General features: G+C 43.5%; 2 protein-coding genes across 5 annotated transcripts; one reads left to right on the top strand and one right to left on the bottom strand.

The window, feature by feature from the left end:
* Positions 1-13,862: 13,862 nt before the first annotated feature.
* On the top strand, positions 13,863-115,790 carry LOC147902509 (peroxisomal fatty acid beta-oxidation multifunctional protein AIM1-like). Its single transcript, XM_087373452.1, has 19 exons — positions 13,863-14,014; positions 14,528-14,621; positions 46,839-46,910; positions 56,031-56,093; positions 56,431-56,490; positions 56,599-56,666; positions 83,816-83,897; positions 84,357-84,412; positions 84,515-84,817; positions 91,442-91,528; positions 91,607-91,781; positions 92,131-92,252; positions 97,480-97,643; positions 113,340-113,594; positions 113,716-113,837; positions 114,220-114,341; positions 114,500-114,651; positions 114,819-114,957; positions 115,165-115,790. The coding sequence occupies exons 2-19, from the start codon at positions 14,528-14,530 to the stop codon at positions 115,195-115,197; spliced, it is 2,169 nt and encodes a 722-aa protein (XP_087229578.1). The 5' UTR covers positions 13,863-14,014; the 3' UTR covers positions 115,198-115,790.
* An 18,594-nt stretch (positions 115,791-134,384) lies between these two features.
* LOC147902510 (uncharacterized) lies at positions 134,385-138,236 on the bottom strand. Of its 4 annotated transcripts, XM_087373553.1 has the most exons (3): positions 137,542-138,236; positions 137,250-137,504; positions 134,385-137,187 (listed from the first exon to the last, which is right to left on the bottom strand). In XM_087373553.1, the coding sequence occupies exon 3, from the start codon at positions 137,156-137,158 to the stop codon at positions 134,534-134,536; it is 2,625 nt and encodes an 874-aa protein (XP_087229679.1). In that variant the 5' UTR covers positions 137,159-137,187; positions 137,250-137,504; positions 137,542-138,236; the 3' UTR covers positions 134,385-134,533. The 4 variants fall into 4 exon arrangements, with proteins under 4 accessions (XP_087229679.1, XP_087229676.1, XP_087229678.1 ...); XM_087373550.1 differs by having other exon boundaries at positions 134,385-137,276; XM_087373552.1 differs by having other exon boundaries at positions 134,385-137,504.
* Positions 138,237-144,179: the final 5,943 nt, after the last annotated feature.

Consider the following 144,179-nt stretch of genomic DNA (forward strand, 5'->3'; position numbering starts at 1 on the left):
AGGAGGAGCCCATCTGATGCAAATTTGTATATCTTCAGAGGAGGAGGCAGGTGTATGATCGTGGTCCTTTATGTGGATGACCTTGTCATAACAGGGAACCATGAAGAGAAGATCTCGCAGACGAAGCATTTGCTAGGAAGAGAGTTTGAAATGATAGACCTCGGACTGATGCATTTTTGTTTGGGGATTGAAGTTTGGCAGGAGCCGAAATAGATCTTCATTTCACAGCTGAAATATGCTGGAGAGATACTGAAGGCATTTGGCATGGCTGAGTGCAAAATAGTTGGTACCCCTATGGAGGTTGATGCGAAGCTCTCAAACGAGGATTTATCACCACTGGTGGATGAAGCGAAGTACAGAAGGCTTGTGGGTAGCTTAATTTACCTGTGCAACACATGGCCAGACATCAGTTTTGCGACTGGTGTACTAAGCAGGTTTTCCAATAAGCCCCGGGAGAACCATTGGAGGGTAGGGATGCGGGTGCTGAAATACATCAAAGGCACACTTGATTATGGCATCACCTATACCAAGGGCAACATCTTGACCGGATTCTGTGACTTGGATTGGGGGCAGGAGACATGGACAGCAGGAGATTAGTGACAGTGTACTGTTTCTCACTTGGATCTAGAGTTGTGTCATGGGTCAGCAAGAAGCAACCCACAGTTGCTCTTTCTTCTACCGAGGCCGAGTACAAATCTGCATGCTTTGCTTCTTGCAAAGCAGTGTGGTTCAGGAGGATTTTGGGGGACATGGGTGCAGTGCAGAACAAGCCTACGCAGTTATCATGTGACAATCAGAGTTGCATGGCGATTGCAAAGAACCCGGTGTTGCACGCTTGCACAAAACACATTGAGATTCAATATCACTTTGTATGCGAGCTGTCATGGATGGAGAGGTCGATTTAGTGTGTACTGTCCGACTACAGAGAATGCTACAGACATCTTCACGAAGGCTCTTGTAAGAGACTTGCTGGAGAGGCATCTTCATTGACTTGGCATCGGGCCGAAAAAGTAAGTTCACTTGCGGGTGGACATTGAGGGGGGGTGTTAGATATCATTGCTCCACTCTCGTGTAACTACCAGCTAACTCTACTTGTAAGCCCCCCATATGAGGAGAAGGCATTTCAGTAGCTCGGTTATCCAGTAGATCCTGGTTTGACACCAGATGGGGGCCATGTGTGGCCTAATGGCTTGATGGCTTCAGATAGAGTTGGCACACCGACAACTAGGCTACATGCATTTGCGGGAAGGCATCCCTTGACTAACCGCACTGAGGGTAGATAGAGAGTTTCTTGGGGTAGCCCACTCTCGGGTTGCGGGGCTCGTTTGGAGCCTCAAATGATCCCGGATGGCTGTGAGCCGAACAGAGACCGTAGGTTAGTTGCTCTGTTTTGCGTACCAGTTCTATCGTATGGTCGGTGGCCTATTTCGGGACCGACCCCCAGTTGACCGTTTTGGGCAGACTAGGTCAGCCACCCAATTGAGCCTAACCGACTACGACTAGTGGCTATATAAGAGCAAGCCTGTGAAGCCCATTTTATCACTGGGTATAGCAACCCTGATTCCTTAGCATCCAGCCTCCATCTTCTATTGTTTCTAGCATGCCATTGAAGCTTCTTTCACAGGAGCGCATGGTTGGGAGGCAGTGCCATCTATTGTATCAGTTCTATAGTAATCAAATTTTTGATTCTCCATACTATCTTGTTTTCTCTCTTGTGTATGAGATCCTATTATCTGTTGAGCACAGACGTTGTATTATTTTCTTACAGCAAGCCCACCATGTGGAACTTACTCCCCACCTATGTGTAATAAAAAGGTTGACAATGTTGTACTGTGGTAAAGTAGATAAGTGGTACTTGTGTTGGCATAGTAGCCCATTTCCATTCGCCATAAGAGCGTGTTTTCATGTGTTCTGCATAAGAAATATAGTATTTAGCATCGAAGATAAGGGCCAATCTTTGATCTTAACAAGTCACTGATCCAACACTTGATAACTTTTCAAGAATCAGCTGATTAATGAAAGATTGAGTTGGGTAAGCATACTAGTCCATTCACCGTATATAATCGGTAATCTCCCAAGAATCAGTTGATTAATGAAATATTAGAATTGGACAAGAATACAAAACAACTCATCGAGCCCAAATATAGTAACCTTATCAACAATTGGATGATTAATGAGAGGTTCAGTTGGATTACAAATAGCAAATCAATAAAAGTAGAGAGATTAATAACTAGGCTAAATCATGATTGTATGGTACTAGCCCAACCAAAGGCTAGTAGGAAAAATGAATGTGTGTGTTTGCATTTAAAATTTCCTTCAAGAATTAACCATACAATCAGATTTAGACTAGAGATTACTCAATCTAATAATAACTCGCTACTTGAAAATATAATAGAATTGATTGCATCATTCCATTACAATGATTTACCAAGTGGTATTCATAACAGTTTGCTAGAGTAGTTAAGCCTTTTTGCCAATTAATCGAGGAGTGGGGAACTATACCTGCCAACCAACTAGACAAAAAATCATAGTTAGAAAATTATGATATTTGTGTGGGTGCCAGGTATCCAGGCATCCCCCACACACTTGTTATCGATGTCTGCGTGTTCTTCCATGGTTTTATAGAATAACTTAGCTCTTCTAGTCGATGGATTTTCTTCTAGATGGTATGTTTATGTGAGGCATTGCTTGCATTTATGGTAGCCTATGTGCTCCTATTAGCCTGTGTGCTTTCCTAGCTTATTTCTACATTTGTTGGTTCCCACAACACCTGATTCAATCTTATCAACACTATCGGCTTGATGCTTGCTTTACGGAGCTTTGCCCGATCATTAGTCTCTTTACGTATAAATAGAGACTTATATATTTACATATATATAGAGACTTATATATACGTATATATAGAGACTTATATATACGTTTAATAGAACCTTGTATATATTTACATATAATTAGAGACTTATATATACTTTTATATTTTGATATGTTTGCTTATGTGTCAATAGCCTTTATATATATATATATATATATATATATATATGCATAATCTTAATTTAGATTAGATGACAGGGTTTATTCTAATGATAATTAGAAAAGTTTGGATCTCAAAGATTTGTTTACTCCATAAAAAATATTTATATATATATGTGTGTGTGTGTGTGTGCATGTGTGTGTGTGTGTGTGTGTGTGTGTGTGTGTGCAATAGATATACACTTGGCTAGAATTAGATTTACGCTTCCTAGGGATCCATTCCTCATTAAATTCTAATTATTCTTGTTTAATTTTTCTATAAAACAAAATTTCTTCAGTCCTAGTAATTTATTCTTTATGGTTGTTCCTTCTTTAACCTATCAATCTTGCTTAGAATAATTCCATTGAAATAATGTATAATAGATTATATATATTGATGCCTATTTGTACACTTGGAATTCTTCTAGTGTGACAAGGATTTTAGATCCCCCCACTTCAATGCTCAATGGGGAGCACATACTTAAGATGGATGTGATTTGGGAAAATATGGAAAAAATTAGAGACAAATGAAGGGGAAAATAAGGAAATTTTGAGAGGGGAAAAATTAGGAAAATTAAGGGGGAAATATAGAAAAAGATTAGGGAAAATTTAAGGGAAGATAAGGTGAGTTTAGGAAAAAATAAGATGAAATTTTAGGGAAGTTAAGATAAAATACAGTAAAAGAGGAAGAAATTAAGGGAAGTTAAGAAGTGAAATAAGAAATGTAAGGAAAAAATAAAAAAATTTAAGAAATTAAGTGGATGCAAGAGAAAAAGGGAATAGTAAGTGTGTGCTGTGTGTGTATGAGAGAGAGAGAGAGAGAGAGAGAGAGAGAGAGAGAGAGATGCACAAAACGGAGTCCACACCATGAGTTTGCTAACTATAAAGCACATTCAAAGTGGAAAAAATGTGTATATATGTGTGTGCGTGGGATAATAGTTGGTCCCTTTTGTACACATGTTCTAGATGGTAGTATACTCAATGAAGTGATCCCATTTATCATATGCTCTAACAAACTCTCTTAAATTGCACTAGACAATTTAAGGGTGTTTTACAAAAATATTTTTGATTTTGTGGAGTAAAAATTGCATCATGAAATTATGGCAACAAAGATGAAGAAGAAGAAAATAGAACTAAGTGCATATCAAGCTATAGATAAAGTACATATTCTAGTGAGTACCAAGTTGATGCGAACAAATAATTAAGTTTTGACAAAATATGAAGAGGGGAGAGGAGAAGAGTGGAGATGAAGAGAGAGGGCACAACTAGAGAGCACACCGCAAATGACTAACTATACACTAGATTTAGTTGAAAATGTAGAATATATACAAACCCATTTAGGATTAGGGTTAGGGCATCTAACCCTTTCCTTTATAGCACTAACACTCTGTAAGTGTTAGTGCTATGCACATATGATCACATGATGTTGAGCGTGATCTATCAACACCTTCCCTCAAGATCAACATCATGAAGTAGGCCTTCCCTCAAGATGATGATTCTAGGGAATCGAAGAAGGACTGAGCATTACATTCCATCACATCCCTTTGATGGGAATGTCCTTCCTCTGTGTCAAACCAAGAGCTAGTCGATGTTTCTCGAAAATCTCTTTACCAAGTGGTTTGGTAAAGATGTCTACAACATTCTCTTTGCTATCACAATGCTACAGTGTGATGTCACCAAGTAACACTCTTTCTCTGATGAAGTGCTCTCTGACATCAATGTGCTTTATCCTGGAGTGATATACTAGATTCTTGGCCAATGCTTGAGCCACTTGATTATCACTATATATTGTTGTTGGCTTTGACTCATTAAAGTAATATGTTTCTGACAATGGTCTTCTGAGCCATATAGCCTCACATGCACCTGTAGTGAGTGCCCTATATTCTGCTTCACTCAAAGACAAAGAAATAGTTGGTTATTTGTTTGAAAACAATGATATAGCACCTTGACTAAGGAAAAATGCATATCCCTGTGTGGATCTCTTGGTCTCATGATCTCCAGCATAGTCACTGTCATAGTATCCATGCAACCTTGGATGACTTCCTCTGTATTCTATCCTAAACTGTCTTGTACCTCTGATGTATCTCAAGACTCTTTTGGCTGCATTCCAGTGAGACTGTTTTGGATTTGCCATAAATTGTGCAAGTGAGCTTACTGCATAACAAATATCTGGCCGTGTAATAGTCAATATATAAAGAGATCCGATGAGCTGCCTGTAGTATCTGTGATTGACCGTAGGATTTTCTGAATCTTTAGTAATTTTGTCAACATATTTGAGCTGACTCATAAAGGTGTTGTCTGAATGTTTCCAGAACTCAATTCCAAGATAATAGTGCATAAGTCCAAGATCTTTCATGTCGAACTCTGCAAAGAAGTCTTGTTTCAACTTTTTGATGAAGCTATCCTTGCTTCCAGTCACAATCAGATCATCTATGTACAAAAGCGCAATAGTAATGTCTTCCCCTTAAACTTTATAGTAGAGAGTATGATCTACATTGGACTTCATGCATCCCAGATTAGCAAAATACTTGTTGATTCTTCTGTACCAACTTCTGGGTGCTTGCTTTAAGCCAGAGAGACTTTTCTTAAGATGGCAAACCTTATTTTTCCTTTCCTGGTTCAACATAACCTATTGGTTGTTACATGTAGACTTCCTCATCTAGACAACCATTGAGAAATGCATTCTTGACATCGAGTTGGTACACATTCCATCTGCTAAGTGTCGCTAGTGATATCAAGAACCGTATGGAATCCATCTTTGCTACTGGAGCATAAGTCTCATCATAATCTTGACCATATTGCTATGCAAATCCTTTTGCAACTAGTCTGGCTTTGTATCTTTGAATACTTCCATCTAGATTGTACTTCACTTTGTATACCCATTTGTTTGCTATGGCCTTCTTTCTTGGTGGAAGGTCGCATAATTTCCAAGTATTATTCTTATACAAAGGATCCATTTCTTCATTCATAGCAGTTTGCCATTATGGCTTGTCTACTACATCTACACTGGCTCTTCTGTAGCCATGATGGTAGTCATAAGAGCATAGTTGGTGGTTTCAACCTGAATTGCTTTGCCTTTCTGAGCATATGTCAATCTGGCTGGTGGTCTGTTTTCCCTAGTAGACCGTCTGAGCTGCTGTGGCTCTACTTGGGGTGTTTCTAACAAGTCTTGCTCTTCTTCATCAACCATTTTTGTAGATGACTGTGTAATCGGTGAGTCTATCTCATGTGTGTTTGAGGTTTCCATTCTGGTTCCTCATCAAAGATTACATCTCTGGAGATAATGACCTTGCGATTGATGGGATCATACAACTTGTATGCCTTGCTTTCCTCACTGTAGCCAACCATGATGCATTTGCATGACTTCACATCCAATTTTTTGCGATGATCATCATGTATGTGGGCATATGCTATGCAACCAAATATGCGAAGATGCCCAATGTGTGGCTTGTGTCCAGTGAATGCTTCATAAGGTGCCATACCCTGAATTGGTTCGGTGGGAATCCGATTAAGCAAGTAGTTTGCAGTGGCTATTGCTTTTACCCCATATTGATTCGGAAGATGCTTCTCACTAAGCATTGCTCTAGCACTGTCTGCTAAAGTACCATTCTTCCTTTCAACTCTTACATTCTACTGAGGAGTATCTGCACAAGTGAATTGTCTTTGAATGGTGTGACTTCTGCAAAAGTTCATGAATGCTAAAGACATGTATTCACCTCCTCTATCTGATCTCATGTCTTTGATTTTTCTACTTGTTTGGTTTTTTACCATATCTTTAAATTCTTGAAATCTGGAAAACACTTAAAATTTCTCTTTCAAAAAGTAGACCCAACAATATCTGCTGTAGTCGTCGATGAAAGTCAAGTAGTAAAGTGAACCATTGATGCTGTGGGTCTGGGCATAACCCCATACATCTGTATGTATCAAATCAAGAATACTTTCTGCTAAAGAGGTGATTCTGTCAAAATTGGTTTGGTTTTGTTTGTCGAAACAACATGCTTACAAACTTTTCCAAGAAATTGTAGCTTTGGAATCCCGATTGCCATATTCTAATTCTTGAGATCTAGAAGCTCTTGAAATTGACATGACCATATCTCTTGTGCCATTTTGCAGATAGTGGCATTTGTTGCGGTTGAGCTGACATGGCATGCAAGTTTGGTACTGTAGCTAGCATTCTGTACAAGCATCCTTCCTTGACACCTTTTCCTTCTAGCTAAAATATTCTGGATTTGTCTCTGATAGTGCATTCATCTCCGTTGAAGATGACTCGATACTTGTGTTCCGTCATTTAACCTACTGACAAGAGGTCCTTGCTGAGCTTCAGAATGTAGAGTACATCTTTCACCAATCCTTTTGTACTAGTGAAATTGTTCATAGGGATAATGCCTGTCCCTTGTACTAGATTCGGTGTATTATCTATTGTGTAGATGTCATTCTTTTGACCTTCTAATGGTTTCACCTCTTTGAACCATTCCTTATGATTTGTCATATGAGATGATGCACCGCTGTCAATGTACCAAGGATCCTAGTCTGCTTGGTCAACTGATAGAGTTGAAATCCTCTTTTGGATTGCAATCAATGTCTAGGTACATTGTATCAGTCTTCTGCATTTCCTCATTTGCAAGAAACATATTCCCATATTCATTTGTGAAATGACTGTGATTATAATGTCCACCAACAATGATTTCATCTTCTGCGCAAATTCCCTCGATTACTACTGGATTGATTGCGTTGGTCATAGTGCTTCTTGTGGCAATCTCTTTCATAGTGTCCAAACTTATGACAGTAGTTGCACTGGATGTTTGTCACGTTGGTGGATGCATTCCCTCGTCCTTAGAATCTTCCTCGATTGGAATGATTTCCTCTTTGTTGATTCTGATGTTACTGAGGATGATGCTGATGCTGATTATGACATTCTTGATGACTTTGTTGCTGATGATGACCACTTCTCTAGAATGATCTGCCTCTACCTCTGCTTCTGTTTGAAGCTATGAATGCCTGATCATTAGAATGACCTTTGCGTGCATGAATGGCTTGAGTCTTGAGTTCTTCACTAAGTAATACTTACTGAAGTTCTTCTAGTGTTGGAATTTGTCGTTGGATGGCAATACTCTGGACTAGAATTTTGTATCCCTCTCCTAGTCCATTCAGGATGACTTGAACCATTTTTGCAGGATTCATAGTCTCTCCTACTACTGCTGCGAGTTGATTGTTGTAGTCTTTGATCCTGAGTACGTAAGCATGACCGGTTTCACTACTGTTGCGGAAGCTCTGCTCGATTTGGTTTCTCAATGTGAGAATCTTGAAAGTGTTCTTGGACTCATAGAGAGCTATGAAATATCCCATGCTTTTTTTGATGTCTTGATGGTGTTGAGCCGTCCTAGCATGACATCTTGCACATTCTGCTTGTTCAGATGATATGCATACTTATCTTTCTTATCCCATTCTATCTGTGCTCGAGCAATGGTAGGATCTGCTACAGGTGCAAAAACTGTTTATGTAGCTAGAGATCCCGTTGCTGGTGCTATGACAATAGGTGGAGTAAAGCTACTACTGGCTGGATCGTCCAATGGTCTAGGTGCAGATCCATCGACATACTCCCATATGTCTTGAAGTACAAGAATGGTCTCCATTCAGTATTTCCATGTGCCATAATTGGAGTTGTCTAGCTTAGCAGATTCCTACAGATTGAGGTTTCTAGTCATAGACATGGCGCAAGAAATGTATTCAAAGTGTCATGAAAATCATTGTCTGAATCAACTGCAAAAACACTAACTGTGGCAAGTGAAATCTGAACTGTCAGTGAAGGAAGAACTGCAATATATATAATCCAAGTGAATTACAAGTCTTGTGGCAAATGATGTCGAAAATAGCCAAGAGGATTTACAAGGCTGGAAAAGTGCACAATGCCGTGAAATAGCCAAATAGGCTTTACAATGATGGCATGTGTGTGTGAAATCAAATCATGTGCTATCTGCCCACTGATCAATCAAAAAATGCCTTTGAACACTCTGAAGTCTACTCACTGAACTGATGAACATCGGGTTTCAGGTAACGTGATGATGTGAAACCGTATGTGAGTGTAGGGACTCACTCCGAGTAGGAACTAGTTGGGATTTTTGGGCATGGCTTAGATTGGCAATTTGGAGAAATTCAAAGCGTCTCCTCTATGGCGATCTAATCTACTCTAATCTAGATCTATTCCAACCATCGATTGATGAAAGAACAAGAAATAATTTCTTTTCTTTGGTTCTTTTTATGTGCTGGGTCAAATGCGTCGATGCAGAGGTTGATGTGCATGTAGGAAGTGGATTTGTCAGTGGCGAGGCTCAAAAGTGAGTGGTACTTACACCAAAATGTGTGCATGATGTGACGAGCGCGTAGAGCACAAAAAATCAATCATTTCACCTTTTTGTAACACTCTCAAATTCCTCTTGGATCAAGAGATACTGTTTGATCTAGGTGGAGAGGCAAAAAAGAGTGAAAATGCACAGTGATGATGTGGCAAGTGGAGTCACATGCAAAAATGAAGAATTGTGCCTGTGAAGGGATAGTGCTTGTGGAGCACTGTGTGAGGTGGCACCTGTGTTCACATGTAGTGGACTGTGTGCTTGCCAGGGGGTAATTGTGCCTGGCAGTGAGTCAATGCCACGTGGTAATGATGATGTGGCAACTGAGGTGGATTAGTGGTCTTATTGAGGTGGCAAGTAGGATGACATGGCAATCAGTTGCGACATGTCAGAAGGTTGACAAAACCTTAGTGTGGTGACCTAACCAGGGGTTAACTTGACCTGAGGGTTGGGTTAACCAACCCTATCATCTTGTTGACCAAGGTAACTGTACCTGGGTTAACTTGACCCAAGGTGGGTGATGTGGGCAGCTGTGCTTACGTGGTGTGATAAGGCTGATGTGGCCGCCTACCACATGTCATCTTCTTGACCACAGTGGTTAGGTTGTGGATAGGGTAAGGAGACACGTGGTGATTGCTGCATCACTGAAATCTGATGAGATTCTGTTCGGGATCTTCAAATTCTGTCGCCCTTGTGTTTGGTTGGCTGAAGCCGCTTGTGGAGTCCCTAGGCTCACAGGAGCATGCAAAGAAGGAGTCGGAGCTGTGGTGTCCTCGTTGTGAGTTTGGAGCTGCAGCAGAGGGTCGATGGCCATAGTCGAGCGATGGAACTGGAGCCGACCATAGCGTCGGGCACACATTGGAGGTCCATTGGGCAAGGTGTTGCTGGTCATCGTTGGAGAAGAGACTGTGTGAGGCTTTAAGGCTTTAGCTGCACTCGTGAGATGTTGGAAATGGACTACATTGGAAGCTTGGCATGCTCCCTTCATCTGTCGTGAGCGTTGTGCAGTAGGTGACCATGGCGTTTGTTGTAGGCTAGGCTGAGTGTGGAGGAGCAGCACACTGTCACTATTTGTTCGTGCCGTGGAGCAGCCCATGGGTGTTGTTGTGGTTGTAGTCCATGCTAGGAAGCCGCTTGTGAGCTAGGAGCCAAGTCGCGTTTCGCAGTTGATGGCTAGGGTGACACTGCAAGGCTGTTTGGCCGTGGTGCACTTGGCTTTGCATGTGGTGTAGCTTGGAGTCGGAGGAGCTTTGGGCAGTTTAGCCGTTGGAGCAGGTTGTCGCGGGCGAGGCTTGGAGCGGAGGAGCTTTGGCGAACGTTGGAGACAGCCGATTGGACGTGTGTCTAGTGTGGAGCCATCGAGTTCCTTATTGCCAGTCAAGTTCCTTGCTGTGTTTGGCTAGTCGGCAGAAGGTCATTTGTAGAGCGTCAGTAGCTCAATGGCTAGAGCTCGTAGTCGTAGCCATTGGCTATGGAGTGTGGGCTGGAGTCGCTTGCTTACTTTGAGCTGACTATGCAGCTCGCTCGCTTGCTTTGATTGCCTTACTCATTGTTCGTAGTCCCGTGTAGATCCTACTCGCCTAGGTCGTTTAGAGCTCCAAATGAGCTATAGTCAAGGGAGTTTGAAGTGTATGCATTGGAGGGCTAAGTCGAGGTAGAAGTTTAGGTCAGCCTCTCAAGCACTCTCTCCAAGTGAATAGAGAACAAAAACTTCTCTATCTCCTTTTCTGAGATCCAAAGAGTTCCTATTCTCTCTCTCCTTAAGACTAGAGGGAAATCTCTCTCTCTCTCAATCGGAAAAGAGATGAAACCTCTCGACGAAACACCTCTTTCTCACAAAGAATCTCTATTGATGGAAATCTCTCAAAGATCTCTCTCTCGAAGAATAAATACTCAACGAATGGAAATGAATGACGGAAATTCTTCACTCAATGAACGTAATTTTCTCTCATCAATGGAATGAAAGAATGAAAACACTCGATCGCTCAATCTCTCAATTATTCAATCTCTCTCACAAGGATGGCACCTCAGCAGAAGGCTTTACCATGCTCTGATACCATGACAAAATATGAAGAGGGAAGAGGAGAAGAGTGGAGATGAGGAGAGAGGGCACAGCTAGAGAGCACACCACAAATGACTAACTGTACACTAGATTTAGTTGAAAATGTAGAATATATACAAACCCATTTAGGGTTAGGGTTAGGGCATCTAACCCTTTCCTTTATAGCAGTCTATAAGTGTTAGTGCTATGCACATATGATCACATGATGTTGAGCATGATATCTCAACACTTCTCAAGGAAAAAGGGTTTGGTGAAGAAATCTACACACATTCTTGTGTTAGAACATGAACAAGATCTATCTCACCACTAAGGACCTTTACTTTGATTAGATGGTGACGCACCTCAATGTGCTTTGTACTAGCATTTAAATTTAGATTCTTTGCTAGTTTAATCCTATTCAACACATTGTCTAGAAAGACATTATTGTTCAATACTTAAAAGGACTTCAATCTATGATTTGAACCATACTGCTTCACATGTAGCATTTACTGATCATCTGTATTTTGCTTTTGTGGATGATAAATCAACTACTGTTGCTTGCCAAGGAAAACCTATTGAGCTACCATTCAATGTAAATCAGGATCAAACAATTGACAAGTACAAGCAAGGATAGTAGTCAAGATTTATTCATAAGAACGTCGAATAGACTATGAACAAACCTTTTTAACCAATGGAAAAGATGACCACAATTACAATAGTTATTTCAATGGCTTCTCACTTTGAGCTAATTCATCAAGTGGATGTGAAAATGCTTTGTTGAATGGTTGTTTGAATGAAGAAAGATGCAATAATCCCTAGAAGAATATATTATCAAGGCCAAATAACATAAAGTTTGCAATTTACTCAAATTCTTATTTGGAGAGCAGCAAGCATGGAATGGGTTCTCGTTTACATTGAAATATGTAGCAATCGCTAGAAGGATATCTTGTTAAAGGCCAATAATATAAAGTTTGCAATTTACTCAAAATGCTTATTTGCATTGGAATGAGAACGACAAGCATGGAATCACTACAAGGATATATTGTGAACGGCCAAGAACATAAAGTTTTCAATTTACTCATATGCTTATTTGCATTGAAACGAGAATCACAAGCATGGAATGCTTGGAATTTACTCAAATGCTCATTTGCATTGAAATGAGAACTGCAAATGTGGATTGCTAGAATAAACAATCATTTCTTCACACGGGTTTTTTAGGCATTAGATTTTGACCTACACAAGACCCATTTACAATCAATAAGCTTTGTTTCTTCTTATTATTTGAATTAGTGACCAAGTCTAAATTTTCATAAGACCATGATATTCTTCATCCATGGCATGATATCAATCTCAAACTCTAATTGCTTCTTTGAGTTCTTCAATTTCCACAACCTTGGCCCATAAATGTGAAATTACTCTTCTATACTACAAAATGAGGACTTTATGCTACACTTTGGTTTGCTAGGCTTATCTTGTTTTTAATCATTTGCATAATGCAAAAATTGTCAGTGTTGTTGGTTCATTTGATGTTTATATGGATCACAACTCTATTATACTATCAATTAGCACTATCTCTTTGTTTCTTTCTACACTCAGGTTCCCAATGATCTAGAATTTCACAATACTTGCAATTGCCTATTATTTTTTATAATTGGATGGTAACCTCCTTAGCAAGAGTTAGCTCTACCTCTACGATTTCATACCCCTATTTGATTAATATGACTTTTATGATGATGATGCTGTGAAGAATCTATGCTAAGGCTATGGCTTCATATTCCTATTTGCATTACATTCAATAATGGCTCTTCCTCTTTGTCAACCTTTTCCTCTAGCATAAATGCTTGTTCATGAATTTTAGAGTCTGAATGAGATCCTCTTCACGTTTGTACTTGTGTAGGCATACCTGACGTAATTTCAAAATGTGAGTAGTGCATTTTGTGTGACTATGGTTGTCACAAACTGTTCACAATCTTTGCCTAGACCATTCAATGCATTTTGAACTAACCTTTTCGGCTTAATCTCTTGATTAATGGATGTTAGTTGATATGCAATATCTTTTGATTTGAGCTGATTCGCAAGCATAATGGATCTTCACATGTTTTGATTTAAGCTTTGTAAGATATATGCGATATCTTTAGATTTGAGCTAACTCTCAAGCATAATGTGTTTTGGGCATTAAACTACTACATCATATCAAGAAATTGAATGGTCAAGTTGGATTACTTAGCCATGAAATGTCTGGCAGATGATAAAATTGGAGAATTCGACTAACTCATCCCGATGTCTCACTTAGTTTTAGAAAGAAACACGACCATGATAGACAATGAACTGAGCAAGTTGTCGCTCTCTTCGAAGGCTTTTAAAGGCTCAAGGGCAATCCATGTGTCAATAGCCATGCTAACAACATCATCACAATATATGGCACACTCGTGACATTAGGTTGAGAAGGGCACATCAAAAATAGAATTTGTCACATTACAAGAGATTGTTTTTTATTTGCAAAGAACACATTACAAGAGAATTAACACAGCACACTGTGTCACACCGGGACTTCGCCAACGAAGACGACGATAAAGCGTGTGTTACTACGCAATTTTCGCATTTGCGCGTTAAGGTCTTTTTGAAAACTCCTCGCTATATAAGACTATTGGCATGATGCTTGGAATTTTAGCCTTCAAATCGCTTCTAACAATTAGCTGAATTGAAGAAGTTTTCAAGCTACTTTTGATGCTTATTACTGAATAGTAATAAACCACTAAATAAGTGAATAAGAGAACAGCAAAATATGCTCTTTTGATGCATGAGTACGTGGACATGTGCATGTGTATATCGTTTTATACAATGCTGGGTGCCTAATGTTCAACTACGAAGGTAAGGATACAATAAAGGAATTTGGTTGAGCGCACTTTGGACATACTGTATTACTGATCCCTCTGTCGCCAACGACCAAGCAATGAAATTTTGATTTTCACCCAGCCTATGAAGGCTTACAAGATGCATATGTACACATTTTAAAGTCACTTTAACAATGTAGAAGGTTTAGGGAGGTGGGCTGATAGAAAAGATCGTAACTGGCTACTTGTTAGTACAGGAACCTAAAGTGTGTGTGTTTCTTTGGAAATCTCAGATGGTTCCAAGAAAAGTTTTCATGGAGATTGGAGAAGATGGTGTTGCTCTTATGACAATTAACAATCCCCCAGTGAATTCTTTAGCGACTCCTGGTAAATGCCAAATGCACTCGCTACTTTACATTTCCATTAAAGTATTTTCAATGTCATTGTAGTACTTTACAAAGTTGGACAATCTTTATGTGTATGCCAGCTTTTTCCAATTTTGCTCTCTTTTGCTTGTTACTATGAAAGTGATATAGCGTTAGCACTTATTATTTCATTCTGGTAGTTGCCTCGAACAGCCTCATCCCAATAGATAAATGATTGGTGCTATTGTAGCAAAATTCAGCAAGTCCAAGCAGTTTATCCCAATACTTTTGAGTGTCATGGCAAAAGTGTCTTAGGTGTTCCTCCACCCATTTGTTCACCCTCTTGACTGGCCATCAGTCTCGGGATGGTGTTTTGTACTAGGCATGAGTATGGTGCCCACTGCTGTAAATAGTGCATGCCAAAAATGACACATCAATTTTGCATCTCTGTCACATACAATTTTATGAGGGAACCCATGATCTTAAACACATGATCAATGAACTGCCAGGCAACCTGAGATGCTGAATACCTTGGGATGAATGGGCTTGTTTGGTAAGCCTAATGACCACAACATAAATGCTGTCCCATCCCCTATCTGTAGAAGACAATCCAGTAATAATATCCATAGCTATGTGTATCCATTTGCCTTTGTGGATAGGTAATGGCTGCAACAAATCCTCGGGCATCTTGTTATCCACTTTGTTCTACTGGCATGGAAAGCATTCAGTCACATATTTTACCACACGACCCTCCCAATAGAAATTCTGCTTATCTTTCACAGGTAGGGGAAGAATGCATCTCCCTCAATCAAACATCCTATATTGTGAGTCTGGAACCAAATAACTTTTTGTCCTGGAACCACAATAAGCTCTTATCAATTAAAGTACACGATGATCTCGACATGAGGGGGCTTGCAAGTCTGAAAACATTCTGCCCTCAAATTCTGCACGTACTCCTCTTGAATGCCATGTATCTAGTGGAGATGCATACAAGGTATATGCCCACATTCCAGATAAGACATCTGCAACCATGTTTTCTTTGCGAAGCCACGGGTGCTGCAGCAAGCAGATGATGCATGGATATGGCATATATCTGGCCCTGGAAGAGGGCAGATCTGATGCAAGTCTAAGGCTACAGAAGGCCCAACAAAGGACCTAGTTTTGGGCACTAATGACGCCGGTGGTTCTTGTGAGTTATTTATTCGCACATGTCATCTATAAGTAAGTCTGAATGCTGCTTTAGTTTAGAACTTCACCTGGAAAGTCTCCTTCCTAAGGAGGCATCTCTGTGCTTCTATAATTGTAGATGACATGATCCCGTTCCTTTAAAGTGTAATACATGATCCCTGCTACGATTGAGATGCCTTTCTTTAAAGTGTAATATCATATAGTAGGCCCAAAGGAGGGTTTTTTAAAAAGGATTGTCTGACGCTGGAACGTAACATTTTGAGGAGGGGCAAAGGCTAGGTGGGAAAAGGTGCAGTGTCGTCGGATACATCCACACCAACTTATGCCCTAGAGTTGTATACATGTATGTAGACAGTAGTAGATATAGTAAACTTTAACAGCTCTAATCTTTCAACTTAAGCTTTCAGTATTCGCAAATGTCAAGATTAATGTGGAATTGATACATATTCCATAAAGGTCAAGTAAAACAAAATAAAAACTCAAAAAACCCAAACTTTGGAAAAATTAAGCATATTGACCAGGGACACTGGGCCTGTAACCAGGAAACATTTAGAACACAGTCTGACGTTTTAGAGCTATTGAGGAGCACCATTGTCATCATGGAATGGTTTCCCGCAATTCTAGGATGGAGGAATGATGTTCCCTTCTTACATTATTCTGGATAGTTCCTGTGTTTAGCCTGAGCGTTCTGACATGTAGGTAAATGTCATCCAAGATGCTGCGAATGCATGCATGTGCATAGAGAGAGAGAGAGAGAGAGAGAGATAGAGAGAGAGAGAGAGAGGTTTTCTTACTTCCTAACATCAATGCCAAGGAGCCAAATTGTCTCATCTGAAGCGATTCCTAGGAATCTAATACACACGGAGAGAGAGGCAGAGACAAAGATGCGTGTGTGCACATGCAGAGACAGATACAGATAGAGACATAGATGCGTGTGCACAAACGTGCACATGCCACATTCTTCTTAACATAGCCCGGCACCCGAAATTTCTGAATCACTGGGTCAAAAACCTGTTGTAACATGGGATGAAAAGAATCCAATGAAAAGGGCACATCTGCATCCCGAACAGAAGAAGACTCTGGCACAAGCATCAGAGGCAAAGGAGCTAGATCAACATCTATATCCTCGGACGAAAGAGCTGCATCTGATAAAGCAGGACTCAGCATAACAGCTTAACTCCGAGGATCAACCTGAGAAAAAGCATGTGCAGCATCTTGTATGATCCCCTCTGCAAGGGGCACATCCATATCTTGAGGAGAAGGAGGTTGATGATGCTCAACAGGAGTCGGATCCTGAACTTCTTCAGCAAGAGAAAGATTGGCCTGAGATTTTTCTACCTTACTCCAGTAATGCTTCGGAGTAGTAAAAGAAGGCTTATCCAGTAAAGCCTTAGCAGAAACCAGAGGAGAAGGAAGAGTAACCTTCACAGTTGAAGGAGCAGGAGGAGCGGTCATGGAAGCAGAAGGGCAAGCACGAGCAAAATGACCAACCTGTCGGCACCGATAACATGCTATAGGAAAAGAGGCAAAATGCTGCTTGATGCGCATCGGATGGGCAAATCCCAAATCAAGATCTAGAGTAGAGGGCACAAGCTGCATCATATCTCATAGAATACAAAGGCGAACATCCCGGGTATCCTGCAAAAACTCTTGTCTCGGAACATGTAGAGGCCTCCCCAAAAGCGCTGCAAGAGTAGGAAGATGCTGAAGAAGAGGCAAAGGCAACGCTTTGAGGGTAATCCAAACCGGACAATGAGTCAGAAGAGAGGCAGGCGGATCAAAAAGCGGATCCCAGGGCATCACATAAGCAAAGAAACCAGCCCCATGAATACCAGCACGACTGACAAGTCACTCCACTACATCAGTCGAAGAGCAGTGGGCATAATAAAAACCTTTGCCCAGAAAGACAAAGGAGGAAAGACAAACCTAACCCACTGCAACTTCAGCCCAACGACGAAGTTGAGCTGCAGATAAACCCTGCCCATAAAGTAGAGATAGACCCCAAACTGCTGAGCCTATCGAAGACCGGAAACTAGTAGGGCGGAGTCCAAAGAACAAACAAGCGGTGAACCCGATGAAAGAACATAAGTGATTGAAGCAAAACACATTTGGCGAAGAAGGTCCAGCTGGAGGGAAGACGAAGGACCATCCGCGATATCCAGCTTTGTCGATTTAACCAAAGTGGAGGGAGGCAAACCACCACGCTTCCACCAAAAGAAGACACGTGTAGGAGGAGCAGAGGCAGAAGGGGAGGCTGATGTTTGTTTAATCTCTTCTGATGCAAGCTTTTAAAAAATTGTTTGGAAGAGCAGCCTCACTGTAAAGGCTCTTTGTCTTGCTATAGTCTCCCATTTAGCCAGTTTCCTGTGATCATTGATTTGAAGACAATGTTTAGCTTGGCATAGTGTTGTTTGCTCATGCAATGACAATGGACGAAGATGACTGAGTTCAATGAGGTCTTGACAAGTTAATTTGGCTTGAGCAACAGTTTCCCTCAGAGTCTTCATGTAAGACTTGCCATAACCTCTAATTACAGCTTGCATTTTAGAAACAAAAGAATCCCATGCATTGTCAACATCAAAGTGGCTCTGAGAAGACAGAGAGTGAGATGCTTCAGTAATCATGGCCTTGAAAGCAACATGTTGCAAATAGCTATTGTTCACAATCAGATGTCGCCTTTGAGGCAATCTATCATCTGACATATCATAAAAAGATAACCTCAACCATAAAGGTGCATGATTTGAATGCACAAAGGCAGAGTCAATCCACATTTTGCATGTAAAATCATCATTTTGTTGTGGAGCTACACTATACCAATGATCCAAACGTGCATGATAAGAGGAAAGGGCATTATGTTGGAAAGTGTATCCTGGTGACAAAGGCTGCAATTCCTTCCAAAGATCTACCAAATCAAGGTGCATCAGTAATTGAGACCATGCATGTCTTTCATATGAGTATGTCCTGATGTATTGTCACCCTGTTGCGAAGAATTATTGAAATCCCCACAGATAAATGCATGATATCTCCATCGATATTGCTGCATGGCATCCCAAATTGCAGATCTATTCCGAGAAGATTGAGGTGCATAGACAGAAGCAAATTCAAACACCTCGCCTTGAATGATGCATTGAAGAATAATCCATCTGCCTTGATTGTCATTTAAAGCAATAGCTGGCTGAAGCTCATGCTTGATCAGAAAGACTACTCCTGAGAAAGAGTGCTCCCTAGCATAGAAGATATCATAGCCACAGTAATGACCTGTCTTTCCTGCATAGACATGTTGATTGTGTTCTTGGAGTGCCACTATATCAGGCTGGAATCTATTGATATACAGCCACATAGATTTCCATTTCCTACTGTCACACATCCCCTAAACATTAAGTGTAAAGCATTTGATACGAGCAGTCATATTTATAGATATTTATAGGAGAATAACAGCTATGTACAGCAGCAACTTTCAGGATATCAACCCTGCATTTCTACCTCAGGGTCAGGGCCTCTTCCCTTAGAAGAAACATCTGCCTGAGGAGTAGACAGCAAAGCAGCAACCTCTTCTTCAGGGAAGAGGGTTCTGCTAGTTGTTACTGCAGCCCAAGTGATCCCAATTCCTGAATTGACCTCAGGAGAGTTTCCACTAGAAGATGCACCATTCCAAGTGCGAGGGGGCAGAGGTTGTCGAACAGAAATAACTTTTCTTACACTTTGCCATCCATCAATTGGAGGTTTTGGTCCTTTTGCTGAGGGTTGAATAGTAGGAAGCGAAGGGGAAGCAGCAGTCCCATTTGAAACCACTAGAGCTTTGCCTTTATCATGATTCACAAAAAGCTGTCTATTACCTTTATTTTTATTCCCACTAGAGGCAGGAGCATCCTTAGTGGGCATCTGAATAGGTAAAGTGGCAGGAGGCATTTTATGCTGACTCATTGGACACTCCGAAGCCATGTGCCCAAATTTTTTACAGTCAAAGCAAGCCCCTGTAAATAAGCCCCATTTCAATTTATAAAAAGCACTTCCCATGTCAACATTGTTCACTGTGACTGAATAAGACTCTGGTGTGGGATTATCAGTATCCTAGAGAATGCAAAATCGATTTGAATTGCCAATAGGCCGTGGTGGGCAAACCACTTTGCCTAAAGTCGTTGCAATTTTAGGCAAAAGTGAAGCCATGCATTGCTGGAAATCTACAACTTCAAGGATGGCGGGCTGTATGGCAGGTATTCAATGCTCCAAAATGTCATTTTTGGCACTGTGATGTAGCGCAGCAGGTAGGTGATACCAACGGGCTGGTTTGGGGAGGCTAGGGAGCTGATGGGAAGGCTGAAGCAAGGGCTGCAGCTCTCTCTCTCTCTCTCTCTCACTCTCACACACACCTTTTCTGATTTTGCCAAGCAGAGTTCACCATATGCAGCAATGTATGCTTCTACACACACACACACACACACACACACACACATTTTTTAGTAATATCCAGTGCAGTATATTTATATGCTCATAAATTTACATGATGGGAGGTCTCCGAAATGGAGAGTATCCCAAAGATCAGAAACATAAAAAGAAAAGCTCTATGCAAGAAGCATCCATATCACCCTGATGGCAGGCATCATATAAGGATTGCCGCAATGAGGCTCGGAAAGATTCATATGACTTGTGAATCTGCCGACCCAAGTATGCCAAATTATGCTCACTCCAGATTGTCCAAAGAGCCCAATATCTCACCCAAGAGAGAAATAGTGAGTATTGAGACAAAGACCTCATAAATCTGCCAAAGAGCCAGAAATGTTTCCCAAATCTGTGACTCGGGAAACAGAGCCGAAGATGATCTGAAATTCTCCCGAGGAGGTTCCTAGAACACGGGCAGTGCCAAAGCAAATGAAGAACAGTCTCTGAAGGAGCCTGACATCTTAAACATGTGGATGGTGCAATGCGACGTTTGGCAAGTGTGACTCCCACTGACAATGTGCCTGTCATACATCTCCAAAGAAAAAGTCTTTGTTTCAATGGCATTTTACACTTCCATAATATCCCGAGATTCTTCCGCCACCATGAGAGGGGCTGCCTTATATGCCACAGAGAATTAGCATATTGCTGAATCCATGGAGCAGGCTGAAGAAGCCTGTAGGCTTTGATGGAGGTCAAGGCAGGAAGAGGAACAGGATGAGTGCATGTAGCAGAGGGTTGCAATTGCCAATCCATAAGCCTGTCTGTGTCAGCCACAGGAGGAACAGGTAGAAAAGGATGTAACAAATCAGCAATTTTCTTCCATATAGACCTATGGTGCATTCCCAATGCATAGGAAGTAGTGGCCTGAGGAAAAGATAAGACATAGCCCTGATCATCTACCACATCATGTATGTATCTAATTCCCAATTTCATGAGATTGTATGCCCGAACAGGTTCCTGTAAAGCGAGTGGAATGTCAAAGATGGCACTCCAATGAATACTTTCTTTCCTCATTGAGTTTGTCCCCGAGCGATTATCAGGAGCCCATTTGACCTTAGAAAGTACTTGTTTCCAGTCAAGTATCAGAGTAGTAGAGAAAGGACAGCCAGGTATCTTCCCTACAAATCTCCCAATGACAACCTCCCAATGATCAGTAGTCCAATGACCATAAGTACAAGTCCTCATGTTGACACACATGGATGCTATCATACAAGTCCATGGCTGCTGTTGGCGGAAAAAAGTATGGAGCATAGTCGCCTTCCTTGCAAGTACATGATATCTTATATTGAGGACATTAAGTCCACCATGCATCCTAGGAGAGCACACCATTTCCATCTCCATCAGTCTCAATGCTTTCACAGCAGTTTTTGTCCTCCATAACATCTCCATAGCTTGAGACATAAAGGCTGAAATATCCCTGGAGGACCAATGCAGCAAAGGCAAATAGAACTGGACATAGGACATTACAATGGATTGTACTATTCTGAGCCTGACATGAAGAGGCCAAGTAGAAATTTTCCAGTATTCCAGTTTATGTTGAAGTCTTTGGAAGATCCATTTTAGCTGTTGCTTCCTGGTGATATGCCATCCTATAGGATATCCCAAATGCCTGACTACATCTTTGGAATGCACCACCTGACCTAGCCAAAGAATAGAATGCCAGTCACATTGTTTCAGGGGAAGTAATTTAGATTTGTCAAAATTGACATGCAATCCCGCTGCCAAACCATACAATGAAAGAGTGGTCATAAGCATTTGAACTTCCCGGGGAGAATTCTGTGGCATAAAGAAGGAATCATCAGCATATGCTTGTGCCAAAAAAGATGCAGCCCCCGGGATTTTAAGACCAGTCATCTGTCCTGTGTTTGTAAGATGATCAAGATACATTAAAAGGGGATGGGTCGCAATGGCATAGAAGAGAGCACTAAGAGGGCAGCCCTGTCTAACTGATCTACCTAATGTCCATGACCGAGATAGATGACCCCCAAGAATGCACTGAGAAGTAGAGCGAGGCCAGTAAACTGCATTTGCTATCTTGGGACCAAAGCCCAACTTTGTCATGATTTGAGAGATAAAATCCCATTGAACAGTGTCAAATGCCTTAGCAATATCTACCTACAATATGAGCACATCTTGATGTGAATACTTAGCATATTCAATTGCAGTCAAGGCATTGGATATATTGTCATGGATTTGTCTTCGTGGCACAAACCCATACTGATGAGGATGAAGTCCCGCATCCAGTATCCTGTGAAGCCTATGCACAATCATTTTGGCAATGAGTTTGTAAACTACAGGCATCAAAGTAATAGGCCTCCAATCTGACATATGGTCACACAGATGTTTTTTGGGCACAAGTTTGACTATGCCATGCTTCCAAGAGTGCGGCAACTGATTTTCTTGCCAGGCAACATTGATCATTTGCAAGAGGACTTCTTTCAAATCATCCCAAAAAGAAATATAAAATTCCACCGTAAGGCCATCCCAGCTAGGGGACTTGTATTTTGTTGAGGTGGAACAATGCATTATCAAGTTCTGTGTCAGTAAAAGGTCTCTCCAAGATAAGAGCATCATCCATTTCCACTATTTTAGAAACATATTGGAGGAATTCAGTCCTAGCATCAGTCATTTGATTTGATGGGGAACCAGGAGCGGAGAACAATTTCTGGAAGTAATTTTGGCATTCAGTCATATGCCAGTTGCCATACTCCCTAATGACATTCTGCATACGAGAGACAAAACTGTCCCAGGCATAATTCATGTCCTCCTGGGCATGCAAAGGCAAGGGATGAATTGCAAGTCTGATCATTTGCTGGAAATAGTGATGTCGGAAATAAGCCTGATTAACATGCAATAATCTACTAGAAAGGGGTGGCAAATCATCTAGAGGCATGCCAAGCTGCAAATTCATCCACAATGGGGCATGATCTGACAAGCCCAGCCCTCATCTCTTTATAGATTTTTCATTAAAATCTGCAAATTGTTGTGGGTAAAACAAATACCATCTGTCAAGCCTTGCCTAGTATGTAGTAAGTGCATTATGATGAAAAGTATATCTAGGCACTAACCCTTGGAGAAGCAGCCATAAATCTTCAGCCTGCATAGAAAGAAGCATGCTATCCCATTTCTGCCTTTCCAATGATAGCATATGAGATCTTGAAGTGGTGTTATCTCTTGGTAGAGGGGAATTATTAAAATCTCCACAGATGAATGCATTGGATCTCCATGGATATCTGCATAAAGAATCCCATAATGAAGCCCTCATGGCAGAGGTTTGGGAAGCATAAACTGATGCAAAATCAAGAATATCACCATTGACATTGCATTGTATGACCATCCATCTGCCACTGCTGTCATTGAAGGCTAACTGAGGTTCCAGCTCATGTCTAACCAGTATGCATACACCTGAGTAGGTAGTGGTACCAGCATAATATATATCATAACCGCCAAAATAATCATGATGACCAACCGTGGAGTGTTGATTATGTTCTTGCAAACAAACAATCTCTGGCTGCATTTTATGTACATAATTCCATAAAAGCCTCCACTTGGAGACATTGCAGAGGCTCTGTACATTGTATGTAAAGCACTTAAGTGTTTGGGGCATGAGAGAGGTATATACAGCAAAGTATCAGAATAAAACAAGACATCAGAGAGGCAAAGCCTCTGCCTGCATGGGCTGCATTCCTTCATGATCCATGAAAGACACAGCATTTTCCCCCTCTTCTGAATCACATATCGGGATGCCCTTCTTCAATACCCCCACTCAATTTTGAAGGATAGGAGCTGAAGTAGAAGCCTGTCTGGGTGAGGGAGAAGAAGCATCCCATTGACGAGATTGAAGGGGGCGTTGCTTCAATACAACCACCTTCTTAGGTTGTTGAAAACCATCCCGATCAATCCCTGCAGATTCCTTCATCTTCTCTTTTCCTTTTCCAGCAAGTGACTGCACCTGATTGATTGGTTTGGCATTTTTTGCTCCATTTCTATTTGCTGTCTTAGTTTGCAAATTCTCATTCATTTCCCGTGTTTGGGGCGGCAAGGTCATTGGGAGGGGGTTGATGTAGAACCATTGGGCATTTAGAGGCTAGATGCCCAAACTTGTGGCAAGCAAAACAAGCTCTTGCAAACACACCCCACTTCAATTCAAAATACTTTTTTCCCAATTGCACTCCCTCAACTTCCACTGCAACAGAAGGAGGGGTAGGTGTATCAGTGTCCCAGAGAATGCAGAACCTGTTACGGTTTCCCATGGGCCGTGGAGGACAAATGACTTGTCCCAAAGAAGCAGCCAGGCCAGGCAACTCTTCACGCATATAGTTCGGGAAGTTAACAACCTCAACCCATACAGGACAATGATGTCGTATAAGACTTTGATAATCCTTGTTTGGGGACCAGGGCATAGCATGTACCATTTGCTTCCCGTAAAACAGGGGAGAGAACTCAAGAAGCCTCTGCTTGCACGAAGCATCTGATAAATGCACCTCATAAAAGCCTCTGGAAGCAAAATACACTCCCTCTACAAAGCATCCTCCAAGGATGGACTTAATCCACTGCGCGACATCACTGGCCGCTGGGATTCTTCTTGGAAAGAAAATTATGACCGCAGTTTGTGACAACTTCCTGAGAGGATTCACGAGGGACGGCAATTTCAATTTGTACGTGACCTCTGAAACCGGTTTGCCCCATTCCTGTCGTGACTGCTGAAAGTCATCCTTAAGGGTGTCAAACACATACTGAGCTTCCACAGTAAGTTCATCATCTTGTGATGCAGGCTCTGATAGGCGACGCTTAGCATCTGCGGGTCTTTCTTTTCGAGCATATGTACAAACATCCAAATCTGAAGCCATGATTGAACTATGGCAAGACAAGAAGGAAAAAAGGAGCGTACAGACACGGGACTGTACGGAGAAGTACAGAAAACAGCAGACGTGTACGGAGCTGGATACGGGACTGTACAGAGATGCAAACACGGGACTGTACGGAGGTGCAGACGGGACTGTACGGAACTGCGTGCAGATCTGTACGGAGATGCAGACGCAACTGTATGAACAGTGTATGGAAGCTGTACGGGGACCGTACAGGTGTACAGAAACCTTGACGAGGCTGAAAGGCAGAGGTCGCACCACAACACACACACAAAACGGGGAGCTGCAGGAGGCTGAAAACGAGGTGGAAAAGAGACCAGATAGAGCTCTAGAGAGGTGGCTGGTAGCAGCGAGCAAGCTCAGGAGGATGAACGGACCATAGGCAGCAGTAGGGGCAAGTCGAGATCACCAACAGAGCCGGCTGAGGGCTGGAATCGTCGCCATGGCTCGAGCTCTCCTCACATACACACACACACACACACATATTTGCACACACACACACACACACTTTTTTTTTTTTGTGGTGAAACTAGTAACTATATTATTAACATGAAATCAATGTACATGACATTAGAGTCCAAAAGAGAGCCTAATGGAAGAACTCAAAAACAGTCAGAAAACACTTCAAGGCTAGTAGCATCCAAGTCCCTCGCAGCATAACTATCATATAAAGATTGCTTGAGGGACATTCTGAAGAAAGCATATGCCTGAGGAAACTGTTGTCCCATCCTAGAATGCAATCTCTGTGTCCAAATAGTCCATAGTACCCAAAAACGAGCCCAGTGAAAGAAAAGGAGGAATGGAGACATCTGAGATGAGAAGCATCCAAACATCCAGAAGAGTTCCCCGAATTTGATAGAGGGAAACCGAAGCCGCAGCAAATGAGAGACATGAGTGATCAATATCCGAGAGTGCGGGCAAGACCATAACAAATGGGGAACTGTCTCACGGTGATGAGAGCAACGGGGGCAGGAAGGGGAAGCAATGCGACGTGCTGCCAATTTCACCCCAATGGAAAAAGCTCCCACTATACATCTCCAAAAGAAAAGCCTCTGTTTCAATGGCAATTTGGCTTTCCAAATTTTCTTGAGTTGTGATTGCCACCAAGACAAAGGCCTATCCAAATTCCAAAGAGTGTTGGCATGCTTATCAATCCATGGCGGTGGAAGAAGAAATCTGTAGACCATCGAGGAGGCCAGATTATGCATTGAAAGTGAACAGGTAGCGGGAGATAAGGAAGTCAGATTCCAGTCCAGTAATCTGTCCTGTACAAACAGTGGAGGAACAGGAACAAATGGCTGTAACATAGTTGTAAGTATTCTCCAAATGGGCCTATGATGCAGACCCAAGGGGAATGTCCTGCAAGCTTGTGGAAATGAAAGCACATAACCATGTTGATCCACAACATCTCCGACAAATCTTATGCCCAATTTCATAAGATTATATGCTTTAATAGGTGCCTGTAAAGCAAGAGGCGATTCAAACACCTTGCTCCAATGGATGCTTTCCAAGCGAAGAGAATTACCATGATGGGAAGAAGCACCTGACCATTTAGCATAAGAGAGAATTCTCTTCCAATCATGAATAAAAGCAGTAGAAACAGAACAACCAGGAATTTTCCTCTGAAATGTGGTCATGACTGCTTCCTAGTGATCTGTAATCCAATGCCCATATGCATGGGACGTCATGTTTCCACACATAGCTGCTAACAAAATAGCCAATGGCTGTTTTTGCTGGAAAAAATCAGCAATCATAGTGCTCTTTCTTGCCAACATATGAAACTGAAGATTGAGAATATTCAGTCCCCCATGAGTCTTAGGAGAACAAACAGACTGCATGGGAAGTAGTCGCAAAGCCTTTTTGTGAGATTTGCTTTTCCAAAATATCTCCATAGCCTGGGACATATAGGAAGCCAAATGCTTAAAAGACCAGGGAAGAAGAGGCAATAAAATTGCACATATGCCATAATGATAGACTGTACTATCCGAAGTCGAACATGTAGAGGCCAAGTGGACAAATGCCAGTATTCCAGCTTCTTGTTAATCTTTTGAAGCACCCATTTGAGCTGTTGTTGAGGGGTATTATTCCAGCCAATGGGATACCCTAAATGCCTCACAATAGTATGGGAAGAGATAATGTGGCCTGGCCAGAGAAGTGCATGCCAATCAGCTTCTTTCAATGCTAGAAGATTCGATTTCTGAAAGTTAATATGCAGTCCAGCAGCTATGCCAAAATCATTCAGAGTACACACACACACACACACACACACACACACACACACACACACACACGTGCACATGCACAGGGGCATATTGAGGTTTTATTGATACTTAGGAGGTGTAGGCTTTAAAAAAGGAAACTGTGTAATCAAAAGAAGGCACAAAAGTTAGAGTTCCACTTCGCAAAATGGTCAATTCTAAATTAGGCAGGACAAGAGCTTGCAAGTGACAAAGTTGTAGTTCAAACCACAAACTATTGAGATTGAGGAAAAATGTGGATTTTCTTATAGTTGGAAAGGAGGTACAATTAGAAAGTCGGGTAGATCCTGTACAGGTGGATATTGCTGCAGCCCATGTAAATGGAGTTCAAGGAGGATCTTGATGTGGCAAAACATCATCAGCAAAAGCAACGTGAAGGCATTTTGTCACACTTTTCAAGATTCTCCTAGATAAAATTTAAGTGGAAACACAAGCTAGGAAACCTCCAATTGAGTGGAGGTGGTCAAGAGTGGAGGTGCCATAATGGGACATTAGTGAGCATATATATGGGATTGTTGATCTGACCAGTGACCACCATATGTATCTATGGTGTTAGCGAGAGGCTCAAGGATGCATAGCATGTCTGTATATTAAAGTCTGCAATGTATGCGGGGTTCTTGTGCATGGTAGGACGATGGCTTGACATTGAGGCTTTCAAAATTGGCAAAAAAATGGACAGCTATTTCTACAGTTTGTGGTCTCATCTTATGTGACACATACTCATACAAGCCACAAAGGGCTGAGGAAAAGGGCGCACTAAGACCCTTTGCTGAAAGCTATACTAGACTAAAAATCAGAAATACAAAACATGTAAACTCCAAGTCTAGAACTAGTGGCCAATTGCGAGACTCAGTCTCAGATAAGGACTCAGAAGACATATCTAGGTGCCATGGTGGCTCTCCTGTAGAGAGAGAGAGAGAGAGAGAGAGAGAGAGAGAGAGAGAGAGAGTAGGCTGCAAGTAGGAGGAAGGAGGAGGGAGAGTAGATAGGAGGAGACTACCAGGGGCCTGAGGGGTGCCAGAAGGAAATCGTTTTTGTTGCTTTTCACCTCTTCCAAGGATGTCGCTACTGATTTTGACTACCAGACTGCTTGAGAACTACACCAGATAGATTTGCCTTTTTGCTTGTTGCTGTTTCAAGGTTCCTAGAGCCTTTAGATCAGTCGATTGCTTCCCAAAAGCTTTCCTGTTGGCTCAGAATCTTCATATCCTATTGCCTTGTTGCAGCTAGCCTTTCTGTGTGTCAGGAACAGCCAGGTTGGTTGTTTTGCTGGTCTTTGTCTTGCCAGGACTCCCTTGAAGGGTATCAAAGCTGCTGGGACAAACTTGGCTGATTTCTTTCCTACCAGGACTCCCTTGAAGGGTATCAGAGCTGCCAGGTTAGAACTATCAGCCAAAATCAGAAGAAACGCTGTCATGGGATATTGCAATGAACTTGGATGCCTTTCTGTGATTGTATAGCAGGACGGAAGTGCCCGTGAATGGATTATTCAATTTCGGGCTGATGCCCAACAATGCTTTTCTTGTATTAGTATACCTTTTGAATAAATGATAAAGAAATACTGATTGGAGAGAGCAAAAAATGATGATGTTATACAGGATGCACACTTTGAGTGGTGGGTAAGGTTTGATAGAAGCCTAGCGTGGAAGGCTCCTGGAAGAAGTCCGAATCAGATTTGGGACTCTAGGAAAGCATGAACAGCAGGCATGCAGCAAAATGGAACTGATCTGAAGGCTCCTGGCACAAAAATGAAATTCGATTTTGAGCTTTTGGCAGCCCACCAACAGTCCACAGATTGTCCTAGTAGTCAAAAATCAGCAAGGCGATGTGACAGAATAGCCTTGGAGCACTTTCCCAGCCTGTGACTTGCCTCTCCCTGTACAAGCCTCAAAGCAAATTTCAACTTTTTGCCTTGTCCCACAAGCCAGCTTACCAAACGTGGCTCCTGGGGCTATTTTTAGCTAAAGGGATTTCGACCGCTCTCTAACCTTCAGTCCCTTGCCGTGGCCGATGGAATTGATTGCACTGAAGTGTCCTTTGAACCGTTTCAACCAGTTAGAGGCTAGGGTAGTCACCATAAATTCCTAAAGCTTAGAAATTCACGTCCTCGCGATAGACCCCCCTCTTGAAACATTGCAAACATCCCCGTTTGCACCGAACTTTTTGCCTTGTTCCATTAGAACCTGTAGCAAAAGTCTTTAAGCAAGCAGAAGCTCAAAGCCTCAGTTAGTTCAAAAACACAACCATGCATCCTTCCACAAACAACAAACATACATGCTCAGATAGACAAGATGCTCCCCATGGCCATCTTGTAGGACCCACATAGATGAGTTATCCTCTCATGTACATCCTGTGGAATCCAGAGCATGAGGTACATCAAGAGCATATGCAAGCACTCAATTTATACAAACATACAGTCTACCTAGTGGTATTTCCAAAGGCTGTAAAAGTCCGGGTGGCTTCACCCGCTCTGCCTTACTTACCTGACACGAAAAACAAAGTGTCACATATTCATGAATATGTTTCTTCATTTTCGGCCAAAAGAAATCTCGCTTCATGAGATCATACGTTTTCTCGACTCCTGGATGTCCCGCACATGGGCTATCATGGCATTGTTGAATGACTCTTTGCCTGAGATCATTTTGATTAGGTACTACTATCTTGCCATTTCTTTTCAGCATACCATCTCTTATGGTATATCTTGCATAAGTTTGGCCTTTTCAGGATGCCAGGTCATCCTTTTCCCCGGGTTTGAATACATGACCTGAGGCCAGGTTGTGGACGAACTCGTCCACCTTTTGAGTTTCTCTAATCTCGGTCATTAGAGCACTCTCTAATGTTAGAATTATAGATATAATTCAGCAGTGACCAATGTAATTTAATAAGCTAGTTAGGGGCACTTTTCCCTCTCTAAGAGGTTTTTCCCCCTAACCGTATTGAGTCCACTAACTATGGTTAGTGACTACTAAGGTTTTGTCACTAGGACAAAACCTTATCTCTCACTCTTTCAGTTGTACACTCATATACTCTTCTATTGCAACTAAGCTTTCAAGCTTTCAGCTCTCAGCTCACTCTCTTGCTCTCTCTCTCCCCAAATCTTACATTTGGTATCAGAGCCTCGTTGAGCTCTTGCCTCCAACCCAAGCTCCTGGTGCCCGTATAGTTCGTGCTCCTGCTGCTACATCCCGTCCGTACGCTTGTAGCATTCCGTACAGCTCGAAGCAATCCAAAGCTCAAGCCCACGTACTTGCTTGTCCGTACAGTCCGTACGATTGCACGGAATTTGTACATGCACGTATCATCGCTGCTAGTTTGTACCTTCCGCTGGCAGTTCGTCCGTACTGCCGTACGCCCATTTCCCGAAGCACGTTGGGTAGCTGTTGTTCCGTACAACTCTTGTGTTGCAGGTGTCCGTACAGGTCTATTGCACGTCCGTCTCCTGTTCGCTACCTGCCTGTACAGTGGGTGTCTGTAGATCGTGCGGTCGACCAGCTGTTGGTACACGTCGTACGGCACTCCTGCGTCATATTCCGTACATCGTCGTACCTGCTTCCGTACAGGTCCTGCTTCTGTACAGGTCGTCATACGTATCTGCACCGTACATCTGTACTTCGCCGTACATTCCGAATCTGCTCGTCCGTACATCCGTACTTGCTCGTCGGCACGTGTGTCTCCGTACGACCGTACAGTCCACGACTGTACAGTCCAGTCACAAAAATCCGTACCTGCAGATCTGTACCTGCAGATCCGTACAGGGTTTCCTTCATCTACCGGTGATCCTTGGTAGGCATTCTTGCAATTCTTCTGCAACATTTGCAGATCTGGTGGTATTTGTGTAGACATTTGCAGTCATTTGGGTACTTTCGGGTTCATAGTTGCTTGTGAAGCAGACATTGCAGGCAGATTCAGAGGGTTAGCCAAAAATTTGGGGCTTTCTGCTGAGATTGCAAAATTTGGGGCTTTCTGTGCTTTTGCTCCTTTCTGGTTGCAATTTCAAGCTTGAAATTTGGGGCTTTCGGTTTTGCAGTACAATTTCTTGCAAAAATTTGGGGATTTTGTGATTACACTGCAATTTCGCAGTGAAATTTGGGGCTTTTGCAGACAGAGCGCAATTCTTGCAACATTTGGGGCTTTTGATCAATTTGCCCCTTTCTGGTTGCAATTTCAGGCCTATTTTGGGGCTTTTGTGTTGGGAGAGCAATTTTGGAGATTTCAGTTCATACTGCCTTTCTTGAAGTGTTTTGCAGCACTTTTGGCAGATTCTGGAGAGTTTTTGATGCTTGGAGAGATTTCTGACAGTGCAAGTGCAGAAATCTGAGTTGCATTTACAGCCAGTGCTTGGCTGTGTTTTTTGGGAGTTGTGCATTTCATTCCCAGTAAGGGAATTCAGTTTTGTATCTGCTAAAATCTCTTTCTCAGAAATGGCCCAGCAAAATCAGAATGATTTCCAGTTCGGTGGTCTTTCACAGGAAGACAAGTTGGATGGTACCAACTACTCCCTCTAGAGTTTTATGGTACGCAACATTCTGATTTCTCGCAATTTATGGAATTATGTGAATGGGGGTGAGATCCGACCAGCAGGTATAGCACCTAATACCCCTCCCCAGCAAGGAGGTGGAAGAGGTCGTGCACAGGGTGCAGTTGCAGGACAAGTTGTTGGTGCAGCTATAGCCACTACTCCAGAGTAGAAGAGATGGGATTCTCGGGATGCCTTAGCTTTGTCATGCATCTCTCTTTTAGTGAAAAGATTTATCATTCCGCATATCCGGTCGTGTAAGACCTCGAAGGCAGCGTGGGATATCTTAGAAAGCATGTATGCAGCCCGGAATGATGCAAGGGTATCTTTCTTGAAAAGAGAGTTAAGTAATACACATATGGAAGAGGGTGACTCCATGTCAGTCCACCTCACAAAGCTACAGGATCTCAGAGAGCAATTATTGAACATTATTCCTGATTCAGAGATGATTACCACCACTCTGAATTCTCTTCCTGAGTCTTATCTCAGCTTTCATACCTCGCTGAACTTATCATTGAGGGGGGGTGCAAATCCTCTCACTTTTCATGAGTTGATAGGGCTTCTGCTTCAGGAAGAGCAGACCAGGAAAAACTTGGCTTCACGTGCAGGTGAACAAGCTATGCTCTCAAAGTTCAAGTCAAAAACAAAGGGACAAGCAAAGACATCAGTAAATCAGCCTTCCAGTGGGTCAGGACAGCCTTCACAAAAGGCTAAAAATGATGCAAGTAAGCCCAAGAAGAAGGGTTTTTGTCATTACTGCAAAAAGCCAGGTCATCACATTGCAGAATGCAGGAAAAGGCTTGCAAAAGAGAAGAAAAACAGCTCCGGTATGGCTGTTTCAGATTCAGCTCCTCATGCATCTGACAGTGGGGATGCTTCAGCCAACTTTGTTGGACAGGATTATGCCTTTTTATCTTGCATTTCAGATTCTAGGCTGGCTGCTCCGCATAGTACAGCCACTTGTAGTGATGATACATATGCCTTTCTGACTTGCAGTTATGATCCTTCCACGGATGCATCAGCTTTCAGTGTCAATGAAACACTGAATACTTGGTATTTTGACAGCGGTGCCTCCAAACATATCACTTCTAGGAAGTGTCTCTTTACTTCCTTGCATCCACCTCCCGTTGGTAAGAAAGTAACTTGTGCCAACAACTCGTCATATTCAGTACGTGGTACAGGAGAAGTTGAGCTTACTGCCATTGATGGCTCAGTTTTCAGACTTTCAGATGTCTTGTATGTGCCTGGTATCACCAAGAATCTCCTTTCAGTGTCCACTCTTAACAGGGCTGGATTTTAGGTCATCTTTGAGGATGACAAATGTGCTGTCCGAGACAGAGAAAATGATTATGCCTTGAGATTATCTGGTACTCTGCTGGGTGGGCCTTTTCAGCTTGATCTTTTTGAGAAAAGAGCAGCCCATGCTCTTGCAGTTTCTACTCCTACTGCTGCCATGCAGAATGCAGAATTATGGCATGCCCGATATGGCCACATGCATTACAATAGCTTGATGACGCTTCAGAAGCACTCTATGGTTGATGCATTGCCACCTTTTGAGATACCTCCTCCACATGCCTGTGAAGGGTGCATTTTAGGCAAGATGCATAGATTCCCCTTCAAAAAGGATGGTTCAGTTAAAGCTGTCCGGAAATTACAGCTTATACACAGTGATGTCTGTGGTCCCGTGAGGACTCCATCATTGGGTGGTCATCTCTACTTTGTTACTTTTATTGATGATTACTCCAATTTCACTTGGGTTTTTGGGCTGAAGCGCAAATCAGAAGTGTTCATGGTGTTTAAACACTTTTCAGCCATGGTTGAAAATGAAACCGGACTCAAGATACAGACATTGCGCACAGATAGAGGTGGGGAATACTTGTCTGCAGATTTTGATGCATTTCTGAAAGGCAAGGGTATTGTGCATCAGCTCACAGTGAGGCTGACCCCTCAGCAAAATGGCAAAGTTGAGAGGAAAAATAGAACTCTTATGGAGATGGACAGATGTATGCTGAAAAGCAAACACATGCCTCACAAATTCTGGCTTGAAGGTCTAATGTGTGCCAACTACATCTTAAATCGGGCTCCCACTAAGGCTTTGAAAACAAAAACTCCCTATGAGGTCTGGAATGGGAGAAAGCCTTCAGTGGATCATTTCCGAGTCTTTGGATGCCTTGCATATGCTCATGTGCCAGTTGAATTTCGGCACAAGTTGTCAGATAAGGCAATTAAGTGCATATTTGTTGGGTACAGCGTAGAAAGCAAGGGGTACCGTCTCTACAATCTTGCTACACGCAAGATCATTGTCAGTAGAGATGTGATATTTGCAGAAAATTCAGCTCACACTCAGGCTGAATTTCACATGCCTTCTTCTTCAGAGGATGTTTTTGAGGGGATGCTACCCATTGCCTTGGGTTCCCCTGCTAATATTTCTGATGCAAATCAGAATTTACAGCCACCTCCCGATGCTCCAGTTCAGCCACAGGATGTCTTGCCACCTCCACAGGTAGTGGAACAGGTAGTTCAGCAAGAAATTGCAGACATACATGCAGCAAAAACAGTCCCAAACTGGCTGTTACAGACTCTCAGGGAGAGTAAGATTGATGCTCCATTACCTGGCAGGACTCGCAGTGCAGTAAGGCACATGGAAGGTGCTAATTCAGTGGAATCAGCTTATGCAGGTACTCTTCTCGATGAGGAAGAGCCTGCAACATTCGAAGAAGCAAAGGACAATGTGCATTGGATGAATGCCATGCACGATGAATTGCAGTCCATTAAGAAAAATCAGACTTGGGATGTCATAGACTTGCCACCAAGTAAACATGCCATTGGTACACGATGGGTTTTCAAGGTGAAACGGAAGCCAGATGGCTCCATTGACAGATACAAGGCAAGGCTGGTTGCTAAAGGCTATGCTCAGAAAAAGGGCATAGATTATGAGGAGACTTTTGCTCCTACATCCCGGATGACCACCATCCGATGTGTTATTGCAATGGCTGCACATTTTGAGTGGAATGTTCATTAGTTGGACATTAAAACAACCTTCCTAAACGGAGACTTGTTGGAAGAGGTTTATGTCAAACAACCTCTAGGCTTTGAAATTACAGCAAATGCACTTCAAGTATGCAAGCTAAACAAAGCTTTGTATGGGCTGAAACAGGCCCCTCGTGCATGGTATGCCAAGATTCATGCCTTTTTGACCAGCAAGGGGCTGCACAATAGTCCTATTGAGAGCACCCTCTACATCAAGATGGATGGGGGGGAAATTTTAGTCATCCTTCTTTATGTCGATGACTTACTGCTCACAGGGTCCAATGAAGATAATATTGCAGATTTCAAAGCTGATTTGCAGACCAACTTTGACATGTCAGATTTGGGGGTGCTTCACTTTTATTTGGGGATCCATTTCTCTCAAGAGAGACATGGCATTGTTATGTCTCAGTCCAAGTATGTGCAGAAACTTTTGGACAGATTTAACATGCATGATTGTAAGCCCATAGCCACTCCTATGGAGCCGGGGCTAAAACGCACAATGCATGATGCAGGAGAATTAGTTGATGCCACATTTTATAGTCAGGCTGTTGGATGCCTCATATATCTTTGCAACACTAGACTTGATATTCAGTTTGCAGTATCTCTGGTGAGCAGGTACATGCACAGCCCAAAAACTATACATTGGTAGGCAGTTAAGCGCATCTTCCATTATTTGCAGGGCACGAAGTCTTTTGGCTTGTTATTTCCCAGGGGGGGTGACTTGCAAATGCATGCCTACAGTGATTCAGATTGGCCTGGTGATTATGACACTAGGCAGTCCACTAGTGGCAATTGTTTCTTTTTGGGTAAAGCTTGCATTTCTTGGCTGAACAAGAAACAATCTACAGTGGCTACCTCATCATGTGAAGCTGAGTACAGAGCAGCTTTTGTCTGGCTGCGATGTCTATTTGCTGATCTTCATCTGTCATTGGAGGGTCCTTCTCTATTTCTCACTAATAGTCAGAGTGCCATTGCAGTGGCAAAGAATCCAGTGTTTCATGCTCGCACGAAGCACATTGAGGTTCACTATCACTATGTCAGAGAGAAGTTGCATGCAGGAGAGATCAGTATGATCTTTGTGTCCACACATGACAATGTTGCAGATATTTTCACCAAAGCATTACCACGTGAAAAGTTTAAGGCATTTCGCAGTGCCCTGAACTTATATCTGTTTGGTGATTAATCAGCCTTGTACATGACATTGGCAGTGCAGGGGGGTGTTAGAATTATAGATATAATTCAGCAGTGACCAATGTAATTTAATAAGCTAGTTAGGGGCACTTTTCCCTCTTTAAGAGGTTTTTCCCCCTAACCGCAGTTAGTCCACTAACTATGGTTAGTGACTACTAAGGTTTTGTCACTAGGACAAAACCTTATCTCTCACTCTTTCAGTTGTACACTCATATACTCTTCTATTGCAACTAAGCTTTCAAGCTTTCAGCTCTCAGCTCACTCTCTTGCTCTCTCTCTCCCCAAATCTTACATCTAATACCGTGAAACTCATATTATGCATAATGCATGACAACGCATCAGCAACTTTATTATCCTTCCCTCTTCGGTACCAAATCGTCAAGTTAAACTCCTGCATGAGTTCTGCCCACCTAGCTTGGCAGCCTCTGAAGTCAGGTTGTTTACAAAAATGTTTCAGAGTATCATGATCAACATCAACATAAAACTATGACCCAAACAAATAATGTCTCCATGTTTTCAAAGCATGGACAACAGCATACAACTCTAATTCATGAGTTGGCCAATTTCGTTGAGAGGGAGAAAGCTTCTTGCTTTCAAAGGCTACTGGCCTCTCCTCTTGAAGGAGAACTGCTCCTACCGCAATGCCACCTGCATCGGTTTCAAGGAAAAACGGTTTCTAGGGATCAACTATTTTTAACACCGGTCTTGAGACCACAGCTTGTTTTATGGTATTAAAACTCTCCTGTTGATTCTGTCCCCATATCAAAGGTACTTTATCTGAGGTCAGATCAATCAATGGCGATACTATTTTGGAATATCCTTTGATATGCCTTCGATAAAAGTGGACAAATCCCAAGAATGATCGCAAAGCGGTCAAACTCTGAGGGATAGGCCAAGTCAGTATCGCAGCCACTTTCTTTGGATCCATTTCTACCCCCTCAGGAGTAATAATGAATCTTAAATATTCAAGTCTTACCACACACAATACAGTTTTCATTTTATTTACATAAAGACTAGCTTTTCTCAAAGTATTGAACACTATTCTTAAGTGTTCGTGATGCTCAGCAATACTTTTGCTGAACACAAGAATATCGTCAATAAAATGTACTACAAACTTCACGATATACGGACGTAGTAAATCGTTAAGTCCAAACGGCATTACCAAAAACTCATAATGTCCAAACCTGCTTCTAAAAGCGGTTTTATGCACATCCTCGGCTCTAATACGGATGTGATGGTAGCCACATTTAAGATCTATCTTACTAAAAATTACGGCCCCATGTAATGCATCTAGCAAATCATCGAACCGAGCCATCGGATACCTGTGCTTACTAGTGATATTATTCAATGCTCTGTAATCTATACAAAGGCGAAAAGTATCATCTTTCTTTTTTCTTAATATCACTGGCGAAGCAAAAGGCGAGAAACTGGGTTGAATCTGCCCCAGCTTGAGGTATTCTTCGAGTTGTCTTCGTACCTCCGCTTCTTCGGTAAAACTTAACCTATAGGGAGGTCTATTTACAGGTTCTGCCCCCGGGATTAGTTCAATCTTATGCTGAACATTCCGCTTTGGAGGTAACCCATAAGGTTACTCATCCCTAAAACAATCAGAGAACTCCTATGCTATTTGATCAGCGAGCTTGGCCCTCTCTCCATTTTGGATAACATCAGTGCTAGCCAAAGAACCATCAATCGGCTCTACCGATGCTATACAAAGAAACAAAAACTCTTCTTGAGCTTTTTGAACTTCCATTATGAAAACCAACGGTCCTTGAGGTATATCTTTTTCACCTCGTTAGACATACAACACATGATTCATCTTGAATTGATAAATGTGCTTTTTCTAATCTATGGCTGGATTCTTTCTAGAATGCCAAGCCTTACCTAGGGCTATGTTAGCATGAGCAAGCTTTGTCATTTCAAAATCAAGCTTCTTAGTATAGTCCTGAATTCGAAGTTCCAACTGGGTAACCCTTTGGTCCCATACTTCAGTTGAACTTCCGTCTGCCGTTCTAACTGTATACGCATAGTCAGATGGGCTAGTCTTTAATTTCAGCCTCTTTACAAGCTTGGAGTTAATTACATTGTGCGTTGACGCTGAGTCAAATAGCACAATGACGTCATGATTAGCTACTTGTCCCTTCATCTTAATTAACTCCGTATCGTTAAAGGCTGTATAGCCCGTTGCTGCGGGCTTTGACAGGACATTATCAGGTGCACTAGTTACTAGCTTAGCAACAGACACACATAATAAAACAGGCACTGACCTTTGAGAAGATCCCGCTAGCTGAATCTGCATCTCTGTTCTGCTCTGGGACTTCCCTCCATTTCCACATCGCATTCTGTGATCACCATCTCAGCCATCCGACGATCCTTGTTTCGTGGACAATCTTTCCACTGATGAGGCTGAAGGCATCCAAAACACAAGCCTTCTCTCCTCGCTTTTTCTCTTTGCTCTGGGTTCAAAGAAGACTTCGACTAAGCCCGGGCTGCCATTGGTGTTACTTTTCTTTTCATTCCAATGGTGGTACTTGGTTTAGGAGTCTCAACTGGCTTTGCCTGCTTGGCTTGATCACTAGGCTGTGAGGCACTCCCTTTGCTAATCCACTTCTTCTTAAACCCAGTTTTCTTCAGGCACTCATACCGAGTCCCAACCTACACAAACCCACTTGGTCTATTCCCTTTGGCATCCTCATAGTTCAGGGCTTTGGGAATTGCTTCATCTAGCGTGTTCGCATACTTAGCTTGAACTTCCATCTTGATCCGATCATTCAATCCAAGGATAAAATCTTTTACTTGGATTGACTGAGGTAGAGGCTCATAAACTTTCATTACACTTTCGCTGAACTTATTAGTGTATTCCGCCAGTGATAAATTTCTTTGACGAAGGTTTCGATACTGATCCCAAGCTCGGGATGCTTCGTCAGGAGGTAAGAAGTGTTTTCTAAATTCTTTTTTAAACCCCTCCCAAGTAGTGGATGCCACTCCATCTTTTTGCTGTTTTATCCACCACCGATCCATTGTCTCATTAAACATATGGGTGGCCTCGCGGATTTTCTTCACATCATTCCTGATTTCACAAATGGCGAAGGCCTCATCCCATTTGTGTAACCAGGTCTCTATGATATCGGAACTACAGTCAAACATCCGACCATAATACTTTTCTGGCCTATAATTGCCAATATTAGGCACCTTAGCCCTCCTAGGCTTGACCGTATGAACACTGGATTCAAGCTCCATTGGAGCTTTACCTTTCTCTTCACGAGATGGTCTAGTAAACATACTATGGACCATTTTCCTAAGCTCGGATTGCCCTACATTTGCTTGTAACTGTTGCGCTAAAATCTGTTGCAAGGCATCCTCCAATAATGCAATTCTACCAAATAGTGTATGGCCTGCTGGGCGCGACATCTGCGGGGTCGGCCGGACTTCCGACTCTACGGGATCCACCCTAGAAGCTTCTTCTTCTACTTTCATTTAGGTCGATGGGTGTGTGTATTTTTTATTTTTTATTTTACACACCTGAATTGTATCTACAATCGAAAGTCCAACTCCCAAAATTACAGCTAACCAGACATAGATCAAACTGCAAACCAAAACTGCTTTTCCCTATGCTAGGGAAACTCCTGCAATCTCAGAAACCTCAAATCCTAAGGAAAATTAATGAGTCCCTGCAAGCCACCCCAATACGTATTTATGACCAGCCTTGTGACCACGAACATGCGGGACTGCCTACCCTTTCCTCAAGCTCACGTACCAACAAACAAAGCACTTCGATCAAGAGAGGGTGATGATGTGTTTTTTTTTTCCCCCTCAAGGTCCAAAGGCCTTGGATGACGTGGCCTCTGTCAATACAAACGTTCAGACGGTCGCCTCTCTCTCGAGATCTCCTTCACCTAATCTCTGTGAGTATCTGTTCTGGACGCTACATGCAAAGTAACCATGTCGTAGCAGTAAACACAACACCCAGCTCTACAAATACGTAGACTAGGACTTCGACAAGCAGTCTCCTGCCTATCATAATATGCAAGCAGGAAATCCCCCGTCCGCTTAATAGGACGTGCGCTCCATCTAATACCAAAATATAACAACAGCTAGTCCCCCGCGATGCCAAAGAGCTCTGAAGGTAACCACCCGCAAACCAGCACGTGCGCCACTTTGATATCCTGCGAATTGATTGTTCGAGCTTGGAGGGTAACAACGTTCAAATCATCCAGGGAAGCATCGGCTTTCAGGTTGGTATGATCCTCTCTCTCTGGTTCTTTGACTCTCGAAGGTCCGAAATCGCTTCAGGTTATCGTTCGATGAAAATTCGACACAAAGTTATTAGTAGCATCGTCGCAGCTGAAGAATGTATCGCATCACAGCTACCGAATGTTTGCTCGCATTCAGCTAGCAGCTGTGTTTCTTGAATTCAGCTCATGGTCACGTGGCTTCCTGGCCCAAAACCTCTCGTAATCCGTTCATCTATAATCCCCCTTTTCCCAATAACCCGCTCTGATACCAAAATATTACGCATATAAACTATTAATGCCTAACTTTCTCTGTAAATCACGGGCATAGGCACACACCCTTTCCTCCCAGCCAACCTCGGTGGTCGCTAGTTCTCATGAAAAAAAATCTCACATGTGAATAGCTCCTGCTTGCAAAACCCACCAAGCCCCAATTCCCTAGATGGATCTAGTATGCCACATGTCCTCAATTTAGGGTGCCTCCTGAATGCACCATTTACCCCTCTCTTGGGATAACATTAAAATAATTTGCCCCTTGGCACATTTACCGCATTTAGACCCCTTAGCCTTAGATCCACCTAGTCTGTGCCATGTCACCCTCACAAAGGACCTTGACCTTGATTCCTTTTTTATCATTTACGTGAAGCCCAAACAAATATAATACAAACATTGATCCTTTAAAGGAAAATGTCGACTGACCCCCATCCGAGGTCATGTTGCCTCAACTTGAGCGTAACATGAGGAGCTTGTTAGAAATCAACCAACAGAGGGTACGCACAACGGAAGACTGATAGTAATGCCCAGGAGCTCACACAGTGTGATGTGGGGTGTGGAATCACAAACTTCTTAACTTATGTGCATAGATGTGCAAGCTAGTAAATAGACAATGCTCATAGACAAATATAGAAGGAACTCTTTATATTTCCGTCCGTCCACAAAGTAGGACAGGATACAATACCAAAAGGTCCTTCTACTACAAGCCTGACACTTCTAGATCTTTGAGCCCGCGTGCTCCACCTCGAGCATATGTAGACTCTCTGTCTAGATTCCTTCCACCTTGTTGTCCGGAAGCCAGCCTAGGTGGGAAGCACCTTGAGCTCAGTCTGCAGCTCTATGTTAGCCTCCTTCTCCTCCTGTGTGTAGGTCCAAGGGTAGGCTTTCTGCTGCTGCTGTCTGCTCCCCACTGCTGCTCCCAGTGATGATGAATGAGGGCGTGGAAGTGTTCCTTTTATAGGGCACAAGGCCCCTTTGAATGGACTAACTAGACAGCCTCATCCTGGCCAACCAGTCTGGCCGACCTGGTTGGCTGGTCCAACCAGCCCTTTATAAGGGTCTTTGGCAGCCCCTTTTGGGCTGCTGCCTTTGCCCATTCCTACGCCTATTGCAGGCCTGTTTGCAGGCCTTATGCCTGCCCTTAGACCCCCGCCATACAGCCATACTGCAGCCGTACAGTTGCGCCACCTGTCCACCACTATTCGGGGCCTGTTCCAGCCCGTACAGACAGCCCTTGAGGTGCCTTTGACAGGCTGATGTGCTGTCCTTTCCCTGTGAGGTGCTGCCCATGTGGCAGCCCCCTCCCTTATCTTTTCTGCCTAGGTTCACCGCTCCCATGGGGACTTACAGATGGGGAGGTGACCATTCCAACAGAGCTGTGGGAGGCCTTCAAGGCCATCCCTCCCCAGAAGTGCCTTCAAGGCCTTCAAGGCCATCCCTCCCCAAAAGTGCCCTGGGGAGGACGGTCTAACTTCCATCTCCTTTCGGAGTTTTTTTGAGCTTATTGTCACCCTGTTGAGGCAGGCTTGTTAGAAGATCTTCGACTTTGACTCTCACTCCCTCACTCTTAGAGCCAGGGTTGGATTTTCTTAATCCCAAAGGGAGGAGATGGTTTGATATTCACCAGTAGAGGCCGATCACCCTTCTTGACACCTCATACAAGATCTTAGCCAAGGTCTTGAGCTTGCGGTTGCATCCTCATCTCTGACATCATTCACGATATGTAGACATGCTTTGTTCAGGAACGCAACATCTTGGACAATATTTTCACCTTCTGGGAGGCCATAGATTGGGCCAAGGAGGAGTCACAGCCCCCCTTCACTTGGATTGTGAGAAGGCTTATGATAGGGTGGAATGGTCCTTTCTAGAGGGCACTATGTGCCGATTAGGCTTCTCAGACCGATGGATCTGGGGGGTTTCAGCACTGTACGCAGGCAGCTCTAGCCAAATGCTCATTGGCGGCCACACTATCTCTTTCCCGTTCGGTATGATAGGGCTGCCTCCTTGCCCCTTTCCTCTTCCTCTTTATAGCTGAGGCACTCGGCCATGTCCTACGATCCCAAGCCGCGGGATTGACAGAGATGAGACTTCCGATCTGGCAGGAGGAGGAGCTCTTGGACTCAGAGTTTGCAAGTGACACGGCGCTGTATATGGAGGCTTAAGCATCGAGCCTAGAGGTAATCAGAGAAGCTTTGTCTATCTACTGCGACGCCTTCAGGGCTTGGATCAATTGGACCAAATTGATCGGCTTCTTCACAAGGATGGACGAGGTCTAGGAGGTTCGAGATTGCGGTGCAGCCTTTGGTTTTCAGTGGATCCTTCAGGGGTGGACAACGAGATATTTGGGACGCTAGGTATGGATTGACATTACAGCAGAGTATCAGATTGCCCCGGTTTTGGAGAGCATGTGGCGGAAGCTTCTACATTGGAGCTTGACCAGATATGGGATATCTCCCAATATGACACGTGGCACTCACACATAAGACTCTACTAGAACTCCTAGTAGAACACACTAAAACACACTCAACTTGACTTCATGTTCTAACACCCCCCCATAAAGGAAAGGTGAGGGACTATTGGAATGGAATAGAACATGACAATGGACTACTAATCTGTGCATCCCATGTAATTTAGAGGCTAAAGTCTGAGCGTGTTCAGAGGTTGATCCAAACACTCTCATGCCTTGAGACTCAACATGACTCAGAGGCTCACATCTCAGCATGGCTACATGACCATCTCATAGGTCTAGGAATACACCAACATCCTGGAACTCGGCTAGGCCTGATGAAGAGACCCTATCAAAGCCAATACATGGCTCCCACAATACACCCCTCTTGGCTCCAAAACAGGGTGACATGTAGCCACACACCATAGATAGCAAAAACATCATTTTAGGAGGACTATCCAAGGTTGAGAACCTTTTTTGACTCAAAGAGATTATTACATTCAATTTTTGGGGGTTATCTTGGGCAGCGTACCCATATATATGAAGCTCATGGACATATTTTAGAAGACACATTCGTCATCCTTATCTACCTTCTGAGGGATGGATAGATTTCGGAGATGAGCAGTGAGAGCAAAAGTTGGTGTCGGAGTGTCATCTTCTTCTTCTTCACTAGTGGCAGCTGCAACCAAGTTAGCATGCTCCTTGGATTGTTGTTTGGCAAGCTTTTGAAAACAACGGTCCTCTGTATGGCCAAGCTTCTTACAATACGTACATTTGAAAGGTTTGAATGGATTCTTGCCCTTGGAATATAATACCTGCTCCTCATGGTCATCTTTGTGCCTTCGTTCATGATCGAGAAGCATTGCAACCATTTCATCAAATGACATATCCCATGCTACTCGAAGCGTATGATATCACGAAACTGAGGAATATCCTCAATGCTGGAAAAGGAGGACAGCCACCTGATCATCTACTCATCTTCCCCAACAGGGGCCTTTAAAGCAGCAAGTTGGGTGATGAGGGATTCCATATGATTCAAATGAGCATTAAGAGAATCTTCATGCTTCATATGGAGCTTAAAGAATTCCTATCTAAGAACACTTTGGAATTGATAATTTTATTGCCAAATCCCACAATTCGGCTGAAGTGTGAGCTCAGAGCAAAGGCTAGAATAGTATGGGTTGTAGCAGCAGCTTAGCTTGCAGTCGGGGCAAAAAACAGTCAAGAAAAGGCATCGGACTAGTTGGAATAGCGAGGCAGCAGCTCATGTTGCAGTCGGGACAGATGGCAGCATTCTTGAGGTGAGAATAGCAGCAGCAATAACACTCTTCAAGTAGGTTGTTTCTTCAAAAAAGGGCTCCAAATGAGGTTGTTTTAGGGCGACCAGTAGTAGAAACGTCTCGACAACAGTAAGCAACTATTCCCTTCACAGATTCGCCCCCAAAACAACCAAAACGAGCTGTCTTTGAGCAAAAAACGGGTTGCTTTTGAGCAAAAAAGGAGCTGTCTTTTCCTCTACGAAGACGCCCACTAATGCCCACAACAATGGTGACCAAGTTGCTCCAAGTCTAAGCACAAATCTGCAGCAAACTTGAGGCTGATAGTCGCGGCTGAAATCTGCCACAAATTATGTAGCAACTCCACAAAAACAGCTCCAAAGTCGATGTAGATCATCAGCTCATGGAGAGGCTAAGGGTGAAGGAAGAAGGAATGCCTTCCAAGAGGAAAGAGGGAAAGGACTAGGAGAAAGAAGGATGGAGGAAGAAAGAAAGGGAGGAGGAAGGATGGCTCTGATACCACATGAAGGAACATGGTGGAGAGGGAGAGGGAGAGGGAGAGAGAGGATAATACTCAAATGGAAACATAATGAAAGGGAAAGGAAATGGAAATGAGCAATAAACCAAACTAGAAAGACTCACATTGATAAAGCTTGATGTAGACTCTTTGATGTGTATAGATGTGACACACAAGTACAATCATATATAGGGTAGGACACATGCTAGAATACCAAAGTGTATATGGGATATCTCCCAATATGACACGTGGCACTCACACATAAGACTCTACTAGAACTCCTAGTAGAACACAATAAAACACAATCAACTTGGCTTCATGTTCTACAGTCGACTACAGGGAACTCGACAAAATCACCATCAGCAATAAATTTCCCATGCCTCGCATAGAGTATATCTTAGAACGCTTAAATGGTGCTAAGTATTTTTCAAAGATAGACCTTAAGAGCGGTTATCACTAGGTCCGCATCTTTGACGCTGACATTCCAAAGACAAGACCAGATGATGGAGGAGCTGAAAAGGGAGAATGCAGAAACCAGAAAGGTGATGCAGGAACTGCAAGAGAGCTTCAAGGCCAGGAAGGATGGGGCAAAGAGCAGCCGGGGTGGAGAAGATAACGAGGCAGCTTCCTAGGCCAAGAAGGATGCAGAGAGCCGCCACGGTGGAGCAAGTTCCAGCCACCACGGTGGAGCAATTTGCAGTAGCCACGGTGAGGGTTGTTTTTTTGAAAGATTGTTGGAAGTCCAAAGAGCAAGCTACAATACCCTGCAAGAAAATCACGATAGATGTTTGCACAAGCTTGCTATGGCTTTCGACAGTTTTCGGGGTGCACCAGGCTTGAGGGTGGCCGGTCGGCGCCTTTGGTCTTGAAGGGACACCGTCAATGCCCGTTCCTATGCCAAGAGATAGTGTAATGTTTGGATCTAGCACTTGTAGTTCTCCTGAGTCTTGACGTTCTGTGCTTCTGCGTGCGCCTTTTGCTCTAATGCTATTCTGAGGCGACTCCACTTTGTCAGCCTAGTTCATGAGTGTTTGGACCAGGGATTTGCTAGTAGTAAAGATCTCATCCTTGAGCTTTGTGATTGCTAGCTCATGGCTGACTTGTATGGTTTTTGTTTTCAAGCATTAATAGAAAGCCTTTTTTCTAGAAAAAGAAATGCCCAAAAAGTCTGTAAATACGACACTATTTTTGGCATCCTGAAATCTCAATCCTTTGATTGAAAACGGACCATCGCAACAGTGGAGCATGATATAGTCACTTGTAATGTTAGGGTTGGAGATAATGACCCTAACATGAGGCACCCCATACTTCTCGACTGCCTTTGCTATTTGAAGTAAGTGTAGGAAGGGGGAGCAACTCAGTGATGACCTAGATGTTGTACAACACTGTACATACATAGAAACGTGGGTGGAGGGAAGGATATATGGAGGGATTTATGGATGGAGAGCGTATGGAATGCTTTACGGAAGGTGTGCAGTAATGGTTTGTATGGAAGGGGTATACGGAAGGCTGAACGGACGGGTGCAAAGTGGTACGATGACAAGGCTGGAAAGATTGTATGGAAGGGCAATGTCTATCGTACATTCGTACAAAGGAAACATGGCCCTATCGTATGATTTGTAGGGGTAGACACGGTGAGGGGGGAGGCTCATGGCGAGGTGAGGCAAGGAGAGATGTATGCACATAGAGCAACAGGGTGTATGGGGAGCAATGTAAACTTAAATTATAAAACCCATGACGTTGCTAGTATGTAATAGAAATGGAAGAAATCGATCATTGTTGCTAATAATAGTGCATGGGGTTGCCCCAATGTGATTGTGATGTTTTTCAAGAAGCTGCTTATTGAGTCAATGAAATGGGGCATTTGTTTTAAGTGAAAACAACCAAGAATTGAATAAACATCTTGGTGAGATTTGTTCAATCATGCTTTAAAACATAGGTAATTGTTGTGAGTTTACATAGATTTGTACCCATCTTGTTTTGCATTTTTGAGTGTTTTGCAGTCCTCAATGATTTGCATAGGAGCTTTGAGGAGGTGCAGCGCAGGGAAGATGTGGAAGCTGTTGTCATAAGAGGTATGATCACATTTACATTTTTAAAAAATGCTTTTAATAAGCCTATTGTTTGAGTTATAAAGATCAACAAACATTTCTTGGTGTCTTTTTTTATAGCCAAATGTTTTGGCTGTCAATATCTGTTGTTTTCATACTTGAATGTATAATATTTTCTTTTTTGTCAATATTATTATTAAACCAATGGCTGGGCAACTGAAATTTTTATATTACAAAAAACAATCAAGGTCTAATGATCAAAACACATTGCCCAAAAAAAAAAAAAACTAATGATCAAAACACAAGAATATACTGTTTGTAGGAAATGAGAACACAGTGATTCTCCAAAACATGTTTAATATGCAATGTACAAGGTTTTTGACATGATAAATGTGCTGAAATCCACTTTTGAATACTACTCAACACCAATGGAAATCCTCTTGACGGAAATTAGGTGGAAAACCTGCCCTCAAAGTGGAGCATCCTAACTCATACTGGAAGCTTTTTAAGGGTCTTGTAGGTACCTCAAGAAAATGTGCCAGTAAATACTATAGCTCTAGGTCAAGATCTCGTAGTGGATTGTGGAAGAAAGAGCAAGATTGATTTACATCACTTCAGGTTCATCTAGTAGTAAGATCAAGGAGTATTTGTTGTTTTATTTCTTGCCAATAAGAAGAAGTTGTTGAATTTTCTTGTTAAAGAAAAAGAGAAATCTTTTCTTTGCATGCTCTCTGGATGATGTTCCCTTCTCACACTTCAGGCTTGTGCATGCTTCTATGGACCCTTCTTGGGAGATACTAGCGAGTATTGCAGCGTGGCATATCTAGAGAGCTAGATGTATAGAGGCCTTGGATGTATTACAGGTCCACCCTCCTCGCACCTTGGCCAGCATTTGGACATATACTATTCATACGATGATGCCTACAAGCATGCAGGGGACATCACAAGCAGCTTCTTCCTTAGGGAATGGAGGGGCTCCCCCTTCTTTTTGGAGTCTACAGCAGGGTTGAGATGGCACTTTAGCCTCAACTTTGGTTTATTTCTTGTTCAATCTGAAGAGTTTTTTATTGGCCCTTCTAGGTTGTTTTTCTCACGCTTGCATGATGTATTTTTGCCTTGAGCTCGCTCTTGCGGGTTTTGTTTATACTTAAGTTCTTTTCTCGTGAAAAGAAGAAGAAATCTTTTCTCTCTTTAGTTTTCTTGTCCATAAGAGATTTAAGTTTGATTTCTTGTGGGATAAAGGAACACACCAAAACGTTTGAGTGGAGAGATTAGGTCTTCTTTCAGCATGGCTAGTTCTAGTGAGATTTAACTCTCAGCCCAGGGAGCCTTTGACCAAGCTAGTCGAGAGTTGGATGCCTTGAACACAGCATAATATACTATGTCAGAGTCGTGCTCACACAGAAGCGTGATTTCTAGTCGAATGACTTAAACTTAGAATTTTAGAACTTTTATAAACTCCACATAGAAATACCTCAACTTTAAATGCATTCACACCACATAACAACAGGAAAATAAAAGAGTCAACCCCAGGACACATTGGGATAGAGGTGGAGGAGATAGCTGACATGCGGGCAGCCTAGATTAATGAGAGAGAGACGCCGAGACAACCTGCGGCACGGAGTGTGACCAAAGCACACTCTATTGAGGTCTGTCCTATCACAACTTTCCTCAGGGGAGACCGCTCGAGATGAGGGGTTACTCTCACATAGCCCAGTGGGTTCAAAGATCAAGGAGACCATGCCCCCCTTTGCCACCACAGGATGAGACAGCCCAACAGACGTAGATCCGAGACATCTTCGCCGCTCTTAGATGAGCCACCACGGTGCCGGGCTTCGGTTTCTGAGCCTGAGTCTCAGCTCTTAGCATACTTCAGCTCTTAGTTAGTTGCTAGTCTCTGGGTTATATCTGATTTTGCTCGACCTATTGAGCTCTGTAGATCAGTTTTAGCAGTTTAGCAGTCTTAGCACTCAGCAAGGGCCTTAGCAGGCCCTTTGCTCCAGCCCATTGAGGGTTGTATGAGATCATCCTTTTGGTGTACTTTGTACCTTGTCCCATAGGCCCGCAAGGCCTTTCGGGATAATACATCTTTCTTTCTTTCTTTCTCTCTCTCTCTCTTTCTCTCTCATAGTGCCATGAGGGCCTCTACAAACGTTAATCTCTCTCTCTCTCGCTCTTGTAGTGCCGTGAGGGCCTCTGCAAATGTTAATCTCTCTCTCTCTCTCTCTCTCTCTCTCTCTCTCTCTCTCTCTCTCTCCTTCTCTCTCTTTCTTAGCCCACCCCTCACCCCACCCCAGCTCACCCCTCAGCCCAAACCCCGCCTCAAACGCACTGAACGGGGGGGGTTGCCCCCTGTCGTTGAGGCCTTGCAAAGGCCACCACCTCCACCTGAGGCGCCGCGGGCACTGCTCGCCTCCATTTGTAGCAGCTGCGTGGGACTGCTCCGTGCACCAGCATAGACAAGGGGATGTGCAAGACCCCACCTCCACGTATGGGGGATGCCTTCACCCCCTGCCTATCATCGCGGCACTCCCTCAGCACCCCGTCTCACTTCTACACACTACCAGTTTTCCGTCTCTGTCTCCCAGCCCCCCGCCTCTATTTGGATCACTTGCATTGCCTTAAGGGCCCTCTACAACAGCTCGCCATCAGTTGGGACTCACATTGCCCAAGAGGACTGCAATCCTCAGCTCCAAACAACAAAGCAGTGAAGCCAATTAATCAAGACAGAAAAAAAAGAAGATTATTTCAAGCTAGAGCTCTCATAATGTAAGTTCAATGAAGTCAACTTCAGCTTCAGCTTCAATTTCAGCAGAGTTCTCTCATATACATCAGTTATAATTGAGGGATTCAAGTTTGGAGATGGATAACTCATCGGATAAGAAAACACATGGGGAGAAATAACAAAAATATAGTGCTATTGGGGCAAATATCCAGAAAGTAGATGTCAGCAGCTAAGGACATTATCAAAATACAAGACGCCAAGATTGAGTCCCTACAGAAAAGGATTGGAGAAACCAAGGGAGGTGGGAATTAAGAGACTATATGCAGAAGGATTTCAACAAATGGAAGGAGGAAATGCAAGCAAAGTGGAAAACTCAGCTGAAACAAATGCAGGAAGATATGACTCGGAAATTGAAGAAAAAGCCAGCCACCATGCCTCACTTCTACAGGATTTGGAAGGTCAAGTTGCCTCACTTATATAGGTTTTGAAAGGTCAAGTTGCCACACTCAAAGCTTAAAATGAAGCACTAAAGGCATGCATGCAGCGGGAGGAGGAAAGAAAGAAAGAAAGAAAGTTTATTAAAGTCTACAAAAGAACGATGGATAGAAAACTTATACAATGAGCAAAAGGGTGGAGCTACTAAACGAGCATCCTAACCCATGCTAGAGAATTGTTTAGGACATAGTTAATGTCATGATCTTCAATGTCACCATAGTCAATACAATACAACACACACGTGGCATGAAACGTCAAAGTATGTCCGGTGACGGGCTAGGATGTGTAGGCAAAAAACCATGATAGATCGTTGTCTACTGTCTTGAAGTGTGGTCGGTCGTGATCTCCTGGCAACGGCTCTATGCCTGGCAAGTGCCATAGTAACCCCAGTCGGTTATATCCTAGGTCTAAACATAGATGAGATGTCAACGAGCGTGATGTGTGCATTTGTCCTCTGTCGAGTGTGTCGCGTCTCGGTCTAGGGGTTTGTCTTACCTGCTATCTGTGATCATGGAGATAGCTGGGAGAACCCTGTGATCACACTCTGAGATGGGTCTGATAAGGTCTCCCATCCCTGTCTCAGTGATCTGATGAGACGTTCTTGATGTCAAACCGCCTCATAAATGAAAGCAACGAGGCACCTCTAGTTTGGGTATGAGAGAAGTCTGGAAAGGGGCTCGAAGCCATCTCTGAAAAGGCAGTGGTATCATCCACGAATCTCGTAGTAGGTGGGGCCACGGAAGGCGAAGTCCTCTAATTCGACCTCATGCCAATCACTCAGTGTGCAGATACAAGACTCTCTAGGGATCCCCTTTGCTTCTCCGCTCTCGATATGGAGTCGGTGCGATGAAACATGGAACTGCCCAATGGCAATCCTAAGTGAGTGTGGTAGGTGGATCTGAGTGTACCTTGGCGGGACAATGAACCCCTCCTTGGAGATGCGTAGGCAGTGCTCGGGGTCCGTATCTCAGTCTCACAGACAGTGGCTCCAGAGGTTTATGATCAGGGCGAGCTTATCCCAAGATGGCCAGTTTGGATGGGAGTTAGGATAGGAGAGTCCAGGATTGGGATCTTGAACGTGTATGCCCCAGCGTGCAGACAGTACCGTCCGGCCATTTGAAGGAGGTTGACAGAGTGTCTTCTGGATGTAGACTCTTGGATTGTTGGAGGGGACTTCAACAACCTAGAATTTGGGGAGGACAGGCAGGGCGGTGCCTCCTTCTTTGAGATGCCAGCAGCAGAGCGGAGCACCTAGGAGTAGTTCATCTTCACCATAAGTGTGGCAGAGACCCGTGGCGAGAGCCAGAGTTCAGCAGGATACCTGGCAGCCTCCTCTTCTCTTTCGGACAGAGGAGACATGATGGACGGCTTGAGAGGCTAGACCGCTTCTACGTTGGGGATTGGGCACTGCACAGAGGCGACTCTACCGGGATTCTGGCAGGCACCACAATGTCAGACCACTCTCCAACAGTACTCCACTTAGAGCAGCCCCGCCGAGGTCTTCCCCAAAAAGGGGTCCACATTCCAGAGAACCTCCTGCAGGACGGGGAGATTCATCCGGTCATGGTAGAGATTTGGCAGCAGTCAGAGACGGCACCTTGCGAGGGGTGGGCTTCATGGGTGGTCGACGTGATCCAGAGGAGCAGTGAGGAGTTGCAGGCTCATGCCCTTAGACGGAGGGCTCTTCAAGAGCGCGAGTGGGCACTGTGGAGAGACCTCGCCTCCATAGAGGGGCTCAGGAAGCAGGACCCAGGATCCTAGTGGCTTAGTGGCAAGTTTGAGAGCGCATGCCTTGAGCTTCAGGACACGGAGATTCGGCGGGCTGAGTTCTCCTATCACTCCTCCCGGGGCCGATGGGTACATCACTTGTTTGGCACTCGGAGATCAGGGATCAGGATGGGCGTATGCTTGGGCGAGAAATCACATTGGTTGGGCACAATGGGACAATGGACCAGCTGGCTCCATTGGCAGATGGAACAGACTACCCATGGAGGCGGAGGCGAGGCTTGGCGCCTTAGCACATTTGCAAGGGGCAGGGCAGCGGATGAGAGAGATTGACCTAGCCATCCCTAAGTCCTTCACGTGTGGATGGACAACAGATGGTTAGGTCAGTTTTCTCGAACTCGTGTCCCTTTGAGGATGATGATGCAACGAGGTAGCACGTAGCTTGGTTTTTTCAGTGTAGGACCTGGAGGCCTACTCCAGGCACTCATTGAGAGAGACCTAGAGATGGATGGGAGCCTGGATGGGATTCATTGGTAGATGATCAGAGTGGTGGGACGTTGGGGAAGGAGTGGCATATTGATCCTTCTAGTATCCCAGAGTAGGATGCCCCCAGATGGCGCTTTTGGCTTTGGGAGGGTAGGCCCTTGAGGGAGGTCCAGTGGGATCCGGAAGAGTGGTTTTGGCCCTCTAGGGGAGGCCTTGCTGAGCAGGTGGACGAGGTGCCCTTCTTTTCCTACACCACACGGATTGGCAGAAGGTTTCAGATGGAATCTTTGACTTGGACCCCTTCAAGGAAGAGGCATTGGGTGGCCCAGAGAGTGCCCAAGGAGGTCCATTCTAGGTTTTGGACGCGGTTATGGTCCAGTTTGTGGTCGAGGAAGATCTCCTTCTTCTAGTTGGTCGCCCACGGAGGCTTGCCCATCGGCCTATGGTTGGAGCAGATGCGGGTGGAGGGGTAGTGTCATTGCTGCTCTGCTGGTTTTTTGGAGATGATCCCTCACTGCCTTTGGAGCTGTCGTAGCGCAGCGACGATTTGGATGGGAGCCCTCAGGATTATGACCCGTATGCAGAGCCTTCAGAGGGACTACACATGGGGGATGGTAGCCTAGTTGACTGAGGGAGGACATGCGTTCCAGATTGATGAGGTCTCCCCAGCTTACAGGATACAGGGTCAGAGCATTCAGAGGACAGAGCTCCATGAGGTGGTCCCTCCTGATAGCCTCGTTCCTCATTTTCCTCTGGAGGACAACGTATGGGAGGTAGTAGCCAATATCATATTGTGGAACATTTGGGTTGCTCGCTGCAGTCTGATGATGGCTGAGCATCCGATTCCACCCTCGGCTACCTTGGTCACCATCTGATAGGATATCTACACCCTCCACTCCACCTGGGAGCGTGGGACCCCAGTTGCGAGGCGTGCTTGATTCTGCAAGGCTTGGCATGCGTGAGTTTTTTACATATTCACTCCGCGAGGGATTGGCTGGTTGTATAGTCCCCCCACCTAGCTGTTAGCCCTAGTACCAGAGATCCCCTATGTAGTGAGCTGGGTTTCTTTGGAACAGGCCGGGTTTTTTCTTTCAGCCTTATCTAGTTTTTTCCGTACTCAGCACCTTCGGGGCTGTTTTGTATGAAGTCTTTCAAGCATTAATCGAAGGTTATTTTCTTTGCAAAAAAAGAAGCGAGATGTATCCTATTTCCGTGTGTTCGGGTGCGATGCCCTTGTTCACATTCCGAAGAAGCAGAGGGGGAAGTTAGATGTGGAGTCCACCCAGATGATCTTTGTCAGGTACAATTCCCAATCCACAGGGTACCGGCTGTATGATCCTTCCAAGAGGGAGATTATCCTCAGCAGGGATGTTATCTTTGAGGGAACCTGCGCGATGCTGCGGCATTAGATGTTTAACCAAGGTTGGTAAGCCAAAAGGTAGTAATAATCCAAGAGTCCAAGGGTGGCACCTAGCTAGTTCAGGCTACAAAACCACCCTGAGGTCGCCAAGGAGACCTCTGTCCATTAATTTCCACCCAAGCCCTTTGTGTAATTCTTAATCCCTCCCCTAGTCTTTCATTGCATACTTAGCAAGCATTTGGTTATCTTGGGAGCTGCATTTCTGAATGTGATACAGTCCACAAGAGGCTAGCAAAGCATGCTCAATCCTTTGGAGCAATGGATGAGGACCATCGATCCATGCAATTTAGTATGTAAGCTCAATTAAAGGCAGAAGACATCAATTAGTATGTATTTCATCATGCTAGACATGATCATCAGTAAACTAAATTTGTGCCTTCGTTGTAAGCTCTATCGTATCCGTCTGCCATTGCTCTTCTCTACTGTTCTATCGATTGACTCAAGAGCTCTCTGGTTTTCACTTTGCACCTTGCACTTTGCAAGATAGGCTCTAATCCGTCTGCTCTTATTAAGGTTTACCCTCTGCTGACATTTGCAAAATTTTCCTTTCAGGGATGGAGTTTGTCATCTACACTCTCTGCTTGGACAGATTGGCCGACTTGCATAACCCACTGCCCCATTCATAGAAACCAATCTTACATTCATAGATTCCAAATCATTTGACAAAGAGGAAATCTATTTTGGCATACGCATTTCAACTAGTTAAGGGCCACAATTTATGTAGCCTTTATCATACTCAAGAAAAAACAAACACCCTACCCATTTCCTCGAACCTCCCAAAGATCTGCCTTCCATCCTTCCTAGTAAGGAATATCTTTTGCTAGGATAAGTTGTAACTGATGAAATGTCTTTTGAGACAATGCACTGATTTCCAAATTGATTTAACTATACTACCCCTTGGCTGAGTGGTGGAATGTCTGTGAAGTTCTGCTGATATCGATTGAGTAACCTATATTTAGAGTGGCCTTCTATCGTTGGTCTTGTAGATGCCTGTAAATTAGAGCGGTATAAAGTGTAAGTGGAAGAAGTTATTCCCTCAGAAACAGGCTAAAGAGCGAGTTTCCTTCAATATAGAGGTTAGCTCGAGAGGAAAGCATGTAAACTGTCCCATAAGCCATTGAAAAATACATGCGATGCCCTTCCCTGGGATTTTCCATGGAGATGTCCTTGATAATTCAAGGTATAAAGGCAAGTGTAGAAGAGACATTACAAAAGAAATTGTACGTCTTTGTTTCTTTGGTACATCAGTGTGAATCAGTGTTCTATATGAAATCGCAGTTCTCTGTGTGAAATTGCAGTTATCAGTTATCCTTGTGAAATTGGCAGCATTCTGTGACAGACCTCACCGTTGTTACTTCTGTAACATGCATTGTTGCGAAGGCACCTTGTTTACTTGAGAAAAATACTAGAAATTTAAACAGACATCCTCATCAAGTGGAACTACATGTCCCGATCAGTGATGTATGCTCACATAGCGCCACAATGCATACCCAGACGTGATGCGAGCCACATAACCTAGCTCAGACCGTGGAAAACGCGGGAATGAGTATGATGGAGAGAGGTGCACCGTGCCATTAAGTTCAGCCGTTGATGTTGCTCAGTACTGTTGGGAAGATGATAGATCATGATTGTTTCTTTGTGGACAAATTCAAGTTACTAGCTTTTTGACCTCCAATGGGCATGCGGCAAAATTAATATTCATATAGTTTTGGCATAATCTATCAAAGCGGCAGTATCTGCCTGCCCGTTGTAATTTTTCTCTCCCTTGCTCTGTACCATTGTGCTTCACATGACATTGAGATTCTTGGCGAATGTAGAGGAGCGATTCCTCTTCATCAGTTTGGGCTCCACAATTCTTCATCGGTTTGCGTTAGAGTGTACCGCAAATCGGTTGTGTCTTGTGGGTCACCCATTTGAACGCGTAATTGCAAACGTCGTACTTGAAGTCGAACTGCAAATGCCCCAATGCCAAACGTCGAACGAATTGCTAACATGTGGCGACATCTTCTCCAAGCTGCTACGTATCCTTGTTTTTTTTTTTGGGTCTGTGGGTAATAGGTAGAATAGATGTGATATAAGATTGGACAGATTCTGTGAATCTAGCTCTCATAAAGCTATATGTGCTACACAATTTAAGAATGTCAAAATGGTCAAATTTTAGATGAAGAATCCAGTTGAGTGTCAAAAATTTTAGATGAAGAAACATTTCTTCTAATTGCTTATTTCACACTTTTTTTTTGCATGGTGAGTTTGTTTTCACATTCCAACTATATTAACCATGAGCTTTCAACAGGAGCTAATGGCAAATTTTGTGGTGGAGCTGATATAAGGGGCTTCCAAAGAAAGCAAAATGCAGGTATTAGGATTGTTGATATGCATTCTTGGATGTGGTACTGAGTTTATTTTCTGTTCAGTCCTCTTTGCTTCAGTGTTGGATTTGCCCAGCTTGCATGTGTTATTGCACTACCAGATTTATAAAAGAATTCAGGAGTTATAAGGCAGTTTGCTGATATATTTAAAATGATTGCCAACTCTCAAGAAGTTGAATTCTCATTTTATTGAGACTCCAAGACAAATAGAGCCTCAATATCTTCATGATTTGTTTGTCTTTTACACAGACAATAATATCTTTGGAATCAGCTTTAAAGTCTTTAAGCGAGTTTGTTGACTTATACCTCCTTTTTGAAGGACAGAACAAGAGGGAGAGAAGCGCATCTTACCCGGGATAACTATCATAAACAGTTCTATTGAAGGTATGAAGTACCTCAAACTATTTTTTAAATATTCTGTTGTATCTGCAATATTCTTGAATCACCTTTCCTTTTCCTGATTGAATTGGCAATAATCACTACTGCTCACAGGTTCTCAAAAGCCTGTTGTTGCTGCTATTGAAGGATTTGCATTAGGTGGGGGCCTCGAGCTAGCCATGGTAATGTGCTGCAAACTCTGGAAATATGGTAGTCAGCCTGACTGCTGTTATTGCAGGAATATAAGTGTGTTTGATTGGAATTTGAAGGTTGGTGTTGGATGTTAACGAAGCATTTCAAGTCCTACCTCATTGCAAGCTTCACGTTGAATGCAACATGACGTTGGAACGATTGGTTGACAAAACCATTTCTAGAGAGTCCTACTTCTGTCTGGGCATATCCCAGGTGTGAGTGGATGCCCATTGACAAAATGGTTGGCTGATTGGTGGGAAAATAAAAGTCTGTCTACCCCATCCTATTGGCTGATACAGGTATGATACCTCTAGAAGAGGAGGCATTATGTCAATTCATGGCTTACCTCCACAAGATTGAGAAGATGGAAGCCAATAGGATACCACACAGGGCGATGAAAGCTATGCAAATCATGGGATGGCACATGAGGAAATGAAGTCGATGGAATCATGGGTTATAACAGCTATAGATATACCAGAAGATGCATATAAAATTAGGGAGATAGTGACACAAAAAATGTTACAGAAACTATGGCAAAACAAAAATGCAATTCTACAAACGGGAAATTAACTTAATGGACAGCTATGGAATGCAAAAATATATCGGAAGACATATCAAAGTTTAAAAGGCACCTAATGTGCAAAATCAGAACCAGTCACATGATCTAGAGGGGGAGAGGGGTAGGCGGGCAAGGCCCATGATCCTCAGAGATGCAAAATCTGCCCCACAAGGGAGGTAGAAAATGAGCAGCATGTACTCCTCAAATGTAAAGCCTAAACACACATAAGAGAAGGTTATGGGAACTAAAGAAATAACTTGAAAAATATGCTTGAGCAACTAGCCAAAAAGCTAGGAAGCTACTTACAAGAGGGTTTGGAACACCGCCAACAACAAGGTACTAGAAGTTAGTAATATTTTCTTTCACTGGATGTAAGGGATCACTATTAGTTATAGTGATCACTGGTCCCATAGATTCTGAAGGGCTGTTTCCCTCGTAGATCAAGGAGGTCAAGGGTTGAGGGACTAAGGGTTTAGGAGGAGCATAGGAGTGGGAGAGAAAGAAGGTGTAAGAGCATGGGGGGAAAGGAGAGAGAGAGAAAGAAAGAAAGAAATTTTATTAGAGTCTTTGGAAGACCGATGGGTCTATGAGACTGAAAGAAAACCTGATACAAATCAAAGTAAGGGTGGAGCTACTAAATGAGGAGAAGGGAGGAGAAGAGGAAGGAGAGAGAGGAGAAGGGGGGAGAAGAGGGAGGAGAAGGGAGGAGGAGGGAGGGAGGGGAAGGGAGAAGGAGAAGGGAGGAGGAGGAGGAGGAGGAGGAGAGGGGAGGAGGAATTGCAAGGTTAGGACATGCTTTGGACGTGGAGTGCAAGGAAGCAATACAATCATATCATGTCAGCTCTCTCTCTCGGTCTCTCTCTCGGTCTCTCAGTCTCTCTTGAGTTGCTCATGTCGCTCCATCTATTTTTCTTGTGTGTCCTTTCCTGTTTTCCTCTATTGTTGTTTCTAAGAATACCTAGCAGCCTCTTTTCTCTGCAAAAAAAAGGAAAAAAAGAAAATCAACCGTTCATCTCCATGCAATTGCCTTGGGATTGACACAACTCAAAGCTTGCACCAACTTTTGTTTATACATCTGAGGTTTGCTGGCTTTATGCATGGGATGCTTTGTTCTTACTGGTTATTTTGTCCCATGAAGGCAGTCTATTAGAGCAGATTGCTCCAAGATTAGATTCTGATGCTTTGTCATCAGTCTAGAATTCTTTCATCTCATGGGCTACATGTGTGCATGAGATCCCTTGGAGTCATGGATGTGTAATCTTGTGTTTGCAAAGGATTAGCACCATTGCATATTTGCAGGCTGAAGCATTTGCAAAGGGCGAGCAATGGCCTGCCGATGGCAATGTGATGAGTGGGCTATGGGGAACATTTGGAACCATAATGCTTGGAAATGCATTTCATGAGACAAAGGACCATTTTGGAAATGGCATTTCGTGAAATGTCTGAAATGCGAGATGTTTTGTAAAAAAGATAGAAACAAGAAAAAGGGAATTGTTTTCCAATCTATTTCTCACTATTTTTTGTTTTCTTCAAGAAACAAAATTGAGGGCCTGATAGTGACTCTTATAGTGAAGATCCTTTACTTTTTAACTTTCCAATTTCAAGTTGAAGTTTTCAAGGAATTAATGTCCATGAATAAATTTATGAGGATTTCAAGCTTGAGGTTTTTAAGCTTTTCATGTTTCACCGTTCATGTGGAAATCGAAAGTCTCATCATTCATGCTCATGGGTTGAAGTTTTGAGTTGATTTGCTGCTACATTGTTAATAATAAAGAAATTAGTGTATCATTGTGGGAAGTTTCATGTTCATTTGTCAATGTTAAAACTTAAATTCAAACCAAGTTGTATCAAATATAAGGTATCATTGTGTCATATATGTTTATACATGCGCACAAAACTATGTCAAGGCACATGTTGTCAAGGGGATGAACATTTCATATGGAATTCAAAACCCATTCCAGCTGAAACTCTGAAGCGTTTTGTGATGACCATGTTTGGACTTGTTCCAGTGCTGAACTCTCCCCCAGGATAATTGGGCCTAATTTGGACTACTATTATTTCCAAACACAAAAAATGATATCTTTTAGAGAGATTCCCATAGTTATTTAGACGGGGGCTTGGGGGTTACAAAATAATAAGCTTCATTGGACATTGTTCTTGTGTGTTTTCTAAGTCTTCCACAAGTATTGCTTGACCTTGGTTTTACCTAGGTTGATATATATATATATATTTTCAAGAAAAGTACTTCATTAAGTATGAATAAAAACCGCAAAGCAAGCTCAAGTGCAGGAGTACATCATGTCAAGCATGAGAAAAAACAGCTCAGAATGAGCAAGCAAAAATCCCAGGTGGCGGCTGAAAATGCTGCCTCATCCCTGAAGGAGAGTCAGAGAAGAAAGGACAATCCTTCCAGACTCAATGAGCAAGCAAAAATCCCAGGTGGCGGCTGAAAATGCTGCCTCATCTCTGAAGGAGAGTCAGAGAAGAAAGGACAATCCTTCCAGACTCTGAGAAAGGCAACCCTCCTAGCACTAGTAGTCCTGGAGGTTCCCTATATGTTTACCCAAATGGCCATCAAAGTGTGTATAGTATCTGCCCAGATACTAGCTATAGTCTAAGAAGGGTGAACCTGGGAGTCCTCCAAAGCCTTTGTACATCTGGCTCTCCAAATATGTCAAGCTGTAATACTAGCCAGAATCTCCCAAGTTGTGTCTACAGAAGCGTGGGGAGCTTTGAATGGAGTAAACGGAACATCCCGGAGGGAGCGTGACTCCACAAGGTGTCGTCAAACAAAAAAAGCTGTGTCCGTGTCATGTCCCTTGAAGAAAGCCTGTGGACCAGTGAATGACAACCAAGCAATTGATCCCCAGGTCATGAAGAAGGGTGCTCTATGAAAAATGCAAAGTATCCTAGCAACACCCTTCCAAATCGTCCTTGCCTGAGTGCACTCCCAAAGGCAGTGCTGCACTGACTCAACTTGCTGAGTGGCATCGAGGACATGTAGGGTCAGCCCCGAATCTGGATCTCCACAGGTTCACTGCAATCCCTCCATGAATAGTAAGTTGGATGAATAACGTGATTTTCCTATTCCTGAGGGATTTCCAAAGTCTTCTCCAAAAGTTTTTCTGCATCTCTGCAGAAATATGAAAAGTATCCCAATGAGGAGCTCTAGAGGGCCTCCAGCCTCTACAACTGAGTTGGAATCTCCTGGCATTCTGACCGTGTAACGAAAGAAGGGGATGCTCTTCTCTCGGTGCCCTGCATCTATCCGCTCCCATTCCCTTGGATCCCACTGCAAGGATCTAATAGGGGAACCTCTATCCAACCAAAGCCTCCAAGATCCAATAGCCAGGAGAACGGGGTCTGGATCAAGATACTACTGTGAGTCTCTACCCATCTCCATGGATCTTGCAATCCTGACAGGCTGAAAAGGAGCCTCCAAAAGAATGTCCTCTGAAGATCTGTGGAGTCTGCCTCCTGCATGAACCTGAAAGACAAGGGTATTCTCATGTGCATCCTGCAAGGCTATAACCTGCAGAGGGATACTTGTCCTCGAAAAAGCCCCCAACCAGGTGGACTCCGAAATAGGCAAATGGTATGTATCCATCCACTCCACTGGTATGGTTGCATCTATCTGCTGCATCCTGGCTACACTTCCTCTGAGGTGACTAAGTGAACGAGCTGTCTGATCCTCTGAAAGCATCCTGAAAGCTTTCCAAGCACCCACCGTGGATGCAGATCCCCACTCCCATCTAGACCACTGCATATAGTGTGACATGCCCAATGATCTGCCATGCTCATCTAGTATGCAATCATTCTACATGACGGGCTACCTGTCAATTTCTTCACGAGAGGAGGGTGGAACTCTCCGAAGAGTACTTCTAAAGCTATCCCAAGCTTTCAGAATGGCAGCCATGAGAGGGGAGGTAGGAGATCTGAGACGGGCTGACGTAAAGATCCATCTGGGCTGTCCATCCAATCTCCTCCCTGAGAAGGTGTGCATGTCTATATAGTGCATAAGAAAAAATCCTTCCATGGCTCTTGACCAGGCATCAAACCTTTGACCACCATCTTGCAGAGCAAGGCTCTACACTGCAAGTCTGGATGAATAATATTGAGACCCCCTTCCGCAGTGGGTAGAATAAGAGTCTCCCAAGCCACCTTGGCTATCACATCTGAAGTGCCGTCTAATCCACTCCACAAAAAATTCCTGATAGGTCTCTTGAGCTGAGTGATATTGCTTGTAGATCAACACCAACAAGAGCAAATAAACCAAGTTGTAGCCAACAGTACCTGGTTTACAACCACCACTCTGGATGCAAGGTCAAGTCTGGCCGAACTCCAGAATAGGAGTTTCCTTGTGATGTTCTCCAACACGGGAGTGAACTGCTGTGCTGGAGAAATGCCCACCCCAACTGGCATCCAAGATACCTGACGGAGACACCCCTTTGAATCCAAGTAAAGCGAATATCAGCACCCCAATTTGGAGTATCCTCATCACTAATCCAGAAACCATTGGATTTGTTCCAGTTAATGTGAGCCCCTGCTGCAATGCAAAATAAATCCAAGGCTATCCTGAAAGAGGTGAGTGTCTGTGGAGTGGCATCCAAAAAAATAGCCGTGTCATCTGTGAGCTCACTGTCCAGCAACTCCTCTTCCTATCTCAATGGAAGTCTCAGCCCAAAAAGAGGCTCATAGCTTCAGCCACAAATAAGAATAGAAAGGGGGCTAGAGGGCATCCCTGTCGGATTGATCTGGATATCTGAAACGTGTCTCCCCTGACTCCACTAATGAGTATCTGGCTATGGGCTGACTTGTAAAGAGCAGAAACCCCTCTAATCCACAAATCTGAAAATCCAAAGCAGAGAAGGGTTCCCTCTAGAAAACCCCAATCTACCCTGTCATATGCTTTTTTGAAATCCAGGAGTAGAATTGCCAGTTTATGGCCCTCATGCATAGCCCACTCAGAAGCCTCCCAAAATGAGAATATGTGATAAAAAATGCTTCTGCCATGGACAAAGCTTGTCTGTGTGTCATGTATAAGATGTGGCAGGATGGGCTGCAATCGCAGGCTAATGGCTTTTGCCAAGATCTTATACAAAGTGCCCAATAAGGTGATTGGTCTCCACTGAGACACTAAATTTCTACAACCTCCTTTTGGGATAAGATGAATGAGACCCTCCGAGAGTGAGTCCGGCATCTCACCCGAGTCCCAAACGCCCTGCAGGGCTGAGGTGATGTAATCCCCAATCTGATCCCAAAAAATAATAAAAAAAGTTGTAAGTCCATCTGACCCTGAACAACTACCCTTATGAAGGGCAGTAAGAGCGGTCTTGAACTCTATGTTGGTGAAGCGTGCATCAAGTGAGGCTCTCATACCTCTATCGCACGAACATAGGAATATGCTGCCAAATAACCTGTCTAGCATCATCTCTGGCCTATGAATCAGGATCTGCAGTCAGAAGGGAGGCATAGTAATCTGAAGCAATCTGCATGATGGCATCTGGATGTGTCTGAAGTATCCTGTCTGAGTCAACAAGGTGCAAAACACTCTCTCTACTATGTTTAGGGCCGAGAGTAGAGAAGAACTGCTTGTTGACTCTACCTCCGATCTGCGTCCAGAAAGACTCTCTGGCGTGAAAGGCTTACTGTACTCTTTGATTTAAAAGTGTCTGTTGATGAGCCCTTGCTGCAGCAAGGTACTCCTGAATCCAAGTATCTATAGGCTGTTTTTTCTCTTCTCTCTGAAGAGCTACCAGCTGCTGTCAAATGGCAATCTCTCGCCTGCGAATCTCATCTCTCTTGATACTAGCAATAGAATAATTAAAGTTGCTAATGTCAGTGAGGGCTGCAGCCACATCTGACGGGAACGACTGCCCACCCTGCAGGTGAGAAACCCAAATCTGTAGCACTGCCTCTGTGAGGCCCTCCTCTCTATAGAAGGCATCTGGAAAATCCTGATACTGGCAGAGCGGCCTCTCGCCCGAGGCTCTGAACCCACCAAAACAACTGGAAAATGATCTGAAGTGGACACCCTAGTGCTGATGCATACTGTCCCATCTCTGTCCAGTGCCCAACCATCCACATAAAATCTGTCAATCCGTGCGTGGATATGCATCCTTACTCTCCTGTTCGACCAAGAAAACAGAAGAGACTGTGGCTAAGTGTGAAGCATCATCATACCAAACATCTCTGCCACTGAACTGAAAAAGGAAGGCATCCCATGCTGCTCTCTCAAGGGAGTGAATGCCACCTTCCCTACCCTCTCTTTTGTCTGCAGGCATCTCAATCATGTTGAAATCGCCCCCAATAATCCAAGAATCTACAATATGTGACCAAGAGAGAAACTCCTTCCAAAGGAGGACACGATCTCCTCTCAAGTTGGGTGCATAAAAGTTAAGAAAGCCAACCTTATGCCCACCAATCATCAAAATAACCCACTGTGCTCTAGAGGGGACTATGACTCCGTGTCCAATGACCAAGGGGAGCATCAAAGAAGAGATAGAAATGCAAATGCCTCCCTTGGTGCCCAAGGCAGGTGACCAAAAAGTATGGCCAGAAAGAAGCTTACCTGACTTGGAACAATCTCTACCCCCCAGCTTATGCTCTTGGAGCATAAGGATATCAATGGGGCCACCTGAAACACCTGGATGGAGTTGGTTACGAATCAGCTGCCTACGGCGGCGATGAGGTATACCACCGAGGCCCTGAACGTTCCAACTAACAATCCTCATCGACGGGAGGAGAGGCCGGGTGAAAGACCCTACCCCCGACTTGGTGGTGGAGAAAATCTGGGGCTGGCAGGGAGAGGAGGAGGGAGGGGGAGGGAGGGGAGAGGGGTGCAGGACGGAGGGCAGCAGGGAGCAGCAGGACGAGGAGCTCAGCAGCCTTGCTGAAAAATGCGCATGAGTCTGTTTAGATCAGGTTGATATTCAAATCACGTGTCTCAGAAAAATTGGAGTGCACCCAAATGCTGCTAGAGACCCTCGGTTGATGAGGAGAGTAGAATCGGGATTAGTGAATCAGCTAAGGGTGAATCTGCTCCTCCCAATATACTGATAAAGGACTTGACGCTCATCGATGTATACACCGAACAAGGTTGGTGACGAAGGACAACCTTATTTGACCCCAATTGTGCTGATGATCTCCTCTAATCACCCAGTCTAAGTCTTGACTCTTTTTGATACCAGCTCGTATAGGACTGCCCAAATGATGTCCCGACTGTATCCTAGATGTAGTGGTCGTCGGAATAGTGGTAATGACAAATCTTAGTGTGAAAATGTGGTCAAGTGTAGCATGATCTGCCCGAAATCCTGCTTGCCCCATAGCTCTAAATCCCTCACAGTCGGCAAACTGTCTGACTTGGGTGTCAAGTGCTGATGCATAAATCTTATCGGACACACAATCATGATGGTCTTGTTGCTGCTGGCTGCTGGGCAGCCCTCTGCTGGTTGCAGACCAGCTCTGGATCCTGACCAGCTGCACACCATCCCAAGAACAATTGCATTGTTGTCACATGTCAGTCCAGACTATCGCACCTCTATTTTGTACCGTTTTGACTACCAGCTTCTTCAAACAAGTGCAGGACGCTGCACAATTTTTCATTGCTTGTTGCAGCCTCCCATGGTAGCCTGGGATTCTCCATATGCTGCCTACATGACAGCCTGCATGCTGCTCATGTGGCAGCCCTGCAAAACCTCTCACTTTTGCCCCAATGGCATCTTTGAGACTTACTTGATGCACCTTCCCCATGCTCTCCTCAGTTGGGGGCTCACAAACGGGGAGGTGACCTTCCAAACTCTAGCAATCTGAGAGGCCTTAGGGCTCGCGGAGTCATCAGTGGGTTTGATGATGCCGAGGATGAGGCTATTGTTGTGCTATCTATTTGAAGACTGTCGTTGTCGTCCGATTGTTGTACTCCGTGATATCTTGATGTTGTCGGTGTCTATTCTGCTCGGAGGAGGCGGGCTCTTAGAACCGTGTCAAAGGCTTTGCAGAAATCCACAAAGCAACAACATACCCTTTGCTTCCGTGCCCTCGCCTCCTCGATGATACACGTGAGTGTGAGAATGTGATCCATTGTCCCATGATCACGTCAGAATCCAACCTATCCGACTGCTCTAAGTCCCCTGCACTTTGCGAATCGACTGGCCTCAGAATCAAGTACTGATGCATAAATCTTGGACATGATATGTCCAATCATAATGGTCCTGTAGTTCTCCGGTCTCATGGGATCCCCTGCCTTGTGGATGGGTGAGATAGTGTTGATAGTCCAGGTGTGTGGAACCCCTAAACAAACAGCTTCATTAAAGAGATTTTCTAAGATCAGGGCTAGGAGATTAATCCCATATGCAATGAATTCAGTGCATAGTTCCTCATGATCTTTCGCTCGGCCATTATGGAGTTTCATCACAGCATCCTTCACACCCCCTAGTGAAAATTGTGCAGGATGTGGAGCGAGGTATGTGTGAGAGATCAGGAGCTGGATGATTTGGGATATCATAGAGTATACGTGCATAATTATCTTAGACTCGAGTGTCAGTGAGTGGTGAAGGTGACCGCCCCTCTAGAAATCTCCACCAAAAGCCCTTAGAGTTGTTACTAAACAGAATATATAGTAGTTCTTCCTTGTTTCGGCGGACGAAATCTAGCTTCTTCCTACATACCAATTGACGATACTCACGTAACGTCTCTGGTTTGTTCAGGAGGTGGGTTTTGGTTTTGAATCTAAGTTGACGGCGTAAAGCTTTGCACTCATCATCTTTGAAAGGCCTCGCGGGCCTATGAGACAAAGTACAAGCCAAGAAGCTACTATGGACTAAAGCAGAGTTCTCGCTAAGGCCCTTTGCTGAGTACTATGCTCAACTCAAAACAAGTACTCAATCTCAAAGTCAAAACATACAGCTAGGTGCCATGGTGGCTCTCCTATGAGGTGCGAAGATATCTCGTATCTATGTGTGTCGCGTCGTGGACAGCGGGGGGCGCAAGCTCTACACATCCCTAACACCATCTTTGAAATCGTAGTAAAACATATGCACCCATTTTCATGGCTAAATATCATGATAAATGCTTCGTTGAACCCACATTGAATAGCATCAACCTTGCATATGACATGACATTGCAACAAATACATTGCTTTTTAAGACCCAAAATCACATGTCATCAGTGTTTACCAAAAATGGATCATCCTAGGAGGCGATCTTCATAATTGGTGCTATTGTAGACAACCATTGTTGCAAGTCATGGAAGGACTACAAAGCTTTGCTTGTCGCTTGAATTTTCTTTCTGTGTGTCTTTACCCCCTTTAATTAATCTATAAGAGGGATTGCATATGTCAAAAATCCATACATATGCAAGCTCTAGGATTGACATAAAAAGTGAAAGGAAATGGAAATGAGCCATAGAGCAAAATGGAAAGACTCACATTGATAAAGCTTGATATAGACTCCTTGATGTGTGTAGATGTGACACACAAGTACACATATATGGGATAGGACACACACTAGAATACCAAAGTGTATATGGGATATCTCCCCAATGACACGTGGCACTCACACATAAGACTCTACTAGAACTCCTAGTAGAACACACTAAAACACACTCAACTTGACTTCATGTTCTAACACCCCCTCATGAAGGAAAGGTGAGGGAATACTGGAATGGAACCAAGAATAGAACATAACAATGATAGACTACTAATCTGTGCATCCCTTGTAACTCAGAGGCTAAATTTTGAGCGTGTTCAGAGGTTGATCCAAGCCTTCTCGTAGTTTGAGACTCAACATGACTCAGAGGCTCACGTCTTAGCATGGCTACATGACCAGCTCATAGGACTAGGAATACACCAACATCCTGGAACTTAGCCAGGCCTGATAAAGAGACCCTATAAAGGCCAATACATGGCTCCCACAATACATCCCCCTCCTGGCTCCAAAACAGAGTAACATCTCATCACTCCAGTTACTGCTTTAAAGGCCCCTGTTGGGGAAGATGATCAAGTGGCTGTCCTTCTTTCTAGCATTGAGGATATTTCTCAGTTTCGTGATATCATACCAGCGCTTCGAGTAGCACGAGATATGTCCTTTGATGAAATGGTTGCAATGCTTCTCGATCATGAACGAAGGCATAAATATGTTCACAAGGAGCATGCCTAATATTCTAAGGGTAAGAAGCCATTCAAACCTTTCAAATGTACATACTGTAAGATGCTTGGCCATACAGAGGACCATTGTTTTCAAAAGCTTGCCAAACAACAATCCAAGGAGCATGCTAACTTGGCTGCAACAACCACTAGTGAAGAAGAAGAAGAAGACACTCCGACACCAGCTTTTTCTCTCACTCCTCGTCTCCAAAATCTATCCTTCCCTCAGGAGGTAGATGAGGATGATGAATATGTCTTCTAAAATATGTCCATGAGCTTAATGTTTATGGGTACTTTGCCCTGGGTAGTCCCCCAAAAACTTGAATGTAATAATCTCTTTGAGTCCTCTTTCTGGGTCTCCCTCACCTCAGTCCCTTGGAAGAGCAAGGAGCAAGAGGGAAAAAACTAGGAGAAGGAATGATGGAGGAAGAAAGAAAGGGAGGAGGACGGATGGCTCTGATACCACATGAAGGAACATGGTGGAGAGGGAGAGGGACACAGAGAGAGTAGGCTAGGGAGAGAGAAGATAATACTCAAATGGAAACATAATGAAAGTGAAAGGAAATGGAAATGAACAGACTGAAGTGAAAAGACTCACATTAATAAAGCTTGATGTAGACTCCGTGATGTGTGTAGACGTGACACACAAGTACAATCATATATAGGATAGGACACACACTAGAATACCAAAGTGTATATGGGATATCTCCCAATATGACATGTGGCACTCACACATAAGACTCTACTAGAATTCCTAGTAGAATACACTAAAACACACTCAACTTGACTTCATGTTCTAACAATGAAACTCCATAGAGCAATGGACAGGTCCACCCTCATGAGCATGATGGCAACATTGAAAGGACTTGGATGATGATCTCACACTCCTACAGCAAGAGCACCGGAGGGTGGGAGTGGTACATGTGATGGCAGCTCGAAGATGGGAAAGTGATCATCCAAGAGAGAGCAGATAGGGAAAGGGAAGAAGGGGAGTTGGACAGCACATGTTGGTGTCTGACCCATGAGATGAGAGTACAAAATAGGCTGACTATGGCAGTGTGGAGCTGTAATGGTATCCTCTCGTCTGACATAGGGGGTTTCTTAGGGGGTTTCTCAGAGACATACACAGACAAAGACGTGATTTTCTATACTGAGACACATGAGAGCTCAGAGAGGGGGCTGTCCAATGATAGGATACGCCTAGGAGTCAGCCCATAGGAGAGAGATAAGGAGTGATAGTGGGAGCAATGCATGATTTGAGAAGATATAATGGCCTTTATAGATGGCCCCACTATCTGGAGGGCTCACCTGTTTCCCACATGGAGAGGGAACGAGTATAATGGATTACATGATGGGCTCCCCAGCCTTTTTACCACATGTATATGATCTCACTATCTCTCCTCTCCCACTTGGCACTGATCACTCCTATGTGACATTCAACATATCGACCACCATGCCAGCTACATGAAGAGACCTGTTGGCCTCCATCCATGTTCAGATACACTTTGACCATGCCCTTGATGCAGTCTATATGAGCCACTTGTCTTGGAACTACTGACCTACATTCACTGCTCAGCTTGTGCGACCTGCCCTACGCCGGCTCCAAAAAAAGAAAGCACAGGACCATGAGGGGCTGCGGATTGAGTCCTTTGCACATGGGCTAGGAGGCTTTACTACCATTGTGCCGATACACAAATCAGGGGACCCCATGGACACAGGGAACTACCGCATCCTCATGATTGGCCACACACTAGCCAAGATATATGGATTAGTACTAGAGAGAGTGATCAACTCTTACACATAGGGACATGATTAGCAAGCTTTGGGACAGGCTGGTTTCTAGAGGCAGCATTCCACTCTTGACCACATCTTCACCCTCATCCTACGGGCCATCATCGAGGAGGTGAGATTGAGGCCCCAGAAAGTCTACACCTACTTTGTAGACTTTCGGAAGGCCTTTGACACAGTCCCATGAGCATGCATGATTAGGAGACTCCAGGAGATGCAGATCCTCGATGATATGATTTGGGGGGTGACGAACCTGTATGAGGCAGTCAGAGAAAGATAACGGCCCCTAGAGGCCTGTTTGATTGGGTGAGAGCACGATCAGAGTGAAGCAAGGACGCCCCCTCTCACGAACACTCTTTGGACTCTCCATCAGTGAGATCACGAATTTCATTGACCGCCTAGGAGGGGAGGGATCCTTTCTTGCTGATATGATGATTCAGATATTGCTGTATGCAATGACATTGTCCTCATTTCCTCTTCATCGATAGGCCTAGAGAGACACCTGGAGGCCTTAGAGGTGTTTTGCTACGAGTGAGACTTGATAGTCCACTTTGGCAAGACCAAGGGCAGCATTTCATCGACACACCTTCAGTTACCGAGGGGAGTTGGTCGAGATTGTGCAGTCATACGCCTATCTAGGGACAATCTTTGCGGGGCCAGTTTTCACAATGACTCATGCAGCCAGGGCACGACTCACAGGTGGACAGAGTCGACTAGAGAGACAGTGCTTTCAGGCACTCTTCGAGGATCCTCCGACGAAGGGATGGCTATTTGATATACTTGTGAGGCCGAGAGCCATGTATGCAGCTTCCTTTTGGGAGAGTGACATGTTAGGGACCGACTGGTGGAGATTCGAGAGAATGCAAGTGATTATGGGGTTCAGGATGGTTCGAAGTAAGCGGCAGAGTTTGTTATGAAACCGCTCCAGACTGATGCCATCTTCCAGACGGTGACATATCTTTATAGGGTTTGGGCCTAACCTAGTTGGAGACTACCGAGGTTGGCACTAGTCATCCAAACGACTAGCAGAGAGTGAGGTTGGTAGGGCCTAGTACACACACATATCTGGATGGTTTGCTAGTTAGGGCATTCAGATGGCGTATACCCCCTTCCAGTACATCTTGGATGGCCTATCCCTCTAGATTTTGCGAGATGAGATTATTCGCATCATACAATTCGACCTACTCTAGCTCAATATATCATGGAGGCCCGTGAGATGTCTCACAGGCCCGCGAGGCCTTCACGAAGACGTTAATATAGCTTTCTTTCTTTCTTTTCTCTTTGCGAAACAACTCTAGGGTCTCTGGATGCCTTTGTAGGCCTTTTGCTAAAGAGGATAGGAGAACTATGTCATCTGCATACTATAGTATCGGTATCATTAAATCGGCTTGCAAGGATCCCTCACTTCCGAGGAGGTCAATGAAAGTCGTGATTGCATCAATGTAGAGCCCAAATAGTGTCATTGAGAGGGGGCGCTTTCACTCTTGGCGTGCTCTCGACCCAATCTAAAAGGCCTCCAGGGGCACGTACTCTCCCTCTGATTGAGTCTACTTGTACAGACTCATCATCCCCCAATCATGTCTCCTAGGATCTGCATTTCTTGAAGTCACCTAATCATGTATGATCGTGTGACTGTGTTAAAGTCCTTCCGTACGCTTACAAAGCAAACATAGACTTTCTAGGATCTCGATCTCGCCTCCTTGGTGACTGTCCGCAAAGTTTATGCATATCAATAGTGGAATGCTGTCTCTGGAACCCAGCTTGCTGTCCCAAAGCTCCCAAAGCCCGCTGCCCGTGTCTCTGTTTAGGAGCTGATGTCTCTCTCTAGTCCTGACCCAGAAATCTTATCCACACTGTGTGACCAATCATGAGAGTACCTAGTGTCCATGGGATCCCCTGCTTTATGTATTGGCATGATGGTGGTGGTACTTCAAGTAGAAGAGAAGCCGTGACATGCGACATGATTGAACATTTGTGCTAGGATCGGCCGGGCCAAGACCTCCTGTCCATGTGCAAAGTGCTCAGTCCATAGCCCCTCATGGTCCTGGGCTCTTTAGAGCTAGCTTGCACATTCTGATGCAGTAAACAAAATGCATGTGGTAGGCCTTGGATTTGGGACGGGAATAGATGGCTTCCCCTCAGATAGAAGCCCCCATGCAAAGGTGGGGTCGCCTCCTCAAAAGGATCAAATCACCTCATCCATCTATGTGAGAGGAACGCTCGCCTCTTACGTTGTGTCAGACATGAGATGCGTTGTGCCTCAAAGTCATGTACCCATGTCACAAAAGCTTGGAGCCCAATAAGTAGTCCACTGTGATATGCCTTCTCCGTGTTGAAAGCAGGTAAGCCCTCTGGAAAACGGCCATCGCTGAAGACTGTTATATATGATCAAAGCATGTACTCGAGTAGGTGTCTCCCATATCTAGTCACACAGGTAGTGCATCCTTCCAGTATCTCACTATTCTGAGCTCCGTTGGGACATCTCTGGCGCTCTGAGGGGGTTTGATTCAAAATCTAGCAATTCCACTATCTATTCCTTGTACATACATTGAAGTCACGTAGAAGGAGGCCTAGAGGCAAACTCCATGACATCATCATATATCGTCTTGTATGGGCTATGACCCTCTATAGTGATGTTATACATATACGATGATGTGTCTGAGGAGAAGTAGCATACTGCAATGAAGAACGATCGTGTATCAAGTGGCTGAAATTGCCCCCACATGTGCTGTGTGTAACCGGCCTTAGATCACTAAGGGCAGTGTATCTGTCTCTACTATCTCACAAAGATGAAAATACAGCCAACTTAATTGATTGCCTTTGTTCACAAACCAAACTCAAAGAGCTTCAATGCACAACATTATGGAACCATTCAAGACAAGGGAGGCTAAAATGCCCCTACTCAGAAACATAGAGAGTGACACTTGTTGGCCCCAACACTTGGCGCCCCTTGCGGTATTTATTTAAACTGGTTAGCTCAAAGATACAAAGGGACTCCCTTCATGAGCTCACCCGCAGGTGTAACCCAGTACAATGCCAACCCGTGGCTGTGCTAGTGACCAACTCTCAGTGCTATTACATTGGTTCCTTTCAGTAGACATGCATAATCACAAGTAGACCAGTCTGACAGCGTACCAAGCAATGCATTACCCATTTCCAAACCATTACCGAGCCCAAGGCCAACAACTGCAACCCCAGGAAGAGAGTATCACAACCAGTGCCCCAATCCTCTCCCGGGCCAATGGCAGGGCATCCAACCTAGTAGGAACTCAGTAAAGATAGCTGCAGCAAAGAGTAGAAAGGGAAGATGAGAGTTCAGCCAACAGAAAGAGCCTGTTTCAGCCGAAACAGCTCCAGAAGTAGGATGAGAAGCGGACAGCAAACTCTGGTAAGAGAGAGATGTCTAGGAGTGTCTTCCAACACCAGAAAAGATTAGAGAAAAGTGCATCCAGCAAGCTGTAGCAAGCTGTAGAAAGGGAATATGAGAGTTCAGCCAACAGAAAGAGCCTGTTTCAGCCAAAACAGCTCCAGAAGTAGGATGAGAAGCGGACATCAAACTCTGGTAAGAGAGAGATGTCTAGGAGTGTCTTCCAACACCAGAAAAGATTAGAGAAAAGTGCATCCAGCAAGCTGTAGCAGATCAGCCAAGAATTCATCCACCAGAATAGTGTTTTCAGCCAACAAACAGCTCCGTTTTCAGTGCACCTTGCACCAGGGAGCAGGAAGAGAGGCGCCCATGAATATGGCTTCAGATTCAGAAAAAGAGAACTTTTGTCGCGAAGAAAGTCGAAAACAGCTTCAAAAGTGGCCCAGAATGAAGGCGTCCAGGTCCCGGAAGCATGCCAGCAAGAGGGGGCACCAAGGGGAGGAGAACTGTTGCGACGAAAACTCGAAAATAGATTTCAGCAAGCAGAGGGAGAGCTGCAGAAATCCTCCATGAAGAGAATAAGGCTGCTCTGGTAGGGGTGAAGTCTCAAAACAGAAAGGAGAGCCAAGGAAGGGATCTAGGGCCTTCCAGGGGCTTTTAGAGGTGACACAAGGCAAGCAGATAGGCCACCAGCAGACACCTAAGCAAAATGAGGCGTGGGATTTTTAATGCCCCTAGGGGGTCAGATGGCACACCATGACCCTAGTGCAAGGAACCAATGACCCTATTTTGAATGATCTCTAGGGGGTTAGCTTTTAAAGTATGACCCCACTGAACCAAACCAATGACCTTAGAAAATGAAACCACTTTAATAGCACTAGGAGTTGCACTTGTTGCACATAAAACCATAGGTACCTTTTGGGCATTAACTAAGGCCCCTAGCCTGGTACCCTAGGCCAAATTCAGTGACAGTTAGTTTAGACACTTCACCATCACCACCACGTCCCCGTGACATACCCCCCTCTTGAAATATCAAACTATCTTGTTTGCTGTCGCAAAATTATAGCAAATATCCAGCCGTATGTCAGTGTATCAACCAACTGGAGTGTCATGATCACCTATCATAGAAGTCTCATGGCAGAAACACTGTCAGCATCAGTGCCAAGGGTGAAACCATAGTGTTACCAAGCGACCTTTAAATATCCTGTGAGCCTGTCTGCACTGTGGGTGCGGAGGTTCTACCGCCCCCATGAGCATCCGGTAATGCTCTAGACATATGCTCTGCTGAACCGGCATGAGAGACTACCGCAGTAGGCTCGAGACCAAATGCCTCAAGGTAAAGCTGTAAAATCTGAGGTGAATCTACCAATTCACTCTCTTCCATCCAAACCGCATCGTTCGCAGGATAGTTCTTGCACTTCACACGATAACGTATGGACACTCTACCATTAACTTTCCGTTCCTTATGTGCCACAATCTGCTCAGGATTCAAGACCTCATCTTGCTCATCAACTTCAGGTTGCTCTTCAACTAGCATATTCTGTGGCATTTCTCCATGAAAAGGCTTCAGCAAGCTAACATGGAAAGCATTGTGGATGGGCGTGCTTTAAGAAAACCCAGCAACACCCAGTCACCTTCAGAAAACCAAGTCCCTGCGATGCTTATCCGCAGCTCTTTTATGTTTATCTTGGCTGCATTGGAGGGCATACTTAACCTTTTCGTAGGCTGTCCGCAAATCCTCCACATACTCATCTGCCACAAAAATTTTCTCCTTTGTATGCAAGATAGGAGTAACCTTCCTCGCTCCTTCCACTATTTCAAATGGTGCCTTACCCGTGGAAGAGTGCAATGTATTGTTGTATGCATACTCAATCAGTGGCAAGTACTGTTCCCACTTTGTTTTGTGCTCAAACACATAGCATCGGAGCAAATCCAAAGCTGTAGAATTTGCCTCTTCTGATTGACCATCAGACTGTAGATGATAAGAAGATGAAAACAGTAGTGAGGTTCCCATGTCTTCAAACAAACCTCTCTAGAACATGCTGGTCATTCGTGGATCTCTATCGCTCACGATAGACTCAGGCATCCCATGATACTTGAAAACAGATTTTAAGAACTCCTTTGCCATCTGCTCTGAAGTAATCTTCTTCCTTACTGGAATGAAATGAGCCATCTTGCTGAATCTACAAATTATGGTCCAAATGCCATCATGACCAGAAGGAGTGCGAGGGAGATAAAAAACAAAATCCATGGCGATACTTTGCCATGGTCTATTTGGTATAGGCAAAGGCTGAAGTAAACCCGGCTGTTTCTGCCTATCATACTTCACCTTTTGACAAGTGATGCAAGTCCTGACATAAGCCTCAACATCCTTCCGTAGTGAAGGCCAATAAAAGTAGTGCTCCACTGCTTTGACTGTAGCCTCAATACCCCTATGCCTTGCATACGGTGGGGCATGACTTTCAGTGAGCACCTTATGCCTCAATGGCTGCGTTACAACAGCTTTCCATGCATCATCATAAATCCGTCCTAAAGTGTGTAATGATCATGCCTGTTGCCCTCCATAAGCTGATCATAAATACGTGCAAAAGCATCATCCGTAGCATACTGCTCTTTCATGGCATCTAGCTCATTGTGATGATAAGCAATGGTAACTGCAGATACCTGTGGTTTCTTTGACATAGCTTCCGTACGTGGCCTTCTGGAAAGTGCATCAACCACTACATTTTTCTTTCCAGCCACATGTACAATCTGAAAATGAAAAATGGAAAGGAAGTTTTCCCATCTCATGTGCTTTTCTGATAACTTTCTCTGAGTGAGAAAGTATCGCATCGATTGATGATCAGTTTGCACATAAAAATCAGCACCTAAAAGATAGTGCTTCCACACAGTAAGAGCATGAATTACAGCTACTATCATAGTATAATCTGATTTCTTCCATTTTCATGTCAAATCACGGGCACAAGCACTTGGTTTCTCCTCCCAGCCAACCTCGTTGGTTGCAAGCTCACGGATAGTCTATTACGTAAAAGCTCTTGCTTGCTTTTTCTCAACGAGCCCCAAAACTCCCTAGATGAATCTAGTATGCCACATGTCATAAATGTAGGGTCCTTCCTTAATGCATTATTTACCCCTCTCTTGGGATATCATTAAAACATTTGCCCCTAGGCACATTTAATGCATTAAAGTCCCTTAGCCTTAGATCCACCTAGTCTAGTGCCATGTCACCCTCACCAAGGACCTTGACCTTATTCCTTTTTTATCTTTTACATGAAGCCCAAACAAATATAATACAAACATTGATCCTTTAAAGGAAAATGTCGACTGACCCTTCCGAGGTCATGTTACGTCGACTTGAGCGTAACATTCCTTCCCTCTTCAGCATCAGCGTCCTCGATGATAAAGTTTGGGAACACTCTCCGTAACTGGTATACGGATTCCCAGGTAGCTTCTGATAGAGGTAGACCATGCCATGCAACCAACACCGTGGGTATCTTCCGATTGCGTACTTGCATTGTTCCTCAGTCCAGGATTCTTGTTGGTTTGCGTCTTGCATTATCCTCTATCTGAAACAAAAACTCTTCTTGAGCTTTTTCGGATTTCCATCACCAACGGTCCTTGAGGTATATCCCTCTCACCTCGTAAGACATACAGCACATCATTCATCTTGAATTGATAAATGTGCTTTTTCCAATCTATGGCTGGATTCTTCCTAGAATGCCAAGCCTTACCCAGGGCTATGTCTGCATGAGCAAGCTTAGTCATTTCAAAATCAAGCTTCTCAGCATAGTCCTGAATTTGAAGCTCCAACTGGGTAACCCTTTGGTCCCATACTTCAGTTGAACTTCCGTCTGCCATCCTGACTGTATATGCATAGTCAGATGGGCTAGTCTTTAGTTTCAGCCTCTTTACGAGCTTGGAGTTAATTACATTGCGGGTTGACGCTGAGTCAAACAACACAATGAACTGATGATTAGCTACTTACCCTTTCATCTTAATTAACTCCGTATCATTAAAGGCTGTATACCCCGTTGCTGCGGGTTTTGACAGGATATTATCAGGTGCACTAGTTACTAACTTAGCAACAGACACACATAACAAAAAAGGTACTGACCTTTGAGAAGATCCCGCTAGCTGAATCTGCATCTGTTCTGCTCTGGGACTTCCCTCCATTTCCACGTCGCATTCTGAGACCATCATCTCAGCCATCTGACGATCTTTGTTCCGTGGACAATCTTTCCACTGATGAGGCTGAAGGCAACCAAAACATAAGTCTTCTCTCCTCGCTTTTTCCCTTTGTTGTGGGTTTAAAGAGGACTTCGACCAAGCCCGAGCTGCCATTGGTGTTACTTTTCTTTTCATTCCAACGGTGGTACTTGATTTAGGAGTCTCAACTGGTTTCGCCTGCTTGGCTTGACCACTAGATTGTGAGGTAATCCACTTTTTCTTAAACCCAGTTTTCTTCGGGTACCCATACTGAGTCCCAACCTGCACAAACCCACTTGGTCTGTTCCCTTTTGCATCTTCATAGTTCAGGGCTATGGCAATTGCTTCATCTAGCGTGTTCGCATACTTAGCCCGAACTTCCATCTTTATTCGATCATTCAATCCAAAGATAAAATCTTTTACTTGGATTGATTGAGGTAGGGGTTCATCAACCTTCATTACACTTTCTCTAAACTTATCAGTGTATTCTGCCACTGACAAATTTCTCTGACTAAGGTTTCGATACTGATCCCAAGCTCGGAATGCTTCGTCAAGAGGTAGGAAGTGTTTTCTAAATTCTTTTTTAAACCCCTCCCAGGTAGTGGATGCTACTCCATCTTTCTGCTGTTTTATCCACCACCTATCCGCTGCCTCATTAAACATATGGGTGGCCTCGCGGATTTTCTTCATATCATTCCTGATTTCACAAATGGCGAATGCCTCGTCCCATTTGTGTAACCAGGTATCAATGATATCGGAACTACGGTCAAACATCCGACCAGAATACTTTTCTGGCCTATAATTGGCAATATTAGGCACCTTAGCCCTCCTAGGCTCGACTGTACGAACACTGGACTCCGGTTCCATCGGAGATTTACCTTTCTCCTCACGAGATGGTCTGGCAGACATACTATGCACCATTTTTCTGAGTTCAGACTGCCCCACATTTGTTTGTAATTGCTGCGCTAAAATCTGTTGCAAGGCGTCCTCTAACATTGCAATTCTGCCAGACAATGTATGACCTGCTGGGCGCGACACCTGCGGGGTCGGCCAGACTCACAGCCAGACTCCCGGCTTCTTCTTCTACTTCCATTCAGGCCAACGGGTGTTTAAAAATAAAAATAAAATAAATAAAATAAAATAAACACCGCTTGAAACTGTAATTACAAATCGAAAGTCCAACTTCCAACTTTACAGCTGTAAACTTCAAATACTTAAGACAACAGCTATCCCAACATATACCAAGCTGCAAACCACGAATACTTTTCCCTATGCTAGGAAAATAACTGCAAATTTTAAACTAACTGTAAATACCAAAAACTGTAACCTGAAAAAACTTAAAATTTTCAGAACTTTAAGAAACTCGGTAGAGAGCCCCCTGATCAGATTTCTTTTTCAATTTCAGTCAACGGAGATCTCCCTGCAGGTACTTCGAACAATAGATGGATCCTAACGAGAAGCCAAGTCCTCACGCCAAGATCACGACCTCTGTAGCCAGCCGTGACCAACCAAGGAATAACAAACCAGAAGAATCAACTCTCTTTGTAACCACCGACTAGGTGACCTCTCTATTGGGTTTAATATGAATTTCGTCTCTCAACTTCAGCCAAGAAATTCCGTGCCTCATAACCACCTCTATTCGCAGGTCTTTCACCCAGCATCGCTTATCGCATTGAAGGACCTCCACGTAACGTAAGTATCACGAGCCACTGTTCCCTGGCCCTAAGCTAACCATAAACCAGCGGGTGTCTAAAACTTTCGTCTGCCTTCCGTCACCTGCTTACATGAACCCTGCGCTCCTGCGACAGCTCGTCCCTTCCCGCGATGTCATGGAGTCCTGAAGGTAACCATTCGTTATCCTTGCATGATGCCAGGTTATAAGCCTGCAGCTGTACACGCTCCTGCTCTCCTGCAACGGTGATGACGTTCGAGACCCCTTCGTACGCAACTCGTTCATCCACGCTACCCAGATATTCTGTGCTCTGATACCAAATATCATAGTATAATCTGATTTCTTCCTTCTTCACGTCAAATCACGGGCACAGGCACTTGGTTTCTCCTCCCAGCCAACCTCATTGGTTGCAAGCTCACGGATAGTTTATTATGTAAAAGCTCTTGCTTGCTTTTTCTCAACGAGCCCCAAAACTCCCTAGATGAATCTAGTATGCCACATGTCATAAATGTAGGGTCCTTCCTGAATGCATTATTTACCCCTCTCTTGGGATATCATTAAAACATTTGCCCCTAGGCACATTTAATGCATTAAAGTCCCTTAGCCTTAGATCCACCTAGTCTAGTGCCATGTCACCCTCACCAAGGACCTTGACCTTATTCCTTTTTTATCTTTTACATGAAGCCCAAACAAATATAATACAAACATTGATCCTTTAAAGGAAAATGTCGGCTGACCCTTCCGAGGTCATGTTACCTCGACTTGAGCATAACAACTACCAACTCTTGCTCATATACATTCATGTTGTGTTCAGCATCTCGGAGCAGCCTGCTCTCATATGCAACCACTCTGCCTTCCTGCATGAGTACTCCTCCAACACTGTTGCCGGTTGCATCACATTGAAGAACAAAAGGCTTTCACAAGTCTAGCAAAATGATGACAGGATCTGAGCATAGCTTTTCTTTCAGCTCATTAAATGCTGCAATTTCTTTCTTTCCCCAACAGAAAGGCACTGCCTTCTTTTGCAAAGCATGTAAGGGTGAAGCTATCTCAGCAAAATAGCGAATAAAGCGTCTGTAGTATGAACACAAGCCAAGAAAACTACGAACTTCATGTAAGTCCTTCAATGGAGGCCAATTCTAGCTTGGCGGGGTCCATCCTCACTCCATTTCGTGAGATGATGTGTCCCAAGAAATGTATCTCTGGCATAAAGAACTCACTCTTCTTGGTATTGACCAGTAAACTGTGTTTCTTGAGCTCTGCAAATACAACTACCAAGTGTTGCCTATGCTCCTCTTCATCTTTCGACTGCACAATAATGTCATCAAAGAATGTACCGACAAACTTCCTGTGCTCTCTGAATATGCGATCCATCATACAATTGAAGGTAGGAGGAGCATTGGTCAAACCAATGGCATAACAAGAAACTCATAAAGCCCAAAAGTGGTCCTGAAGGCAGTCTTATGTACATCCTCGGGCCTGATTCGTATCTGATGGTAACCACTTTTCAAGTCAATGCGACTGAAGATGCCTGATCCCTCTAATCGATCCAAGATATCATCAATGCGTGGTATAGGAAGTCGATTCTTGATAGAGATCTTATTCAAAGCCCTGTAGTCAATACACATTCTCCAAGATCCATCCTTCTTCTGTACAAGTAGAACGGGATGGAGAAGAGCTTGGCTGAATCAGCCCTTTGTGTAACAATTCATTCACCTAACACATGATCTCCTCCTGCCGTGCCACACTCACCCTGTATGGCGGTCGGTTAGGTGGAGAACTGCCAGGAATGATATCAATAGTATGATATTATGGCCTCTTAGGAGGTAACTCCTCTAGGAGTTCATTTGAAAAACAATCTTGAAACTGAAATAAAAACTCAGTTTGCTGTTTTTCCAGCTTGGAGAAATCAGAGTTATCCTCATCAAGTTCTTTTTCTTTGCCAAAAATCAAATACACAGAAAGATGCTTTTTCATTATAGAGGAAATCGCCGAAGCGGATACAACTGGGACTGATTCTCCCTTTGAGTTTACATCAATGACTTGGGTTTACCCCTATAAGTCAAAGTAAGCTTCTTGTCATGTGTATCTATGATAGCATGCACACGGTACATCCAAGGCATCCCCAGCAAAACATCACACTCAGGTAAAGGCATCACATAGAAATCCTCATAATCCACATATCCTTGAATGTGAATCCGTAGCTTCCCTATGATAGGAGTGACAGGGGTACTAAGCTCCGGAATAGCCATGTTGGCCTCACAAAGAGGACCAATCTCGAAGACCCAACTGAGCTGCAAGTTCAGGAGTAATGAAATTTGCTTTGGCTCCTGAATCGAATCATCTGTGATAGCATGAGAACTTGTAGCCACTCCACACGAGAGAGAGAGAGAGAGAGAGAGAGAGAGAGAGTATTAAAGTCTTCAGAAGACCAACAAGGGTCTATGAGACTGAAAGAAATCAATCCAATGAAACTGATGGGTGGAGCCACTAAACTGGCATCAACACTAAGCTGATGGGTGGAGCCACTAAACGGGTATCAACACCCAGGACAAATGCAAAATCCATAATCCCATAACCTTGCCCATGATGGCGTCGGTACATAGAATGGAAAACTCTCTTTGAGTGGAAGCCAGTGAGAGTGTCAGCCCTAGGAGGGGGATGTCGGTGTGAGGCTGCAAAAACCCTGTGATAGGACGTTGGTATCTATCGCTATGTACACTTCGCTGAAGTCTCTTGGCTATATCTCTACAGCGAATAAGTGCCACTGTCACTCCTGTGGGTCGTGCATCGGTTCTAGTAAACATGGAATCCAGGTTCCAAGTGTGATCTATGCCTCACTACACTAATAGATGTGACATGTCTCTGTCTTTGGCTCAGGGCCCCGTGACCGCCGTCTCTTTGAGTCCGGCTGGACAATACTATTTGGCTGGAAAAACTTGGTGATCATGCTCTGGGTGGGGTCTGGATGTGTGCCATGATCTCCCCTACGTGCTCTAAGCAAAACGCTCCCTGTGTCGTACGGCCTCATGAATGAATGATGCCAAACACCTCTGGTCTGGGCAAGATAGGAAACTAGGTAGGGAGCCAAAGCCGTCTCTAAAAACACAGTGGTATCGACCTGTGATCTCGTAATGTACCGGGCACCTGAAAGCGAAATGCTTCTCTTACTCGATCTCTCAGGAGTCACACATGGTACAAATGCGGCCCTCTCTAGGTATGCCCTCCGCTCGACCACTCTCTATACGAAGGTGGTGTGATGAGCCCCGAAATTGCCCGATCGAGATCCTCATGGAGTGGGGGAGGTGGATTCGTGTGTACCCTGTGGGTCGATAAAGCCCTCCTTTGAGATCCATAGGCAATGGTCTCTATAAGATATGAGCTTCACAGGGAGCTCACGGGGTGCCAACCAAGTCTTGAAAGTGTGTAATGTAGGAGCTCCTCTCGGAGGACCTGGTTCACCTTGTGATATGTAAGCAAGATAGAGGGGGCCTCATCACTATACTAAAATGGGGGTAGCCTGTCTATATTGAGCCCTAGGCTCTCAAACCATCAGCAAGTACGGGCATACTGGCACCTTTGGTCCCCCTCTGCTCCTTTTGTCATGGAGGAGTGCAAAGCCAACCAAGGAAGCTTGCGTCGCCCTGATGTGCAAGATCCATACTACCGAATGCGGAAGAGATATGTGATAATCTGGAATGCTGCATCAAGCTGTAGTGGGGATGCCCCGAACTCAGCCAAAACTATCCGGTGTGGAATGGAAGGCTTACTGCGGATCATTTGTGATAGCATGAGAACGTGAAGACTCTCAACTTGAGCCCACTCTATCTCTGATAGCTCAAGCCCCCAACAAGGGCTGCCGTATATACCTGTGGGTTGAACCAAAGAGTCAAAGAGGAGAGACCTCGTCTAAAGGTCTTGGAATTGAGAGTTAAAGCATTGTCGCTCAAGTCTCGCCAGCGCAGCGTGCCCCCTGCTCAGTCTAGCCTATAGTGCTGGTCGCATCGTGGAGATCAGGCTGGAGAATAGGACCCCCAGGTAGGTGTAGGATGAAACCACCTTCGTTGGTAATCCATCCAAGGTGAAATGCTCCCTGTGCATGGCTGCCTGAGATGTGTTGAAGATTATGACCTTGGTTTTACCAAGGTTGACCTTTAAGTCATGTGTCTCATAGAAAGTATGTAGTGCATCGAGGTGTCGCTGGAGTCCCTCTACTGAGGAGCATAGCAGGACCCATCATCTGCATATAGAAGTATCTGAAGCAAGGATCTGGACAGAGAGCAAATAAAGGTCTCAAGACCATCTATGTAGAGGCCCTTGTTTGACCCCACTGGTGCTCATAATCTTCTTTGTCCACCCTACAAAGTTGTATTAACGTCTTTGGGAGGCCTCATGGCCTATGAGACAAAGTACAATCAGCAGGACAACTCATGCAAGCCACCATGGGCTAAAGCGAAGCTAATGATCTCAAAAACTCAAATCTCGAGAAGGAACTCACTCTCTGATGCTCTCAAGAGGCTCGAGTAGGTAGTGTGAAAGCTTCGAGGACATATCCAGGAGTCGTGGTATCTCTCCGATAGGACGCAAAGATGTTGTGTATCTGTAGCTGTCGAGCTGTCTCTCGCCGTGGGCGGGGACCTTGGTCTCCGAGATCTCTGTATGCGGTGAGCGACATCAAGGGTGACACCTGGGGTCGATTGGTCTACTTTGAGTAGAGCAATGATGGGCTGGACCTCTATCGTGTATGCTCTGACCATCCTATGTGGTGCCTGCTCTACTTCTCTGCGTCATCTCTGCTTGCTGATCCATGCTGCCCTCATGTCAGCTATCTCCTCATCCTCTACTCTGATGTACCCTAGGGCTGACTCAAAGGCATAAAAATCAGTGACGTGTCTCTGTGCTCGACTAGTGCGGTGCTGTCCCCTTCTGGTGTTTGATTTGATGTAACAGAGTCTCCCTGTGTCACCACATCTCCATCAAAAAGCGGCCAACACACACTTGGTCATAGAAGTGGATCAGATGGGGGAGTGGGCCAAATCTGTGTCCCTCCTGAAAGAAGTAGTGATAGCGCCCCCGAATCTCACAATAAGCAGGGCAAACACTTAGGAAGTGCTCCTCTGTCTCCACTATTGCCAGTGTACATAGTCTGTAAGTCCACTACTCTCTAGGTATACCTACAGCTCTACCTGCCTCGATCCTCAACTGGTGAGGCGAGAGCCACATCTGACCTATGGCAATCCTCAGCGCTTGGGTAACCTGTATGCCCTCCAGATACTAGGGCCTAATGATTAGTCCATCCTCTGATACTCTCAGGAATACGGTTGGTCTCATCGAGAGAGAGCGAGAGAGAGAGAGAGAGAGAGAGAGAGAGAGATGACACTAGCAATATTGTCTTTTGTTTTTTAGGCTTGCCATGCACGCATTGCTACTCCTGGAGCACACCTTGGTTTGCCTGAACTGCAACTAGGCATCATTCCAGGGCTGGGAGGTATGTTTCATGTGCTCCTTATTAGAAGATTGAGCTTTACAGAGACATGAATAACTAATGTGATGTGACAATAACTATTGTTTTAGATCCTTTGGTTCGTTCTTGAGATACATTGCACCAAAGGTAAATGGTTAGATATGCAGATTTCAAAGGGTGATACAATGTTCAAGAGGTAGAAATTTCTGTTACATTTACAGAAACGTTTGTTTAAATTAATGCAATAAAGAAAGAATGCTAGCTTATTGGTAGATACAACGTTTAGGATTTTGTTGTACATACTCTGTGCGGTACTGAACTGTTCCATTTTGGATAGAGTGTTAAGTAATCTACTAAGGGAGTGACTTTTCTTTGTCATTACTTTTCGCTGTGTCGCTCATAGAAACAACTTTATTTTCCATGCTGTATTGGAATATCATGCAATCATTTATTGAGAATTTTTATAATTTCCTTGGGCTGCAGGAACACAACGACTACCACGATTGGTGGGGATGAAGAAGGCAATTGACATGCTGCTTGTATGATATAACTCCCCGAATGCATTTGTAACCTATCAATTGAGTTGGATACATAATAACAAGGCATCTTTTTAATGTAAACTTTGGTTTTGGCTAGCATAGACTTCAAGGAGTATGGATGCAAATGAGGCAATGGAAACAGGCCTAGTTGATGAAGTTGCCGATTCGTCAAGCTTGTTGCTTGTAGCAAGGAGACGAGCTTTGGAAATGAAGCGAGCTAAGAATCCTTGGCAAATATCACTTCATAGGATGGATAAACTTGGGGGGCAAGAAGAGGCTTTGGAAATATTAAATATTGCAAGATCTACTGCAAGGAGAAAATTTCGGAATGTTAACTACCCTTTCTTATGCTTAGATGTAATTGCAAAAGGACTATGCGACGGTGGTGAAGCTGGCAGTATAATGGTAAATGCTTTTTCTAATCTATTTACAAAGTGTATGCTTTGTTGCTTACATTGATTTCCCGAAATTACCTCGAGGTGAAATGTTATAGAAGTGCTTGTTTAATTTGAACAACATTTCCTTTCCTTCTATTTTGTCCCCCATTTGGATATGACACAAATATGCCCATAAAATTGTTCTTTTTTAATAGTCACACACTTTTCATCTCAACACATCCACACATAGATTTTATGTTACTTTATCGAGCTCTTTCTTCTCCTCTGCCTCCTTGCCTCCAGCCTTGCCGCCCCGGTCTCTTGCTTCCCCGCTTCCCCGGGTCTACTTCGGACAGCCCACAAGCCTACCTCACCTTAGACCCTTCTCCCCTTGCTGGCTGTTTTCTTGACAGCCTAGGAAGGCTTTCTTGGTGTGATTGCAGGTTGCTTCCCCCTCCCTTTTTCTTCCTTTCTTCATCCCTTTTCCTTCCTTTTTCATCCCCCCCTTAAGTTCCCCCCTCCTCCCCCTTTTTTGGCTAGCAGGAGAAGCTTTTGCTTCGACTATTTGGGGATTGTAATCTTGGTTACCCTTTCTGGTTTGGCTAGAGGGGCTCTTATGGCAGCTCCCTTTACTCTCACGGCTGTTCAGATTTGCCTTTCACCAAAGGACAAGCAACAGGTACAGATAGCAATTCAATCTCTGTAGGATAGAGAAATGTGGGTGGTATTGTAGGCTTCACCCGATCTGATCTAGGTGAGTTTGGCTTTGGAGGGTGTGGTCACATCTAGGAGGTCACCATGTTTCTCCAATTGAGTTCCTCTGACACTACCAAGGCTCTTGTGGAGCAAAGTTCGTTTTCCTGGGCGTGCATCTGGTTTTCTTCATACGATAGTACCATAGTTTCATAGTTGATGACATGGAGACGACACACATGCTGTGTTTCCCAATGATGCTTTGTTTTTTGAGGCTTTCGAAGGGATATTGTCCCATTTTGTCTTCCATCGGAACTTGTTTGGGTACCGTGCTGAAGTCCCCGCCTATAGCAGCCTCGATCTGTGTAGATGATGGGGTTCCACGGCTTAGGGTGATTTGGGGAGCATCCACAGTCTGTGTTTGAGGAGATTCTTGTAGAGACCTTGGATTAGACAAAGGGTTGACGTTTCATGTCTTCTATGGCAGTGTCTTAGGTGCAGACAGATGGGACGCCTGGTGATAGCCTTACCCTCGTAGTGCAAGTTGGATGTCCACCCACCTGTAGCCTCGCCTAGGTCAGTAGCAAGAGGGTCGAGACTGACCTCCCCATCCAGACAGACAACAATATGAGCACAGACCTCTTGGATTGAGCAAGTCTGGACTCACTTGGACCGGCGGAAGGCAAGAGAGCTGCGAAGAATCGAAGACGTTGTGCACGCCGTTGACACTGGGCGAGCACTAGATCTTCCATAGACCCTCTCATGCTAGAGCCTCAAGATTCCCAGCCGGCTTAAGGAACTACCCGGTTCACGTGCAGGAGAGATGCGTGCTCTCAGTCTGTCTGTTACCCTCATACATCCCACTCCTCTGCCCCTTCTAGACCCTCTCTCCCTTCCGCGCTCACCCTCAATCACCCCTCCACCTTCGCCCTCCCCTTTCGCCCTTGCACACCCTTCCCCTCCTCCCTCGTCACCCCTCGTTGCTTCAACATCTTTGTTCATGATCACCCTCATCAGCCCTCCCCCTTGTCTTCCCCCTCGCCCATGTCCACTTCTTTCGTTTCATAGCATCCTCCCTTGCCTAGTCACGTAGGCCAAAGCACAGCTTCCTCGTCACAGTCCCAGTCTGCCCCTTTACCATTTCAGAGCACTACTCACATGGTGCTAGTTAGGATACTCACATGGTGCTAGTTCGGAGACTCCCCTGTTTCTCTATTGGTCACCGCAGACGCCTCACCCAAGGCAGCCCCTCCTGTGAGAGTTTTAGCAGCTGGGACTTGAAACTATCTTGATGTTTCAAATGACTACCCCATTGCATTGGAAATGTCAGTGTTGACTCTGCAACCCTGTAAAGTTGGGTCTATTGGAGCAATTGGAAGCCCTTCCCGTCCCTTAAAGGGCTTCAATTTTGTAGCCTCGGGAGAGGAGCGGTGGACCTCCCCTTATCTTCGACTTTATGATGCGGGACCAAATGTTCCACATGAGGAAAGAGTGGTTGGGACAACAAGGAGAAAACTTGTGGATCAACCATGGTCACATTGCCACGTTTCAGCTTGCTTTCTCTAGGGACAGTGTTGGAATGGTCACCTCCTTATCTGTGAGCCCCCAAATGAGGAGTGCATCGGGGCGGTGGACCATAGGTGGAATGGCCTGCCACATGGACAGCATCTTGGCTGTCATGTAGGCAGGAGACTCATGGTGGAGAGGGGGCTGCCACATGGGCAGCACCTCACAGGGAAAGGGCTAAAGGGGGTGCCACATGAGCAGCACATGTGGGCAGCACAGAAGCCTGGCAGAGGTGCAGCAAGGCGTGTGTGTACGGGCTGGGACAGGCCCCTAAAAGAGGCGCACAGGAGGCGGGACAGAGGCTGCATGTGGCGCAGCAAAAGGCGCTTGCAAAGGGCACCACAAAGGCCCTTATATAGGGCAGGAGAGCGAGCCAACCAGGCCGACTAGAAGAGAAGGTCGGCTGGTTAGGGCTGGTCAGGCTGACTAAGTCGGCCTACATAAGGGGCTGGGCCCCTGCATATGAAGTGAGGGCATTTGCCCCGGTTTGAGAGCCCTTACGGGTGGGACCAGCTGGTCGGCCAGATGAGGCTGGCTGGTCGGTTTTTTGACTGCCCTGGGGGGCCTATAAAAGGAGGGCCTCCAGGCTCTCATATCTCATCTTCTAGAGCAGCCAATCCATCAGCAGAAGGAGCAGCAGCAGGGCTATATTTGGGCCTATGTTCAGGAGGAGAAAGAGACCTTGAAGCTGCAGACCTAGCTCACAGGAGGCTGCCCACCTAGGCTGTACCCTGGCAGTAAGGTGGAGAAGAACATTTTGGACAGAGAGTCTACTATGCTCGAGGTGGAGCACGCGGACTCAGGGTTCTAGAGGAGACTAGCAGATGGAGAAGGACCTTTGGTAAGATCAGAGGACCACATCATTGGTGGGACTCTGGATCTATCTCTTATAGTTTTGGACGTAAATATATTGTTTTAGTGGATTCTATATCTGGCTATGTCTATTGTCTATTTCCTGATCTGCACATCTATGTGATGCACATTAAGTAAAGAGGTTTGCGATTCCACACCCCACACACACTGTGTGAGCTCCTGAGCTATTCTATTAGTCTTCCGCTGTGCATATCCTCTATTGGTTGATTTCTAACAGACAAATGAGGCTTAGGTCTAGTAGTTGCAGTGATCCGTTTGGGTGAGAGGAGCATCTCAGGCAGGTCACACATTGGCCCCTGCCAACAGGTTAGGAGTGGAGACCTCTTTCTTGATGTAGTGGCCCTTGAAGGTGGGTATTGAGCTAGTCATGCCATTGGCGCACCATCTCATGGACATAGTAAAAACCCACTCAGTCACAGAAATCCAAGATTGTCACATAGGCTTCCACACATAGGAAGGCCTTGTTTATTACCCCCGTCTTCCCCCCTAGGTTGGACCATGTTGAGTTGGAACGTGCATGGTCTACATGATTGGGTACATCATTAGCTGCAACAACTGATTCTTGGTCAGGAGTTGCAATGGGCTTTGGTGAGATATCAATTCACATTCTCACGAGTTAGAAGCATTTGTCTTCAGTTCAGACATTAGACGATAGCACCATCTCCTCCCAAGGAGAGGTCCAGAGATTTGGTCCCCCAACAATGGGCACGAGTGGGGGTGTTTGCATTTCACTAGCCTAGCCTCTAGGCCCTCTTGAGCTGGACCATGGTGCATTGGAACGTGCATGGTCTACATGATCGGGCACTTCAGTACCCACAACAATTGGTTCTTTGTCAGAAGTTGCAATGGGCTTTTATGGGATGTTCAATTGACATTCTCAAGATTCAGAAGCACATGTTTTCAGTTCGGACATCAGGCGATGGCACAGTCTCCTGCAAGGAGAGTATGCAGATTAGGTCTCTAGCAATGGGCAGGGAGGGGGGGGGGGTGCATTCTAGTAGCTTAGACTTTGGACCCATATGTATTTGTATGCACCGACTTCTTGGCAGCAACGACATTCTTTCTGGAGACGGCTTACCAACAGTCTCCTGGATGGGGATTTGTCGATTGTTGGAGGAGACTTCAACAATCTAGAGTTTTAGAGGGACAACTAGAGCCTCCTCATAAGTGTTGCCTCGTCAGAATGCATCACTTGGGAGCAGTTCATCTTCGCGGCGATTAGTGGCCATGATCCTTGGTGTGAGACAGAGTTCTCTAGACTCTTGGATAGCCGCTGCTACTCGATCAGTACGGCAACATGATGGACTACTTGAGAGACTAGACAGATATTAAGTGGGAGATTGGGCGATGCATAGAGGCACAGTCACGGGCATTTTGGCAAGGACAGTGATGTCAGATCATTTGTTGATCGTGCTTCACTTTCGCGGACTCCCTCAAAAGGGGTGTAGATTCCCGATGCATCGCTACAAGAGGAAGTGCTCCAAGGGGCCATAGTAGAGATTTGACATCAGACAAATGTTTCCCACACAGTATGGACGGTGCAGCTAGGTAGTAGATGCGATCCAGAGGAGTAATGTTGAGCTATAGTTGCAAACACTTTAGAGATGGCATTCTGTTTAGGAGTGGGAGAGAAGACTATGATGGGACTCGGCCTCCATAGAGAGACTTAAGAAGCAGGCCTCGGCCTCTCAGTGGCTTACAAATAGATACAAGAGTGCACAACTCGAACTCCAAGCCATAGAGATCCATAGGGCAGAGTTATCTTATCACTCCTTCGGGGTGCGTTGGATCCAGCAAGGGGATAGGATGACCAAGTAGTTTCTTCAAACCATTGCTTGCGCTTAGCAAGGACCTAGTTCCAATTGACAGCAGTGGGCAAATCCGCTTGGACCTCAAGAGATTCTTGAGATGACGACCTCCTTCTATTGATAGTTGTTTCAGTCGTCGGAGTCGCCACCGTAGGTTCTTGTAGCTCGAGAGTCAGTTTGGGCACACACTCCTTTAGTGTTCTTCTCATGCATTAGCAAGTAGGTGGATGCCCTATTTTGTAGAGAAACGGAAGCAGGAATGCAACAACAAGAGATGCAGCAATAGTGGAGTTGGAACTGAATGTACAATGTATTGCAATGTAACCTGAAAATGAAGTACAAGTTGAACTCAATGTACAATGTATTTGCAATTTAAATAAAAAAGGACGTATAGTCTAGGACTAGGTTAGGACTGATAGTCCTAAAGTCTTGAAGTGTCATACTAGTCATACGTTGACAAAGTGGACTAAATGTCCCGAAAATAAGTAGAAGTAGCCTAGATCACTAGGACTAGCCTACAAGGCCATACTACGGAGCTAAATCTAACTACCCCCTGTGAAGTACTTTGGAAATATCTCAGAGATACTTGGAACTAATGCCATGGTTGCACATGTTATTCCAAAAGGATATAGCAACCTATGCAAGTAGAGGATGGCAGTATCATGTAACCAATGGAATCAAGTGTAAAGCTTGCCGAAAAGCTTCAAACTTCTGTTGGGGAAGCACTTTTGTGAAGAGATACACCAAATTGTCTTGCATTGGAACGTAAGACCAGCAAATCTCCCTGCTAACAATCTGTCTCTGACATAATGATAATGAACTTCAATGTGCTTAATGTGTGCATGAAACATGGGATTGCGTGCAATGGCTAAAGCCTTTGACTGTTAGTGTAGATAGTGGTGGGAGATGTCCAACCAAGTCGTTTCCGTAGCGAGATACATTCCACTGTAGTTGTAAAAGCTGCCTTGTACTTAGCTTCACAGCTGGAGGTGGCAACTGTAGGCTGCTTTTTACTAAACTGAGAGATGCATGAAGCTCCAAGCATAAAACAAGTGGCACTATATGACCCTCTAGTGTCATAACATCTTGCCTAATCACTGTCTGTAAATGCATGTAGAGTAAGTGAAGAATTGTGACCATAAATATACTGGGACTATGCATGAAGCTGCTCAACTGGGAACAACATACTGAAGATTTGGACGTGTGTGACAACACAAAGCTGAAAGGAGAAGCAGAAACGAGACTATCACTGGTGTAGAAATTGGTTTACAATCCTCAAATTGAAATTTGTGTAGGAACTGTCCAATGTATTTGGGTTGAAACCACACAAGATCAACTGCCTACACAGCAATCGATTGCCAATGTGTGTTTCCTGCACAATGCTGCAATTGACTGCACCTGAAAAAGAACCTGAGGCATGAGGGCCTAATGCAAAAATAAATGGAGCAAAGACCCAACTGCTGACTGTACAATCAGTGGAAAAGTCAACAGAGATGACTGAAGTCAACCTTTGACTCCAGCAATGTCTGTTCAGCAAAAGTAAGCTCCAGATCCAGAGCTTTTGGTCCTTCTCATCCAAGATAGATTAAAGTATTGATACTTCAGAAGTAAGAATGCATATTTGAGCTGTGTTTGATATCCAGAGTTTGATCCATGTAATAGTGAAAGGGCTATACAAGAGATCCTAACATGGTGCTTTGTCATGTTAACAGGAGAATAAAATTTCTCAAGCATTAGTGACCACCACAGAGGCTCGAGCATTGATGCACTTTTTTTTTGCACAACGTTCTTCTTTGAAGGTATTTCTGTTTACCTGCACCCAAACATTCTATTTTCTTGTAAAACACATCTCTTTTAACATGTTTTTTTTTTTTCAGGTTCCTGGCATTACAGATCAAGGCATTAAGGGTCGTCCCATTAAAAAAGTTGCCATAGTAGGTAGTGGATTTATGGGCTCAGGAATCGCAACGGCTCTGATTGTCTCCAACATTCCAGTCATTTTGAAAGATCTTAATGTGTCTCAACTTCAAGAGGGGTTGAACCGGATTAAAGGTTCTTACTCATTGTGATAAGGAGAAGTTTTCTACATCAATTTTGTTCGCTTTTATTTTTGCTTTGTAACTCATGATATATATAATCCATGCAGTGTCTTGTTAAGCTGGCTTTCCCTGATTTGACTTTGGTGCATGAGGGTAATTGCTGAAAACAGTTTTACCGAGGCATAAAGTCTTTCTTCTCATTTGAAGAAAATGCTACACTTTCTATTGAGAATCTAATGGGGATTTAAATCAGAAATCATCGTTTCCTTTACTACCATAAACTAATTGGCTAGACTGTAGGTAAGATTGTCTTCGTGCTCAATTATCCTAGTGTTTTATTCATGCTTCTTCCTGTACAATAGGAAATTTGAAGGGCCTTATAGACAAAGGAAAATTGACAAAGATGCAGGCAGAGTCCTCCTTAGCCCTTGTGAAGGTGACTGAGGATTATACACAGTTCAAAGATGTTGACTTGGCCATAGAGGTATGGTTATTGGTATTTGTGTGTTGATGAAGGCATTGACAATCAATGTAGATTCTAAAGCATAACATTCGTACTCCACATGGAAAGAATAAAAGGCACATAACATAAAATAAGGCATCCATAAATCAAAATTTTAACTAGAATATGCACTGCATGAGTGGAAGACACCCGCTGGAATATTCATGTCATTAAATTGATTTGTAAAATCCTAGCAGGCACACGAATTGTGAAGATCCATGGTAGAAAAAATGCAAGCTCAATTTACATTTTCTCAAAACTCAAGTTTATGCTTTATAAATGCCTTTTCAAAATATTTTGCTCTTATTGAAGAAATTAGGAGAATTTTTTGTGTTCATTGACCCCCTTATTCTTCTTGTTGGAAATGTCTGTTTATGTATTCAGGTCTACCTCTCATTCAACCCATAATCAATCTCCTGCTTATTATTTGTTAGAAATGTCATGTATTTAGGCCCATCTCTGGATTTTGCAATGCATAATCAACGGAAAAATGAGAGAGAGAGAGAGAGAGAGAGAGAAAGAAAGTGTATTATTGTCCACTAAAGGCCAAAATGGGCCCATGGGACATCAAGAACTCTGCATACAAGATAGCACAAAATCAACGTGCCACAAAGAAGAGGCATGGTCGAATATCATCTAAGTGCTACGCAATACAATGCAAGTGAAAGTACATAATGTCAAATCTGAGCCTAAATACAAAGTAAACTAGATGCAAGGAAACCGCCCCTGGGTGCAAAATGGGGGGATGAGTACAATATGCCAATGCAAAGATACAAGTCCAGGTGTCACGGAGTCTGAGAACCAAAATAATATTGGAAATCCTGTCCATCGACTCTGCCTCCTGCTATGAGAGTACAAATCTGAGCAAAGGTGAGGTGAGCGGCTGGTGGGGCGAGATCTCCATGAGTAAGTCTCCTCCGAAAAGCTGCCATCATCCTGGATCGTCTGGAGATGAAGCGGCGAGTACGTCCCCTATGTAACAAGATCCTGCGGCGTCTACAAACCATCTCATATGTACATCCACAGGGTGGAGGCATGTGTCCTGTGTGAGCTCTGACCTCCTCGTGCTCCTCCTGGTCTCTGTCCTCTGGTATAGCGTGTGCCTGAGCTCTATCAGGCTGGGCTCTATCACGCTCCGGTCTGTGCTGAGGTAGTCTCGTCGAAGCATAGTGGCCTCCCTGACATAAAGAGCTAGGCAATGCTGATCCTCGTAGTCCATCACTCGTGAGAGAGGTCCAAAGCCATCCGTGAAGAGACAGTGGAATCTACCTCTGAGCTCATAATATAGCGGGCATCTGCAAATGAAGTGCTCCTCTGACTCCACCTCTCCCATGGTGCAACAAGGGCAGATCCTGGTCTCTCGGCCTGGTCGCCGTCCATCCTTCATGCGTCGCATTCTACCAGCCTCTATCTCGAGCTGATGCGAAGAGACTCTAAGCTGGCCAAGGGCAATCCTCAGTGAGTGGGACATGTGGATACCTGTATAGCCTGGTGGAATGACAAATCCATCCTCTGAGATCCGAAGGAAGTGGTCACGATATGTGGCCATCTTCGTCGGAAGCTGCGTGGGATAAATCCAAGTGCGATACGTATGAAGCTGCAGCAAGTCTGCTCTCGTGACCTGGCTAAGCTCGTGGCGAGTCAACTCGAGATGAGGGGCATCTATGCTGTATCGGAAGGGAGGCAGTCTATCCATGTCTAGTCCAAGAGATGTGAGCCACCTAGTGAGTCTGAAGTACCAGCAGTATCGGGCCCCAGATCGTGCCAACTCCATAGAAGATGCAAGTGCTAACCATGGCAACCGAGCTCTGCCTGCTGCTGAGTCTCCAAACTCCCTAACCCTGTGCAAATACATGACCGACTGAAACGCTGCATCCAATGCAAGGGGAGTAGCTCCAAACTCTGCTAGCATGATCTCGTGCGGAACTGTAGCCTTGGCCCTAATGAGCCGAGAGAACATGATGATCTGTAATATCTCTACTCGTCTCCAATCTGCAGCGCTGAGGTCTCCTGCCCAGAAAGGAGCTGCATACATCGCAGCTGGTCTCACCAATGTATCAAAAAGCAAGGATTTCGTATCGGGATGCCGAAAGTGGGACTGAAAACACTGATGCTCAAGATGAGCCAACGAAGCATACCCTTTACTAATCCTATCTCGTGCTGCATATGTCATGGTGAAGACCGGTCCTCTGAAAACTGCCCCCAAATAAGTGTACTCTCTAACAAGCTCAATGGGCTGTCCGTCATAAGTGAAGCAAAACTCATCCGTGCTGTAAATACGATCAGAGGTGTTGAAAACCATAACCTTGGTCTTGCCAAGGTTTACGGTCAACCCCCTGTCCTGGCAAAACCTATGGAGTGCCTCAATATGTGCCTGGAGGCCCTGAGCAATAGAGGAAATGAGAACCACATCGTCCGCATACAGGAGGATAGGAATGGAGGATCCTGAGAGAGTAGAGCCCACACCGCCTGTGATCTGTACAAACATCTCTAGCTCATCAATATATAATCCAAAGAGAGTAGGAGAGAGCGGGCAACCCTGCTTCACCCCAATCGTGCTGCATACCTCCTCTGAAAGCCCCTCACGTGTCCGAACCCGACCAGTGACCCTCTCATACAAAGCCATGATAGCTCACTGTATCTCTCCACTGAAGCCCATCTAGCGAATCCTATGAAACAATCTGAATCGCGGAACTGTGTCAAATGCCTTCCTGAAGTCCAAGAAGCAACAATAAAGCCGTTGCCTTCGTGACTTCGCCTCCTCTACCAGTGCCCTGAGTGTGAGGATGTGGTCAAGTGTCGAATGATCCCTGCGAAATCCAGCCTGCCCTCTGGCTCTGAGTCCTGTCGTCTCGGCATGGTCATTTATATGGCTTTCCAAAACTGATGCATAGATCTTGGCCATAACGTGGCCAATCATGATGGTCCTGTAATTCGACGGCTCCATAGGGTCCCCCGACTTGTGGATAGGTACTATGGTATTGCCTAACCAGGACTGTGGTAGGCCTGTACAAACAGACTCATTGAAGAGACGGGAAAGAACAAAATCTAAGGCATCAATCCCATGGATTACATACTCCGCTTGCAATCCATCATGATCCTTAGCTCTCCCGTTCTTCAATCGGTGGACTGCTGCACGGACACTCTCTGGTGTGAAGAGACTAGATGAAGCTGGCCTAGGGGAATGGGATAAATCGATGGCTGGCTGATCTGGAACATCGTATAGAGCTGAAGTGTATGCAGACCAGGCACGTGGATCTCTGAGGGGGCTCTGAGACTTCGAGCGGAGGAATTTTCTCCAGAATTCCTTGGAGTCACGGCTGAAAAGCAAGCTTCTCAGCTCCTCCTCATTCCGGGCTAGAAATTGGCGTTTCTTGCGCCTAACCAACCACTTGTAGTCTCTCTTGGTTTCGGCAAGGAGGGGAGACTTCTCCTTGGTCTCAAGGTGAAGTTTCCTGGGGAGTTCCTTACACTCCTCGTCATACCAACCGTTGCAAGGAACAAGACCAACCGGTGGGGGACTAGACGAATGACATGTGGCAGGGAACAACATGTGAGCGGCAGAAACGAGTGAAGTATGCACAAGTTCCCACCGGTCCTGCGTGGATGGTAGAGCATCTAATAGATGAGGACGGAGTAGGCGGCTGAGGTTCTGGCTATATACATCATCGAACTGGTGGTCGAAATGAACCTCATAATAGGGTTGGCGGTCGTGATAACGAGGGGGGGATGGGTCATGGGAGACATGAGTCAAAGTAAAGTGGATGAGTGCATGGTCGGCAGAGGGCATGAAGGGGCTAACAGTAAGGCTATGGATGGAAGGGACTAGAGTCGGGGGACCTATGATGTAGTCGATCACGCTAGTACCACGCCCAGAAGCAGAAGAGAATGTAGGCATGGAAGACTGTGGCCACAGAGAGAGAGAGAGAGAGAGAGAGAGAGAGAGATGATATGATATGATTGTATTAAAGTCGTCTTGAGACCCTTTAGGGTCTATGGGACTCGTGTTCACCATCAACATATAATGATCTTTTACATCTGGTTAAAGAAAATACTATAGACTTGCTATGTAGATAGTGTTTGTTGAGCTAGCTTGTGTGCTAGTCCAAGTACCTGGTGTATTTGCGAGACTGTAAAAGATAGTTATAGGTCAAGCCTTGCAAAAACACTACCAATGCTCTATGGTCTTCTTGGAGCCCTTCATGTCTTGCTTCGAGACCAAGCACAAGGCATAAATGATGTCGAGCCATATATAAACGAGGGTGGCAACAACTTGGATCTGCTGCCCCCCCTATTACTGGGCTATAACGTGAAATTGAAATATGGCACATTGTGGTGTCTTCCACAAGTCTACCAGACATCGTCTTCTGGCAAACTCAAGGGTGTTGCCTAGGACAGGTGTGACATCCTAAATTTCTTAGTGTGCAACCATCTACCCACCAAATAGGTAGGGGTTATCATCTCAATCTAGAAGGCACACCACTCCTCTGAGCAGCTTCATAAGAAATGTGCGATCATCTCTTGTACCATTGTTGTGCATTGGTGATATGGGCCATCCTTCCGTATTTGCTCAAGCCATAGACATATAGGGATCCCCCATGTGCCATCAGTCGGAGAAAGGAGTAGATCTTTCGTGGCCATCAACTGGCCTAGTGCCATGACCAAAATCCAGAGAGGATGTGTGTGGTACCTACTACCCAAGCCAAATCCCTCTTGTGCAACTGGATCCTAGGAGCAACCGCTAGTTGTTGGCTAGCAGGCACCCATGTTGAATGACATGTTATTGCAAAAAGGCCTTCGTTGTGTGGCATCTACGTGTAGAGTTGAGACCCTTTGATCCACCGTTTTGAGAATCGTGATCTTTTTCCTTTTGACGTTTTCTTGTAATATGAGCTCATTTGTCATGCATTTATCTTTTTCCCTCTTTGGTATTTCATCCTTGTTGAATATGGTGTCTTCTCTTTATTGGATGCTCATTACTTGATTTGACATATATCAATGAAATGTTCATTAGTCGTATTCTTCTACAGTGTGGAATGCACAGTGCAAGTGCATCCCTTGTTTGTGTGTGCACCTCATGCACATGTGCTACATATAGCTCAGCTATTGTCTTATGAAAATCTATTGTCAATGTATTCCATGGTCGTTTAGCAAACACCACCATTAACTTTATTTTGTTATCCTAAGGTGATTGCCTATACTTGTGCAGTCCATTGTTGAAGACACATCTTTGAAGCAAAATGTTATATGTGAACTTGAGAGGGTTTGCTCTCCTCATTGCATTTTGGCATCCAATACATCATGTATTGATATTGGTATTCTTGGAGCAAAACTTTCTAAACCAGAGCAGCTTGTCGGTGCACATTTTTTCAGGTAATATTTTTTACAAGTTTTAAGACATTATTTTCAGCCGAAAGACAGTCAATTGAAAGTAAGAGCTACTTCAAGAGTGTTTTTCAACTATTAAAATGTGGGTGAATGCCATTTTGTTGCTTGATGACAATCTTTTTGGCTGATAGAACCATGTATGTTACTATAAAGAACTCTCTCTCTCTCTCTCTCTCTCTCTCTCTCTCTCTCAGCCTACCCCAGCCCACCACCTCGCAGCCACCCCTGCCCAATCTGCCCCATCGCGACCCCTCTAGAGGGGTTCTCCTGTCACAGTAGCTCAACTGCCCCCCCACACATTGTGCGGGGGATCTCTCTTGTCATCGTGGAGGCTTGCATGGCCCCCCGCTTCCATCTAAGGCAGTGCGGGGCTGCTCCCTGCATCCAACACAGGTCAAGGGCTGTGTAAGCCCCGGCCCCCACCCCTGGAAGTTGCTTCACCCCCCGCCTACCATTGCGGGGCTCCCTCAGCACCCTGCCTCTACCTCCATTCACTACTAGCTAGGCAAAGCTTGTGGACATGAGACTTTGGAGTACAGTTACCAAAGCTTCACAGGTCCCCTATTGACTTAGAGACTAGAAGGAGACCATTGGAAGTTACAGAGCCACACCCATTGCATGTGGCAAAATTTAGGGCTAGAATGGAGATCAACCCTTTTCCCAATGTGGCCCCCCTTTCTTGTAATGGTTGATCCATCTCAATGCCTAAGAAGTGCAATTTTAATATTTCAAAAGGTAGAATTCTATGACTATTTTGTTGTTGGAGGATGTCATATTGAAGAAGCTTGGAGGTAGCTATGTATAGAGTACCCTAACTCTATGCATTTTAAAACAGCAAAATGTAAAATTTATGCAACCCTTATAAAAGACTAAGCCTTCCTTCTTGCTTAGTACTATAATAATGACAATGCCTACTATCAAGGTATGCCATTTATCCAAAGGATCCAATGCACCGACCTTCATTGTGGGCTCTATTTGGGTTCATATTCCCCTGCCCACGAGTTACTCTGCACCTAAGGAGAAAGTTCAGCAAGGGGACCCCCTAGAGCATTGCGAAATGTGAGTACCATGCATCTAGATTCAGATTCAGCAGAGCTATCTGATACATTACAGTGACAAAATGCACTAGAGTTTTGAAGATGGGCAGCTCACTTGACAAGAAAACAAGAGGGGAAAGAAGACAGAAATATAGTGTTATTGGGGCAAACATACAGAAGATTCATGATACAAATGCCAAAACCTGTATATCTGCCACTAAGGACATTATGAAAAGGAAGGAAGCAGAAATTGAGGCACTACAGAAAAAGATTGAGGAAAGCAAGGGGGATGAGACTATGCACAAACTAAGGAATCATATGCAAAGGAATTTGAACAAGCTGAAAGAGGAGATGCAAACAGAGTGGAAAACTCAATTAAAACAAAGCAGGAAGATATGGCTCGAGTTATTGAGGGAAAAACTAGCTACTATGCCTCACTTATCGAAGGGTTAGAAAAACAAATCACCACCCTCAAAACAGAGAATGAAGCACTGAAGGCATGCATGCAACGAGAAGAGGGGGACTCCAGCTACTTTTAAATGAAGAGCTGAAAGCTATTAAAGAGCAGGTCAAATCCCTCCAGGCACAAGAAAAAGAGAAGACAAATAAAGCATTGGAAGAGCTCAAATCTATAGATAAAACTTTTGTGGAAGCAGATGGCTGCTATTCAAGTGAATATGCAGGGTAAATACACACAATTCACACAGCAAATGACCGAGGGGAAAGATAAGATCCTAGAGTGGAAAGAAGTGGTAAGGTAAGGTGCATCAGCCCCAAAGAAAATCTTCATCTCGGATTCTTTGTAGTCGGAGCCGGAGTATCTTTACTTTCTCCCGACGGGGTGGAATTTCGGTATAGCAGTCATGTGGCCGCCAACACATATAATCAAGCTGAATGTTCGGCCCTTATCTTCGGTTTGCAGACAGCTAAGGACCATTAAATCACCCAACTCGAAGTGTGGGGGGATTCTCAGTTGGTGTGCCGACAAGTCAGTCGTGATTGAAAGGTAAGAAGCAAGTCTTTGGCCCTGCATCATCAGCTCGCCATGCAACTCTGCCAAGAATTCTGATAGATCCAATTACATCACATCCCAAGGTCTGAGAATAGTGTGATCGATACACTTCTCGAGCCGTTCGTGAGTTCCAAGGAGATACCATTTCCAAAGGAGTTTCGTTTCCACACAATTCAAGGTAATTTATGAAGCCTGGACCTTCCCCCATGGAGGTGAACCGCCTGCATGCGAGTTATATATTGTTATTATTATGGGAAATGTGGCCACCGCCAAACAAAGTGTCCCAACTACATCATTTGGGTCCTCCAGCTTAAGGCCATCATTCAGAAAGTACTCCATCGACTCGCCGGAGAATAGGCTCAGATGTAAGAGCCTCCTTGATTTGCACAAACCTTTGGTCACATTCTTCACTCCATGAAAAATTAACACCATCTTTTAACAACATAGTCATGGGTCTAGTCAAAGCAGCATATTGATCAATGAAGCGCTGGTAATATCATGCCAAGTTCACAAAGGAACTCACCTGACGCCTTGTGGTGGGTGGAGAGAGCTTAAGAATTGCATCAACCTTATCTGAATCAGGCCTAACGCCGTCTGTTGAGACAATGTGTCCAAGCAATCTTTCATTAGTGGCCCCAATAGTGCATTTCTCGGAGTTGAGGCTGCCATTTTCTTCATTAATCTTTTATATGCAAAACGAACCTTCATGATGCGCTCACTTGGTGTAGAAAGTATGCAAAAATCATCTAAAGACACTTCCAAGAAAATCCCCAAATAAGGGGCGAAGACCATCTGCATGAACCGTTGGAATGTAGTTGGAGCATTGGTAAGACCAAACGGCATTACTTTGAAAGCAAAAGTGCCCCATCGCGTGGCAAATGTAGTCTTGTACACATCTTCTTTTGCAATTCTGATTTGATAAAACCATGAGTAGCCATCACAAAAAGTGTACATCTGATGGCCGCTCACCTTCTCCAAAATGATGTCCTAAAATGGCAAAGGATGATGATCTCTTTTCGAGGCCGCGTTAAGCTTCTTGTAGTCGATGCAAACCCGCCACTTGTTGTTCTTCTTGGGAGTGACAACCACTGGTGAAACCCATTCGGTGTTGGTGACTGGAACAATGAATCCAGCTTCAGCACCTCTGTGCGTAGCGCATCCGTTTGAATTGGGCCTAACCTTCGAAACTTTTGTGCCACAGACTTAGCATCCGGCTTCAGCTCTATCTTATGTTCTATGGCAGTCACATGGCGCAAATGATGGTAACTTGTGGCGAAGAGGTCAAGAAAATCTTTAAACATTTCTAGGAATTCATCCTTTTCACTGAGAGTAAGAAGAAAGCATAGACTCTAGCTGTTGGGGTGTGGCAGTTACCTTCTCCGTTGGCAGTGAAGTAGGAGACACTTCCATTATATAGATTTCTTCTTCGGATACCTCTCCCCCTCCCGTCTGAATCTTCAAGAGACTTCGATACTATGGATGAGGCAGTGTCACTTCCCAGCTCTTCTTCTTCTTTTGGTTCTTCTCCTTTGAAGTGCCAAAAGACATGTGTCCCGGTTTGGAATCCAACATTGTCTTCTTGCGTAGCAATCAAGCGATCAAGAAGTACGGCTGCTCGGTCCACATATCGACGCGCCGTCTCTCCTTCTAATTGCTTCAAATTTGCCACATGCAAGTGCACATTTTCCTGCTCTTCATCCTTGCCGAAATATTCGATCATTGCTGCAGTTAACCTTGGCCAACTCTGACGGACCGCCTCTGTCTGCTTCTCATACCATACCTGAGCCAATCCTTCCAAGAATGTGGGTAATACCAACAACCAGCAATCTTCTGTTAGGAAATTAAGAGATACACATTAGCATTTGAATGCAACTATGTATTCTTTTGGGTTCTCGCCCATCCGGCCACAGAACACCAGGATGTCTGCCATTAAGGAAAATAGAAAGAAAAGAAAATTGTGGGGAGGTGGAGAGGGAAGAAAAACTATTGGCTAACTACTAACAATTGAGAGTAGTATTTTGAAATAAAATTCAGGAGATGAAACTTCTAGAAAACATATGTAAGCCGGAAATGGAGATTTGGGAAATGAGTGGAACGCGGTGCGAGAAGAATCAACTGCAAAGAAAAGCTCATAAATAACCTTCATGGTCGGGCCATTATTGTGGGAGATTAGGGCTCGGCGCCGCATCAAGTTGTTCATGAGAGCAAAGAGGAGGGCCATTATCAGGGCAAGAAGATGCAAGGCCTGCACATCATCTTTAGCTTTCTCTAACTCTTGCATTCTCCAAGAGATTTCTTCTAGCGGTGTGCAGTCTGGCATTGCAACTTCTTCTTCTCGGCAAGTTGATGGAGTATTTTCTGAATGATGGCCTTAAGCCGGAGGACCCAAATGTTGTAGTTGGGACACTTTGTTTAGCGGTGGCCACATTCCCCACAATAATAACAATATATGACTCGCATGCGGGCGGTTCGTCTCCATGAGGTAGATCCAAGCTTCATAAATTACCTTGAATTGTGTGGGCACGAAACTCATTTGCAAATGGTATCTCGTTAGAACTCGCAAACGGCTCGAGCAAGTGTATCGGTCACACTATTCTCGGACCTTGGGATGTGATGTAATTATATCTCTTGGAATTCTTGACAGAGTTGCGTGGCGTGCTGCTGATGCGGGGCCAAGGACTCGCTTCATACCTTCCAATCACCACTGACTTGTCGGCACACTAGCGGAGAATCCTCCTGCACTTCGAGTTGGGTGATTTGATGGTCTTTAACTTTCTGCAAACTGAAGATAAGGGCCGAATATTCAGCTTGATTACATGCGTTGGCGACCACAGGGCTGCTATACTGGAATTCCACCCCGTCGGGAGAAAGTAAAGATACTCCGGCTCCGCGACTACTTTTGTTGTGGCTTGTAGGTCCCGTCAAAGTGCATCACCCATGCTGACATCAAAACATGGGCATCCCAAGTCTCTTGGTAATCAAGAATGGGAAGTATTAGGGGATGAGAGAAAGCCAACACTTCGGCAAGGCGTGCAGGACCAAATAAGCTTACAATCCTTTGCTGATGATTTATTTTGTACCCAAATAAGATCACAACATGCAACTTAGTGTGTGGTACAAATGGTTGATTTGGTAGAAAAGGATTCCAAGGCCAGAACATTTCAACCACACAGATGCATATTATTACATAGGAATTCAAAAAATCCAACCTGCTTGGCATAGTCATAATAATAACTTTTGCGCTTCCGATCTTCCTTAATCTTCTTCTTGCCTCTTTCTTACTTTTAACGGTGCAGCACTGGAAGAACAACTGGAATTCGGCATCTTTGTTAACTAGCCTTGGGAGCATCAATCATAAGATCGGCACTCTCCATCCATCATCGTCACCTAGGAGGAAGCGACCCAAATGCACCAAATTATAATAAGATAGCACTAGTTTGTGAACTGCGATTAAACAATAAATCCTTAAGATGAATCTCCAATCCTCAGAGAGTTCTCATCCGTCAACGAACTTACTTCTCGTACCACCTCAGAAGATGCCAAAACTTCGATTGTTGTGCAGCTCGGAGAATTAAAGTCCAAATCTTGCCAATGGATGTTCTGAATTTCAATTTCTTTTACATCCCATGATAAGAGCTCCCACCCATTGTCTGAATTGGCAAGTTGGTGGATCACGTGGCACTGCAAGTCAATTGGGAGTTCTAGGATTACATCTCTCCAAGTACTCACGGCTACTGACTCAAGGCTTCGAAGGAAGTCCTCAAAAGTATTAAACTCGGACATACAGACTACTTTGCTTGTAGAACTCTGCAAACTGGACACTTCTCCTTTTTACAGCATGTTAAAATTCATCTCCTATCCAAAGTTATGGCCTCTCCAATCTTCCCAATTATAACAATAAATTGCTAACTTCCCCTATAATTTCATGAAAATTTAATTGGCTTGGAGGTAACTTAATAATTTTGCAAAAAGACAAAACATGGGTTTAAATCCCATGTGAAGCACTCAGTGCCACATCATCGCACACACAGTTCCATTTCATATTTTTTTCCTTTTGGGATTGCCACGTCATGAAGTGAGAGTCTACCACATCATCGGTATCGAGTCTGTTGCCACATCATTAATTGTCGTCGCAGTGCCATGTCAGCAGCGGCGGCAAGGGGTTGGGGGTATCGGAGACATAGGGAGGCCGACGGCGGCGCATAGCACTCAACGGACGGCGTGGAAAACAAAGAGCGGCGCGACGGTTGTGAGGGAGAACCGAGGCGGACAGGGGAGGCGCTGCGAGAGGTGCGCTAGAGGTGGAGGAGGAGAGGGAGTTCGAGAGGAGAGTGGGGAGAAAAAAAATCTTAATTTTCGAGAGACGAAAAGGTAATTTTTTTAGAGAGAGAAAAAGTTAAAAAAATTTTTAAAAGAGAGGAGAGAATGCTGAGAGTAGAGAGTGCGAGAGGATGGAGAGAGAAAGTGGAAGAAGTGAGGAGAGGGGGTTAGAGAGAGATACTAAAAATGGAGGGAAAAGAGTGACTAAGGAGAGGGGAAAGAAAGAGAGAGTGAGAGGGGAAGGAGGAGGGAGAAAATATGTATATATATTTCCAAAAGGAGCTCAAAAGAAGGCGGGAAGGATCTTTACATAAGAGCAACAATAAAGTTGTCGAGAGCGACAGGATCTTCGTAAGAAGAGATTGAATCCCAGTAGCCACACTAGATTTGTTGTATGACTTTGTGCTCCATCATTCAACGCTCGTCAAAGGCCTTCAACGCCCATCAACGGGAGAGGCAGAGAAGAAGAGGGATGAAGTGGCGACTAAAATGGAAAGAGGAGAAGAGGATGTGGGAGTGACAACATGAGTAGAGGGAAAATAGAAAGGAGATGGAGGAGAGAGAAGGGGAAGGGTATGAACATCAATAAGAGGTGAGTGTGGAGAACAAAGGAGGAGGAGGAGGCATGATGGTTTTGACAATAAGGAGAGAGAGTCAATGGAAAATATGGGGATATATTAGAGCATGGTGGCTAAACGAGAATGAGCGTGTCGCATCAAAGGAATAACCCCTCCTTTTATAACAAAGAAGAGGGGGCTCTCTCCCATAAATGCATCCTTCCACATGCATGGTGTGGAGAGGGCATCTTCCATGTGGGTGGAAGGCGGTGCGCACCCTCAATTGCAATCGACAGATTGAGGGATGCATTTTCGACATACTACAAGTCCCTTATCTCTAGTGTAGAATGCACTTGATTTTTTCCTCTTATTTAAATACTCACATGGGTGGGTTGGCACAAATGACTCTTGCCACCTCAACCTACTTTTTCTTTATGAAAATATTATCCCTTGGACTATTCCACATGCGTCTAACCCACATAGATGAGAAAGTCTAAGATGCCCTACCACCTCTACTAATTAAATACAATATGCCCCTTGGCCTTGGCCAAATATCACTTAATGTTTCATGGGACCGCCTAGGTGGAGGGGTGGCACATGGAGATTCCATGCCATCTCACCATACTATATTATTTGTTCCATGGACTGTACAACTTACCTATGGGTCCTCTTACTGAGAAGGATGGCACATGGACATGCCCTGCCATCTCAACCTTGAGCCCTTGCCACTCCATATTAAATTCTACTAATGCCACACACACATATTCACTTTTACTTATTATATTTACAATGGAATTTTTTCTGGGTGGTAACAGATTCTCCCCCCCAGGCATGGAATGCATAGCATGCCCATGCTTGGGTCACAACCGAACAAAGAAAGGCTTGAGATGCCTTTTGTTGAACACTTTCCTCCTGTGCAGCTCCTGCAGCTCATGAACCTCCACTGATCCATTGGTACGTTCCTTGATGACCTGGTATCCAAGCGGGCTTTCTGTCGATTCTTCTGGATCTCTGCATGAAGGCAAAGTATGCCGCTGGGTCTCATCCAATGTTTCAAGTTGAACCAACCTGGCTTCAACTTTTTCATCTTCTGACATCTTTTGTTCCCATGCCAACCTCCCTGCAGGTACTTCTATCTCCAGTGGCAGAACTGCTTCGGTACCATGTACTAATTCAAATGGGGTGTGTCTAGTGGATGTCTTGTGAGTAATATTGTATGCCCAAACCGCCTCAGCAACTTTCTGATCCCACTGGCCCCGATGTTTATCCGCCATTTTTCCTATGGACGTGCACAAGAGGCCATTGACCTGCTCCACTAGACCCATGGATTGTGGACTCTCACGATCGGACACAATCTCCATAGGTGTCCCAAAACGCGTACATATGCGCTCAAAGATGAAATCTGAGACTACCTTACCATTTGCTGTTGAGAGAGCTACAGCTTCGGTCCACTTGGTGACATATTGTGTAGCCACCAAAAGGTACTTTTTCTTGCAGGCTGTCATTGGTAGAGGGCTCACAAAATCAATACCCCATTTCTGAAATGGATGAATGGACATCACAGGATGATGTTGCTTAAGCCGTAAATCCTTCTTACCAAAGAATTGGCAGGTCTTGCAATACATAGCTACATCTTTGAAGATAGTTGACCAGTAATAGCCTGCATGTAGAATCTTCTTGGTGGTGTAATCTACTGCATAGTGTCCACCACAAAAACCATCATGGTATTGCTGCAACACATAGAAGAAGAGACGGCACGTCGGTATGTGGACCGAGCGGCCGTACTTCTTGATCGCTTGATTGCCACGCAAGAAGACAATGTTGGATTCCAAACCGGGATGACTCAACATGTGCTGAGTTACTTGATTTCCGGGGCTGGAGATGGTGTTATTGAGGAATTTTCCATCACAGGCAATGGGTTGACCATCACTATCATTTTCTATGTGGTCGACATAGAAGATACGGGAAGAAGTCATCCAGCCATACTTGGGCGACCATGGCTCAGGAAGAGTGATGCAGTCATCTACTGGAAAACTGGACACGTCTCTTTTGGCACTTCAAAGGAGAAGATCCCTGTTCAGCCTGGTGCGGTGGAACCAAAAGAAGAAGAAGAGCTGGGAAGTGACACTACCTCATCCACAGTATCGGAGTCTCTTGAAGATTCAGATGGGGGGGGAGAGGTATCCAAAGAAGAAACCTATATGATGGAAGTGTCTCCTACTCCACTGCCAACAGAGAAGGTAACTGCCACACCCAAACAGCTAGTCTATGCTTTCTTCTGATCTTACTCCTAGTGAAAATGATGAATTCCTAGAAATGTTTAAAGATTTTCTTGACCTCTTCGCCACAAATTACCATCATTTGCGCTATGTGACTGCCATAGAACATAAGATAGAACTGAAGCAGGATGCTAAGCCTGTGGCACAGAAGTTTCGAAGGTTAGGCCCAATTCAAACTGATGCGCTACGCACAGAGGTCTTGAGGCTGGATTCATTGTTCTAGTCACGAACACCGAATGGGTTTCACCAGTGGTTGTCACTCCCAAGAAGAAGAACAAGTGGCGGGTTTGCATCGACTACAAGAAGCTCAACGTGGCCACGAAAAGAGATGATCATCCTTTGCCATTTCAGGACATCATTTTGGAGAAGGTGAGCAACCATCAGATGTGCACTTTTTGTGATGGCTACTTAGGGTTTTATCAAATCAGAATTGCAGAAGAAGATGCGTACAAGACTACATTTGCCACGCCATGGGGCACTTTTGCTTGCCGTTTGGTCTTACCAATGCTCCAGCTACATTCCAATGGTTTATGCAGATGGTCTTTGCCCCTTTTTTGGGGATTTTCTTGGAAGTGTCTTTAGATGATTTTTGCGTATAAAGGTTTAATGAAGCAAATGACTGCCTCAACCCCGAGAAATGCACTATTGGGGCCACTCAAGAAAGATTGCTCGGGCACATTGTCTCAGTAGACGGCGTTAGGCCTGATCCAGATAAGGTTGATGCAATTCTTAAGCTCTCTCCACCCACCACAAGGCGTCAGGTGTGTTCCTTTGTGAAAAGTGAACCTTGTAGCAGTTATGGAAGCAGATGATCCATGGTATGGAGGTATCTACAAGTTTCTGGCTACCTTTTCTTTTCCGCCTGACTGCACCAGTTATGAGCAGAAGACAAACCAGAAATAGTAGGCGCTATGCACTCTTTGATGGGGTGTTGTATCGCCAGGGCATGGATGGTGTATTAAGAAGAGCTATTGATGTAGAAGAAGTACCCAAAGTGTTGCAGCAATACCATGATGGTTTTTGTGGTGGACACTATGTAGCAAATTACACCACCAAGAAGATTCTACATGCAGGGTATTACTGGCCAACTATGCTCAAAGATGTAGCTATGTATTGCAAGACCTACGAGCCCTGCCAATTCTTTGGTAAGAAGGATTTACCGTTTGGGCAACATCGTCCTGTGATGTCCATTCATCCATTTCAGAAATGGGATATTGATTTTGTGGGCCCTCTAGCAATGGCAGCCCATAAGAAAAAGCACCTTTTGGTGGCTACACAATATGTCACCAAGTGGCCGAAGCTATAGCTCTCTCAGCATCAAATGGTAAGGTAGTCTCAAATTTCATCTTTGAGCGCATATATACGTGTTTTGGGACACCTATGGAGATTGTGTTCGATCATGGGAGTCCATTCTTGAATGAAGCCATGAAGTCGCTCACGGAACGTATGATTATCGATCATCATACTTCCAGCATTTATTATCCACAATCCATGGGTCAAGTGGAGCAGGCCAATAGCCTCTTGTGCACGTCCATAGGAAAAATGGCGGATAAACATTGGGGCCAATGGGATCAGAAAGTTGCTAAGGCGGTTTGGGCATACAATATTACTCACAAGACATCCACTAGACACACCCCATTTGAATTAGTACATGGTACCGAAGCAGTTCTGCCACTGGAGATAGAAGTACCTGCACTGAGGTTGGCACGGGAACAAAAGATGTCAGAAGATGAACAGGTTGAAGTCAGGTTGGTTCAACTTGAAAAATTGGATGAGACCCAGCGGCATTCTTTGCATCATGCAGAGATCTAGAAGAATTGACAGAAGGCCCGCTTGGATACCAGGTCATCAAGGAATGCAACAATGGATCAGTGGAGGTTCATGAGCTGCAGGAGCTGCACAGGAAGAAAGTGTTCAACAGAAGGCATCTCAAGCCTTTCTTTGTTCGGTTGTGACCCAGGCATGGGCATGTTGCGCATTCCATGCCTGGGAGGGGGGAATCTGTTACCGCAAAAAAAAATTCCATTGTAAATGTAATAAGTAGAAGTGAATATGTGTGTGTGGCATTAGTAGAATATAATATGGAGTGGCAAGGGCCCAAGGTTGAGGTGGCAGGGCATGTCCATGTGCCACCCTTCCAAGTAAGAGGACCCATAGGTGTGTTGTACATAGTCCATGGAACAACCAAGGTGCATATTGTATTTAATTGGTAGAGGTGGCAAGGCATCTTAGACTTTCTCATCTTTGTTGGCTAGACACATGTGGAATAGTCCAAGGGATAATATTTTCATAAAGAAAAAGTAGGTTGAGGTGGCAAGAGTCATTTGTGCCAACCCACCCATGTGAGTATTTAAATAAGAGGGAAAAATCAAGTGCATTCTACACTAGAGATATGGGGCTTGTAGTATGTGGAAAATGCATCCCTCAATCTGTCGATTGCAATTGAGGGTGCGCACCGCCTTCCACCCACATGGAAGATGCCCTCTCCACACCATGCATGTGGGAGAGCCCCCTCCTTTTTGTTATAAAAGGAGGGGTTATTCCTTTGATGCGACACGCTCATTCTCGTATAGCCACCATGCTCTAATATATTCCCATATTTACCATGACTCTCTCCCCTTATTATCAAAACCATCATGCCTCCTCCTCCTTTGTTCTCCACACTCACCTCTTATTGATGTTCATACCCTTCCCCTTCTCCCTTCTCCATCTCCTTCCTATTTTCCCTCTACTCATGTTGCCACTCCCACATCCTCTTCTCCTCTTTCCATTTTAGTCCTCCCATGTCGCCGCTTCATCCCTCTTCTTCTCTCCCTCTCCCGTTCATGGGCGTTGAAGGCCTTTGACGAGCATTGAATGATGGAACACAAAGTCATACATTACTACTCACAGTCACGGGATCTACATGGGAATCAGCCTTCAGACAAGAGACGTGGAGAGATAGTGGGATGCGCGGCTCTGGAAGAGTAGTTGTCTTGTTTAGATTGCATTTGAAGCCACTTATCTCTGTGATGCGGAAGGAGGAGCATGCACGGCACATCTGGGTGTGATTCCAGTCACCTGACACATGGTCACTCTTTATTGCAGTATGCTATTTTTCCCCAGATACATCATCTTATGCACATGAGGTCACCACAAAGGGCCATAGTCCATATGAGACGATATATGAGGACATTGTAGAGTTTTCCAGATAGGGAGAGGTGCTCCTGCTTAGTGACTTCAATGCGCGCACGAGAATAGACAGGTGGAGCTACTTGATTTTGAGACAGACCCCTTAGAGTGCCAGAGATAGACCCAGATGAGCTTGGGATAGTGAGACACTCAGAGGATGCGCCACATGTTATAGGGTATGGTGGACATTTATTGGAGATGGGAGCAATACACGACTATACGACGGTCTTCAGCTATGGCCATTGTTTGGAGGGCTTACATGTTTTCCACATGGAGGGGGTAGTAGTACCGTAGACTATCTGATGGGCTCCTCGACTTTTGTCACATGGGTACATGACTCCATAGTCCCTCTACCCCCTCTTGGCACCAGCCAATCATACCTTTCATTTAGTATCTTGACTACATTGTCAGCCATGGCATGTGATACACCTTCCTCCGCCCAAGTTCGGGTACACTTCGATCATGCCCTTGATGCAGTATATATGAGTCACTTATCCCACGGGCTGCCGACTCCCCTGAGAGATGATGTAGATCTTGCTTTGTCTCAGACACATTAGTATCAATGATTCATGATACTACCACCAGTTCATTTTCTACGACTAGCTCCACACGTCGCTCCTCAGTTGAGAAGATGACAAAACCCCTGGTTTGACGATGAGTGCCAAGCAATTAGATCCCACCTCATATACGGGAGCAGGCCCTTGGACACTTGACGAGATCCGAGGCACAATGGATTTTACAACGTCTGACATGACGGAAGAGGTGGACGAGGTGATCCGATCTTTTTGTGGAAGTGATCCCACTTTTGCATGGGGACTCTTATTCGAGGGGAAGCCACCTATATCCCTCACAGATCCAGATGTATGGCACACCTATGCGACATCGCTCTACGATGTCTCAGCTCAGGCACCACCCATTATGTCCTCTCTCCCCCGGCCCACCACATGCATGTTATTGACTCCACAAAATGTGAGGGCTGCATTATGACAACTCCACAATCAGAGAGCCCAGGATCACAAGAAGCTACGAATTGACCACTTCGCACGTGGACATGACATCTTGGCCTCATCTTAGCACAGATGTTCAATCATGTTGTGTGTCATGGCTTCCCCTTGCTTGGAGTACCACCACCATTGTGCTGATACACAAAGTAGAAGATCCTATGGATACTGGGAACTATCGCACTCTCATGATTGGTCACACACTGGCCAAGATCTACGGGTCGGTACTAGAGTTAGAGATCAGCTCCTACACGGGGGCACATGGACAGAGAGCACTGGGACATGTCGATTTCAAGAGACAACACTACCCTCTTGATCATATCTTCACCCTATGGGCAGTCATTGAGGAGGTGAGGTCAAGATCCAGAAAGCATACGCTTGCTTCATAGACATTTGGATGGCCTTTGACACGCTCCCACGATCTCGAATGATCAAACGACTACAGGAGATGCAGATTCCAGATGTCATGATATGGGGGGTGATGAGTCTATATAGCTAGTCAGAGGGAGAGTACGTGCCCCTGGAGGCATGTCAGGTTGGGTCGAGAGCATGAAAGGGATGAAGCAAGGATGCCTCTCATTGTGACACTATTCGGGCTATATATTGATGAGATCACGAAATTCGTTGACCGCCTGGGAAGTGAGGGACTGCGGTCTAACCTGATGATACATATAGTATTGCACGCAGATGACATAGTCCTTCTATCCTCCTCAGCAGTAGGTTTACAAAGATACCTAGATGCCCTAGAGGTGTTTTGCAGAGAGAGGGCCTTGATAGTTAACCTTGGCAAGGCTAAGGTTATGATCTTTAACACCTCACAACCGGCACTTCATCGACATAGCTTCACCTACCGAGGAGGTTAGTGGAGATCGTACCTATTTAGGAGCAGTATTTGCGGGGCCTGTGTTCACGATGACCTATGCAACCAGGGCACATCTTACATGGGGGCAGGGAGCTCTAGCTCAATTGGAGCGACAGTGCTTTCAAGCATATTTTCAGGACCCCCAACGAAGGGATGGCTATTTGACATGTTGGTGAGGCCGACAGCCATGTATGCAGCACCCTTCTAGGGTAAGACCTGGCACTGGCAGTTGAGTGGCAACGCTTCGAGAGGTTGCAAGTGACTATGGGATCCAGGATGATTCGGAGCAAGCCTTCAGTCCCATAGGATAAGATTACAGTCTGATTCCGACTGAATGCTAATCTGAACCTATGAATTGGTCGGTCCCTCATGCACGGTCATTGTCACTAAAACAAGCTCGATGGCTGTTTGGGATTAGTATACTATTTGGATTTATATTTTCCCTTGTTTGGGATTTATTGATTGTAATTTATTGAAACAAGCGTGGTGGTTGTTTGGGATTTACTAAAGATTATATTTTGTGGGGGTTGCAGTTAATCCTAAACCCACAAAAATGCATTTCGTTGCCATTGCCTACCTCCTCTAGCCTTAACTATCATACAACTAACCTGTCAAATTCATCAATGTAATGTGTGGGGAATCTACTCGGAATCTATTGGGGAATTGTATAAAGGCATTTAGAAAATGCATGGAGAACTTTAGCCGGGGGGGAGACCATTCTGGAAAGGAAAGTTCATGAAAAACGTTTTCATAAAAAATTACCATTTTTTGAAAAAGTGCTAAATTTGAACTTTTCCAGCAATTGAGGCTTGCTAAAAACAAAATTTAGTAAATTCAGCAGAGGCTTGCTAAAAACAAAGGTAATACAAGAGACCATCATCGTGCAGACCTCAAGTCCAAGAACACTAAGAGCCAGTTAGAGTTGAATTCTGACTTGTAGTCGACCTTGAATAAGGCTAGAAACCAGCATATGACACATTGGAGGCTGAGGTATGCCACGTGAGGCCCTATGATACATGATGGTATGAACTGCCATATCATCTTGAAATGACACGTGGCATGGATTGCCACATCTTCCTGAATAACATGTGGTATGGACTCTCGTATCAGCCTGAAATTGACAAATGGCAAGACAGACTGCAAGATATGGACGCATTCATGTTTGATCATTCTAAGTCCACTCGTACTTTGTTTTTTCTTGCTTTATAATCTAAAGTTCTTGTATCTAATTGTCAAACATATGTGAGTATAATCATTTATGTGTACTGTTGTACACCCTGTTGTGTTTGTTTGTGAAACCTGTAACTGCAGACACCGTTCTCCATTGCTTTGCAAGTGAAGTTGTCTAAGGTGGGTATGAGTTGTGTAGGAGAAACAGTATTCAATGATAAAGTCAAACAACTCAGTGATTTTGTCTAACATTGCATGGAAACCATTTCCAGCCCTGCTCATGTCATGCAGTTGTTGGAGATTGTGCGAACCGAGCGGACTTCATTGCAAATCATTGTTGACCTGCTCGCGTTTGCAAAAACTCTGCACAAAGTTCCGTTGGTTACAAGAAGCTCACTTGGTTTTGCTGCAAATCGAATATTTGTTCCCTACCTTCTGACTGCTTGTTTTCTTGTTGACCTTGGACTGGAGCCCTATCAAATAGATTTTGTGGTCAAAGAGTTTGGAATGCCCATGGGTCCCTTCAGGTCATGATTCTTTATGATGTTCTGTTTTCAAGTTCTTTTCTCAGCTAATTATAATTTCTTTGTAGGGTATCATTTTTGGAATCTAGTGTTATATTATGGTTTCATGTTCTCATTTGAACAGGGTTACAGATTTTACTGGCCTCAAAACTTTTCTCCTTGTGTCTCAACTATGGCATGAGAGATTTCCTGGGCGCTTCCACCAGTCACCGCTTATCAACCTTCTTGTCAAGGATAACAGATTAGGTACTTTTGGCCTCGCTGAGCAATAAAATTTATACTTGAATGGTTCTTTTTTTCACAATTCATGAGTGTTTCTATGATGTAGGCTATTTTTTACATTTGCTCAATCATGAGGAGGATGTCATGAAAACAATTATACTGGCATGCGAACTACTGTGGCCAGAGACAACCAGCATATGATTCATTCTATGCATGAAGAGTTGATTCTTAAGAAGTCTAATTCTTCACAAAGCCAACTTCTATTTATAATGATTGCCGCATACACATACTTTGCTAATTTGAACAAACCAGTTTTAGATTTGCATGCAACAGTGCTGGTGAACAAGTGGCTGACCTCTCTCTGCAAGCTTGTCTTCAAATGTGTGAGTTTCTGTTTTGTGTCTAGGGAATGCTACAAGGAGTGGCTTTTATGACTACAAAGAATCAGGTGAAGAACTCAAGACATTAGAGATCAATGAGTATCTGGAATTATCACGGAGGCTTGCTTGCATCAAGGGTGTTGGAAAGGCAAGTTTTCATCTAGGTCACACAGGAATGGAAAAATTCTCTGACTATGGAAATGCACAACAAAATCTGAGAATGTCAACCGATGTGGTTTCTTGCTAAAGAACTCATAAAGTCTTGTTGAAGCTTTGTAATAATTTTATGCTTTTTTGTTCTTCCAGCACACGCTGACAATTGCAGATGAGCAAATCATCGAAATGCTCTTTTTCCCTGTCATAAATGAGGCTTGCAGAATTTTAGAAGAAAACATTGTTACTCAACCAGCGGCCTTGGATATTGCTTCTGTGTTAGGCATAGGCTTTCCATCTTACAGGTTATCATAAAGTCAGATCTCGAGAATATATTTCAGTATGCTTTATAACTTGAGATATATGTTGAAAGGGCCTATCTAGCTGGCATTCTTAGTTGGAAAATTTTATTCAAATGCAATGTCTTACTAAATATAACTGCTTCATGATCTGCTGCAAACTTTCATTGCAGAGGAGGTATCGTCTTTTGGGCAGATAACTTGGGTCTGAGCTATGTTTTGGCTCGACTTAGACAATGGTGGTGGTTGTATGGAAATGTATACAAGCCCTCTGCCATTTTAGAAAAATTGGTAGAAGCCAATGTCCCATTGGTGAGTTCACAACCAATTAGCTTCTCGCGCCAAATTGTCAAAATTGGCCATTCGTGAGTTTGTGGAAAAATTATGTTATGCTGTTGAGATCATAAATGATGAACTGAAGTTTGTCCCTGTTTATTTTTGATATGTTAGCATGGAAGATGTATGTCATAGCTCCTTCGAAAATTATTTATTTTAAACCTCCTGTACTGGATTTTGCAGGGCCAGTTTGCGCTAAGCTCATCAAAATTGTGATGAAAATTTCTTGCATTAAGTCGGCAAAGTAGCATTCTGAGTACCTATGAGATTTGGATCACCTTGAGAAATCTTAGCATGACCAGACAATAAAATTTGTAAGCGGTACAGCTTTCTCAGACAGAATCAGCATGCAAGCTTAAGGTTAGGCTGGTCATATTCACATTGAAGGCTCTTCAAATGGTTGCCCAGCCTGAGTATGATGGGTTTCATACATTACACAGTACAAAGATACAGCATTTGTTAAATACAACGGGATCCACCTGCAACGGTTCTACATGGTGTAGTACGGTCAAATTATGAATGCATACACGATTTGGAGCAGTTTCTTGTTATGATCTTTTTGCACACACTAAATTTAGTACACTCAAAGATCATGAAGCTTCATCCTGCCATTGCCAGTATTTTCTGATATTTTCAGTAACAGCTCTCTAGTTTGAAAGTCAAAGCATGATTTGAAAGCAACAAATTGATGAGCAGGGACTTGGAACATACTGCTTTTCTAGATGGTGAGGACACATAATAGTCCAAAATGTATATTGAATTATGACCTGTAAATTGTTCCGGAAAGTAACACAATGTAAGGCACCAAGTCACAGTATTTGAGGAATCCCACATACATAAAAACTAGAGAAAAAAGAATCTTTATTCCGAATCAGGTTTCTTACAAGAGAGATCTCTTAACCGCAGAGAAAAAACTCTCCCAATTGGAAGACAGAAGTACTGTCCCGCCACCCTGTGCTCTACCTCTGGTACCACAATCTGAATCTCAGTCACGATCTCAAGTCAGTCAGAGTTAGAAATCTCTTGAAATCTACACCTGAAGCATCAATCGCGGTGTCAAGCTAATTTGTCTCTTAGGTCCTCTATCAAATCATATGGAAATCCTTGCATGAGTCTCCTCTTAAAGCTGACGAGTAAAAACTGAATTTCTCCCAAATTCTGTCCTTTCTATGACATCACATGAAGATATGCTTCTTTGTGTTCACCTCTCATGTGTTACAAAGAGTACAAAGACTTAGAGCTCTATCGTCTCGTGTGGCTACATTCTCACGTCTTGCCTTAATCTTCTATTTGTGGGATGAGGTCTTGAGGTGGCCCATAATGATTTGTACTACATGGGAAAGGTGAATCTGTGGGTAACCTAGTGCTTGGATGGATCCATCCTTAGATAGAGGAAATGCCTCTTTGTAGAAAGCTAGGTATCCCCATGTTCTACGGATGTATACTTACCATAGATCAACCCTAACGATCTAACGAGTCTCATGCTATGTCAAGCGCAAGAAGGGGATGTTTAATGAATAATGTGGCAGGAAATGGTCGATAGACATTCTCTATGATCAAACGATCTAGAGGCTCATACATATAAGCACTACTCGTCTCCGCCGGCTGCAAGGCTACTAGTTGCATAGATGATGAGAGGGCCTATGTTCAAAGAGGAGTGATCTCATGTTCACATGCTGAAAGTGTGCTTGGGAATGATTTGTCTCCAATCTTGATAATGACACATGCCCTCTAGGCAAATGTGCCATGTTGCTATTCATGGTACAGTTGGGGCCTATGAAAACACACCCCAAGTATACTTGGGATTTGACTATCCCAATGTGCTTCATTGCAAGTGTGAACACTTAGCACTAAAGCTGGGCATTGTTAGTGTTGAAGATCATAATCTTGGTTGACCTTCATGTCTCTACTCTTACAAAAGGCTTGCAAAGCTATCAAATGCATCTATAGTCCCTTAACCATATGAAATTCGATCCTCGACCTTCTAGTGTGTCCATAAGAGGCCAGCTCATCAATGTAAAGGCCAAAGAGAGTGGGGGAGAGGGGCCTTCCTTGCTACTCACCTTCTCTAAGGACCCTTATGTATACAAAGCCAAATCTTGCCATATTCAATACATGAGATGAGGTGATGTGGTGGTACTGAATTGAAGGCCTTCAAAAGTCCACAAATTAACAATATACTCTTTGTTTCCAATGTTAGGTCTCCTGTATGAAGGCTCATGTGATCTGGTGTGGATTGACCTCGTGATACCCTTCCTTGTGAATGGGTATGATTGTATTTGTTCAGAAAGACTTTGCAAAATGCCTCGTTAAACGAATTGGCTAGGATTGAAGCAACTACTTCCCACGTGGGTTAGGAGTTTTACTTGGAAGCTCTCTTGATCCTTGGATTTTTCATTATGTGATTTCTTGGTGGCCTCTTTTAGGTGGGCTATGGTGACGAGTGTGGGGCTAGGGATGTCTTCTAAGATAGGCATGGGTTGGTTAAGAACATTATAAAGTATATCTATGCAAGCTTTCCAAAGGCTAGGGTTCTTGATAGGACACGCTTGGAGATGCCAATGGAACTCGAACAGTACAAAGTTTCAAATGCTAACGGAGAAACAAGGACAACTATCCTTGAAGACAAGCTTCATGATGAATTAGTTGGCTTGTTGACAACACATGCTCTCATTGGCTTCTACATGGTCCTCATTCTTCATAGAGTGATGGGTGAGGAATGCTTGGATAAGAAACGGTCTTAAGGTGACCAATGTCGGATTTGTCAGGAAAGGCTTTTATGTTTCTCTCTTTGAGAAATCAAAAGTGGTAACGAATGGCCGTGGGTGGTCAAAAAGTAGCCCCTTTATGTTGAGAAATGGCATCGAGATCTTTCGTCAGACACTCCTCGGTCCAAAGACTTTCTACTCTAGATTGAACTTCAAGGTCTTTCTCTTTCCCTATGCAACCAAGCATCCAATATCTACTGAGGATAGGGAAAGTTATAGGGGAAAGAAAGTTTAGCTAGCCAGAGTATTCAATTCAAAGAAAGATTCACTATATCGGCTCGAGCACTGAAAGCTGAGAGTTCATAGATGTTGTTGCGCCGTGTACCTTTACCAACGACCTTCCCTTGAAGATCCAAAATCTGTGCACCATTCTTATCGAAGTGAACTTTGAGGTCCCGATCCATGATCGCAGAAATGGACAACAAGTTCCTCTTGATATCTGGCACATAAGGAACATCGGACAACTATTTTACAACTCCATCTGACTTGAGAGCAATCGTATCTTTTTCTTTTGCTGGACATTTTGCATCATTGCCGACTGCTACCAGGATGTTATTCCCTACCGGATGTAGAGAGGTATACCAATCCTTTCAACTGGTCATGTGGCACGATGCACCACTGTTAATAATCCAAGGTTCTTCCGCAGGTGCATGAACTGCCTTCATGCAAATCTCCTCAATTGCTACGAACAGCTCTACTGGTACTGCCTGCGTGCTGTTGCTGGACTCTTTCTTTACTCCGTTCTTCTCATCTGCAATCTTCTTTCGACACTCATTCTGCTTGTGCCCTACCTTGTTGCAATAGAAGCACTTGATCTCCTTCTTTCTCTTTTTATCATCAGAAGAAGATGGGTTACCAGAGTCCTTACCCTTACCTTTCTTTGATCCAGTCGAGAAAGCCGAATCTTCTCTAGTCCTCGTCTTTTGATGCATCTCCTCCTCCAGAAGCATTGCACAGTGCCGTCCAGAGTGGATAGTTAGTGCCGTCCAACTTTTCGCTTTCGCCGAACAGTGGGATTCGCAGTCTTGCGGGCTGGGCCATCTCTCACAATCTACTCGCAAACAGAAACACACTACCAAATCTTCTTACTAGAGCCCAAGCTCTGATACCATGTAAGAAAATAATATAAAGTCTGTGCTCAACAGATAACAGGATCTCGTACGCAAGAGAGAAAAGCAGATAGTATGGAGAATCAAAAATTTGATTACTGTAAACTGATACAATAGATGGCGTTGCCTCCAAGCCGTGCACTCCTATGTGAGAACCTTCCATGGCGTGCTGGAAATAGTAGAGGGCAGAGGTTGGATGCTAAGGAATCAGGGTTGTTATAGCCAGTGATGATAATGGGCTTCACGGGCTTGCTCTTATATAGCCACCAATCGTAGTTGGTTAGACTCAATTGGGAGACCGACCCAGTTTGCCCAAATCGGCCGACTGGGGGTTGGTCCTGAAATAGGCCATCCAGGATCATCTGGGGCTCCAAACGGGCCCCATAGCCTGAGAGTGGGCTGCCTCGGGAAATGCTTTGTCTACCCTCAGTGCGGTCGGTCATGGTATGGCTTCTCGCACTTGCATGTAGCCTAGTTGGCAGTGTGCCAACTCTATGTGAAGCCATCCAGCCATCAGAACACACATGGCCCCCATCTGGTGTCCAAACTAGGACCTACCGGATAATCGAGCTACTCAAATGCCTTCTCCTCATATGGGGGGCTTACAAATAGAGTTAGCTGGTTCCCGTGTAGTTACACGAGAGTGGAGCATTGATATCTAACAGGGCTTACTTAAGCTCTTTTGGGTGACATTGTGCCATTTTGCGCCTGCCCTTGCTAGTGGCCCTGGGCTGGTATAAAAGCTTCACTTTGGCTTCAAAAGCCCTCTCAAATTTGCTTCAAGGTGTTTGAATTGAGGTCTCCACTTTTCTCTATTTGTACACTACAGTTTTGGAGTAGGCAACGCCCGAGGCATGCAGGCGGGGCACTCGAGGTGGTAGTAGTGCCCGAGGTGCCGTGTACAGGAGCAACGGTCAAGGCACGTGAACATGGTGCTCGAGGTGGTGATGCACGGAGAAGAGTTATGGAGGGGCACCCAAGGTGGCGGCAGTGCGAGAGCAAGAGAGATGCCGGCACTGGCATGGAGGGGGGGGTAACACCCAAGGTGGTGGCAGGGAGGAGAATCAAGGGGGGGTGCCCGAGAAGGTGGTGACACCTGAGAGTCATGCAAGGAGGAGAGTAACAAGGAGGTGCACCCGAGGTGGTGGTAGGGAGGCGAGGGAGAGGCCAGAGGCAAGAGAATGGTGAGGAGAGGGAGGAGATTGTCGTGAGAGAGAGAGTCGAGATGAGAGGGAGGTGGGAGAGAGAGGGGGCTTTTAGTCCTTCATGCCAACAAGGAGCCGAGGGGATGGTCTTGATGCATTTTGAAGGTCAAGACATATGAGAAAGAGGACAAGAGCTTCCAAGTATCACAACTAATAATGCAACTAAGTATAATGCTTTGATTCTTAGTTTGGAGGGTTGTCTTCAAAGTCAGGTTAAAGAATTGGAAGTAAGAGGAGATTCTCAGGTTATTATAAAGCAAATGCAAGAGCATTACAAGACAAGAATCCCTCATTTGAAGGAGCTTAATCACAAGGCTATGGCATTATGTGGTCAATTTGATTTTTGCAAGTTTGTTCATATAAACATAAAAGAAAATCAAAGAGTGGATGAGTTAGCTACTCAATCCATTGCGGTACAAGACGCGGTGGTGGTTTCTTTGGTAGACACTGGATGGCCAAATCTGCAAGATGTTTAGCAATATGTGAAAGAAGGCATGTTTCCTCAATGGTTAAATCCACAATAAAAGTAGAGATTGATAAGGAAGGCTTGCCCCTATACTGTTGTTGATGACATTATTTATAGATTGGGAAAAGATAAGGTGCTCTGTTGGGTGATCCATCCCATGGAAACTAGGAGAATCCTAGAAATTTGTCATGAATGCTCCGGTCATTTTGCTTCAGCGAGCATAGCTACAAGAATTCTTAATGCAGGTTACTTTTGGCCACGCCTCTATAACGATGTATATGAATGGTGTTGAAGTTGTACAATATGCCAAAATTTTGGAAGGCGATAGTTGATCCCTAGACCCTTGAATCCTATTCTAGGATATGGAACTTTTGAGAGATGGGGGTTGGACTTTGAGGGACCACTCCCTTGCTCATATCAGGGCAAGCATTATTTATTAGTGGCCACAGATTATGTGACTCGGTGGGCAGAGGCCAAAGCCACAGTCAACAACAAGGCAAGAATAATTGCAAATTTTCTCTTTGACCAAATTTGTTCATGCTTTGGTTATCCTTTGGAAATTCTCACTAATGGAGGAACTCATTTAGAAATGAACTAATTGAAGATGTGGTGAATAAGCTAAAGATAAATCACAACTTCTCCACACCATACTATCCCCAATGTAATGGCTTGGCTGAGAAAACAAATGGATTGTTGTGCAATTCAATGGGAAAGCTTGTAGACACCAAGAAAAGGCATTGGGATAGGCACTTGGCAAAAGTTTTTTGGGCTTACAGAACCACATACGAGCTAGCTACTATTGGGTTTACACTAGTCCAACTAGTGTATGGGATAGAAGCCATTTTGCCCATTGAATTGGAGATACACAGTCTTCGCGCTGCTATTGCAAAAATAGGGACATGAAGATGCCTATGCTCAATGCTTGGTATAATTACAAGTCTTGGATGATAGTAGATTATAGGCCTTAAAGGACTTAGAAGTTTCTTAAAAAAGGTGCAAGGGCCTTTTGACACCAAATTGTGCAAGTATAAGGATATTCCAGAAGGAGATTTGGTCATGAGATTTGATAGCCGTTTGGACAAGTGGCTAGACAAAAGGTTTATTGGCGATGGGAGGGACCATATCGAGTCGAGAAGAAGTTCACCAATGGAACCTATCAGCTTGAGGATGTTGATGGCATGGTGATACTTAGATGCACCAATGAGTATCACTTAAAGTTCTTCTATGCTTGACCACCTTGAGGACCAGTAGACCCTCTTTGTTACTAGAGAGGATCTGCTAGGGGGGGAAAGATATGACACTAAAAATTGATATCTTTTATTTGACATTGGTGTTGCTTTTCTCTATGTTTGATAAGAGTTTGGGTATCAAGTGATAGCCTAGTGGCTCTCACTTATTTCCATTTTCTAAGATAATATATGGGATTGGAGGATGAGTGGAATGAATCATTGTAAATACCATGTGTATAAATGATAAGTACCTTGGTATGGGGTGAGAGTTATTTGTGTATGGGATATTATGGGGATTTTAGAAAATAAAAAGTGAGTCATATAAATTGTGGGTCTTATATCCATGTGTTCCAATAATGTAAGAGACATCACATGTCAAGGGTGTGGAAGGCATGTGGGGGAGTGTGGAAGAGTGTGAAATCACAAGAAATCCTTCTAGAATTCCTATGTGGAATAAGGAGGATGTGGACATTTGGAAAAAAGAGGATCCCTATGGGCTCCATATAGGGAGACTCTTGAATTTCTCAATATTTTAAGAGTCTTGAGCATCTTTTGATGGGACACATGTCAACAGTATCCACAAAGGACATGGATGGTGACATATGGGCTTATGTGATTGATGGGGAAAGGAATCTACAGGCAGCAATTGTAAATGGGTGAAGGAGGGTGACAAAATCTCTATAAAAGGAGCCCTTCTCTCCCTTGTTCAACATCTGTTCCACCATTGAGCCTCATGCTGTTGTAGCTCTAGTCTCCTCAAGCCTCTTCCATGAGCCCTCTCTCTCCCTCTTGGAGATATCCTCTTATATAGACTCTTGAGTCCACGGTCTCTCTAGTTTATTCTCTTTCTATGAGTAGCCTTGGAGCTCGCACTCCCTCTTGCACGGGGGATTCACTAGTAGTAATAAGGAGACGTCACCTGCATGCAATAAATATATGAAAATTCCCCTTATCCACCCCCTATTTACGGGACCTTACCTTATAAAATGTACCTTCCTTCCCTTATGTACCCCCCTCCCTTACACTCACGTGGTACCATACGATAAACCCTAGTGGACCCCCCGGGCCCTCTTGTATGTATGAAACCTCTTCTTCTCCCTTGTGTTTGTAGTATTTTGAGTTGAATTTAAGTGGAATCTCACTCTATTGGTAATGAAGGTTAGTTTAGGTTCTCTCTCTTGAGTGTTTCTCCCCTTTTTCCATTGCTCTCTCTTCTAAAGTATTCAAAAGTGTTGTCTATTCTGCCGCTCATTGCCCATACATGGTTTATTTTATATTTCAAGCCACAAAGAGATATATTTCTTCCCTCTTAGGCCTCTCCTAGGAAACCTCTATGGGACTTATATCATTGATGAAGTTTGAGCATAGAGGGAGCATTCTCCCAGATCGGTATCGATAGAAGGAGTAGTTGTTTTTCATGATTGTTTGACCCCTTATCAATATCTTGCTCATAACTTTTTGCTCAGTGCTCTGATTTTCATGAAACTTATATCAACACAAATCTCTATTTAAAATGCATCGTTCTATGTATTTAGTTTGTGTATTGGTTATCATACTAGAAATCTATGACTCTCTGTGTGTGACTATTTATTTTCAAGATATTTTTTACCCCCTTCCAGTAAAATGTCCATAACTTTTCAACCGCTTCTTTGTTTCTTACAAGACATATATCAACGTGAAGCCCATTTTAAGATGCATGTGTATAAGTAATTGAATCTTTCATATCATGTCTCTATTAGGAGTTTTAGTCCTCTATGTTTGATGATAGTTTGCAGAGTGTTTTTAGCTACTTGTCGAGGCATCTATGAAGGAGGTTCAATGTTTCCCCAAAAGCTACCCATCTGACCCAATCACCACCTTAAAACTCCTAGATACATATCAGTTCATGTCATATTGAGCCGCAAGATCTTCTTTCAGCAATGTATCACTCTTCTCTTTGGCATAGACCGGCTTGATGAGATTATGGCACTGATTGGCTTGGTGAGATTATGCCCTTTGCTTATCCTTTCCTTCTCCCTATGCTAGAGTACAACATCACTTGGGATGTTACAATCTTCATTCTCATCTTTTTAGTTGTGACATGAACTTGGGGGTAATAAAACTTCATACACCCCAAGTGATGCTGTACTCTAGCATAGGGAGAAGGAATGGATAAGCGGAGGCCATAATCTCACCAAGCTGGTCTATGCCAAAGCGAAGAGTGATACATTGTTGAAAGAAGATCTTACGGCTCAATATGACATGAACTGATATGTATCTAGGGGTTTGAAGGGGGCTGATTGGGTTGGATGGGTAGGTTCCAAGGAAACATTGCACCTCCTTCATAGATGCCTCTATAAGTAGCTAAAAACACTCTACAAACTATCATTAAAAATAGAGGAATATAGCTTCCAACAAAGACATGATATGAAATATTAAATCACATTTAGAGATGCATCTTGAAATGGGCTTTTTGTTGATATAAGTTTTGTAAGAAACAGAGAAGCGCTTGGAAAGTTATGGACATTTTACTGGAAGGGAGTAAAAACTATCTTGAAAATAAATAGTCACACATAGAGAGTTGGAGTACCGAGCAAAAAATTAGGAGAAAAATACTGACAAGGGGTCAAACTGTCATGAAAAACACCTACTCCTCCTACTGACATCAACCTAGGAGAATACTCCCACCATGATCAGAATTCATCAACGATCCAAGTCCCATAGAATTCTCCTAGGAGGGAATAAATATCTCCCTTTGTGGCTTGAGAAATGGATAAACCATGTATGCACAATGAGTGACCAAATAGACAACACTTTTGAAGACTTTGGAAGAGAGAGCAATGGAAAAAGGGGAAAAACACTCAAGGGAGAGAACCTAAAGTGGCCTTCATCACCAATTTAGTGAGACTCCACTCAAATGCAACTCAAAATACTACAAATACAAGGGAGAAGAAAAGGTTTCATACATACAAGAGGGAGTAGGAAGGCTACTCATAGAAACAGAATGAACTAGAGAGATATGGACTCAAGAGTCTACATAAGAGGATATCTACAAGAGGGAGAGAAAGAGGGCTCGGCTTGAGGAGACTAGAGCTACAACAGCATGAGGCTCAATGGTGAAAGAGATGTTGAACAAGAGAGAGGAGGGCTCCTTTTATTGAGATTTTGTCACTATCCTTCACCCATTTACAATTGCTGCCTGTAGATTCATTTTCCCGTCAATCACATAAGCCTGTATGCTACCATCCATGTCCTATTTGTCTACTCTTGACATGTGTCCCATCAAAACATGCTCAAGACTCTTGAAATATTGAGAAATTCAAGAGTCTCCCTATATGGAGCCCATAGGGACCTTCTCTTTTCCAAATGTCCACATCCTCCTTATGCCACATAGGAATTCTAGAAGGATTCCTTTTGACTCCACACTCTTGCACACTTTCCCACATGCCTAGTACCCATTATGAAGGATCTAATTCATGCCTATACGACGGCCCAACTTCTTCACTTAAAATAATTATTGATATTTTACTGAACTTAATGTCTTTTTTTACTTGTTATATTCCTATCATTAATCGTAATCATATTACTGAGATTGTTATTCACAGGTACTCATCCTTCAAACGTACTCATAAAAGTTTATTGCTTCAGAAACGCATCTTCCTTCTACCAACAAAGCAATTGACTTTTCTATGCGCTTCATACTTTAAAGATACTAACAACAGCTTGTTTGTTTGCAGAAATATGCTTCTCAAACAACACTTATCCTCGCTTCACTTTCTGGATAAGTAACTACTTGCAATGTAAAATTTATTCTTGCCTTCCAAACAATGTTGACTATAAACTGCTATTTGTTGTAAGCATATTAATTTCATGACTCTTCCACAAGTGCATTTACCCTATCAAACTTAAAAGAGAAATATGATGTAACCTTCAACACCCTCCCCTCATGCATTAAGCCGCATTCTTAGTATCTTTATTTACTATTTAAGTATTTCAAAATTGAATCTACAATTACTGGATAGAAAGTAGCACTATTGAAATACTTCCCCCTTGGTAATATAATGCATGGCAAATTGCTTTTTGCACTATGTAACACAAGACAAGCCTTACATCATAATTCATTTATCCTACTTTAAAAAACACATCCTCTAACCAATATTACACTGTGTGCTTGTCCACTATTTATCCACAAGGAGCTACTATAGGTTTTCACAAAGCACATTAATGATAATTAAAAAAATAAAACACAACTTCCGCTTGTCATTAGCCTTTACAAATTTCCACAACATGTTTCACCAACTTATATAATGAAAATATATAAACCTATTAGCTACAAAACTAGGTGAAATAAATAAATATAATTATTAGGCAGAAGCTCTAGTATTATTCGACTACTTATCCCCTTAGTAATGCAATGTACAATGGAATGAAAAACAACTCATACTTACTGTCGAAGAATCCAAAATTTTACAACACACTCAACAAACTCATCCAACAGCACGTACATCTACATACTTCAACATCTTCATTATCTTAACATTCCTATACTTAACAATAATTAACTGCATTTTCTACTTACAAATCAAAGCATCCCATGAACTATAATAACAAAATAACATGGACATATCTTCATGACTTAATATCTTACTTTCACAAACATATCACGAACCTTTCAACATTCACATGGACATGTAAAGTCATGGAGATGGCAAGCAAATACAAATTTGATGAAAAGAGCACCGACCCAAAGTTTATAGAACTATATTCACAGAACAAGTGCATGTTCATATGCATACCTTATATGTTGGAATTCCATATCATGCTAGAAGCATTAAGGAAAACAAAATTCTTACAATGTATAAAGTTTTTGCAAATGCCTAGTTTTCAACATACGTAATGGGGTCGGCAATTCTTCAAATCTAACCTCTTCAAAGGACTTTACCCAAACTTCAGTTCCATTACCCAATACTTAGAAGCTTTTTCAAATAAAAATTATTGCTATTGCATTCAAGACTTATTCTTACAACACGTTTCTTCCAAACGTTCGGACTCGAGTTCAAAATACTATCATTCACAAAGTGAAATTAACAACAACCCTTCTAAAACAGCACAACTCACATGAAAGCCACAGAAACTAAAATTTGTCACTCATAGTGCTATGCTCTCTTAGATGAGACATTATTGATGCTTATGCCCATGGACGGTGTTTATGCTTGAGGCATTTGGCTCTTATTGGCATTGGGTTTGCCATTGTTTTGTCATTTCAGGTTGACATTTTCTTTTGGGCCAAATTTGCTCATATGGATGCATAGTATATGCACATATATTGAGCCTTTGAGCCTTGCAAAAGGATAAGAAAAAGAATGCAAATCGATGTGCAAATAACAAGGAAGAGAGTCCAAGGGAGGACAAAGGAAACATGAAGATCGAGGAGATTAATGCAATCACTAATGATAGTTACAGTGACATTCTCTTCATGTCTAGTCTTCCCGCAGACTTGCTTACCACACTCATTTATCTTTATGAACAATTACAATTAATTGTATTTGACGAGATCTCATTAGTGGGAAGGCGAACTTTAGATTTTATCAACCTATGTACAAGAACCTTCAAAAGAAATCACACTCAATACTTTGGAAATGTCGATGTCATGTGTTGTGGATATTTATATCAAGACAAACTAGTGAAAGACAGCTGGATATTCAAACCAGAGAAAGACTCACTATAAACAATTGTGAACACATGTTGGCTAACAAAACCACGATGTTATGAACTCCAAAAAACAATGCAATTGATTCATAGAAGCACTGAATTCTTTCAGGAAATGTATGCATACCACTGAACAAATACAATACATCAACCAACATTGCCTTCGTGAGCCACCACAAGACCATACTTTCCCTCATCTTTACTATACTAACCTTGAAAGAAACCAACATAATGACAAAGTTTTCCATGCAATATCGGGTAAAGAATACAATATCCTTAAATCGACTCATTCACAAACAATAGTCATATTTCCTCTAAAATACTACAAAATCCTAAAGCAACAGATAGACTACAAACAACAATACAAATTAAAGAAGCAATCTTAGTTGAACTATGTGCGAAAACATTAATCAACAAGATGGATTAATAAATAGTGCAAATGGTGTTTTCATGGGCATGTCCACATATAAGAATAACGACATTGTATGGCTCTAATTTTAAAACCCATGAATAGGAAATGAAACTCGACAAAACAACTTCCATGCATACACAACATCCACCAATCGTGATGGATGCCAATATTTTGAGATACAAGAGAAATACAAATTGGCCCTTCTAAAGCAAACCTCCTCACTCGACAATAATTTTTTATCCAAGCAGCTACTGCTAGAACAATCCACAGAGCACAAGGTCTAACAATGGACAAAATGGCTTCCTCACTAGTAGGAATTCAAGCACATGACTTGCATACACAACACTTTCACGCGTAAGAAACATAGAAAACCCTTATCTACTTCAACCACTTCGAGAACAACATTTCCTTGTAGATAGAGATGTGCATAATGAGATGCAAAGGATGACAACTCAATCGAAATGGGAAACCTTATAATAAAATCCACCAAAACAATGACACAACTATCCTAATCCAATCTTTAAACACTAGGTCAGTACAAAAATACAAACATGACATACAAGCCAGTGCACAGAATCTCTTATGAACTCTGATATTATTTGTTTTCAAGAAAATAGGACCGAAGACTTTGAACCATTCTCACACCGAATTTCCAATACATAAATAATCGCTCCACTTACTACACAAAACAATTTCCACAACTAATGCGATAGACAATGTCATTTTCATAGGAGACTTCAACATTGACATGCTTCAACAAACAAAAGCATCAAAAACATTACATGACATTATGAGCAGTTACAGCGCCACACTACAATGTCATCACATCACAACTATATACAGAACACAACTAGACCATATTTGGACTAACATACCTCCCATAAATAACAACTTTGGATCTACATATGCGTATTGGATAGATCATTCTATAGCCTACATACATACATAGCAAAAGACATTATTCCACCAAGCATTCTTCACTACTTAAGACCAAACGATATTAAAAATGGGAGAAAAAAAAGTATTTCACAACTTGTACACCTACATTTACAACTTCAGCACATGCAAACATTCTCTACTTCAGCAAACGCGACATCATATCTCGAGGAGAAATGAAGCACGCTTCTTCCTTGTACTCACCATATAAAAAACATAGTAAAACACCTAACAAATTAAGTATAATTGGAATATATAAAATTGGTTTTCATTGTGTCGATCAAGTCATTTAAAATAATTCACTGAGTTTCATAAATGCATTGAATTACTTACATACTTATCGGTTGTGAATCCTTCCTTATTACTTTACTTAAACCAATAGTACATCAAACTTTATATACTCTATACACAAACGACTATGTAAGCCCACGTGCTTTCCTAGAGTTACCTATTGCAAAGTCTTCCAATAGAACTGCGTTTTTAATGTTACAAAAAATGTTTCCTCTTTATTGATCCGACATCCCTGCGTTAGCAACGTCCCGAAATTCTATTTATAACTCTCTAAATTTGAGACAACAAAATCTCCCCCTCCCCTATCTAAACACAAACCATGTCAATATGTACAACATAAATTTTACATACTACTCAAGAGCAGTTCTTTCCATTGCAAAATTCAAAAAAAAGAAAACATAGTCCACCAATAACACACACATGAAAAGACATCCATTCACCATTAAACTCACAACAACGAAACCTTCCCTCAAACATAAAATACAAAAGGATTTTCTTAAAGCAAGGCCTCAGTGGATTCTCCACCTTTTTTTACATACTCCCTAGAAGGGTCACATGCTGGCAAGAAGAAGTCATGTATCTTGGCATACTATCATTCTTCTTTCCTTTAGTCTACCAAACTTCCTCTCCATATCACATCCAAATCAAATCTATTGAAATTAAATCTCCATTGAATGTCGTCAAAATACGATCACTCTCATACCAAATATCAATCCCTAGGTGGAAAAAATGGTGTCCACTCCATATCTAGCACCACCGATAAAGAAAGAAGAAAGGTTAAACTACATATGATTATATTTTTCTTATCATACTATACATCATGCAGAATGGTTGAAACATAGAATAAGAGCCAATTGAAGACTCCCTAGGTGGCAAAGATGGTGTCTGCTCCATATTTACCAACAAAGAAAAGAGAAAGGTCTTAACTTTATATGATTATACTTTTCTTATCATACTATATTTCATGCAGCATGGTTGAAACATAGAAGCCAACCTTCATTATCGTCCTTCTTCTCTTTACCTTGTGGTTTTAACCTTCCTGGAGTAACTTGACCCTTGGAAGGTCCATCATTCGTTTTGTTGGTAGAATATCGCACATAAAGATCACATTCACATGTAAGTACATTACCACCTTAAAAATCCAATCACGAAGGACAATTGGTCAGCTCCCGCTATGAGCAACCACACAAGATACATCGATGAAGCAGATAACGAAATCTTTGTCCAACCCTTGCAATGTCATGGTAGCTCATCTATCTTGCATTCATTCTTTAAGTAATTGAGATATCTACCTCATTGTCAATTAAAGATTCAACTATTACCTTTTATGCACAAATCAGTGATCTCTTGGTAGATTATAAATAAAGATTACTATAAACAATAAATGAAGTGTTTACCTGAAAATGACCCGATGGCTGTCTGATCAAGTTTTGTCTCCTTGGCATCCATATTTTCTTCCTTTCCAACACCTTTCAATTCACTTGACTCTCTTATCTCTAAAGATGTGAACATAAATTTTCCTCCCTCCAATTTGATGTCAGTGTAAATAGATACCCAATGTTTGCCAATATCTCCTCAAGCACAACAATGGCATGGTTTTCTATGTTTTCTGAGAATATCTCTTGAGCTAACCATCATTATTTTGCAAGAAGAAAATGCATCAAAAAATGAATTCAACATAATCAACAATTTGAGTGCATAACAATTATAAATATTGAATCAGTCTTGAGCTTACCCTTTGTATGGAATATCAGCATACCTGGCATGTGATACATACTTTGCACAATTGTGCTAGCCTCCAATAAAGACAAATATTGAATTTTCTTCTCTACTGCTAGTGGAGCAAGGCCAATACTCTTGAGAAAAACTTTGATACATCTCCCAACTATGAGTCAAGACAACTAAGGACTTACAACCCATAAGTAAGAAAAACAAACTTCAAATAAGGCTAATAAATCAACAAAAGAGTCAGTATCATCTCCACCTATCAAGTTCATGTACATATGTAGAAGTTGCTTCAGTTCCAGTTGGAACTCCCATCTCCAATCTATCCTCACCATGATCCCCCTCCTCAGTGTCAACGCAAACCAGAGGCTTCCTCTTACCTACTCTTTTCTTTGGAGGAGATGACTCAGAGGCATTTTCTTTACCTCTTCCTCTTGTCTTAGAGGGAGCAGATGTCCATTTGCATAAAAGTTTTCATAAAGTTTACAAAACTTGAGTTTTATTTTGAGTAAATCCAATTCATAACACAAACACCAAGTTGTGCAAGTGAAAGATACACACATATCTTGATAGACATCTTTAATAACAATTCGTTGTCCTTATTTTAGCAGGAACAAAACTTTTTTTGAACCTTGAAGGAGCTCCATGTTAGGAAAAATATTAGACGTATGAATTGATTAGGAAGATCAAGAGTGTCTATCCATGAGAACAATTTAGATGCTTCGCTATATAAGGATGCTAATTGTGGAAACAAGGAATGTTCATCCATGAGCACCCATAAATTTGAGCGTGTGTTGAATGCTAAGAAATATTAGCTACCTCTATGGGCTTATTCTTTGAGCTCTTAGTGTTGTGGGGCTTATGCTCAACCTATCACTCTAAAATACTTAGTTTGTACGATTTTGTAAACCATAATCCAACCTGTGTGGATATAAGAGGAATTCTTAGCAAATTTGTGATCCAAGTCGTGATGGAACAATGTGCCAAAGATGCTAAGGTCAAGCCTATAATAAGATGATGATAACAATCGGTTAAGAATAGCTAAAAGGACTTACACGTTTGATCTATCATGTAGGATACGGTGCCAAATTCCACAAGTGACTTTATAAGGGTGGCATGTGAGTGCAAATGTATGCAACTATCCTAAATCCATAAGAAAGATCACTCTACAAGTGAATCGTTGATGTAATGAACTACCCACACTACTACAATAGTGAGGTGGTATGCTAGATGTATGAATGTGAACACCAATGAAGATCCAAGGGGACTTCAAGACATTACAACATTGGCTCAATTATGCACATTACACCTTACTTGGATCCAATGATCACCGTCTTCTCCGATTAACAAACCATTCCTCAGCATGAGGACATATAAGCATTAGTGCATTCTCGTTGTAGTGTAGTAGACACTCAATGGACATTATTAAGTCTAGCCATAAAGCAACTTGGGAAACATCAACGTTTCAACCTGCACTTATGGATGTCGGATATAGTCCATACTTGCTACAGATTAGTGGTTGGATCCAACATTGCTATTAAGGATACAAAACTTAATTACCTTCTCCCTAAAAATTTCAATCACATTCATATAATCCCTTTTCTTTAGGCTACTGCAACTACCACCACCACGTGGTCATCATCCTCCATCTATATGTCCATATTCTTTTCCTTGTTTTTCCTTAGAATAAGAGGAGCAAGCATAAGGTGTCCTTCCTTTATGGTCAATCATGGGGGTATGTAATTCACCACAACTATCAACCATATTGATCATGAAGTTTCTCCTCTTAGTGAAAAACAAGGAAATATGCATGTCCAACCATGCAAATAGTAGCTAATCCACGTCAAAGTTTAAGAGCACATGGATCTTACTCATGTTAAGTCCTATGAAAATATCATATCTATCGAACACATATGCTATAAGCCCACCGATGCATATTTATAGCACTTACACATGATGCCAAGTCAAAAATAAAGAAATATGCATGTTAGGCACTTTTTTAATACTTTTACATGATGCTACATGAGAAATAAGAAAATATGCATGTTAGGCATATTTTTAACACTTATACAAGATGCTAGGTAAAAAACAAGGAAATATATATACCTAAACATGAAAATGATATCCAATCCATATCAAACTTTGTAAGCACATGTATCTTACTCACATTAAGGCCTTTGAATAGTATCATACACATCAAACACATACATATGTGCATCTATTCTATGCATTTAGGGGAGGTTTAGATTATTCGTACTAGGACGCTTGAAGAATTTTGGTTCGTTGGATTTTTTATATATAATAAACAGCATTGGTTGCATGTCTTGCATGCGAACAACTACCATTTCATTTCTCCCCCTATTTAGATCCTCTGCTGTGATCCATTTCCTTTGCACAAACTTTGCCCCCCTTGCATCATGTTTACATTTGATGTAATTCTCGTTTAGAGTGGTTTAGCTTGTGACATATTGAAGCAAGGTCATATTCGAGGTCACAATGTGTGTATGCACATCTTGTTCTTTTGAGGTTGTTTTCGACTCCTCACCCCCACTTGCTTATGTGATGAAACTGGTGGAGCAATCACTGCGGACATGTATCTTCAAGAGTAGAATCAGCATAAAAATAGAGGCACTTAACCAAAAACTTAAATGACAAAAAGCAAGGTACTGCGAGATCTTCTATCGAAAGAATGACATGGTGAGATCTAGTTTCATGAGGTGGACGGAAGACCACTGATGGACCTTGCCTCAACTGTGTTTGAAGCAAATCTACTTATTGTAGTATATATATACTAAACTCTCACCATCTCTGTCGATTTGCACTTTTGTCATTGTCACCTCACAACTTCCTATTCGTAGCTTGCCAGAAGTTTTACACTAGTATTACTTAAACACATATGGTAGAAGCCCACAGATGCATATCACTTATACATGATGCATGGTGAAAAACAAGGAAACAAGTTTACCTTCTCGGAATGTAAATCATGGCTAAGACATTTCTACGCTTACAGCTTATTTTCTTCCTCTAATAAAGGTTTACATACTAGCCTTTCCTAATATTGAGAATGTCACCTTGAGAAACACAATGAGTAATGAATGGGCTTTGAGATATCTTTGAGATTTGAAGGAAGAGTTCACTGAGACTTTGACAAAGAAACTAGTCGTTTATGGTAACCATTGCAAAAGACCTGGTCTGTCACTACTGGCAACAATTTGGACCTGCTTGTACCCTTTATAAAAATCAAACCATTCAATGAATAATTGAATGAGCTGCACAAGTATTCCATGGCGCAGGCTCGACTAATAAGCAGACATAATAACCTTTAACAAGAAATTCAGATGACATGCAGGGTGAATTTGACTGAGTTTCAGCTTGATGACCTAGCTATTGTTAACATGCATCTAGTTTTGTTAAAGACTCTTGTCAAGAAATGCTATTACAATCAATAAGGCATTGGGCAAATGACAGTGCCCTGAAACAGTAGTACCATTCTAACAGTGCCCTGATGCAGAGGAAGTAGGAGCTCATGCTTTGCAGTCGCATGACTATTCCGTACAACCCATAAAAAATATTGTAAATGAGACAGAAGAGATATTTACCCAGCACATCATCCTCCCGAGCTCATCTGCATAAGGTTGTCCCATTTATCATCGTGACCATCCAAACGTCTCCTAGATTTTTTTAATGTCTTTTAAAGACTTTGATTTCCCTTTCTTGTAGCTGCTACGGTATTAAGGTTACTTGCTCTTCATTTAGTGAATGACTGAGAATGAATTGTGCATCTAAAAACTTGGCCACAAAAGCCCATAGTCTGTACACGTCTTCAAAGTTGGTAACCAAACCTAGGGCTGCTGTCACGACTCTGAGCCTTGGTGACTTTCCAGTCCAGCTTTTGGTGGATGGGCTATCTCCTGTATTCTCCAACTCGGCTTCCACAAGACCCTGCAAATTGGAACAGCTCTCTGAGAGCTGAATGTGACATAGCAAAGCCGTTCCCAGTGAGATATTGTTTTTGTCTGCAAGCTGCTGCACTAGGATCGGTCTTAGCAGAACCCCATCCCTGTCCATTAAGTTAAATGCCAAAGAGGCACCTCTGTCATACTTCACCTTCGGCCCATAGATATGCACCAAGGGCACAAACTTGTTAGAAACTAGGTGCTGAAGTTTCAGCAATGAGCTGATGAGCCAATTTATGAGAAACCTTAATCTGTCATTAGTTTTGTTTAACCCAAGAGTATCTGCATGATTAAGACCCCTGCAGAAGATCTCAGGTTCTCTTCTGGCTATTGATGCATCATCTGCCATTCCAAACTCACTGCTCTCTTCATCTTCCTGGTAAAGTGACGAGGAAAATTCAAGATCTTCACGACTGCCAGCATAAAATGAAGATCCGTCGCTGTGTGCAAGAGAGAAATCTCGTCTGGTGTCCTGAGCAATCAATGGTTGTGAAAATGCTCCCGCACCCACAAATGTACCTGCATCACGTCCTATCTCATAACTGTGGTAAGCCAAAAACGATCTTTTTTGTGATGTGATGTTGCTGTCGTGCAGGGAAGCCACATCCAGTCCCCCCTTTGTAGATGCCAGAGCCCCTTCAGGGCTATAACTCAATTCTATCTCAGATGGCTCTCTCTGTTTACAAGATGCCTCTCCAAGCTCAGAGCAATGGAATGACTCTCCATCCTTTTTGCCATTCAAGCCAACTGCTTCCGAAATTTCAAACGTTGCCTCACTCCCACCATCATAGCTCTGGTCTCCACCTTCTATCAGACTCTCCTCCAAAACTGACCTTGGGGTAATGGGCGTTTTTCCTTTTCCCGATTCGTGTTTTAGTTCCTTCTCCGAAGGCTCCTGCAGAGCATATTTCAAGCCCGATGATGAGGAGGGGGAGGCTTCTTTGCAATCATCCCTACTGTCACTCCCAGTTACTGTGACAGCACAATCCTCATCAACGAACTGGGCACCCAAACTGTCATCTATATGATCAGGATGGGAGAGAGGGGATTGATGATGCCTGAAGAAGGAAGTGATGGGGCCTGAAAACGCTATTTCCCCATACCCATCCTTCCGCTTCCTGCTCAAGGTCATCGTTTCAAACGCTTCTTCAATTTCGAAATATTTCTGTCCTTCTCCAGCTGTGGGAGCCTCCGAGAAAACGCTCGGAGAAGACACGTCTGCCACTGGAATAAGCCTCACCATTCCAGCCCCCGTTCCAGCTGGAGACTGCCGGAGACTATCGATCGAGGAATTCTTGATGAAAAGACACCCGAACCCTGTAGGATCGGAACCAAACACCTTGTAGAAGGAGGTGACGATGAAGTCCGGCCGAAAAAGCGAGAGACCCAGGGAGTCCATGTCTTTGGGGCCGAGCGCAGAGGCGTCCAAGAGCACATGCCAATCATTGTCCTGCGCCAGAGACATCCACTGGTACGAATACTTGGTGCCAGTGACGCGGGACTGGACCGGGAAGACGAACAACCCCTGGCCGCCGCAAGCGGTTTTCGTCCGTTCCACGATTTGGGCTTTGAGATCGGAAGCGCAGACAGCGAGGGAGGGCCATTTGAAGGAAGCGGAGAGGGAAGGGGCACCGTGGAGGAGGGCGACGTCGTGCATGCAGGAGAGGGCGTGGCTATGGTGGTCGTACATGGAGAGCAAGGGGTGGGAGGGGGAGAAAGGGAAGGAATGGGCGAGGAGGAGGAAGGCGGAGGAGCGAGAGGAAGTGAAGAGGAGGGAGTAATCATCGGGGGAGAGGTTAAGGAAGCGCATGATACGGAGGCGGATGTCGGATTCGAGGGTACCAAGGACGGCGCCATAGCTGAGGAATCCATGGAGGTGGTCGGGGATGGAGATGGAGGAGGAGGAGGGGAGGAGAGAAAAGGAGGAGGAGGAGGCGTCGAGGATTTGTTGGAGGTGCGAGAAGAGGCCATAGCCACTGTAATTCAAGCAAACTCGAGAGTTTTTGTGTTGAAGTTCGTAGTATTCTTCTGCTCTGATATCATCTACTACCGTCGTTTCGAGATACTGTGGATGAAGCTGAATGAAATGCAAGAATGCTTTTTCCAAGCATGGGACGCCATAGCTGCTCGTGATCACCTCGTCTTCCTCGTCTTCTTCCTGCGCTGCTCTTCCTCGTCTGCAGATGCTCCCAATCAATCGCCCAGAACCTCGCGTATGCTTCCTCCTCCTCCTCTTGTTGTTGTTGTTGTTGTTGTTGTTGTAGATGTTGTTGTTGTCGTCGTCGTCGTCGTCGTCGTCGTCGTTGTTGTTCCTGTTGCTGTTGTTCTTCTCTCCACCTTCGATCTCCTCCTCCCTCCCCTTCCTCCTCCCCACCTTCTGCACCCTTACCATCCTCCCCACGCACCACCCTCCTCCTCCTCCTCCTCCTTCCCCCCTGCTTTCCCGCTCCTTCCGCCTCCTCCTGCTTCTCGTCCTCCTCGACATCTTGTGTATACGGCGCAAAAAGGCCCTGCACCATCCATCAATGCCTCATAAATGCTCCCATTCTTTTGCATCCTACCGTGCGACACGACTCGACGCACACCATGACACACTCATCCATTTCTCTCTGGCAACATGCTTGCTTTAAATTGGCGCTCAGAGAGTACTTTGTGCAGACGAGGGACGCACGCACCATTTTGCATCGATGATCGCAGGAAAGGAAAGACGACGAAGCAGAGCAGAGACTATATCTCACCTGATGAAATCCACTTGCAGCGAGAAATATATCTCACCTGATGAAATCCACTTGCAGCGAGAAACCCATCGGCGCATTAACTCCCTCTGCCGCTCTGGTTCTTCGACGTGGAAGAGGCTTTTCTCTCACATCGAAACATCCTCGGCGCTTCGTTGTCTTCTTCAAACGATCCTAGGCTCTAACAACCGTCTATTACCCAACGTCCAATCCTCCTCAGTCGGACTCCAACTCTATATTATCCCGCCGCGAAAAGGACGCCCTTCCTCGATCCATGTGGACAACTCCAATCGCTGCATTGGCAAGTGGTTGTAGTGGGAACGACTCGGTCGTTCGTCGAATCCAAGGCAAAGAAAACTGCGCCGCTCCAGTGGTCGCTGGCCCCCTAAAACTCGGACGAAAAGGACTGCTCCGCATCGCGCCGAAAACAAAACTATTCTGTAAAGCTGGCCACACGGAATTTCAACTTCAATCCGTGACGGACCGCTGACAGCGAGGGGGACGAGGCAAAGCACGGATTCGCAGGCATGCGAGGGAGCAGGAGCAAAATATGGGCATGGCGGATGCGTCCAGGCTGCAGCAACTGGTTAAAAAAAAAGGCGAAGGGAATCGGAGGGGGAGACCGAGGAAGAAGGCACGTCAATTGGAAGAGTGGACACTGCAGAAGCGTGGAAAAGAAGGGGAGAAGTGCAAAGGACGCGAATCCCAAGCTTGGATGATCGTGATGAGAGGAAATTCTCGGGTAGAACTGATGAGAAGTAGTCGGGACTCGGCTTCATCAGAGCTTTGAAGCTTGCAAATCCGCCACCTTGGGGAAGACGACGGCGTACATTATACGTATTCGTATCATGGCTTCATTCGTATACCGTATTTTCTCTATCTCGTATATGGCGGGGTTGGTTAATTGGGTTGGGTAAACCACTTTCCTCCCAGTATAAGGCCTATATAGACTCATGACATATGGGTGGGGTGAATGGGCAATGGGTTACCGGCTTCCAGCAAGGACCCACTCAACATGCCCCTCGACATCAGGCCCAATTTTAGTAGGACCCGAACAAGCTCTCTCCATCAGTCCCCTACTTTGGTTTTCTTTCGGGACCCGTCAATAGACACAAGGCCCAAAGTAGGATTTTGAAACAAGTTCTCCCTCTCAGTTCTCTACTCTTGATTTTCTTTCAGGACCCCACTCAACATGGCCATCGGCACACGCCCCAATACTCATCCACCTTCCCCAACTTGAACCAGTGTTCACGAGAATTCTCTATTGAGAATTTTGCAAAGCCTTTGAAATTCAAATATTTGAAGAAATTGGTAGGTATTCTCACCCCCCCCTTCGCAAAAAGCGAAAAATTTATAGGTATTTTATCCCTAGAGATGGCTCACATCCCCCCCCCCACAAAAGCAAAAAGTTTAGCAAGTTAAAATGAACATTCTGCAATTCACATTACATTAAACTTGAGTTTCTTATGAACACTGCTTGAAACCACAATCGTTGCAGTTTCCCAACTATCAAAGGCCCAAGGGCGTGTGAAGGTGGTGGCTAGAACTAGCAATGAGCATTAAATTATGATGTGGTAAGTGCAAGATCAGAAGAATATATGCGGCAAGCAAAGAGGAGATGGTTGCGATTAGAGTAGCATCTAAGCAATCGATTGAGCCCTTAAAACATTTGTGAATTGTACCTTACCATGCAACCATTACCCACCTACCCCTAAGAATAACCACAAGTTCAGTGCTTGCGTTGAAGTCCAAGTGTTAGAGGATTGGCACATCCCTTATTTGAGGCAAGGATGATTTGGGGTCCATCATTACTTTCTCTTACATAAGCATGTCAAATCCTCCGAAAGGTTGATGCTTGCAACTTGATAAAGAATGGTATGTGATAATTATGACTAGGCAATTAAGCCACCACTTAATGGTGCAAGTAGGACATCTTTTAACGTACTATATAAAACATTTCTAACCCAACCTTAATATGGTTAAGTTGATATGGAGATCTAGAGTGGTTAATTGGTGATATCATGGTTTTTTGTAACTCTACTCTATCAGTTAGGCTATCCTCACCAATCATTCCATCTAAGGCTGTTATTTCTAAAATAAAAAAAGATATATGTGTTTACAAAGCTAGCGAATCTCCCTAGCCTACTCCATAGTCTTTCTCTTTTGACGAGAAACGTGAATAATAAAACCTTATTGTTTGTCATAGCCCATTATTGCCTAAGATTAGGCATGCTAGCATTTCCTTTTAGATATTATTTTGTAAGTTTGAAGCTCCTTAAGGGACCTTTGATATTATAGATGCAATTGGAGACCTCTAATAGGAATGGGCAACTAGTCAATAAGTTGGGGGTTGTTCCCATTGGAGTCCCATTGCGAGTGACTCCTTGCTACAACTATGTCAAATGTAACTAAAGTTGCAATACATGTTATTTTTGTAGGAACTTTCCAATGTACATTGGAAACAATAATATGTTAATGCCTATGACAAACATGAATCTGACAATGGGACACCAAATAAATCATTCAAACCTAAAAAGACTTTTTGACATGTCCAATTTGTTGTCATCATTGTTATGCCCTTTATTTTAGTCATCATCTTTTTCGCACATGTCCTTACCAAGTCTACTTTTTCCATACTTTTCCAGCAATAGTGTCACTCATCTAGACTTTCCCACCTACCTTTATTGTACTCACCCCCAAGAAACGGTTCCACTTGTATAGCCTATTTTGTGCCCACCAACCTCCCTACTTCCTTTGCATGGTCGACCTCATTATGAGCATAGGTAGGTAATTGTACTACTATTGGAATTTTCTCTTTAGAAATAGACATTATTAGGATGCAAATTCTTATATTTTAGATTTATGTAAAAAGAAATTATTCATGTAAAGTTGATTATACATGATTTGTGTTCTCACACCTAGATATTTTATGTGAGGATTTGAATTAAGCTAGATTTGAAAGGGCTCCACCAATTTAAACAAGTACTCTCTTTGTAATAAAAACTCATATATGCATATTTATGTCCAAAACATTTGAGGTTAGGAGATTTTAAAAAAGTTAGGCGTTAAAGATCTTCTGCTAATTTAGGCTTGTAACCCCTTTTAATAGGAGTTTAATAGAATCTCATATATGAATGACCAAGCTTCAATACTCCCTTTTTTCTATTTTTCTATCATCTAAGTAGTAGTTTTTATCCAATGCTGATATTCCCATTGCCTACTAATTCACATTATAAATATTTTTCTTCTCAAATCAAGATTCACTTTGTTGAAAATAACTATACCATGATATCTTTCACCCGTTAAGGGATTACTTTCATGTTTTGTCAATTCTTGTTCACACATTTACCCTATGTTTATAAAATTTTGAAAATTGCACCAAATCAATTTGTATTCCCAATCTTAATTGAGATGCAAGTTGGGGAATTTGAGAAGTATGTGCCTTCTTGTTGGTGGTCAAAGTGTCCTATTAGCACCTACCCTACCACATGTACGGAAGCTCCTTCAAGCTTCAAAAAAAGTTTTGTTCCTGCTAAAATAAGGACAACGAATTGTTATTAAAATAATTTAAAGATGTCTATCAAGATATGTGTGTATTGTTCACTTGCACAACTTGGTGTTTGTGTTATGAATTGGATTTACTCAAATTAAAACTCAAGTTCTGTAAACTTTTATGCAAATGGACATATGCTCCCTCTAAGACAAGAAGAAGAGGCAAAGAAAATGCCTCTGAGTCATTTCCTCCAAAGAAAAGAGGGGGTAAGAGGAAGCCTCTAGTTTGCATTAACACTGAGGAGGGGGATCATGGTGAGGATAGATTGGAGATGGGAGCTCCAACTAGAACTGAAGCAACTTCTACATATGTACATGATCTTGATAGGTGGAGATGATACTGACTCTTTGTTGATTTACTAGCCTTAATTGAAGTTTGTTTTTCTCACTCTAAGTTTATGGGTTGTAAGTCCTTGGTTGTCTTAACCCATAGCTGGGAGATATATCAAAGTTTTTCTCAAGAGTATTGGCCTTGCTCCCCTAGTAGTAGAGAAGAAAATTCAATACTTGTCTTTATTGGAGGCTAGCACAATTGTGCAAAGTATGTATCACATGCTAGGTGCTGATATTCCATTCCATACAAAGGGTAAGCTCAAGACTTATTCAATAATTATAATTGTTCTGCACTCAAAATGTTGATTATGTTGAATTCATTTTTTGATGCATTTTCTTCTTGCAAATTAATGATGGTTAGCTCAAGAGATATTCTCAGAAAACATAGAAAACCATGCCATTGCTATGCTTGAGGAGATATTAGCAAACATTGGGTAGCTATTTATATGGACATTAAATTGGAGGGAGGAAACTTTATGTTCACATCTTTAGAGATAAGAGAGTCAAGTGAATTGAAAGGTGTTGGAAAGGAAGAAAATATGGATGCCAAGGAGACAAAACTTGATCAGCATTAGGGAAAAAGGGAACTCATTTTGGGGCCCTGTAAGAAATTCACTATTTTTTGATTTATTTCTCTCCTAAAAGACCTCAAAAATAGTAAAATACGGAAACGTGGCTCAGATTTGTCAGTAAGGACTACAGAACTGTCAATTCAAAAAGGAATAAGATAATCTTTTGTCTGACTAACACGATTTTGTATTAAATATCCTCTTAGATTTTTTTTTGTTTACCAAAGATTCCACATCTCTTTGGCCGACGTGTGCAGGTCTTTCATTAAGAGTCCATCACTGAACTTAGTGATTGCAAGTTTTCAAAATATTCACATGGATACCGCCACACTTCCACGATTCATGTTACAAAACGACTATGAGATTGAAAAACAAACTTCGCAACCTGAGGAGCACAAAAAATGGCCGATACTAGTGAGTCACTATCTGAGAAGAAGCGATTACACCATCTTCACATCGACTTGGAAGAACAATATGCTCCAGCACAAAAAAGACGAAAGGATACGGTGCTGAATGCTCAACAGCGGGAAAATATGAGAAGAGAAGGGCTTCAACATATTGACTTATGGTGCGATGGAAGCATATATCCAAAATGTCAAGTAAAAAACTCTACACCTCCATTTGTCAATCCCACCACATTACTGAGGTTTGCCGGCGATGGACAAAATGGACTTCTTGGTTATATTTCAGCGCAGTCTGCATTTGCGGAAACGTATAAAATGATGTACCTACAAGAAAAGGGGGCCAAGATGGAGGAGATAGCCATTCGTGCAAAATTGGAGCAGCAGTTGCAGAATGAAATTGAGGGGCATTCAAAGAGTAAAAAAGAGTTGACAAGAGCAAGAAAGAAGAGAACCGTGCTTGGAGAGAGACAACGTAGCAGGAAGATTAAAAACATTGCAAATTTGAAGGCTGGGACTGGTGGATGCAAGCGACGAATTCAGGAAGCAAGGTTAGATTGAAATTTATCATTTTGTATACTCAAAAAGGCTCTCTTCCAGACTATATCTATTTCGTTGATTGTCGCAAAATAAGAATTGAGGTGCTGAATAATATAGTCATATTGTGTTGTTATTACAGGAAATTATTGGAGCCTGCAAAAGAAAATATGGACCCGAACCTTCTTCCTGTTAAACAAATGAAAGGATTGCTTTCTTGCGGTGTAGCAAAAGGTTTGATTGAGGAAAAAAAATACAAAACAGTCAAACGCAATGTTGTAGAGGACTTTGTATCCAATAATCAAGTTGATGGCACTATAATCCAAGAGGCTCTTGATGTTAGTGGAGTTAGCAGGAAGGGATATAGTTCGATTTTCCATGCGATATCCTCAACTTTGAAAGATCAAAGGATTAAACGAGTTTTACTGCCAAATCCAGCAACCGTGTGGAGGATAAGAGGTCATTTGAATGAAAGTATAGATGAATTTATTGGGCAATATATCCATATTGAAGAAATATTTCATGGTGTTAAAGGAACCACTGTGTATGATCCTTGGAACAATATATTTTTAGATCTGCAACAACTTCAAAAAAGAATGGTCGAGTTTTATGGAATAACATTTGAGGAGTGCAAAGGCATTTTGAAATTTGTTCTCAAACTGGATGAGTGTGAGGTTGTAAAGGAAAAGAAAATGGAAAGAGTTACTATTACATTGATGAATGGAGCGATTGATACATCATTGACTGAAGCGAGTTCGAAGTATTTTAGTGTGCAGTCAGAGAAACACATATGGTGGTTAGGCTCGTTCCAGGTATGATCATGGGTTGTTTTATACTTGATTTTGGTCATTGTTTTCAAATCTGATATAGTAATACTTTTGTTTTCTATAATCTCGCAGGTGAAGACCGAAGACCATGAAACACTAGATTGGGTGTTTCACCACACGGAAATACCAACAATAATCAAAAGACAAGTGCAAGGCGAGAATCTCCATGTTGCAGGAAAAGGTGATTTTCAAGTAGAGTGGCACATGGCCGGGAATCTTAAAACACTTAAGTGCATGTATAACATTAGTAAAGGAGGCAACTCAAAGTCTCCTTGTCTTTACTGCAAAGAATCAGCTCAAGTAATGGATTCAAAATGGTGGAAGAGAGCACCTAATAGAGATAAAGTTGACCCTGACTTCAAGGCCATTCTGGACATTCCACTATGAAATGTTCACATCTGCACATTGCATGGTCTATGTCGAATTATTGAGAAATTGGTATTTTTATATATTGGATTT

The sequence above is a fragment of the Dipteris shenzhenensis genome, chromosome 4, assembly GCF_047967505.1.
Source record: "Dipteris shenzhenensis isolate YYH24624 ecotype China chromosome 4, Dip_SZ_1.0, whole genome shotgun sequence".
Taxonomy (NCBI): domain Eukaryota; kingdom Viridiplantae; phylum Streptophyta; class Polypodiopsida; order Gleicheniales; family Dipteridaceae; genus Dipteris; species Dipteris shenzhenensis.

Excerpts from the sequence above, each read along its gene's own strand:
- LOC147902509 (XM_087373452.1), top strand. The coding sequence starts at position 14,528 with ATGGTTCCAAGAAAAGTTTTCATGGAGATTGGAGAAGATGGTGTTGCT. Across the intron at positions 84,818-91,441 it reads GTGAAGCTGGCAGTATAATG|GAGAATAAAATTTCTCAAGC; the intron begins GTAAATGCTTTT and ends TCATGTTAACAG. Across the intron at positions 114,342-114,499 it reads GCATCAAGGGTGTTGGAAAG|CACACGCTGACAATTGCAGA; the intron begins GCAAGTTTTCAT and ends TTGTTCTTCCAG.
- LOC147902510 (XM_087373549.1), bottom strand. The coding sequence starts at position 137,581 with ATGCGCCGATGGGTTTCTCGCTGCAAGTGGATTTCATCAGGTGAGATA. Across the intron at positions 137,277-137,504 it reads CTGCAAGTGGATTTCATCAG|GGCCTTTTTGCGCCGTATAC; the intron begins GTGAGATATAGT and ends TGGATGGTGCAG.